A 107,782-nucleotide genomic window follows, 5' to 3' on the forward strand; every position below is an offset into this window, starting at 1 on the left:
AAGAAAGAAGTGAGAAAGTGATGAAAGAGAAAAAAAATAGAGAATAAAGAGAGATTTGATAAGTTTGATAAAATATAAGAGTTGTATTATTTTAATAATAAAATTAAGAACTTTATGGTACAAAGACCAAATAACCACAATTTTAATGTGGTGGCAAAAAATCGAATAAGGGTATTTTAGACTTTTCCACAACCATTAATTTTCTTATATTATAGATGATAGATGATAGTATTTTTTTGGAAGAAAAAAGTGAGAAAGTGATGAAAGAGAAAAAAAATAGAGAATAGAGAGAGATTTGATAAGTTTGATAAAATATAAGAGTTGTATTATTTTAATAATAAAATTAAGAACTTTATGGTACAAAGATCAAAAAACCACAATTTTAATGTGGTGGCAAAAAATCAAATAAGGGTATTTTGGACTTTTCCACAACCATTAATTTTCTTATATTATAGATTAATAGATTTTTTTTGGAAGAAAGAAGTGAGAAAGTGATGAAAGAGAAAAAAATAGAGAATAGAGAGAGATTTGATAAGTTTGATCGAGTATAAGAGTTTTATTATTTTAATAATAAAATTAATAACTTTATGGTACAAAGACAAAAAATCACAATTTTAATGTGGTGGAAAAAAATCAAATAAGGATATTTTAGACTTTTCCACAACCATTAATTTTCTTATATTATAGATTAGAGATTGATAGTTTTTTTTTGGAAGAAAGAAGTGAGAAATTGATGAAAGAGAAAAAAATAGAGAATAGAGAGAGATTTGATAAGTTTGATAAAATATAAGAGTTGTATTATTTTAATAATTAAATTAAGAACTTTATGGTACAAAGACCAAAAAACCACAATTTTAATGTGGTGGCAAAAAATCAAATAAGGGTATTTTAGACTTTTCCACAACCATTAATTTTCTTATATTATAGATTAAGAACTTTATGGTACAAAGACCAAAAAACCACAATTTTAATGGGGTGGCGAAAAATCAAATAAGGGTATTTTGGACTTTTCCACAACTATTAATTTTCTTATATTATAAATTGATAGATTTTTTTTGGAAGAAAGAAGTGAGAAAGTGATGAAAGAGAAAAAAAATAGAGAATAAAGAGAGATTTGATAAGTTTGATAAAATATAAGAGTTGTATTATTTTAATAATAAAATTAAGAACTTTATGGTACAAAGACCAAATAACCACAATTTTAATGTGGTGGCAAAGAATCGAATAAGGGTATTTTAGACTTTTCCACAACCATTAATTTTCTTATATTATAGATGATAGATGATAGTATTTTTTTGGAAGAAAAAAGTGAGAAAGTGATGAAAGAGAAAAAAAATAGAGAATAGAGAGAGATTTGATAAGTTTGATAAAATATAAGAGTTGCATTATTTTAATAATAAAATTAAGAACTTTATGGTACAAAGACCAAAAAACCACAATTTTAATGTGGTGGCAAAAAATCAAATAAGGGTATTTTGGACTTTTCCACAACCATTAATTTTCTTATATTATAGATTAATAGATTTTTTTTGGAAGAAAGAAGTGAGAAAGTGATGAAAGAGAAAAAAATAGAGAATAGAGAGAGATTTGATAAGTTTGATCGAGTATAAGAGTTTTATTATTTTAATAATAAAATTAATAACTTTATGGTACAAAGACAAAAAATCACAATTTTAATGTGGTGGAAAAAAATCAAATAAGGATATTTTAGACTTTTCCACAACCATTAATTTTCTTATATTATAGATTAGAGATTGATAGTTTTTTTTCGGAAGAAAGAAGTGAGAAATTGATGAAAGAGAAAAAAATAGAGAATAGAGAGAGATTTGATAAGTTTGATAAAATATAAGAGTTGTATTATTTTAATAATTAAATTAAGAACTTTATGGTACAAAGACCAAAAAACCACAATTTTAATGTGGTGGCAAAAAATTAAATAAGGGTATTTTAGACTTTTCCACAACCATTAATTTTCTTATATTATAGATTGATAGATTTTTTTTGGAAAAAAGAAGTGAGAAAGTGATGAAAGAGAAAAAAATAGAGAATAGAGAGAGATTTGATAAGTTTGATAAAATATAAGAGTTGTATTATTTTAATAATAAAATTAAGAACTTTATGGTACAAAGACCAAAAAACCACAATTTTAATGTGGTGGCAAAAAATCAAATAAGGGTATTTTAGACTTTTCCACAACCATTAATTTTCTTAAATTATAGATTAGAGATTGATAGTTTTTTTTTTTTTTTGGAAGAAAGAAACGAGAAATTGATGAAAGAGAAAAAAATAGAGAATAGAGAGAGATTTGATAAGTTTTATAAAATATAAGAGTTGTATTATTTTAATAATAAAATTAAAAACTTTATGGTACAAAAACCAAAAAACCACAATTTTAATGTGGTGGCAAAAAATCAAATAAGGGTATTTTAGACTTTTTCACAACCATTAATTTTCTTATATTATAGATTAAGAACTTTATAGTACAAAGACCAAAAAACCACAATTTTAATGTGGTGGCAAAAAATCAAATAAGGGTATTTTGGACTTTTCCACAACCATTAATTTTCTTATATTATAAATTGATAGATTTTTTTTGAAAGAAAGAAGTGAGAAAGTGATGAAAGAGAAAAAAAATAGAGAATAGAGAGAGATTTGATAAGTTTGATAAAATATAAGAGTTGTATTATTTTAATAATAAAATTAAGAACTTTATGGTACAAAGACCAAAAAACCACAATTTTAATGTGGTGGCAAATAATCGAATAAGGGTATTTTGGACTTTTCCACAACCATTAATTTTCTTATATCATAGATTGATAGATTTTTTTTGGAAGAAAGAAGTGAGAAAGTGATGAAAGAGAAAAAAAATAGAGAATAGAGAGAGATTTGATAAGTTTGATAAAATATAAGAGTTATATTATTTTAATAATAAAATTAAGAACTTTATGGTACAAAGACCAAAAAACCACAATTTTAATGTGGTGGCAAAAAATCAAATAAGGGTATTTTGGATTTTTCCACAACCATTAATTTTCTTATATTATAGATTGATAGATTGATAGATTTTTTTTGGAAGAAAGAAGTGAGAAAGTGATGAAAGAGAAAAAAATAGAGAATAGAGAGAGATTTGATAAGTTTGATCGAATATAAGAGTTTTATTATTTTAATAATAAAATTAATAACTTTATGGTACAAAGACAAAAAACCACAATTTTAATGTGGTGGCAAAAAATCAAATAAGGATATTTTAGACTTTTCCACAACCATTAATTTTCTTATACTATAGAAAGATAGAATTTTTTTGGAATAAAAAAGTGAGAAAGTGATGAAAGAGAAAAAAAATAGAGAATAGAGAGATATTTGATAAGTTTGATAATATATAAGAGTTGTATTATTTTAATAATAAAATTAAGAACTTTATGTTACAAAAACCAAAAAACCACAATTTTAATATGGTGGCAAATAATCAAATAAGGGTATTTTGGACTTTTCCACAACCATTAATTTTCTTATATTATAGATTGATAGATTTTTTTTGGAAAAAATAAGTGAGAAAGTGATGAAAGCGAAAAAAAATAGAGAATAGAGAGAGATTTGATAAGTTTGATAAAATATAAGAGTTGTATTATTTTAATAATAAAATTAAGAACTTTATGGTACAAAGACGAAAAAACAACAATTTTAATGTGGTGGCAAAAAAATCGAATAAGGGTATTTTAGACTTTTCCACAACCATTAATTTTCTTATATTATAGATGATAGAATTTTTTTGGAAGAAAAAAGTGAGAAAGTGATGAAAGAGAAAAAAAATAGAGAATAGAGAGAGATTTGATAAGTTTGATAAAATATAAGAGTTGTATTATTTTAATAATTAAATTAAGAACTTTATGGTACAAAGACCAAAAAACCACAATTTTAATGTGGTGGCAAAAAATCAAATAAGGGTATTTTAAACTTTTCCACAACCATTAATTTTCTTAAATTATAGATTAGAGATTGATATTTTTTTTTTTTGCAAGAAAGAAGTGAGAAATTGATGAAAGAGAAAAAAATAGAGAATAGAGAGAGATTTGATAAATTTGATAAAATATAAGAGTTGTATTATTTTAATAATAAAATTAAGAACTTTATGGTACAAAGACCAAAAAACCACAATTTTAATGTGGTGGCAAAAAATCAAATAAGGGTATTTTAGACTTTTTCACAACCATTAATTTTCTTATATTATAGATTAAGAACTTTATGGTACAAAGACAAAAAAACCACAATTTTAATGGGGTGGCAAAAAATCAAATAAGGGTATTTTGGACTTTTCCACAACCATTAATTTTCTTATATTATAAATTGATAGATTTTTTTTGGAAGAAAGAAGTGAGAAAGTGATGAAAGAGAAAAAAAATAGAGAATAGAGAGAGATTTGATAAGTTTGATAAAATATAAGAGTTGTATTATTTTAATAATAAAATTAAGAAATTTATGGTACAAAGACCAAATAACCACAATTTTAATGTGGTGGCAAAAAATCGAATAAGGGTATTTTAGACTTATCCACAACCATTAATTTTCTTATATTATAGATGATAGTATTTTTTTGGAAGAAAAAAGTGAGAAAGTGATGAAAGAGAAAAAAATAGAGAATGGAGAGAGATTTGATAAGTTTGATAAAATATAAGAGTTGTATTATTTTAATAATAAAATTAAAAACTTTATGGTACAAAGACCAAAAAACCACAATTTTAATGTGGTGGCAAAAAATCAAATAAGGGTATTTTAGACTTTTTCACAACCATTAATTTTCTTATATTATAGATTAAGAACTTTATGGTACAAAGACCAAAAAACCACAATTTTAATGTGGTGGCAAAAAATCAAATAAGGGTATTTTGGACTTTTCCACAACCATTAATTTTCTTATATTATAAATTGTAGATTTTTTTTGGAAGAAAGAAGTGAGAAAGTGATGAAAGAGAAAAAAAATAGAGAATAGAGAGAGATTTGATAAGTTTGATAAAATATAAGAGTTGTATTATTTTAATAATAAAATTAAGAACTTTATGGTACAAAGACCAAATAACCACAATTTTAATGTGGTGGCAAAAAATCGAATAAGGGTATTTTAGACTTTTCCACAACCATTAATTTTCTTATATTATAGATGATAGAATTTTTTGGTAGAAAAAAGTGAGAAAGTGATGAAAGAGAAAAAAAATAGAGAATAGAGAGAGATTTGATAAGTTTGATAAAATATAGGAGTTGTATTATTTTAATAATAAAATTAAGAACTTTATGGTACAAAGACCAAAAAACCACAATTTTAATGTGGTGCCAAAAAATCAAATAAGGGTATTTTAGACTTTTCCACAACCATTAATTTTCTTATATTATAGATTGATAGATTGATAGATTTTTTTTGGAAGAAAGAAGTGAGAAAGTGATGAAAGAGAAAAAAATAGAGAATAGAGAGAGATTTGATAAGTTTGATCGAATATAAGAGTTTTATTATTTTAATAATAAAATTAATAACTTTATGGTACAAAGACAAAAAACCACAATTTTAATGTGGTGGCAAAAAATCAAATAAGGATATTTTAGACTTTTCCACAACCATTAATTTTCTTATACTATAGAAAGATAGAATTTTTTTGGAATAAAAAAGTGAGAAAGTGATGAAAGAGAAAAAAAATAGAGAATAGAGAGATATTTGATAAGTTTGATAATATATAAGAGTTGTATTATTTTAATAATAAAATTAAGAACTTTATGGTACAAAAACCAAAAAACCACAATTTTAATATGGTGGCAAATAATCAAATAAGGGTATTTTGGACTTTTCCACAACCATTAATTTTCTTATATTATAGATTGATAGATTTTTTTTGGAAAAAATAAGTGAGAAAGTGATGAAAGCGAAAAAAAATAGAGAATAGAGAGAGATTTGATAAGTTTGATAAAATATAAGAGTTGTATTATTTTAATAATAAAATTAAGAACTTTATGGTACAAAGACGAAAAAACAACAATTTTAATGTGGTGGCAAAAAATCGAATAAGGGTATTTTAGACTTTTCCACAACCATTAATTTTCTTATATTATAGATGATAGAATTTTTTTGGAAGAAAAAAGTGAGAAAGTGATGAAAGAGAAAAAAAATAGAGAATAGAGAGAGATTTGATAAGTTTGATAAAATATAAGAGTTGTATTATTTTAATAATTAAATTAAGAACTTTATGGTACAAAGACCAAAAAACCACAATTTTAATGTGGTGGCAAAAAATCAAATAAGGGTATTTTAAACTTTTCCACAACCATTAATTTTCTTAAATTATAGATTAGAGATTGATATTTTTTTTTTTGCAAGAAAGAAGTGAGAAATTGATGAAAGAGAAAAAAAATAGAGAATAGAGAGAGATTTGATAAGTTTGATAAAATATAAGAGTTGTATTATTTTAATAATAAAATTAAGAACTTTATGCTACAAAGACCAAAAAACCACAATTTTAATGTGGTGGCAAAAAATCAAATAAGGGTATTTTAGACTTTTCCACAACCATTAATTTTCTTATATTATAGATTAGAGATTGATATTTTTTTTTTTGCAAGAAAGAAGTGAGAAATTGATGAAAGAGAAAAAAATAGAGAATAGAGAGAGATTTGATAAGTTTGATAAAATATAAGAGTTGTATTATTTTAATAATAAAATTAAGAACTTTATGCTACAAAGACCAAAAAACCACAATTTTAATGTGGTGGCAAAAAATCAAATAAGGGTATTTTAGACTTTTTCACAACCATTAATTTTCTTATATTATAGATTAAGAACTTTATGGTACAAAGACCAAAAAACCACAATTTTAATGGGGTGGCAAAAAATCAAATAAGGGTATTTTGGACTTTTCCACAACCATTAATTTTCTTATATTATAAATTGATAGATTTTTTTTGGAAGAAAGAAGTGAGAAAGTGATGAAAGAGAAAAAAAATAGAGAATAGAGAGAGATTTGATAAGTTTGATAAAATATAAGAGTTGTATTATTTTAATAATAAAATTAAGAAATTTATGGTACAAAGACCAAATAACCACAATTTTAATGTGGTGGCAAAAAATCGAATAAGGGTATTTTAGACTTATCCACAACCATTAATTTTCTTATATTATAGATGATAGTATTTTTTTGGAAGAAAAAAGTGAGAAAGTGATGAAAGAGAAAAAAATAGAGAATAGAGAGAGATTTGATAAGTTTGATAAAATATAAGAGTTGTATTATTTTAATAATAAAATTAAGAACTTTATGGTACAAAGACCAAAAAACCACAATTTTAATGTGGTGGCAAAAAATCAAATAAGGGTATTTTGGACTTTTCCACAACCATTAATTTTCTTATATTATAGATTAATAGATTTTTTTGGAAAAAAGAAGTGAGAAAGTGATGAAAGAGAAAAAAATAGAGAATAGAGAGAGATTTGATAAGTTTGATCGAGTATAAGAGTTTTATTATTTTAATAATAAAATTAATAACTTTATGGTACAAAGACAAAAAATCACAATTTTAATGTGGTGGAAAAAAATAAATAAGGATATTTTAGACTTTTCCACAACCATTAATTTTCTTATATTATAGATTAGAGATTGATAGTTTTTTTTTGGAAGAAAGAAGTGAGAAATTGATGAAAGAGAAAAAAATAGAGAATAGAGAGAGATTTGATAAATTTGATAAAATATAAGAGTTGTATTATTTTAATAATTAAATTAAGAACTTTATGGTAGACCAAAAAACCACAATTTTAATGTGGTGGCAAAAAATCAAATAAGGGTATTTTAGACTTTTCCACAACCATTAATTTTCTTATATTATAGATTGATAGATTTTTTTTGGAAAAAAGAAGTGAGAAAGTGATGAAAGAGAAAAAAATAGAGAATAGAGAGAGATTTGATAAGTTTGATAAAATATAAGAGTTGTATTATTTTAATAATAAAATTAAGAACTTTATGGTACAAAGACCAAAAAACCACAATTTTAATGTGGTGGCAAAAAATCAAATAAGGGTATTTTAGACTTTTCCACAACCATTAATTTTCTTAAATTATAGATTAGAGATTGATAGTTTTTTTTTTTGGAAGAAAGAAGTGAGAAATTGATGAAAGAGAAAAAAATAGAGAATAGAGAGAGATTTGATAAGTTTGATAAAATATAAGAGTTGTATTATTTTAATAATAAAATTAAAAACTTTATGGTACAAAGACCAAAAAACCACAATTTTAATGTGGTGGCAAAAAATCAAATAAGGGTATTTTAGACTTTTTCACAACCATTAATTTTCTTATATTATAGATTAAGAACTTTATGGTACAAAGACCAAAAAACCACAATTTTAATGTGGTGGCAAAAAATCAAATAAGGGTATTTTGGACTTTTCCACAACCATTAATTTTCTTATATTATAAATTGATAGATTTTTTTTGGAAGAAAGAAGTGAGTAAGTGATGAAAGAGAAAAAAAATAGAGAATAGAGAGAGATTTGATAAGTTTGATAAAATATAAGAGTTGTATTATTTTAATAATAAAATTAAGAACTTTATGGTACAAAGACCAAATAACCACAATTTTAATGTGGTGGCAAAAAATCGAATAAGGGTATTTTAGACTTTTCCACAACCATTAATTTTCTTATATTATAGATGATAGAATTTTTTGGAAGAAAAAAGTGAGAAAGTGATGAAAGAGAAAAAAAATAGAGAATAGAGAGAGATTTGATAAGTTTGATAAAATATAGGAGTTGTATTATTTTAATAATAAAATTAAGAACTTTATGGTACAAAGACCAAAAAACCACAATTTTAATGTGGTGCCAAAAAATCAAATAAGGGTATTTTAGACTTTTCCACAACCATTAATTTTCTTATATTATAGATTGATAGATTTTTTTTTTTGAAAAAAGAAGTGAGAAAGTGATGAAAGAGAAAAAAAATAGAGAATAGAGAGAGATTTGATAAGTTTGATAAAATATAAGAGTTGTATTATTTTAATATTAAAATTAAGAACTTTATGGTACAAGGACCAAAAAACCACAATTTTAATATGGTGGCAAAAAATCAAATAAGGGTATTTTAGACTTTTCCACAACCATTAATTTTCTTATATTATAGATTAGAGATTGATAGTTTTTTTTTTTTTTTGGAAGAAAGAAGTGAGAAATTGATGAGAGAGAAAAAAAAATAGAGAATAGAGAGAGATTTGATAAGTTTGATAAAATATAAGAGTTGTATTATTTTAATAATAAAATTAAGAACTTTATGGTACAAAGACCAAAAAACCACAATTTTAATGTGGTGGCAAAAAATCAAATAAGGGTATTTTAGACTTTTCCACAACCATTAATTTTCTTAAATTATAGGTTAGAGATTGATAGTTTTTTTTTTTTGGAAGAAAGAAGTGAGAAATTGATGAAAGAGAAAAAAATAGAGAATAGAGAAAGATTTGATAAGTTTGATAAAATATAAGAGTTGTACTATTTTAATAATAAAATTAAGAACTTTATGGTACAAAGACCAAAAAACCACAATTTTAATGTGGTGGCAAATAATCGAATAAGGGTATTTTGGACTTTTCCACAACCATTAATTTTCTTATATTATAGATATCATTCAACGACATCACGCTAGTAGTAAGGTCTTCTTTCACTTTATGTTGCCAAAGGTTTTTAAAGATTCAAATTCGTAAATATTTTTCCTTTTGTTTACTCACAGATGCTTATTATCCCTTAAATACATTTCACTACCTTAATGGGTTTTCTATTTTTCGTTTTATTTTCAACTACAAAACAATTACTGCACCACTATTCTAATGTCTTGAATTTGATTATTTAAAAATAGAAAAAAGGGCGAAGTCCTAAAATGCAAAGCAAAGCAGAGAATAAGTCATGGTTAATATAACAATATCCACTCTTATATAAATCTTATAACCCATATAACTGCATAACATCCTGAAACCAAGGCTCATCAGGTTGTGTCTTATTTGCAACCTTCCTAGCACAACTGATACATTTTAACGTATCACAGTACTGAAAAAAATAAATACATCGTCAGATAATTCAAATATGATAACACATGTGTTTATAAGAGTAATTAAAAGCTTTATGTTATTTCTCATTCTCACACATACCTAACAACATGGTATAGATACAGTGGAAGCAATGAAAGGTTCGAGGAGTCTCTTAGAAAATCCTTTGGGAGGCATTTGGGGAAGGAGGGCTTGAAAATGATGTGATAAGCTCTGTAAACGCAAATGAGGACCTAGTTTTTTGTTTAACTATTTTTTGTCTTTTTGGCTTTAAATTGTGTGATCCTAAGGCAGACCATGAGAGTGATATGTAAGGTGCATCTGAAATTTATTCTATGTATGTTACTATACAGATTCCAAAGTCCAGAGTTTTTAAAAAAAATATAGCTTTGACGTGTTCTAGAGAGGTAGCATAATTGTAAAAGTAGTACAACAGGAAACAACTGTCTATTTACAGTGATTTTTTTTTGCACTTTTACTAATAATAATTTTGTACTACTTTTGCAATATTGTTACTAATATTCCAATTGAACCATATACATGCATGGATCCATAAATATTTTCCATGTCTCGCTAGATATGCATATGTGGAAAACTACTCCGAGACTTTGCCATGTGTGTGCTCGATCATCCCCCTCATAGGGAATCAAGATACTCATTCGTTCAGAGTTGCTCTTTGTCGTACAGTGGGCACCGTGAGACACAAACCTTGGAGGTGTCAGCCTTGTACTTTGGATTGCTACCACGTGGGTGTCGACTTATGTATCCTCATTTACCTAAGAGAGTTCTGTAGAAGTTTGGATATATCCAATATATACCCACAGATCCCACTGTTGTTGCTCCTGCCACTGTCCTCCACGGGAATGTTGATGAAACTTTTGCAGCGTACTTTGATCATCTGATCCTAGAAGATGTACATCGTGTGTGAGCTCCTTGTCCATGGAGTACAATATACAACTACATCCAACAATTTTATAAAGTGACACATCCAGACGTGACACCAGATGCAGAGAGAAATCTTTTAAGGCCAACTCATCAAAAGATCTTAGAGGAATAACACACAAGGGTAGACTAAGTTGTTGATGTGTTACCTTTGTGTCAATCTACTGTGGCTTTTGGAAGATAGGTCATAATAGTTAGGGACAAATTTGAGGAAAGCACACCTCATATGGCCATTTTATAAATCATCTTAGCATAGGTACGACATGTGTTGCAGTACTGGAGAGAGATAGTGGTGGATTTAAGTGGAGTGGAGGGGGAAGAGAGCTATGGCACCCCTTAACTTCATGTGGCCAAGTGGTAAAATTAATATTATTTTGGTATAAGGTCATGTGTTCGACTCTTGATTCCACTAATTTTGTATTTATTTTTTTAAAAAAATGGTGTCCCTAACCGCAACATCATTTAACAATACATGTGAATTTTTTTAAACAATTCTCTTAATATATAATTTATTTTTTGACACCCCTCAAAATTTTCTTCAAGATCCGCCCCTCAAAATTTTCTTCAAGATCCGCCACTAGAGATAGAGAATGAACAGGGGCGTCAGATATACACAATAGTGAAATTTTATTTTGTATATATTGACATTTTTGTATTATGGTATATACTGGAGTTGATTATGATATTTTGACATTCATATGTATGTAGTAGTTCTTCTATTTTGATCTTATTATTGAATGACAAATGTGAATTGTTCATTTGAGACTGATCTATAAAAGACATATAGTGTAATAACTTATAATGTAAATTTATTTTAAAAATCTCAAATTTATTTTAACTTATTGTCAAAAGGTGTCAAATATTGTTATGGAGTTAATTCGAAAATTGAAATCCAAATATTGGAATCTGGATCAATTTTTTTACAAAAGTGGAATGCCTTAATTTTGAAATGATTTTGTTGTAGAATGGACGTGTCCGAATTTTGAAATTCGAAGTATAGGTTTCCGAAGAGTGTATAATCACTCCATGGAGTATAGATAACAACACTCATTATTTATTAGCTCTTGACCATAAGGTTGCATTTTGGGTGTCACGCAACTAGACCGATACATGATGATTATAAATGTTACTCCCTCCGTCACAAAATAAATGTCAAAGTTGATGATTCTATACAGATTAAAAAAATATAATAAATGAAAGAGAATGGTATTATTACCAAACTATCATTGTTTATTATTGGTTTATTTGAATTAGCATAAATGCAAAGAGGGTGAATAATAAATTGAGAGTGTTAATCAGATAATACAATTTGAAGATAAAAATTAGAATTGCATTGAAAGTTAAAAACACTTATTTTGAATCAAATAATTTTATCATATATGACACTTATTTTAGGCCAAGAGGAGTAGTAAAATAAAATCAATAAATTCTTCTAAATTCTAATCTCTTCAACATTTGAAATGTGAAATTCTAGAGTCTTGACTTAGGACCCTTTCTTCTAGGAATATCTAATGCATCATAATGACCAAACCCATGGTAGAGAACTCTAATTGGATTTTCCTTGCCATATTCTTGGCCATACTCAGCTATTGATATCAACCCACCAGCATCCTTATCATACATATATACAGTGATTGGCATCCTGCATAATAGCCCTCCTCATATCAAAATCCAAATGTCTACATAATAACTAGTACTCTTCATGGTTCAGTTTCAAAAGAAAAACCTAACTGTTGAAAATGAGTGAGTATATATAGTGCAGTTTTGGTTCAATATGATTATGTGGTTCATTTCAGTGCGGTTTGGTTTAGTTTTGTGGTTTGGTTTGGATTCTCAATTTTTTTTTTGTCAAATACATAACAGCATAAAGCAAGGTAAATAAATCTACTTGCCCGAGAGGAAGAGAAGTACTTACTGCAAAACATGTGAAGCAATGAACAATTCAGGTTCACCTCCCCACACATGAGGCTTCCTTATTTGTGAAATATATGAATCAAAATCACCTTCAATAAACCTGAAGATATCATGAAAAAACCATGGTCATTATCAAACAATGTTTCACCTATTATTATGTGTTATGACTTATGAATGGGGAAACTCACCATTCTGTTTCTGCCTTTCTTTTAATAAACTCATCAGCAACCTGACAAAAAGTACATAGAAAAATCAATAACATGGACCTAGGCAGAAAACGACTACAAATAGTTTGATTTATAAGTTTTATTGAAAGAATAATAAGCAATGGGTAAGAAAGCAATCAACAGTGAATATAAACATCGAATTGTAGATAATATTGTGCCTTCAATTCTTCTGCATTGAGCTTTTTTATTTAGTTTTGTTCATGTCTACTCCGGAAGGGGGTTTCTACACTTGAACGAGTGATATAAAAAGATGTTTAAAACATACCTTGGCCCGTAAATCATCGGCTAGCTCTTTCTGAAGGCTTTCATTAGGTGGGGGTTTTCCTGATCTCAAACAAGCCCCGTGAGCAACTGACCGAAACATGCATCTTCCATCTCCAGGTATTCCTGCTCAGTACGGTAAATTTTAAAAACAATGCAAGCAGAAAATACATATAAATGCCTAGGTTCTTTTTTACGTCAATTTCTAAACGTTAATGCATAAGTAAACATGTACATAGACTATAAATGCAGAGCGTGTTTGTTCTTGTGGTGTTATGAACATAGCCGTGTGGTGAGTCTGAAGCTTGAATTTCTAGTTTCGTAAAATCGCAGTATAAACAACTGTTGGACGCGATATTTACAAACTGGACGTAGAATCAAAACAGTGTATATGTATCAAAAGACTATTAGCAGAATATGTAGCTCACCAATTACAGAATAGTCGGTGTGAACTTTCTTCCCGTGTGCTAGTTTAACATTTGACTCGTCGCAGTCATCGCTCCTATTGTCACTTCCATGATCTGTCTCAGCATGTGCAGGCTCAGAACTTAAATTACAAACAAACAATCCGAAAATAAAGCCAACTGATGCACAACCACGTGGCCAAGTTATCCGTCCAACGTTGCACTTAAGTTTGGAAAGCATTTTTTGCTTAGGAACCGACAGCCTCATACTCAAACTTTGACACGACAATGAAATATCGCTATGTCTCTTACCAGATACTACAGAGCTAAAGACTTGAGTATTCCCCCTTGGCTTGGAGCAGCATGATCCAAGGTAACCTCCTTTGATAGTTTGGCCCATAATCATTGAACAAGACGGTTTTCTGCAAATAGAAAGAGCAACATAATTTGTCTCTGACTTCCCGGGGTAAAAACTGGAAGAAAATGAACAGGAAGTTCCTCTGGTCTGAAGACTGCAGATGTTACTGCTCATCAGCAGCCTAGTACGACCTTTCACGATAACGGCATTTATGGAAGATTGACTAACAGGAAAGCAGACACTCATGTTTACATCACCTGAATCAAATCCAAAGTATAATTGTTAGAAAAATGTCCCAATAACATTCCTAAAATATACATGATGATATTAATCTTCCGACATTCAACTATCACATACTGGTGTATCACTAAATTGTTTAGAGAACCAATTCAATGGAAATGTAAATCCTTAATCCCTTGATGTTGATGATGGGAATAAAATTCAAATCATTTGGATCTGAACTACATAAATATTATTTGAAGCTAGTGCACAACGTCGTTCTAAAAAAACAAAAAAAAATGTAACATTGTAGTAAGTAACCAATTCATCAAAGCTGAGAATACCAGATCAAAACAACAGATGCTATAATCCGAATAACGACCAAACTGACATCTAGAAGGCTTAAACTCGAAAAGTTCAAAATTTAAGAATTTTCGGACACAGTGAATGGATAGTGTTATGGGCCGGCCGGCCACAGTCCTAATACGAAATAGACTCAATTACCATCCATCATATATATAAGTTACCACGTGTGCAGTCTAAGGTACAATTCTGATTATAATTCACTCTATCCCTTTTATTACCTTACTTACTTGGCCGTTGGAATGCTAATCTTACAAGTCCACCACACGGAACCGCACCATAGATCTGCATAACCATACCAAGAATCTACATCATCAATTCACCAACAATTCTGGTTCCCGCACGTAACAGTGACGCTATGTGGGAACTCGAAGTTCGCACCTTACCCCAAAGCCTCGACTGGGGGCAACTGTTCCGGTCTGACCAAAATACTCTCAGATTGCTTGAGAATCGAGGTTAAGAGTAGTTTATATACCACACTCATTAATCTCAACACAACGAGAGACAAAATTGCGAGAGTTCTCACATCCAAAGCGGTAAATACCTTATAGCCGCATTGGCGCGGACTTGAGTTCGACCTGGAAGAGATAGGAAACACCTTCCTAATCCTAACTCCCTTTACATTTACCCAATCCATATCTTCCCTTCATCAATTTTACTCCCACTATTAACTCTCAAACCTTAATTAACATATATCAAATGAAAAACAAGACTGAATAGATGAACTAAAACCAACCCACATAAACTAGCATCATCAACAACAAAACAAAAAAGGACATTTCGGAGATTACAACGTTGTATAATTGTAAAGATTAATTAACACATCAAAAATGTAGCATGTTTCTTTCATGAATTAAATAATTAAAATTTGAATAAAAAATAATAATTGAAATTGTGAGTGATTCATCTAGCTGTAATAATTTAGTTATATAATAGAAAAAAATAATAAAAAAAATGAGGGAGAGGAACCAAACCTGTGGAATCGAGTGAAGGGGGAAGGGTAGAGGGAATTGAAGACGGGGAGCAGAGTTGTAGGGAAAAGCAGTATTGTGGGGTCGAAGAAAAGAATAGTTTATTGCTTGGAAATGGAAGAAGATTAATAAGTTGAGCAGGAAAGTTATGGGCGTGAACGAATTTTTCAAATAAATGTTTCAGAGAAGCTTCTACACCCCTCCTGCATCTTCAATTCCTATGAAATTTCTACCTACTTGGATTGGGTATGGGCCTACTCCATGGGCCCATATTCAACGAATAAAGAGATGCAATTTTTGATCGCACCCTTGCTATTTCTCTAAGATCCAGTGTGAAATTTTTAAAATGTCACCTATTTTTTAAAATTAGTTTTTGGACACATCAAATCTCCATTTTAACTATAGGTTAATTCGGAGATGTATATTTGAAGTAAGGGTGTTTGCGGTGCGATTTGGGCGGTTTTGACGAAAAAATCATCCGAACCGCAAGAGAAAAAATTGTGCGGTTTGGTTTGGTTTGGTTGGCTTTTAAAAAAAATCTGAACCAAACCAAACCAAATTAATGCGATTTGGTTCGGTTCGGTTGGTTCGGTTTTTTACAAATATTTTATTGAACCATACATATACATATAGATGACAACATAACTTTGTATTTAGACATTCATACACTATCAGATAACAAAAAAACTCGTCATATTTTGACAATAACTTTCTATTTAATATGTAAAAATTAAATTACTCAAAAGTGAAATAATAAACATAAAATAATAGTATTAAACAATATAAAAATTATTAGAATGAAACAAAAAAAGTAGAAGAGACGAGAGATTAGTGAAGGTGAAAAAGAAAAAAACAAAAGAGTTGAGAGATTAGAGAAGAAGATGTGCGATAAAAATGAAATTGAAATAGGGAACATTTGCATAAAAATGAGAAGGTGAAAAAGAAAGAATATAAGAGAGTAGAGATTATAGAAAAAGAAGAAAGATGTATGTGGCAAAGAAGGCGTGATAATGCTATTAGAGGTTTGAGAAGATCGGCACTAAAATCATATGTGTAAGGATGAGAAAATTATTCGTAATCATAAGGTTAAGGTGTAATAGATTTAAGTTTGGGTTGGATGTGAGTTAAGTAAAAGTTAGGTTATAACATAATGCGGTTTGATTCGGTTTGGTTCGGTTTACAAAATACAAACCGAACCGTGCGGTTTTGTTAAAAGATGACCCAAACTAATCCGAACCAAATGCGGTTTTTTGCGGTTTCGGTTTGGTTTGCGGTTTTTTATTGGGTTGGTTTGGTTTTGATCACCCCTAATTCGAAGGGCTTTGTAGGGTGTATTCGAAGATGCATCTCCGAATATATCTTTTTTAAAATTCAAAAATATATTTCGGAGATGCATCTTCAAACTATGTGAGCATATCTAAAGCTCGCGTCAAACCCGTCTCTCTTTTCCTTCTTCATTTTTCAGAAAAAAAACTTTCTCTCTACCCATTTTCAGTTCCCACTCAAGATCAAGATTTGAAGCAACATTTACTTGTAACTACCCATTCTCAACTCCCTCTAACTAGTGCATTCAACATTAGAGCACTTTACACCTTCATCAACACATTTTTGAGTAAGTTTCTAATGTAGCTTATTCTGATTTTTAACTATTATATTAGCTCAAATAAGTTAGTTTTAATGCATTAGATGGCATTAGCATTTCAAATAGTTTATGTATAGACTGTGTTTATATGATTTGGATGAGTTTGGATGGCTAGGGAAATGCAGAAGCACTTTTTCCATTGAAGCTGGACACACCTTTCTTTCGGAGATGCATCTCTGAAGTGTTCTACTTCAGGTTTTCGGAGATGTGTCGCCGAACTCTTTCCTTCCTCATACTAATCTCATTTGTTATTTTTTTTCTAGGGCTATGGCAAACAACAACAAAAAAAGGTTGAGACTCCGGCGACCCACCCTTACCGCATATACTCGTCTCAAGAGGGTAAGTCAGCAAGAACAGGCTAGAGCCATCCCCGTCAGCCTCACGATACAGAGGCGTCGGCCTCTAGGAGTCAACTATCAGGAGGGTCGGGATCCTAGAGTCGAGTGCACCATGATGAGGATGTTCCAATTGCAACTCAGGTCCCAGTTGCTGAGCTTGCCCCACTTGTAAATCCTTTCCCAAGAGTGTCCATTGACACTTCTTTACTGATATACTTTAAAGAGCATGTGGCTTCGTATGTATGGGACAGAGACGTATATTTTTGAACGATGATATTTTTTATTTTGTAATCAAATTCAACTCGTCTGAGACTGTTATATTTTATTTTAATAGGAACGTGAATGTCTGAAGTCGGTGAACCATGTAAGAAAGATTCACCATCTTTATCATCCTGAGGATGAGTAGTTCAAAAATACACTCCATAACTCGGGCTTGTAGGTTTTTGTGCTTTCGGGTACACCACCATCAGCCATGACATGAAGGGTGAATTTGTTGAGAGATGGCATAGTGAAATGTAATATTTCCACCTGTCCATCGACTAGATGACTATTATATTGGATGATGTAATTTGCCTCTTACACCTTTCCATCAAAGGAAGGTTACTTGATCATTCTAAGATCACTAAGGATGAGGCAGTGGAGATGATGGTGATTTATTTGGGAGCTGACCCTGAGGCACCCATGAGGTAGTGTAGTAGCACCAGGGGTGCAAATGCCAAGTTCTCTTGGTAGGCTGAGTTGTATCACAACAACTTGAAGTTAGTTGGAAACTCGGACGCTGATGTTTTTTGAGTTACCTACCAAGAGGAGTGTGCCCTGAGGTGCTACTTCATGTTCTTGGTTGGAACGTTCATGTTTGTGGACAAAAATACAACCTACGTGGATGTGACTTACCTCAAATATTTCATCGACTTAAAGTTTATTTTAGTGTGAAATTGGGGTGTCACATGCTTGGTTTATCTATACTCTAACTTGAGCGATGGTTCTAAATGGACAACAAAGAAAATAACATGCTCGTCTACCCTATTTACGGTAATTTCCAAATCCCGCTATTAAGTTACAAATAACTTTATTTTCACACTCGTTACTATTTTTTTTTCTTTTTTGTTTTCAGGGGTGGATTCTTGCTCATTATCACCACATTCACAAATTTGGGGTTAACCTATAGTATACCGAGGATTATCCATTTATTTTCTGGTTTATCCATAGCAGGGGGGATAGTGTTATCTTGCTGTTCTGTATGTACATTGACCGAACTCAGCATGATGACGTCGTCTGGATGCCATACAGTTGTCATCGGGATAGAATTTCATTCAAGCATATTTCCTTATATTATGGATGGCTGGTATGTGGGACTAATATCATTTGCAGGTATCTGCCTGAGTGGTGCATGCAGTAGTTTGGGTACGTCCATATCATTTTGAGGCCTCCCTTACAAAATGCTCCTATCACTATTAAGCGCAGAGAGCTGAATGACATTCTGACAGATTTTGAGAGTCTTTTGGTACATGAGGATTACCGGAGTCAAGAAGCCACATCTGAGTGGCATTATGCTGAGGGTTACATGACATGGTATTATTTTGTGTCACACCTATACATGACACCAGACGTTCCTGGATGTCCGTCTCGGCTTGCTCATGGGGAGATTCTGGAGAATGAGCAGGTCATGGATGATCATGTCATTGATATCTTGCCGGTTTGTCAGAATATTAGGCAGATGAAAAAAGAGGGAATCAAGTAAGGGTTGTTTGAAAGAGGTGGAGATGAAGCGGTTGAACTAACACGTTCCATTCTTGTCGTAGTACGAAATGCCTTGACTTACCGTAAGCAGAGTAGGAGTCTGGGTGTTATGATTAGGCATACTCATTAGAGTATGATTTTGATTGTATTTTGTTTATTTTTCAGCAACTTGTAGAACAATTGTTGTATTATTATGATCTTTCTGAAGGATAGAAAAACACTTAGAAAGGGGGGGTTTGAATAAGTGTAGTCTTAAAAACTTGAACGATAAAAATAAATTGCACAGTTATTTTTATCCTGGTTCGTTGTTAACTAAACTACTCCAGTCTACCCCCACGGAGTGATTTACCTCACCTGAGGATTTAATCCATTAATCGCAACAGATTACAATGGTTTTCCACTTAGTCCGCGACTAAGTCTTCTAGAGTATCCTGATCACAACCTGATCACTCCAGGAACAACTGCTTAGACACGGGCTAAGACTTTCTTAGAGTATCCTGACCACCACGTGATCACTCTAATTACAACTGCTTAGACACAAGCTAAGACTTCCTAGAGTATCCTGATCAACACTTGATCACTCTAGTTACTTACAAATTAATGTAATTAATTCTAAGAGTATTACAAATGCTTCTGAAAAGCTATAATCACAACAGTGATATTTCTCTTAACGTTTAAGCTTAATCTCACTAATATATTACAACAGCAATGTAATGAGCTTTGATGAAGATGAAGTTTCTGAGCTTTGAGTTTGAGCAGCGTTTCAGCAAGTTAATATTCACAGAATTTGATTCAGAGTTGTTAACCTTGCTTCTCATCAGAACTTCATACTTATAGGCGTTTGAGAAGATGACCGTTGGGCGCATTTAATGCTTTGCGTGTTCCGTACAGCATTGCATTTAATGTTTCACGCTTTTGTCAACTACCTCGAGCCTTGTTCACGCTGTGTCTACTGACGTTGCTTTTAATAGCTTCCAACGTTCCTTTTGTCAGTCAGCGTAGCCTGCCACCTGTATTGTCTTCTGATCTGATGTTTGAATATAATATTTGAATATCATCAGAGTCAAACAGCTTGTTGCATAGCATCTTCTTGTCTTCTGACCTTGAAGTGCTTCTGAGCGTGATACCATGAGAACTTCAGTGCTTCTGCTTCTGATCTCAAGTTCTTCTGATGCTTCCATAGACCCATGTTCTGATTCTGCCTTGACCATCTTCTGATGTCTTGCCAGACCATGTTCTGATGTTGCATGCTGAACCTTCTGAGACAAAGCTTCTGAGCGCTGATTTGTGCATACTCTTTATATATTTCCTGAAAGGGAAATTGCAATGTATTAGAGTACCACATTATCTCACACAAAATTCATATCCTTGTTATCATCAAAACTAAGAATATTGATCAGAACAAATCTTGTTCTAACACTTTCTGATATTCGGTTTATTAACGCATTATTAAATTCTACAATTTTCATTTTTATTAATTGTTGAAATAAATAACGGCAATGTTAATCGAATTAAAATTAGTTTGGATTGAAAACACCACAATGTTATTAAACTGGTTTTGAAAAAAGACACAAGCAATAATTCAGAGATACATATACGAATTTACTAAACAATAGTTCAAATATACATCTCCAAACTTATTTATTAAGAAATTGGGTGGAAGTTTGGCTTAGTATGGACGAAAAGTGTCTACGGAGATGTATCTCTAAATTTATCCTAGAGGTGTATTCGGAGATGTATCTGCGAATTTATCCTAGATGCTCATGGCAATTTCTCTATTTTCCATTCTATTTTTCAAATTTGTTTGCTAATACATTGTTTTCGTTTCTTTAAATTTGATATGCCTTTTCTTGATTGACTATAGAAAAATTCCTAACGGACAATAGAGAAACAAACATGATCAAGTGACCCAACATGCTTTCGTGCGCGTGGAGGTAGCAAGACTCTTGTGACTTGCAGTTGGATAATCGTCATGTGCTGCAGAAGGATCATTTTCCCTGGGTCATGTATCTTCGGCTCATGGCGAAGAACGTGTTACTCTCGTTCATCTTGATGTGCATGCGCTTGATCCACATCTTACATTTGAACATGATGATGTTGCACCTACTATTTTTCCGAAAGGCCCCGAAGACACTTAACACCTTCCTCTATATACACAATATGATGCAGTTCATGTGTTGGATGGAGAGGTAGCATAAATCTTTAATTATTATTTTAAACATTTGTTTTATAGTAATTGAACTACCTGACATCGATGTATTTATTTTTGCAGTATCGTGACATGTTAAAATGTATAAAGCATGTAGAAAGATATCAAAGACGATGCATCCTAATGGACCATAGTTATAGGAAGTCTTTAATCTATTTGATCTGAAGGACTTCAGTAGGAGTGGATCTGGTTATATTGACCATGGTCTATTATATACATTTGTGGAGAGATAGCATGTAAAGACATCGCCATTTCATGCCTCATACATCTTCCGACTACATTAAGATCACTCTAGAAGTAGTAGACTTTAGGCCCTCAACCCAATGATGACACAATTAATGGTTATTTCGGGTAAGGCCCAAGGGGAGATATAAAACACCGGGGGATGTCATGCTAGATTCTCATTCCTATCGAAAAATTATATTAACCACCTAAATGCGTCTGTTGATATTATGGGTGATATGGCACATGTTGTTTACCATAGAGTATGTGAATTAAGGACATAATTCATGATATTGGTTGGCACGAGCATTTTTGTGAATAAAAGCGTGACACATGTTGATGTTGTCTATATTAAATACTTCATTGACTTTGAGATATTTACGAGTACAATTGGGGGCATCTTGTTTAGTTTACCTAACCGGTGTAGGATTAAAGATCAGGTAAGTTAGTTGAAGGTATTTTATAGAATACAATACATATTAGAGGAAGCATATGTCTGTTTCAGGTAACTTATTTACACCCTTGCGAATATTAATTCAAAATACTTGTGTCACACACTTGCTGATGTGGATTTATGTGCTTGCAGGTACAGTGTATGCAGCATCCAAATATCCATAATGGTTTTGATGATGACAACACTATGATGTGAAGCCTTCATTTGAAGTAAAGATCAATATGTTTTGCTTAAGATGTCAAAATCAATCACTTTAAGGACAACACCAAATGTAAATTAACGTTTGGTATACTACTTGATGATCTCTAGTCAAACAATCTCTAATGATGGTGTCTATTAAGAATTTCTATCAATCCTCGTCATTTAGAAGAATCCAAGTCCCATATGAAATGTTTAATCAATATTGACTCAAGCAAGGGATATTAAAGCTTCAATGATAGTGAAAGAGAGAAAGTGTGAAAGTTCACATGGTTTATGTCTAAGTGATTAGAGTATTGTAAAGATATTTTAGTAATTCTTAAATTACTAAGGTAATACACACATTCACCTAAAAGTGTTTAAGCCTCTATAAAATGTGCTAAAACACCTTAAAGCCTTTAAAAGAACCATCAGTGTGCTTGTGATATTGCTCAAGGGTGTTCCTGTTCATTCAAGAAGCCTCTAAACACTACATAATTGATTAGGGGTCCTTAAACAATCAATTAGAGTAAGGCATAAAGCTTCTTATTTGATTAAAAATACTCATAATCGATTAAGACACTAGCCATTGTAGATTTTCCTTTTGGGGAATTAGGATTGTTGTATTTTGAAGCTCATAATTAATTAACCCTGGCTTTATCGATTATGTCATTTAAAGACCAACAAATCTTTTTTCTTTATGAGCAAAATTTTTCTCCTATAAATAGAGAGATTCTCCTCACTTTCAAAACACACGAAAAGACGCATTTATACATACTTTCTCACTTTATAATCTCTCTGTTTCATTTGTTTTTTTCACTAAGTTACCTTAGTGCTTTGAGAGTGAAACAATCAAGTGAAGTTTTTTATATGTTGGTTTTGGGGTTATTGTTGTAATTTACTAAAGATAACTTTCTCTCTTGGGAGAAGTTGTTGTTTGGTTTGTGAGATAAACCATTAAAGCTCTTGTTGGTTTATGAGATTGTTTGTGAAAATCATTGGTTGGTTCGTGAGCTTAAGTCGGTATAAGAAGTTTTGTTATGTTCGTAAGATTTTTTGGTCAAAATCTCCACTTGGTTCTTGAGCTTAGCTTGGTGTGAAATCTTTGTTTGATTTGGAGGATAGGCAAAGTAAACTAATGTTTGATTGTAAGAAGGTCAATGAACATAACCTGTAAAAAAACTCATATATAGTGGAAACTCTTAAGAAACAATTCTTAGGGAAAGCAATATGGCAACGATTGGTCTGAACCTGTATAAATCCTAGTGCAATTCTCTAAACCCATGTATCTTTTTATTTAGGGTTAAATATATAAAATCCCCTGTAATATAGGCGAAATTTGCTTTCCCCCCCTGTAAATTTTTTTTCAAATACCCCCTTGAAATATAAAAATACTATGTCTTTTGCCCCCTAAGTGTAAAGTTTACCCCCTGTAATATTTTTTTTGTTTGATTTTCCCCCCCCAAATTTGGTGTTTAAATTGAACGCTTAGGGGGGGGTAATTCAAACAAAAAAAATACTACAGGGGGAAACTAAAAAAAATTACGAGGGGGGTAAAGTGAATTTCGCCTATATTACAAGGTGAAAAGTGGTATTAATCATTTTATTTATGTTATTTACTCTTATTTCTGTTTATTTATTTATGTTGCATGTTCTTTATTTGTGTTACAAAGTTGTTTTAAAAATTTTCAATTATCAAATAATTTTTAATTGGACATTTTTTTCAAAACCACATAATTCACGAGCCCCCTCTTGTGTTTAGAGTCATTTGTCCAACAAGTGAAATCAGAGTCTTACTCCTGTTATAAAACTAATTGTCTCAGAAGGTATAATAATGATTACAAACACTTTTCTTTTTGACAAAGGTCGTTTTGTGAATACACCTCCATGTTGAATGCAGTATAGGGCAAGCAACAAACAAGATTTGGAAATATTGATCCAGGAATTATCGTCCACAGAGATGGAGAGATGCCATTCAACAGTTTCTACGGTTTCGAGCTTGGGTTTGAATGAGCAAAAAGTAAACAAAGATATAGACAGGAAAGAATAACAAACACATTCTTAGAAGAGAAAGAACTTATCAGGAATGTAAATATATTCACTCTTCACAAACATACACTTACCAACCCATTATATTCAACCTACGATACTCGTCTATGTCATCACGTATCTCTCACATAAGCGTCCATCTATGGAGCACAAACGAGATCATCTCACAACTAAGGTTATCTCTAACGCGAAGTCGCGAGAACATCCGTATTCTCGCGTCGGCGATCTCTCGCGCGCCGCTCAAACACGAAAGCATTACGTACAGATACAAACGGTGAATGCTAGCTCTAAATCTATCTCTAGAGTTCAGAACCAACAGATTATCATCCTAGATAAGGATTCAAGAAGTTTATCTCTAAAGCAACCCAAATCCCCAACATAGAGCAAAAATCCAGAACAACATCAACACAGATTTGTAAAGCAAGTTAAACATAACATTATAATCGGTAAATATACATAAGATTCAAGTAAATATACAAACAAAACCCAACCAAAGAGAAATACACAAAGAAGAAGAGAAATGAACCGAAAAATCTCCCGGTTTGTCAGCTCCGTTCGATGCTCAATCCACCCCCGATCATCCGTATGCAACCTCCGAAGTTGTTTTCTAAGCTAATCTACCCTAAGAATGAAGGTTTGATGATTTGGGAACAATTACCCCAAAACATAACCTAAAAATTGTGTTTTTGACCCCTTTTAACGAGCTGAAGTTCTGCTATTTCCGCTTAGCGGCCAATTTCCGCTTAGCGGCTGACAGAAAAAATGAAATCTTGTTTTCGCCATAACTTGAGAACCGTAACTCCGAATTGCGCCCGGTTCGAAGCATTGGAAAGCTTATTCAATGCTCTATCTAATAATGAATGAATGAAAACCAAAATGATGATTTTGTTCATCCTCATTTTGAGCCTTATTCTTTGATGAATTGGTAGAATTTGCATTCTTGAAGCTTAGCCTTTGGTCTTTATTACTCAACGCTCCAAAGATGCATGAATACCTATAAAATGAATGGAAAACTATTAATTGGTATAAAAATGAATCAAAAACACAAGTATGCACATATTTACACAAAAGTTAGGATTTTATTACAAAAATCATAAGAATAGAATCGATAAGTGCCACAAATATATACTCAAAATATCGATATTTTGGCACTTATCAAACTCTCCCCAACTTGAAACTTTGTTTGTCCTCAAACAATGTCAAATAAATCAAAGAATCAAAAGCAATAAACCAAAGAATTGTGAATAAACAAGTTTTGAAAACCAAAAACAAATGTATGGCTCAATACAAAAACGTATAAACAAAGTAAATACTTACCACTATACTACAACGACAACATGTAAATGAAACGAATCCTAAGCACAAAAAGCATACAAAATATTCTAACACAATACATGCTCACATCATGAATCACACCTAGCAAAAAGTCATCAATAGATGAAGAACACACAAAGGTGAAGGACTTTTAACACTCATCCAACAATCTTGCAAACAAAAGATTAAATTATGCATTCATCCAAAAATCACATTGAAGATATAAAAGCAAGAATCACAAGGACTTTTAAAGGTTGTAATGTGGCTTGGTTAACAAACAAGGGATATGTCCTAAGGCTAATCGAAACAAAAACTTGCCTAAACCTAAGGGAGTGATCAATCCACCAAAGATTCAAACAACAAAACCTCGATCAAACTTCTTCCTTAACCACAAGTTTCTCAAGCCAATCACAATACTTATTAGCACAATTATTCACTTATCTTTTCTTTTTCTTTTTCAAAACTTTTTCATTTTTTTTCTTTCTTTTTCTTTTCTTTCTTTTTCACATTTTTTTTTCTTTTTTCTTTCTTTTCAACCTCATAGCAACAACTAAATAAGTAGCAACCATTTCTCTCCCCAACTTGAATTCAACCACATCACCATGTGAATACTCCTTACTTTCTAAGGCAAGGTAAAAATTCATAACAAAAATCATGGTTGAGGGTTCAAGAAAATAAAGAATCAATCATCCATGCAAAAATGAGAACTAAACACTCAAAGATAAGCATTTAGCAAAAACAACATGGACATTGACAAAAAGGCTCAAAAGGGTTAACAAATGATCACACACTCACAAGGTGAATTGACTATTTGGTTATGGTGGTTGTGCTCAAAATGAAACAAAATGCCTTGATCCTTTTCATGCTTTTATAAAATCAACATAAACAAAAGATTAAGCATAATAAAATCCAGTTAAAACAAAGATTGTGGCCTCCAGCATATGTGAATAATGGAAAGCTTCCTCACATTTATGGTTTGGGAACTAAAGTGATTCAATCAACAAGCAAGTAATGCAAAAGAATGAATGGTATGGTAATTGTACAAATGAAAAGTTTCCTAAACATGTTAAGTTATAGAAAGCGATAAATGAGTACCTTGAATGATACGACTTCAAAAAACAATATCCTACCATACATCCGCAGGTTGAAACACTCAAGCTTTGGAAAATCACCTTAAAAATCTTCGAATTCCCGACAAAATTCGAGTACAAACAACCAATACAAGAATTAGAAAAATAAAACTAGTATCTATTATTAAATAGCCTTGGTGAAAGTGGGAAAAATGAGTGAACCAAGTGGAATGAGAACCCCACTGATACAGAGCAGGAAAACAAAATTTTACTGTCATCGCTTAGCGGAGCTAGGCTCGCTTAGCGGATGACAGAAAAACCAGAAAAATCAGAACTGCACCAGCTGTTCTAATCACTCACCACTTCACCTAAATACCTCATTAACAAAAATATAAACAACATTTACAACCGTTGGGGTGCCTCCCAACAAGCGCTTGTTTTACGTCGTTAGCTCGACGCCTTTATTGTTTCGGTGTTTGGAAAGTAGCTTCCTCTCGTCATGCCATGGTGACGTCTTACCGCACAAGCCTAAAGAAAGTGTCCTAACCAAAGCACTCAACAAACATTACGAGTACAAATATATACAACAATTATACGAACATGAAAACGAAAGTATACAACTATATACACAAACAAACACATATGTACAAGTTTGGAACAAATACAATTATTATCATACAAAAAGAGAAAATTGGTGAATGTTGAATTCACAAGTTGAAAAGTGAAGATTTTGAATAACGAACTGGTCCGATCTCAACATGTTTCACCAACATTCACCAACAAAGTATACTTGTATGCAAACATATACAAGTAACTATATGGTAAACATAAACAAGTAAACATGTACAAGTAAGTATATATACAAGTGAAACTATACAATATATACGATATATACAAAGCTCAAAACCACGAAAACTATTGCGATGCAATTCACAACCATCCCCGGCAACGGCGCCATTTTGTTGAATGCAGTATAGGGCAAGCAACAAACAAGATTTGGAAATATTGATCCAGGAATTATCGTCCACAGAGATGGAGAGATGCCATTCAACAGTTTCTACGGTTTCGAGCTTGGGTTTGAATGAGCAAAAAGTAAACAAAGATATAGACAGGAAAGAATAACAAACACATTCTTAGAAGAGAAAGAACTTATCAGGAATGTAAATATATTCACTCTTCACAAACATACACTTACCAACCCATTATATTCAACCTACGATACTCGTCTATGTCATCACGTATCTCTCACATAAGCGTCCATCTATGGAGCACAAACGAGATCATCTCACAACTAAGGTTATCTCTAACGCGAAGTCGCGAGAACATCCGTATTCTCGCGTCGGCGATCTCTCGCGCGCCGCTCAAACACGAAAGCATTACGTACAGATACAAACGGTGAATGCTAGCTCTAAATCTATCTCTAGAGTTCAGAACCAACAGATTATCATCCTAGATAAGGATTCAAGAAGTTTATCTCTAAAGCAACCCAAATCCCCAGCATAGAGCAAAAATCCAGAACAACATCAACACAGATTTGTAAAGCAAGTTAAACATAACATTATAATCGGTAAATATACATAAGATTCAAGTAAATATACAAACAAAACCCAACCAAAGAGAAATACACAAAGAAGAAGAGAAATGAACCGAAAATCTCCCGGTTTGTCAGCTCCGTTCGACACTCAATCCACCCCCGATCATCCGTATGCAACCTCCGAAGTTGTTTTCTAAGCTAATCTACCCTAAGAATGAAGGTTTGATGATTTGGGAACAATTACCCCAAAACATAACCTAAAAATTGTGTTTTTGACCCCTTTTAACGAGCTGAAGTTCTGCTATTTCCGCTTAGCGGCCAATTTCCGCTTAGCGGCTGACAGAAAAAATGAAATCTTGTTTCCATATCTTCAACTATTGGGACATCCTAGAGAGACTTAGCCTTGGCAACTTTGGCCACAACTTAGGCCTGATATTTCTTGTAGGCTTTGAGCTTCTCATTAAGGATCATGTTATTTGCAAGAAGAAAGACAAAAGATTAATAATATACTAAGGAAGTTAAAACATAAAGGGAAAGAAGAAAAATGTTGTCATACACTCCGATCAAATCCTTGACGTTATCTCAATTAGCAACTAAATCCAATTTAAAGAATTAACTTGTATGTTCCATTCTAAGGTCTTGTACTGATTTTCAATAATGTAAAGTTATTTATATTAAAATAAATGAAGAAATATATGTTTATTATATGTTTATAAATGTGATTGTTAGAATTATAGTGCCAAATTTGAATTAGGGATTTTATCATATGGCTTGAACCATTATGAATTTACCCATTGATCCCGTTACCATATTTTTCGTTAGGGTGCCGATGTAGAATAATAGATTTATGTGTCCCACTAACGAATTATTGTGGCAATGTAAGACATCATGCTTGTGTGTTCCACTGGTGGAGTATCGTTCGAGTGTTAATGTTAGACATCACATATACTTGTGCATCCCAGTAACATATTGTGGTCTAGGTACTGATGTTAGACATGAATCTTATGTATCCTATTGATGGGCTATCATGCCAGGATGCCGATTTAAGACACCATGCTTATCATGTTAGGGTGCATATATAAGACATCAGACTTATGCGTTCTCATCATGGATTGTCATATCAAGGTGTGGACGTAAGATGTTGAGCTAATGTACCTAACTTTAAATTAAAATATATTGTATATTTGATAAAGATTTTATTATTAAAAGAAAAATATTTATACCTCATTAAAGTCTTTAACAACCAAAAAATTATTTTGGAGAAAAAAATTGAGTAGGAAAAAGAATACACTATTGTTACATGATTTTAGTTGAAGTAAAATTTGAAATGTTGGACATTCCATCTCCTTACCTGACCAAGATTCAGCTATATCTGCTAGCCTATATTCTTTTACCAAATATGAAGTTGATTCAATATGATCCCTCAAAACTATGACAGTTCTCCATGTGATCTTTCCTTCCTTACCTCGCCAAGATTTTACAAGAATAAATCTTCTTCACAAGAATAAGAATTTTTCATTGAAGTTTTTAGTATGAAACACCTATAATACTTTAGGATATGTTTGGATTGAAGAAATAGGATGGAATGAAACAGAATGGAATGGAATAAGTTTATGTTCCATCGTTTGGATTGATTAAAAACGGATGGAATGGAGTGGTATCAGATGGAAAGCATTCAATCCCATTCCATCACTTTCCACCATTTTTTGTACCCTTTGATTTGGGCGGAATAAAAAAATTACTCTATTCCATCGTGAAGTTCCCAGACAATGGAAAGACGCATTTATTCCATTCCGCTCCGTTCCGCTCCATTCTATCCCGCTCCGTTCCATTTCGTTCCATTTTTTTTTTAATTATATCCAAACATAGCCTAGTGTACTACTCTGTCCATTATTCATTATCCTATAGCTCAATCCAACTTCTTCTTTTTTTTCACTTTATTAAGGATGATTTCATGGATGATTCAACTTATTAATTTGTTTGTGGATGTTCCACTTTGGCAAATTTCAACTTGATTTCGAGATCGTTGCAGAAATCCTAAAACCTTTGACTTGTGAATTGAGTTTAGTTGTTTGTGATAATCGAAAACGGGTCACCATTCCCACAAAGGTTTTCTCAAACGATTTTTTTTGTATTTTTCCGCAATGACGGTGAAAAAGAGTTAACTCTCTAAACAGTACAAAAAAAATAATCAATCGTTATAATTATAAATTTCAACTAACTTGATGTGAGTGAGAAAAAACCAAGTATGTCTAATGTGATTGGACGATAAAACTCATACATTTGTCACATGATTTCCTTGCAATATATTGTAGTTTTTTTATTTATAATTGATTTTTAATCTTGAACTTATTGTTTTACTTAGTTCATACAAATGTTCATTTAGTTTAAAATAAATTTTACATGATAAATTTGCTTAAAATTTATTGTTATCATTGCATAATGAAAATCACACATTAACTTCTACAAATTACACAACATCACTATCCTTTTGAAAATTAAGAAAAGAATATTTCTTCACCCACCTCCTAACCTTCTTGCCCACCCCTGGTGAATTTACCACAATACTCCTTGTTTCGGAAGTTCATTTCCGAAACTGTATTTTTTTTCTTAAAAAAGGTGTTTTCGGAAATGTATCTTCGAAAACGTGTTTTTTTTAATATAAAATATTGATTTCGGATATGCATCTCCGAAATAAAGTTACTTTTTAGAAAATGTGGTGTTTCGGAAGTTCATCTCCGAACGCACCCCCCTTGGAGAATTCGGAAATGAACCTCCGAAATATGTCTGGACAGAATAAAATGAAAAACAACAACAATTTGCTTTATTTAATCGGGTGAAGATTACAACGATAATATTACATAAAATTAAAGTTACATATTGTTGAACACGGGTAGGTGGGGATGAGAGAGTGGTGGGGAGAAAAAAAGGCTTCCAAATTTCAAAAGGTTTTTTTTATTCTTTTAATAAAAATACGTACTACTGTAAGTAACAAATGACGGAGGAGGTGTAACCGGGGCCGGAACATATGACAGAGGAGGTGGATGTCCGGAGGAAGAAGAACCGGAGGTACGTCACCGCGAGACAAAGGAGCCAATCAATGTAAGCTATAGTTTATCATTATCATCAGGGGACGTCATTACAAAAAAATTGGGAAAAAAAATCTTATTATTTTTAATCTTGATTTTTTAGAAATGACGTCCCCAGATGATAATGATAAACTATAGCTTACATTGATTGACTCCTTTGTCTCGCGGTGGACGTACCTCCGGTTCTTCTTCCTCCGAACATCCACCTCCTCCGTCATATGTTCCGACCCCGGTTACCACTTCCAAAAACTAACATGATAAATCCAATACAAAAACACTGTGCGATACAATCCGAAATCAGAACAAAACAAAACAAAACACGTCAAACAAAACAAAAACATGTTATTCTGCCCGACGAGCGTTACAAAATACACATCAAACAAAATAAAAACACGTTATTCTTCCCGACGAGCGAACTCCTCCGAATGAAGATAATTATACCAATCCTCATCCCACTCAGTATCAGAACCATCAGCGTTGATCACGCCTGAAGGCTGAGCCTGCACGTCCGAGCCATGGACCCCCAGGGGACGAGAAGCAGAACCAGTCAAAAGCTTCTTCTTCTCCTTCACCTCCTTCACCTCTTTCACTTCCTTCTTTGAAGAACTCTTTCTTCCCTTAGCGCCCTCTTTAGAAGACGCAGTCCTGCGTGCTGGTTGGTTGCCTGACATGTTCCTGTAAACAATTGAAAACAATTAATATGCATAGACAAAATAAAAAACAAAAAAATTTGAACTTCTGATATATTTCGGAAGTTCATTTCCGAAAACTAGGATGGAGGTGTTTTCGGAAATGAACTTCCGAAACACCCCTGCGATGGAGTTTTCTGCAACTTCCATGACAGACCCCTAAACCAAACTTCAAACCAAATCAAAATGCTTCTAAACAACCTAAATACTACTAACAACATAACCATATATCATTTATGCAATTAAAACCCTAAATAACATGCATTTCAATAATAGATCTAAAAATTTCAAAACTTACAAAGTGTTAGGATTGAGGGCTTTTGAATGTTGTTTAGCAGTGTGATTGGAGCCTTGATGCAGCTTTGGAATTCTGTTTGCACAAATTTTCGCCTTTGCCACTTTTTGTTTTGATTTAGGGTAAATGATTGGGGGAGGGAGAGTGTTTTGATAAATCTGCAGAAATCGCAGTACTTCGGAAGTGCACTTCCGAAGTATGTAAATTTTTTCAAAAAAAGACGCTTTCGGAAATGAACTTACGAAGCAGGGGTATTTTAGAATTTTCGCTGGGGGTGACCCCATAGGGAGATGGCCAAAGAAATTTTCTTAAGAAAAAGTCTTTCCACACTCTCCTAGATAATCTTTCCACCCAAATCTTTTTTCTTTCCACACTCTCCTAGATAATCTTTCCACCCAAATCTCAAATCTCAAATTTCAAATTTCTCATCGACATACGGTAAAACAAGATGATTCATGCAGATATAGTCATGACTGGAAACTAAACTGAACTCGCCTTTATTACTCTGCATCATCACTATTCATCCTTCTCCAATCGAATCTTCATAAACCCTACTTTACTCTATAAATGGGTTGGAACCTCTTCTTCTGGCTTGTGATTTGTTTCCCCACAAATATTGCTCTTCTCGCTTCAAATTTCTACCAGGTTCACTTTCTGCTTTCCAATTTTCATGTCATAGAAAAAGAAGATTCAACTTCTTACTTTCATTATGTTTATTTTTGGTACTTTTTATGGGGTTTTAGGTTTTGATTTTATCTGACTTGGAAGCTGATTATATCAACCCATTTGATGCTTCATCTCGGATTAACTACTTCATTCTTCCTGAGTTTATTGGACAAGGAGTTTTGTGTGCACTCTGTCTCTTCACTGGTCACTGGCTCATGTTTTTGCTCAATCTTCCTCTTACTTGCTACCATGCCATGCTGTAAGTGAAATGCTGTAACTACTACATAAACACTTCCATGATAAGCCCTTAATTTCATGAAATATTATGTTTTAGACTTACTGTTTCAAATAAGTCAGTTCTGGTTCTGCCAAATCGGTATAAGTCTCATGTTATACCATCTCTACAAAATACAGCTTTCGTTGTGTTTACTAGAGTGCAGATCAATGCTAGTCATTTTACCATTGCTAAGCCGTGTATAAGTCATTCAAGACATGCAATGTATGTTTTGTGACGGAATATCGCTGGACTCGTTTCTCCCATGAATCAGTTTCCTGAGGTATATTAGATTGAAGGTCAGTTTTAGGTTAGGGGATGGAGGAAAAACATAAATTTATACATTTTAGACTGTTGAAGTTAATGTGTTGTCGATAGCATAATATATCACCACTATAGTGGAATAGCATAGCAGTTGTAAGGTTCGGCGCCATGCTATCCGAGATTAACAAAGCCATGAGTTTTAGGTAACAGGAGAAGGATTTTGAATAAGAATTGAAGCTTTACACTCGGTAACTTCTGGAATTCAGAATCCAAAGGGTAGGATAATATGAGTATACACTTCAATTGGGGGGTTAAGTTTGGTGAACATTCCCTAGGGATGCGAGTTATTGTTAAAGGATGTAATATGTTCAAAATCCTTCAAAGTCAAAACTCACCCGTGGCCTCCCAGTTGTATTTGTAGGGATACTCTCTTTCCTACCCAACAAGAAAACAGATTTATTCACCCCTTGTTCGCAGAGCTTTTGACAATGCTGATGTGCAATTTTCAGAGCATCTTGTTTTGACCATATATATCTTTTGGAGGAGATGAATATGAGGAAAAAAAGGTCTTGTAATTGGGATCCCTACTGCATCATTACCATCTAAATTCCAAACAGAAATGTAGATCACATGGGCACAAAATGTTGGGTGGTTAAGAATCGACACGGGAATAAAGTAAGTTTAGCTGAGATGAGGATGTTGCGCTAGATGTGTGGTAAGACTAGACAAAATAAGATTAGAAATGACAATATTAGAGATAGTATTGAAGTAACACCTATAGTAGAAAAGATGGTGAAAAATAGGCTTAGGTGGTTTGGGCATGTAGAGAAGACATGTAGCTTCTGTTGCAAAGAGAGTAGATTAGATGGAGAGGAGTTAAACAACTAGAGGTAGAGGAAGACTTAGAAAAACTATAAGAGAAGCTATTAAGAAAGATGAATTGGATAGAACATTATAGCAAAATTTGATCCATGTAGTTGACTCCACATAGTAGGAAAGGCTTGATTGTTGTTGTTGTCTGTCCTGAATCCAAGTTGTAGTTTGGTTTGGAAGGCATTAAACAAAAATATAGATGGAAATTTTGGAAAACTGATCATTCATTAAGTTGCTTATGATTTAATTTGGTGAGATGAAATTAGAAAGAAAACTACAATAATGAAAATTTGAGTTACTTAATCATTTCATATTATTTTGTACTTCCATATAGGATTTATCTTTTGAACTTGTTGTTCTTTGTCATGAATGATCTCATTTCAATGGTTCAGGTATGTGAAAAGAGAGCATCTTATTGATGTTACTGAAGTGTTTAGAGTACTCAATGCCGAGAAGAAATTACGGATAGCAAAGCTTGCTTTGTACTTAATAGTCCTCATTCTCACCATCTTCAGGTTTGTTACCCTTCAAAATGGCTCAACACTGTATCCATTTTGTTTTCTTACTGATGCCTCCTATTAGGATTCTTTACACCCCTGTCAATTGTCATGTCTTGAACTCTTGAACTCTGGACCTCCAACTCCTTTAAGGAAGCTAATGCTATGACTGACAAATTGAACATCTAGGATTCTAGGGACTAAAATGTTATGAAAACAAAGAAGACAGAAAAAAACTTTAAAAAAAATGATTTTCTTCACTCACTGGTTCCTTTCCCAAATGATAGAATAGTACAATACACTGAATAAACTATTCTATATGAATGATAGGCATCAATGTGTCACCATCTGAGGAAAGCATAATCAAATTCAAACCATAAAGAAATTACAATTAAAGTAACAAGGATTTTCTACTGGATTTCTAAATCTAATTAACTGGCTGGGCCAACATAAGCCTTTGGTTTCACTTATTTGAGCTTATCTATTGGCCGAAACACTTGTGAGATTGTTTAGAAGTATTTAAGGAAACAACTTATAATTTATATAAAAACATATAGATTTTTATATTATCTTTCGTTGTAGAAATAACTTATGCATAAACACATATATGATAAGTGCTTATGCTATTAGCACTTGATAATTAAACTGTTTACCCGAGCAGGAGGAACCTAAAGATAATTTTTTCTACCATCTTCAATTTTGCAGGCTTACATTGATTGGTGTCTCCTATTTAGGCCTCGAACACGATGATGACTTGGCATATCTTTGGTAAATTGTGATTTGATCTGTACCATTATTAGGTTTAGAACTTAGAATTCAGCTGCTCTCAGAAAATAGAAATTCTTAGGCACTCATTTGAATGAGGTTGATTACCCACGTGTTAAGGGTATGTTTGTTGTTAAAATGTATTATGAAATATTGATGTTAAAAGTTGATTTTGTATTGTGTTAATGATGATACTTTATAAGTATGCGTGTATTCTAGAGTTGCCTTTTTAAAGACTAAATATTTGATGTTTGCATATCATATACCTTTTAAGGCGGGAAACATGGTAGCATACTTGCAGATTGGTTGGCTAGATATGCTCATTCTTTTGGTTTTAGGATTTCTTATATTTTAACTTAGAATGTTTGGATGAGATAATTAGGGTTGTTCATGGTATGATTTAATGAGAAAATCGGACCGAACTAAATCAAACCAAACCACAGGAAAAATTTACTTGAACGGAACGTGTTTGCGGGCCGGTTTGATTCGGTTTTAAGAGAATTCGATACCCAAACCGATTAAAATTAAATAATTTAGTTCGGATTAGATTTGTAAATTTTTGTGATAAAGTCCAAACTGAACCGAGAAACAACGGGTTGGTTATTTGAAAAAAATAACTTATTTGCAAAATTTAATTTTTTATAATAATATAAAAAATATAGTATTAATAGTGTTGAATTGTAAATATTACACTAGCAATTTTCTCCTAATAGATTCAAAAATATCTAACATAAAAGTTATTGAATCTATGATTAGTCATTTGAGTTACTATGATAGTAAATGTGTTTCATAGTTTATGTTCAGTTACCACATTACACTTAACAAATTTCTAATAACAAATTAAAATAGCATCATTTTTTCACATATGACATTTCACTTTTTTCTTGAAGTTGAATGTGAAGGTTTAGAAAACACTTAGAAGGAGGGAGTTTAATAAGTTTTTCCTTTCTCGTTTGCAACAACAATAGACAAAACATAGTTATTTTTATCCTGATTTGTTTGAAACTCAAACTACATCTAGTCCACCCGCCAAGGTCATTTGTCTCTCTCAACGAGGACTTAATCCACTATAACCAAAACTAATTATAACTGCACAACCAACTGGTGGGACTAACAATACTATGCACGAGCCAACTGCTGGTGACTAACAACCTTGCACAAGCCAACTACTTGTTACTAACAACCTCTAAGACTAAACTAGTCATAACCCTCTCGAGAATTCTGACCCAACTGATCTCTCAAGGAACAGTTACAAAGTAACTTCTAACAATAGTGTATTACATGCTTCTTAATAAGCTTTATCACAACTGTGATATTTCACTAAGGTTTAAGCGCTACATTATTCCAGCCCCAGCCCCCTTTCTATGAAGAAATGATCTTCTATTTATAGTACTTGGAAATTGTTATCCGTTGTAATCTCGTTAATTGTTTTGCAATAACTGTTGCGTGTCGTGTTGGTTAATCTTAGCTTTCCACGCTTCTTAAAACTTGTTACGAAATTTGCTTTTAGCCGTTAATAATCATTATATCTCTAACGGTAATATTTCTTTTTTCAGAGTATTTTATCTTGCTTTTCTTCAACTTCTGTCTTGACTTGTGAAGACATCTTCTATCAGAATATTTCTACAGCGGTTGGTGCATACAGAAGTTACTTTATGTAGTAGAACTTCAGCTTGCTTTATTTCTTCTTATCAGAGTTTGCTTCAGCATGCGCATTCAGAAGTTTCCTTAACTCTAGAACTTCTTATACTTCATCTGCTCAACATAAGTTAATATTTCACGTTCTATCAAGCATGAGTCAGAAAATCATCTGAAATATAAGCATACACATCAAAATATCAGATTAACTTATACAAAATTTATTTCCTTGTTATCATCAAAACCAAATTATGTTCTAACATAATGTTTGGTAGTAATATTCATGATAATTAATTATGGTTGGTTTAAGTTGGGTTTGCGAGTAGAAAATTGAGAATTCAATGTCCGAACCAATTGTCATTGGATTTCAATGGCTTGGTCTGGTTCTTGCCATAACTGAAAAAATGTCAAACCCAAATACTATGGTTTGGTTCGGATTTTAGTTTGGTTCAGATTTACCCGAACCGTTTCAATTTATTCCGAACTGTTTCAATTTACTTTGAACCAAACCATAATCATTGGTTTCGTATACAATTTCGAAATTCTAAACCGTACGAAATAATTAGAAATTAATTTTTTTCAAATTGAATAATTTATTAAAGAACCGAACCGTTAAACTTTTTTAATTAATATTTTTAATTAAACTTGTTTTTAGTACTTTTTATTTTCAGTTTTGGTTCAGTTGCAATTTTTATTTGGTTCAGTTTTAGTTTCAATTCGATTTTAGAATTGTTTGTACAACATGGTTTGGTTTACTAACTAAACATATTGGTTCACTAACTAAACATAACGGTTCAGTTATTTTAATTTCAGTTCGGATCGGTTCATAGTTGTTTTAACAACCTTAGAGATGATAGAGATATTTTTCGGTTTAATCTAAAGTTTTTTTGGTTTGAATTCGACTTGTTAAATTTTTTTAAAAAACAGTTATTCATGGTAGTCCTCTCGTGGAATAATTCACGACCTATAACTTGGCTTATTACAGAGATTATAATTTAATTTATTTAAGTTTGGTCTGACCTATTTAATAAAAAGACTAAATTTAAATTTATTTCAAAATTCTACTTAATTAATTAGGGTAAACTTAGACTAGTAAAAAAGCTATGGAGTTTTATAGACTAGTCTATCTATATATACATATCTATTATAAAATATGCTAAATATTATATAAAAAGTCTTGTTATCTATGAAAAAAATAGATAAAATAAATTATTTAAAATTTTAATGTTAAAAATACTTTTAAATAAGTTTTTAGGCCTCTTTCAAAAAATAGTTTTCAAGTCAAATTAAATTTTTAAGAAATCAATATAGAAAGAAAAAAAACTACAATAGGTTATAGATAAGACAAAGGTCTTAAAAATATATAGTAGGTTTCAATTTAAAAAAGAATTATTAAAATTATAATAGATTATGGATCGATCTATAGTCTTAAAAAAATATATAATAGATCTTAATTTAGACAAAAAAAAACTATTATTATAGGTTAGACTAAAGTCCTAAAACTATATACTCCCTCCCTCCGTCCCAAATTATATGTCGCAATGGCCCACTTCACACAGATTAAGAAACAGTAATAAATGAAAGAGAGAATAGTGATTTTACCAAATTATCCTGATTAACTATTGGTGTATTTGAAATAATATTAATAATTAGTAGAAAACAATAAATTAAGATTATTTATTAGAGAGTACAATTGAAAAATTAAATATAAAATTGCATTGGTAATGTAAAGCGACAAGTATTTTGGGACAAATTTTTTTTCCAAATATGATATTTATTTTGGGACATAGGAGTAGTTCAGTAGAATAAAGGTTTGGGTCTGGCCTATTCCACCACTAGTTGAAGGGATTAAACTTCACAATTGCAATTGCATGTAAACAATACATCATTCAGATTTAAAAAGGTAAATAAATATAAAAGTGAATTATCTAAAAGCTATGTTTAGATTAATGAAATATAATGGAGTATAGAGAAATGAAACACATAAAACATGACAAATATTATAAGTATAAATGTGAAGAATCTAAGGCTATCTTTAAATTGATGAAATATAATAAAGAGGAGTGAAATGAAATATAATAAAATAGAGCGGAATATAATATAATATAGATCTCACTTATTTTACTATTTTATTAAAAATATTTCATTGAATTGCATACATCCTACTTGAAAAAAAAAATGGAAGATTGGATAGTATGAGAATTGATTTTATCATTTTTCTTTCTATTTCATTTATTATTTACAAATTTAAACAATAGAATTTCATTTTTCACCATTTCGTTCCGTTCCGTCACATTCCATTAATTTAAAAGTTGGAAAAAAAATCTTTCAAAATGGCCAATGTTTAAAGTTAGGATCAATATTAAAATACTTTAGTTCGTACTAGAGTTTTATATATATATATATTTTTTTAAAAATAATGGGTGTAAATTTAATAAAAAACGGGTATAAATTAACATTTTTGTACTAGTGATGCCACTAAGAAATAGATTTGATGTAGTAAAAAAAGAAACATACTTTTGGTCTCAACTATTGAAGATGCAATGCAATAGTCACAAAAAAAACCTGTGTAACTGTGTTATTATTTTATTGCAATAGATTCATCATGTCAATGACACCAAATTTTTCCTCGGAGATTTTTTTTTTGGGCATTTGAGCATTAGGCTGGTACTAAAAAGTTAGAATCCACCTTATTCCTTATATTAAGTTGGCTGATAGATAGTTTGCAAGATAACGTTATATAAACTTGTCCGATTTATGCTTCCATTACAATTTCATTGGTTATCATGGGTGTTTGCAAGAGAATCACTCCTACCTAGGATGAGAATGAAGCATCCAAATTAAAGATATATATTAGGGAAAATTCTTAATCCATCTCCTATTTTTTTGAGATTTCAAATTGTCAATTGTTTTTTATTAAAAGGATTCACTTGGATACATTTTTTTTAGAAAGATCCTTTCAAATGGTTCTTGATGATGATATTTGGACAAAAAAGAAATATAACCAAAGTCTCATCAAATTAAAGAAGCAAGCATAAGTTCAAATATTAAAGTTTTACATGAAAGAGTGAGTCAAAGTTTGAATGAGTGCTAAGACAAAGATTAAATAAAGTGTTAAGACAAATCTTAATCAAGTAAAGAGAATGAGTGCTAAGACAAAGATTAAATAAAGTGTTAGACAAATCTTAATCAAGTAAAGAGACTTTGAAGATATGAAGTTAAGATTTTGAAGGTGTGAATTTGAAAATGTGAAAGTTCGTATGGTCTTGCACTTACTATTATATCTAGTTTTGATTACTGTATTGTAAAAGAAATAAATAAGAGTAAGTTTTGATGTATTAAGACAATGCACATACGCACGCGCGCACACATATACAAAAAAATAATTTCAAACCTGACATTTTTTTATAAAACTTTTCAAAACTAATTCTGACAATGGCTTAAATGATTAGATAGCTTGCTTGATCAATTAGAAAAGTTAAGCACACTGGTTAATTGATTAAGAGTAACTTCTATTCAATTAAATCAACATGTAACACCTCCAAGTCGATTAAGGATATTAATAATTGACTAAGTATGGTTTATGAAGAAAAACATTTGAATAGAGAGCAACTTGTACAGACTTGGGACAGGTTTCCCTAAGTTTCTTCAAATTCTTTGAGAGATTTGTGGAATCTCAACGTAACTGCCCCAGATCAACTAAACATGGCATATTCTTTGTTCCACATAGTCTTCGAGGAAAGATGCCCCTTGCTGATACTCAAGTGTAAACTTCCTTGATGTCAAGCGATTATGCTACAAGTAGAAAATGTTTATTCTAAGAATGAAAATTCTAATGCAATAGTGATGTAAGTCTTGAAGATTTTATTTAAAAGGTGTCGCAAAACTTTGTGAACGAATCACTAGTTTGGGTGCAACATTGATTGATTTTTTGTATAAAATATAACAAAAGCATATGATACCAACACAAAAATTAAGCAAAACTCATGGGAGTCAGGAACGTTAATTTGTCGAAGTATGCTTTCGAAATATACCCCACTTCAATTAGTATTTTAAGGCTCAAAGTTTATATGTGTCCACCCATTATTCATGATGTTCTCTAGTCCTATGTTTAGTTAATTCAACATGCGTGTTTGTAACAACAATGAATATATCTATCAAACAGATGTGAAATCCGCATATTTGAACAGCCCGCTTGAAGAAGACGTGTATGTAGAAGAACCCCCTGGTTTTGTGGTGAAAAACCAAGAGGGAAGATTCTACAAGTTGAGAAAGTGCTATATGATTTGAAGTAAGCTCCCAGAGCTTGGAACAAAAGGATAGATGGTTTCCTATTTGAGGCCAACTTTAAGAAATGTGTGTCTGAACATGATGTTTATATGAAGACAGATACAAGTATAGGGGTGATTATTCTTTGTTTATACGTAGACGATTTGTTGATCACGGGTAGCAACGAGAAAAGTATTTCTAAGTTCAAAAGTGAGCTTATGAAAGAATTTGAGATGGGTGACCTTGCTATCATGACATACTTCCTTAGTATAGAGTTCCACAAGTCAAAAAGGGGACTGTTTATACACCAAATGAGATATGCTCTTGAGACATTAAAGAAGTGTGATATAGAGCAGTGTAATGCACACCAGCTGAACCAAGGTTGTAGATGTCAAAGAATAAAGAGGAGCAAAACGTAGATCCAACCCAATATAAAAGGTTGATTGAATCATTACGTTACTTATGCAATACACGACCAGATTTGACATTTAGTGTCAATATTGCGAGTTGATTCATGGAGAGAACGAATGTGTCTCACTTGGAAGCACTAAAAAGAATCCTAAGACACGTCAAAGGGTCCATTGCTTGTAGATACAAGAAGAAAATATATTTTTCTTGATTTTACTAATTACAATTGGTGTAGAGATAAAGATGATTAAAGTCTACAGTTGGATACATCTTTATGTTCGGTAGAACACCTATCTCATGGTGTTCAAAGAAGGAAACAGTAGATGCACTCTCGTCTTATGAGGCCGAGTATATTACTGCTTCTTTATGTGCGTGCCAAGTCATGTGGCTAATGAATCTATTGAAGGAGTTGGGCAATAGTGAGGGTGAGGTTGTTACACTCTTGGTTGACAACTTTTTCGTTATTAATCTTGCTAAGAACCCAATTTCATGGGAGGAGCAAGCAAATTGAGATGAGGTTTCACTACTTGATGAAACTTGTTAGTGAAGACAAGTTAAGATTGAGATATTATAGAAGTGAAGACTAAGTTGTTGATTTGTTAACTAAGAAAGTCACAAATGATGTATTCAAAAGGTTGAAAATGAGCATGAACATGGACGACTTGGAGCACTTGAATTAAGGTGATGTATTGAGTGAAAACATGGTAATTCAAGTGTCGCAACTGGTTAACACGAGGGTGTAACCGATTACAGCTTGGAGAAAAGTACTTTTGGAAGGAGAAAAAAGAAGCTTTGAGTTGGCGTTAACCGGTTACACTAGATTATTATTTTTGAGTTTGTATCAACTGTAACCGGTTAACAATTTATGTTAAGTGGTTACAACCCCGAGTTTTTGTTTTTTCTGGTTTTTCAGTTATGTATTTTAGGTCCTAATTATTTTATAACACTTGTATAAATGTCTTGAAGACATACTCATCAAATAATAATGAAAGTTATTATTTTCACCCTAAATTATCTCTTTTTAATTCTCTTCTCTCTCACTATCTCTTTCTCCATATATTTCATATGTACTCATTGTAGAAATCAAATAAAAATTTGATACTAGTATAAATGTCTTGAAGAAATACTCATCAATAACAATGAAAGTTATTGTTTTCACCCTAAATTATCTCCCTCTAATCCTCTTCTCTCTCACTATCTCTTTCTCCACATATTTCATATGTACTCATCGTAGAAATCAAATAAAAATTGTTCGGGTTTGGAGATTACTCTCGTGAAGGCGTTGACACGTTTTTGGAAGACTAAGGTTCCAAGCAAGGTTTTGATTTTTGGATGGAGGCTTTTGTTGAAGAGAATTCCTACCAAGATGGCTTTGTCGAAGCAAAATATTTTGTCGGGTCCGCTAAATTTAGTTTGTCCGTTATGCGGGTTGGATGAGGAAGATTAAGATCATCTTTTTGCTTTTTGCCCGGTTTCTTTGATTTGGTGGACAAAATTTTGTGATTGGCTTTGCATTGATATCTCTTCCGTTACGGGTAATATTTTTAATCGCCTTTTAATTTTTTATTCGGTTTGTAAGTCCATGTTTACGGTGAACACTAGGTGGCTTTTTGGGATGACTTGTTGTTGGAGTATTTGGAATTGTAGAAATGAGGTTCTCTTAAACAGAGAGGCATCTTGAGTAATTTTAATATGGTTGAGATGATTAAATTTGTTGTTTGGGAATGATTTCTCTCATTTTATAATGTGCAGAATTATATTCTTTAAATGGATTGACGTGTTAATCCGGCCATTTGTATGGAAAATTAGTGTTGAATTCTTTGTTGGTTGTGAGTTTTTTTTAATCGTGGGTTAGCACCCGCTTATGCTTCTTTAATATATCTGTTTCGCTTAAAAAAAATTTTTTTTCCAGGTTTACTCAATCGATCCCTTGTAGCATTTTATTTTTTTCTTTTCGATAAACTAGAGACGTTGATGCCTGAACCGCATCAAACCATAAGATCCTTTTACTACAAACATCATATTCAACACTTTCCGTTACAACAGTACGGAAATTCCCGTTTATTTGCAATACCCAAACGAAACAAACCCGTAGCGTAACAACGTTGCTTTCTTGCTACTTGAAATGGCAGAAAAGTAGCAACCTTCTCATAAACAATATCAGAAACACATATAAATCACTCACTACACTACTCTTTACTTTCTCCCCATTTTCCATTCTCTTTCTTTCTCTCTTTTTTCCCTCCATCACTTCCTCCCAAACCATTTCCCTCCCGGTCCATCATTCCCAAACCCGGTTCAGTTTGGTTCAATTGCATCATGGAGCAAACCACGTTCGAATCCATTCAATTCAACGAAGAAATTCAGGGAATCATGGCGCCGGCGTCGGAAACCGCCAGCTCCTTCACCGCACTTCTCGAACTTCCACCGACGCAGGTCGTCGAGCTTCTCCATTCTCCGGAACTCACCGGAAAACCACCTCGCCACGTCATTAGCCCGAAACCCTATCCCCTAACTTGTAACACGGATGATTTGATTTTCCCTTCCAACACCGCGTTGGTCGAACGCGCCGCGAGATTCTCCGTGTTCGCCGGTGAGAATTTAGCAAACTCGCCTTTGCCGGAAGTGAAAAACGAGCTACCGGAAATCGAGGAAGGTCGATGTATCTCCGATCGCACAGTTGAGAACAAGAATTCCAAACACGCTAAGAGGAAGGAGCGAGAGAAGAAGGTTCATCATCATCATTATCATCATCTTTGAACTCAATTGCGAACATTCTCGAGAATAATTAGGGTTTTCTACTTTTCAGTAATTTTTCAGTAATTTGTGCGAATTATCTTGTTCTGTGAAACGCAGGTGAAAGTATCTTCCAAGAAAAGCAAAACCGTCGCCGCCGACGAGAATTCCGGCAACGGCGAGGAACTTCCGTATGTGCACGTCCGAGTTCGTCGAGGTCAAGCCACTGATAGCCATAGTTTAGCAGAAAGGGTAAAAACTATTAATCCTTAATTAACTTCTAATTCACTTCTTTAATTACATTTATTTATTAGTAATTTATTATCATAAAGTTTGGTAATTTTTAATATTAATTTGATTATTTTGTAGGCTAGGAGAGAGAAGATAAATGCTCGAATGAAACTGTTACAGGAACTGGTCCCTGGTTGCAACAAGGTTGGTCCCTTTTCTTTCTTTTAAGATGTTAATAATACTCATTTACTATAACTAATCATTTGTACTTTATTTAATCATCATGATTATGCCATAATTCCATCTAAATTGTCTCCCAAAAGTTCTTTTGTGTCTCTAGATTATGGGCTATTTTAGTGATCATGCCATGTCATTATCACCTTTTCACCAAAATTAAAAGGGCATGCTTTTCCACGCAGAAAAGTGCTCTATAGCATATAGTGTCAACATGGCATTTCTTGTAGTTTTATCTCTCACATTACAACACCTCTTTTGGAATTGTGTGCTTTACTAAAATATTACCCTACTTTAGGAAAATATTACCCTACATGTGCCCTTAAACCTTTCTTAAGGAATAAAAAAAATAATGAAGTGGTGTTAAAATAATAGTTTTTTAACCTTTAAAGAATTGAATACAGAACTTCTAATGCAATATTTGGTTTTCTAACCGAGTATAGTGTCAGAGTCGTCTCAAGTTTTTAGAGGTTCTGGGCAGATTAGTCGCGGTTTAACCATGACAAAATAAATAGAGGCTCTATTTAACCACAGTTTAATCGCGAAACAATTTATGAGACCCTATTTAACCAAGGTTTACTCATGATAAATTGTGATTCCACTGCGGTAGTTTGTCTTGCACGCTCTTAAAGACGGTGACACAGTGATGTTAATGTATAGTGTAATAGTAATCCTATGCTCCTCCTAAATAGATTAGGTTCCAGTAACATTTGTATCTAACTGTGAAAAATGCTCAAAACCTGTACAAAAGTTTTATATGAAGAATAGGATGTTACATAAAAGTAATGTATCGATTCTTTTTTACTATGGCAATGAATTAATCCTTTGTTTTTTGAAAAGGACCAACATACATATACGTCATGGTTTGTACAGGACAATTAAGGTAATCACCCTATGTTCTTTTCTTTAACTTTCTAACTTATTGGAGAGACAGAGAGGTGGGTATGGGCGTGTGGGGTGTGAAAGGGAGTTACTCTAGCTGGACTCTGGCTTTTAACACTTGGAACTTTGGAAGTGTGTTGAAACTTGTATTCATGGGCCCCCTAAACAATTGAAATACTAATCCATCTTTGGGAATGTGATGGTTACCATCAACACTTAGTTTGGTATCTATCAATCATATATGGGATAAGGAAAATAAGGTGGGAAAATAAAGATTACTTTTTGGAGGGCAATATCTGCCAAACAGAAAACCTAACTGGCTTTGAAGATTTTACATAATTCAATTGATTTCACCTAAATTTTAGTTAAATACACACCTCAAGATTTATTTCCTAAATTAAAAGTTTATGCTACATTGTTTTTTTCTTCTTTGGTGGTCTCAAGGTTATTACAATAATGGTATTTTCAAGTAAACCTTGGAGCCTTTGGATTGTAAACGTGATTTTTACACTGCAATTTACTGTTCAAGTGTTCAACTCACTTTACCTTCAACTCACTTGTAATTAGAATCAGTTTTACAGAATCAATTCACTCAAACTCAATTTTTTTCACCGCCAAACCAAACACATGCATAAAGAAGGTCAAACTCTTACCACTAAGCTAACACAATATAGACCGTGTAAAATAATCTTGAGGCTGTATCCAAAAATGAATTCTCTCTTTGATACTTAACTAATATTATTATGTTCAATCACATTTTATTCATAGCTATTTGAAGCTTTTTCTATTCTTAATTTCAAAGCCTCTGTACCCAGACAGACTCTCTTTGATTTTTGAGTGTATGCATGTTGATTTTATTCAAAACAGCTAATCTAGTAAGTCAAAGATAGCTGACACGACAAAGTTTGCTTTACAGATATCAGGAACGGCATTGGTTTTGGATAAAATCATCAACCATGTGCAATCTCTGCAGCATGAAGTAGAGGTCAGATTTTATATGAATGACATTCTAGGCAATTGTTTAGACAAATGAAGATTAGGATAAAGTTGTTAGCAGCAATCTGCTTTCATGCTTATATCATCAACCTGTGGATAGTGCTTAAAAACTTTGAACATTAGTGGCTCTGTTCCTTTCTTCCACGTGTTTATCTGATTCTTCAAAAATGATAGTAGTCCTGTAAACTGTAATATTCAGGAACATTTTTACACTCATGGGAGCACTTAAAGCATTGCTTACTTATTTTGTACTATATGACATTACAAACTGCATACTTTTCTTCAAAAAGTAAGTCTGCTTCAATCCTCGCATGCCTGATTGTGATTGGGACTTGAGGCCTGAAATTGCATGCTCCTGGACTTCTGCATTTTTTGGTTGTTTATATCCTTGAAAGTTATTAAATGATATAAATGATATTTTCATTGTGAAGATATCAAATGAAGATTGAGAATTGTTTCATAGGATCTTTCTATTAGAACACAATGCAGGAACATTTGAGTTACTTCATAAATGTGATATTGTTCATTGATTTCTCTGGTTTCAGATTTTATCGATGAAACTTGCAGCAGTTAATCCAATAATTGATTTCAACCTTGACAGCATATTGGCCACTGAAGTAAGTATTCTCTTTTATCATAAAAAAATGGAATTTATTAATTTCTTTGGCTTGGGGAGTAATCTGAACTCCAGTAACTTGTCTGGATTGAAGAATAACATGTCATCACTTTCTGAAACATTTTAGTTAATTTATTGGAGCATATCTACGCTTGTGCAATATTAATCAGTCTTGATTTAGTTTTTTATACTACTTTCTGAAATTCTTCTAAGTTTCCACATTGATTAAAGAGTTATTCATCAAGTTTGTTTTTCCTTCTGCTAACAAAACTTCCTTTTGGCTTGTAGGGAGTGTCTCTCATGGACAGTAACTTCCCTACCGCAGTTGCACCCGTCGTGTGGCCAGAAATCCCACATAATGGAAACAGACAGCAATTTCAGCAACCATGGCAATCTGAAGCATTCCACCAACCACTTTGGGGGAGAGAAGAAAACACCCCTAATTTCATGACCCCAGAAAACTCACTATTGAGTTATGACTCATCGGCAAATTCAGGTATATAATAGTTATTCTTCTATTACTAGTCTCCACTCTCCTCCATAAACGTTCCGCTTCTTCCACTGCCATTCGGCTTCATAAGACTAAGATTGGAGCTAACCTGTAACCTGTTAATATGCCCTTAAATTTGTAAGGAGCTGATGAATTTGAATTTAACAACTTCAATAATTTGCATACAGTATCTCTGCACTCAAATCAGATGAAGATGGAGCTATGAAGAGGTACAGAAGCAGCGGTACTAGTAGCAATTAGACTAGTAGTGTATATAACAAATATAGTTTTAGAAATTAGCCTTGATTTGAGCAGGCCCAACATTCAGCAGGATTTCATATTGTCCTCTGTTTGTCAAAGTCGGTTGGAAAACCTGGATTTTATTCAGCCAGCAGGCTAGCAAGGAAGAAGAATTCTAATGCTATTATCATATTATATATTAATTAATATCAGTGTGTATACTAACTATAGTTGTCATTCAATCTTAGGTGAGTGATTGGTTCAGATTGTATAATCATTGAACAGACTGTTAATTACTGAACTGTATTTGAAGTTTGTTGCTTTGTTCGCTGAATGCTAGTACTCCTGAAGATTTCTAGTCAACATTTCTTAATTTATTTTGCATTATAGCATTCTCCATTTTATTACTTTTAATTAACGCTCTCTATTCATAAATATGTATTTTTTTTCCTTTCCTACCTTTTGTTTTTTTTAAAACTCGGTATCAGGCCTTAAAACTAATATGATAAGGTCAATCTTACCATCTATATCAGGCCTTAAAACCGGCTAATCTGAGAAGGTCAACCTTACCGCATGTTTGCGGGAGTCTTATTTAAAATCAAAGCAAAGTTTTATTGGATTGATCAAAGAAATGGTAGAATTTGGTGGAATTCAAATTTATTTAGTGTCTAAATATCTAAATAATGTTTCAAATTTCAATACAAAACTTGCTCATATGTGGTGCATGATTGAATCTTCCAATGACAAAACTACTAAATTAGTCTAGGTTAATAAAATTATTGCCCAGTTTATTTTAATTTAATTTTTTTAAATTCTAAAAATAATTTTTTTAAAATATATAAAAAAATTCACTATTTATAAATTAAAAGACTAATTTTGACATCGAATAGCATAAATATATATTATTGAAGTCTAAAATATAATCAAAATAACATAATAATTTTAAAAAACAAATTTAAATAAATAGTTTTCAAAATTTTGATATTAAAAAAATAAATTTTAAGAAAAACTATTAAAAAAAATCAAAATTTTATTTAAATTTTTATTTTTAAAAACTTAAATAAAATTATATATATATATATATATATATATATATATATATATATATATATATATATATATATATATATATATATATATATATATATATATATATATATATATATATACTTAAAAAAATACATAATTCTACTAATATATCATGTTGATCCTTATATTTTAACTAATTATTAATTTTCGTTTTTAGTCTCAAAATATTTTCTTTAAAAAATGGTCCTTCTAAATTTTTCCTTCCACACTTTTGGTCTCTCCTGCCAACGTGTGTAACAGAAGCTGATGTAGCACGACACATGGCGGTGCCAGCTGTTAAAGATACTAACGTGGCATACCACGTGGCTAAGGTCAAGAACATACTTGAGCTCATAAATAATCGTAGCTAATCTGTAGCTAATTTGTAGCAAATTCAAGAACAAGAAAATTTATCATATTATTTAGGGTTAAATAAGTTTTTGGTCCCTATAAAATTACCAAATTTCGTTTTAAGTCCCTCTAAAATTTTCCTTCAAATTTCAGTCCCTACAAAATATTCCGTCTAAAGAAATGGTCCCTGACGTTAAAAGCCACTAACGGCTGCTGATGTGTCAAGACAGGTGGAATTTTTTTAAACCATTTTTTAATTGTTTTAATCCAGCCTTATCTTTAAGATGATCTTCTTCTTCTGGTCCCTCCTCTTTCTCTAATCTTCATCGTGGTCCCTCTTCTCTCATCCATTCTTGTCCCTTTCACTCAAGTGGTCCCAACAACGACAACTCCTGCTCCTGCTCCGGTCCCAAAAAACGACAAGGTAAGTCCCACTTTCTGATTCTATTGTTTAATAATTGCGACATTTCTGTCTTGAAACTTGTTTAGGGTTGTGCGTTCCTTGCATGCAGTATTTAGGGTTCTATTTTTGTCTGATATACCATTGAAATGTGTAGGGAATGGGGTTATTTAAGGTTGTCTTTTTTACCAATGGCAAATTTGTAAGAGATGAAGGGGTATCATATGAAGGGGGCGATGTTTTTGCTATAGCTGGTCAGGACCCAGATTTCTGGTCATATTTTGAAGCATGTGATTTACTTAAGTCTTTGGATGCTTCATTTATAAAGGAAGATGTGAAAATGTGGTGGAAGTCCGAACATGGCTCACTTGAAAATGATCTAAAACCACTTGTTAATGATGAGGATGCAACATTGTTAGCTATGTGTGCTGAGGAAACAAAGTCTGATATTGAGATATATACTGAGCCAAAAGACAATGTTAATTCAGAAGATAGTGAAGATAGTGAATCAAGTGAAGACTCTTTGGATGGCATACATTTTGAAGATAGTGAAGAGGAGAGGATGAATGATAATGATGAAGATGTAGGTGAAGAGATCAACAATTCTGGTGCAGGTGGAGTGGAAGATGGTGCAGGTGGAGTAGAAGATGGTGCAGGTGGAATAGAAAATGGTGCAGGTGGAACAGAAAGTGGTGCAGGTGGTATACATACAGGAATGATGACAGCAGAGATGGAAAGGGAACACATAATTGATGATGACTACTTAACAGATGAGCTTGATAGTGGGGCAGATGATGATAGTGATGGTGGTAGGCCTTCAATGGTAAAGTTTAGGGATGATGAAAAACTTAGAAAGGAATTTAAGTTCAAGGTTGGAATGGAATTTTCATCTCTGAAGCAATTTAAAAAGGCTGTACTGGAACACAATGTGTTGAATGGGAGGGAAGTTAAGTTTGCCAAGAATGATGGGGAAAGGTGCAGGGTTATTTGTAAGGATAAACAACAATGTGGTTACACTGTTTTATGCAGTAGAGTGTTGAGAACTGAATCATTCAGGATTAAGACTTTAATTCAGAAGCACAAATGTGGAAGGAAGTTCTTCAACAAGAATGCTAATGCTGATTGGGTGTCTAGAATAATTGTGGACAAGTTGAAGAACAATTCAGGTATGAAATTGAATGAGATTGTTTCTGATGTTAGATTGAGGTTTGCCACAGAAATTACTGGATGTAGGGCTTTCAAAGCAAGGCAAATAGCTAGAAGGGTTGTTGAAGGTGACTCAGCCAAGCAGTACACTATGTTATGGTCATATGGAGCTGAATTGAGAAGGGCATGTATAGGTAATACATTTAAGTTGAACATTTCTGGTTTGCCACCTAAGTTTGAAAGGTGCTACATGTGCTTTGATGGTACAAAGAGAGCATTCAAGAATGGTTGTAGACCTTTCATAGGATTGGATGGTTGTCACTTAAAGAACAAATATGGTGGAATATTGTTGATAGCTGTCAGTAGGGATGCTAATGATCAGTATCTTCCACTTGCCTTTGGTGTTGTGGAGACTGAGTGTAGAGACTCTTGGAGCTGGTTTATGAGGTTGCTTCTTGAAGACATAGGTTCTGATAATAGGTGTTGCTTCATTTCTGATCAGCAAAAGGTGTTATTTGTTAATCTTTATTTCCTTATATGTGATTATATGTGATTTTAAGTATTAACTTAGGTCTTTATATGCAGGGATTGGTGAATGTATTTGAGGAAGACTATCCTGAATTTGAGCACAGGTTTTGCTTAAGACATTTGTATGCTAACTTCAAGAAGAAGTTTGGGGGTGGTACACTCTATAGAGATCTAATAATGGCTGCAGCAAAGGCAACCTATTTTGAAGACCATGAGGCTAAGATGAATCAAATTAAAGAGGCAAATCCAGATGCCTATGAATGGATGAATGCTATTCCCAAGAATAAGTGGTGTAAGCATGCCTTTCCCTTCTACTCTAAGTGTGATGTTCTTATGAACAACCTAAGTGAATCTTTTAATGCTACTATTTTGATGCAAAGGGATAAACCTATACTAACCATGTTTGAATGGATTAGGAACTATCTAATGGGTAGGTTTGCCACTCTTAGGGAGAAGGTAGAGAATTACAAAGGAGTGATTATGTCTAAGCCACTTAGAAGGTTAGATAGGGAGATAGAAAAAAGTGCTAGTTGGCTGCCCACTTATGCAGGTAGATTAACATTTCAGGTTACTCATGTAATGTTCACAGATAGTTTTGTTGTGGACTTGGCAAAACATACATGTTCTTGTAATTTTTGGGACTTGGTAGGGATCCCATGTAGACATGCTGTTGCAGCCATTCATAGGAAGGTAGATAACCCCATTAACTATGTACACAAGTGTTATCATAAGTCTACCTATGTAACATGTTACAATGAAGTTATCAGTCCTATTAATGGCCAAAACAAATGGCCAAAGACCACTGACCCTGAAATCTTGCCACCTAGTTATAAGAGAGGCCCTGGCAGACCAAAGAAATTGAGAAGAAGAGAGGCTGATGAAGAAAGTCAAACAAGGTGGCAAAGGACTAACACAAGTCATAGGTGCAAGATTTGCTTTGAATATGGACATAACAAAAGGACTTGTAAGAAAAACAAACAGCTAGCAGTTATTGTTGGTGAAGTACCAAGAGATGTACCAAGAGATGTATCAAGAGATGTACCAACAGATGTACCAACAGGTGTTGCACCCACCCAAGGAAGCCAAACACCTAATGTGGGAACTTCTGGAGTCAAAAAAAGGGTAAGTAATTGAACTAAATTGGTTACAGTTATTTTGGTTGATTTTCTTACAATTACATTGGTTGCAGGCTTCTGTGCAAATAGGAGGGAAATCAAAGAAGTCAAAGTCTACTGCAAATGTAGGAGGGAAATCAAAGAAGTCAAAGTCTACTGCAAATGTAGGAGGGAAATCAAAGAAGTCAAAGGCTTCTGTGCAAACTAATGATGTGCCACAACATGAAGCTGTAAGTGAGAATCAGGCTGAAGATGTGCAAGCTGGAGATGTGCCTCATAGCAATGAGAATCAAGCTGAAGATGTGCCTCATAGCAATGAGAATCAAGCTGAAGGTGTGCAAATTAATGATGTGCAATCTAATGATGTGCCTGCTAATGATGTGCCTGCTAATGATGTGCCTCATACCAATGAAGCTGTAAGTGAGAATCAAGCTAATGGTGTGCCTCATACCAATGAAGATGTGCCTGCTAATGATGTGCCTCATACCAATGAAGATGTGCCTCATTCACAAAACACTGTCAGTTCAGCTGAGGCAATGAAAAGGTATTGTGGAATTGATCCTGATGAATTGGAGGCCTTGTTAGATGATGAGGAAATACTTGACATTGCACCATTGAGAATTGATACTAGTCCTGTCAAGAGTAAAAGACCTGGTCCCAAGACCTTTATTGGGAAATGCCCCAAGGTTCCAAAAACTGTCAAACCATCCATTGCTCCAAAGGTGTCCAAAGCTGCCAACAAGCCAACTATGTCAACTATGAGTGACCCTGTAAGTTTGTAACAAACATTGATGTACCTTGGCATGCTGTGTTTATAAACCATTGTTAACTGTTTTTTGTCTTAACAGGTAAAGGTAATGATATCACCAAGGAAAAAGTCCAATCTTGCTGCATCTCCAATTAGAAAGAGTGATAGGCTAAGGACTTTGAAGGCAAAAAATATACCGGGGCCTGGAAGGGATCAAAATGATCCACTTGAAATTCCTGATGAAGACACTACTGTGAGCAGTGCTAGTGGGAGCAAGCCATGGGCTGACATCCAAAAGAGCATGACTCAGTGATCCATAATTGTCCTATTGTTTTGTTATTTACTTTGAAACATTTGTGTGATGTATGATGAACCACTTTTGGAAGTATCTCTTTTGTGTTGAACTGAATCTAAGCTGTATTATGAAGATGTATTATGAACCACTTTTGGATGTATCTCTTTTGTTTTGTACTGAATCTAAGAGCTTTGGTTTTATCAGTTGCTTTGGTTTTTATCAGTTGCTTTGGTTTTTATCAGTTGCTTTGGTTTTGTATCAGTTGCTTTGGTATTATGAACCATTTTATCAGTTGCTTTGGTTTTTCATTTATGTGTATCATAACAAACAAAATTGAAACAAGAACTACATTGTATTTCATTAAACCAGAACATCAAACAAGAACATCAAACAAATACATCAAACAATGAACATAACCAAACTACAATATTTTTCCAAACATAAAATCCAAACATAACCAAACATAACCAGACTACATTATTTCACAAGCCTAAACAACTCAGTAATTACACTTGAACACAAAATACAAATTAATCATACAGGACACAACAAGAACCAACATCTTTATTTTTCCATGATATTCCAATATTTTCAACTTGGCCTTTAAGTTCTTGTTCTTCTTCCTTGCATCCTCATACAATGACTTCATATATCCCACAGATTCCATGACATCAAACTCTGAATTCCTAATGGTAAGATCTTCATTTCCAGATTTTTCACCAACATCTTCAGCCCATATGAATAGATTACAAGTATCAGCATTCTTCCAGTAAGGACATCTCCAAAACAACCTCCCCTTATTTGCTCCATTGTTACATTGATACATCACCATCCGAGCTTGACACCCACAAAACCTACCACCAAATCGCGATTTCACTGAAACAGACGACATAGGTCACGATGGACGAAGAATAACTTGAAGGAATGAACGAAGAAGAAGCACAAAGTGACACTGATATAGGAAGTAGGGCAAAAGAAGAAGAGGAACAATGGAGGCAGAAGATGAAGAAGAGGAATTAGGGCAAAGGATTTGCAAAGGAATGACACTGTGTTGTCCCTTTAATAACACGCTGGATTAAAACAATTAAAAAATGGTTTAAAAAAATTCCACCTGTCTTGACACATCAGCAGCCGTTAGTGGCTTTTAACGTCAGGGACCATTTCTTTAGACGGAATATTTTGTAGGGACTGAAATTTGAAGGAAAATTTTAGAGGGACTTAAAACGAAATTTGGTAATTTTATAGGGACCAAAAACTTATTTAACCCTATTATTTATGACTCATGATTCTTTTTCGTAACTAAGATCAGATTTTATATCATACATGCATGCATGGTTAGAATGAGAAAGTCTTTAGTTTTTGACAGTTGGTGTAAGGATTTACATGAAGTATGTATCTGATACTGAATATTTCTGGTAGTGAGGGAAATTCAAGGATTTGATTCTTGTTATGAGAACAAGTTAGACGAAAGGGGCATCCATTCCAATGAAAGAGTTATTGTTATTCAAACCATTTCCAAAATTTTATTAGCTGCAGTAGCCATGTAAATATTGTTTCCAGTAACATGTTGAAGCTAATCACTTTTCAAACTTGTATAATTTCTTAGATAGCATAGCAAGTCCTTTCCGAGGAAAAGTTTGCATTATTGATTCAAATAAATGGAAAAGTATAGAAAATTTCTTTGCCAACCTCCCTACCTTCTAGTCCACCTCTGGTGAAAACCCCATACTACCCCTGACTTCGGAAATTCATTTTCGAAAATGCAAGAAAAAGGTGTTTTCGGAGATGCATCTCCGAAAACGCCTTTTTTCTTGAAAAAATTGTCTTATTTCGGAAGTTCATTTCCGAAAACAGTATTTCGGAAGTTCATTTCCGAAATGCTGCGCGTTATGCAGATTTATCAAAACACTCCCCCTCCCCCATTCATTTACCCTAACTCAAATCAAAAACAAGCAAAGGCGAAAATTTGTGCAAACACACTTCCAAGGCTGCATCAAGGCTCCAATCACATTGCTATACAACATTCAAAAGCCCACAAATCACTCAATTTGTAAGTTTTAAATTTGTTAGATTCATTATTCAAATGCATGTTATTTAGGGTTTCAATTGCATAAATGATATATGGACTGGTTGTTAGTAGTATTTAGGTTGTTTAGAAGCTTTTTGAATTGGTTTTATGTTTGATTTTGGGGTCTGCCATGGAAGTTGCAGAAAACTCCATCGCAGGGATGTTTCGGAAGTTCATTTCCGAAAACACCTCCATCCCAGTTTTCGGAAATGAACTTCTGAATTGTATCAGAAGTTCAAATTTTTTAGTTTTTTATTTTGTCTCGCATATTAATCGATTTCAATTGTTTACAGGAACATGTCAGACAACCAACCAGCACGCATCAGACAGGGTAGGGAGACCCAGACTGCGTCGGCTAGAGAGGGTAGGGAGTGTCCGTTTTAATTTGCAAGTACTTTATTTTTAACGCCTTTGTTTATTGTGCCTGTTTCTTTGAAGTTTGTGTGCATGCGTTCTGACTTCTTTGACGGCGTGTCGCTGGTTTCCAACGTCTTTGTTCTTTAATGACTTGTCTGTTTCCCAAGCGTTTTTGTCCCCTTTCTTCTTTTATAAAAGGAGGTCTCATGGACCTTTCTTTCTTCATTTTTACGCAGGAATGAGTGGCGCTAAGGGAAGAAAGGGTTCTTCAACCTCGTGCTCTCGCGGAGTGAAGGAGGTGAAGGAGAAGAAGAAGGTTTTGACTGGTTCTGCTTCTCGTCCCCTGGGGGTCCATGGCTCGGACGTGCAGGCTCAGTCTTCAGGCGTGAGAGTCATGATCAACGCTGATGGTTCTGAGACTGAGTGGGATGAGGATTGGTATAATTATCTTCATTCGGAGGAGTTCGCTCGTCGGGCAGAATAACGTGTTTTTGTTTTGTTTGATGTGTATTTTGTAACGCTCGTCGGTCAGAATAACGTGTTTTTGTTTTGTTTGACGTGTTTTGTTTTGTTTTGTTTTGATTTCGGATTGTATCTTTCACACAGTGTTTTTGGATTGGATTTATCATCTTAGTATTTTCAGTTTATCTGTTGCTTATTTTTATTTGGCGTTTGCGTTTAATTAAAATGCGAGACAGTTTAAGAAAAAACATAAAAAAAAACACAGTTTCTGCATAATTCGGAAGTTCATTTCCGAATTCACCCCCATGAGGTGTTTTCGGAAGTTCATCTCCGAAGACACCCCCCATGAGGTGTTTTCGGAGATGCACTTCCGAATTATGGAAATTTTTTTAAAAAAAAAGCGCTTCGGAAGTTCATTTCCGAAGCAGGGGTATTTTGGGATTTTCGCTGGGGGTGACCGCCATAGGGAGGTGGCTAAAGAAATTTTCAAAGTATATGCTGCAAGAAAATATAGATAGATTAAGAAACATTCAAAGTCCAATACTATTGTATGGGATCTAACTATTTCCACATGACCGACATACATTTGACAAAATAGAAGGTTGCATGTGATGGCAAGTAGAAAGGTATATGGTGTACACATGTTATGGTGCATGCTTTGCAAAGAACACTTGGTGCTTCGCATGGAAGGCAAAAGACAAGTGTCTTAATGAATGTAAGGTACTTTTGGCTTGCTTCTCCTATAAATAAGACCATAAGCAAATCATTCAAATCACAACACACAAGAGAAAAGCAACAAGAAGCAAGAGAGAAACAGAGCCTTGCTAAAGAGAGAAAAGTGATCCTCATAGAGAGTTTCTTTGTGAGAGAAAAAGTGAGTCAATTTGTGAGAGTGTTTCTTGTAAATTGAGAAATACATTGTAGTGAGTTCCACCTAAGGGTGAAGTTATTGTATTTTCATTTTCATTATAGTGGAAGTTTAAGAGGCTTAAGGATCACGTGGTTTTCTCCTCTCATATAGGGAATGTTTTCCACACGAAAATTTCCTTGTGTCTTTAAATTTATATTTCATGTTTTCGCTAGTGCCTATTTTTGAGTTCACGGAAAGGGAAATTATGGAGGTTATTTCCCAACAGTGGTATAAGAGCACTGTGTGAGCTCTGGGATACTACGATGTTGTACTTATAATAAAGTTCTTAGTATGTTCTGTGGTTGCAACATTGCTTGATCTTCCACATCAATAAAAGAACTATTATTGTTGGAATTAAATCGTAGTATTGCGAAAGTGTGTCTAAGTAAGTTCTGGCTAAGGAAAAACTTGGTATTTAAGCGTGTCAATATTGACCCACCTCTTTTTCCTGGGAATTTCCTAGTTGCATTATTCACAAACTACATTGACTTTTCCAGTGTATGACACTATTTACAAAACTCCTAGTTGAAGGAATTATTTTTCTGTGTTCTCAAGATGGAGGGTTCTATCAGTCATGATGGAGATATGTTCAAGCTAACTCCTGATAATTATACTTATTGGAAGCCGATGATGGAAGACCACTTATATTACAAAGATCTGCATGAGCCAATTTCCGAAAAGGATAAGCCAACGGAGAAGAAAGAAAATGAATGGGAGCTCCAAAATCATAAGGTAATTGCCATGATTAGAAAATACATAGATAAAAGTCTATTCGAGCATGTATCAACTTATACCAACGTGTATGAGTTATGGACCAAACTTGAATCCTTGATTCAAAAGAGGACGCCAAGAAACAAATATCACCTTGTCAGACGACTGTTGAAATTGGATTACTCAGATGGCCAAAATATGATCGAGCATTTGAATACCTTCAAAGGTATTGTGAATCAACTGACGAAAGCTGACATGAAGATAGATGATGAGTTACAAACTCTTCTACTCCTAAGTTCTCTACCTAGGAGTTTGGACAGTACTCTAGTTGTCACTCCTAGTAACTTTGCTCCAGATGGAAAACTTGCCATGTATTCTGTTACAGATTCCTTGCTAAATAAAGAGTCAAGACAAAGGGAAAGAGGCTTCAACAACCAGTTCGAAGCTAATGTTGTTGATAACAGAGGAAGGAGTAAGAATCGTGAAAGAGGAGGTCGTGGGAGATCACAAGCTAGATCCAAGACTCGCACAAGACTAAGTTGTTATTATAGTGGAAAACTTGGCCATAGAAGACCTGAGTGCAGATTCTTGAAGAGAGATCAACAGACTGGAACAATCATCCCGATTTGATAAACCCAAAGAAGAACAAGGAAGATGGAACCACAACTGCAGTATACTTGAATGACGAGAATCTTTTCCTTATTGGAGATGACAATTATCTAAATGTTGCATTCGATGATTGCACTTGGATAATTGACACAAGAGCATCTTTCCACGTTACACCTCATGAAGAATTATTCTCATCATACCAAAGAGGAGATTTTGGTATGGTGAAGATGGGAAACCATGTCACAAGCAAGATTGTTGGTATTGGTGATGTGACTATGATCACAGAGAATGGCAATAAGCTCGTGTTGAAGGAAGTAAGACATGTACCATAAATGCGTCTAAATCTTATCTCAGTAGGAAAGTTGGATGATAAACCACTTCGATGGTGGTAGGTGAAAACTTAGCAAAGGGAGCATGACAGTTGCTCGCGACAAAAAGGAAGGCTCCCTGTACATCATTCAGGGAAAGATAAACAAGGGAGAGACTAATGTTTCTCAAGACGCATCCAAAGAATTGTGGCACAAACAATTTGGCCACATGAGCGAGAAAGGTTTAGAGATTCTTGCTAAAGATCACCTTTCAAATATCAAGGGACAACCACTTGAATCCTGTGAAGACTGTCTAGTAGGCAAACGACATAGAGTGTCTCTTTAAAGATCTGATGATGCAAGAAGACGAAAAAAATCCTAGATCTTGTTTACTCAGATGTTTGCTCCACATCTAAAAGGTCTCTTGGTGGCGCACAATACTTTATTACCTTCATTGACGATCACTCTAGAAAGGTGTGGGTATATCCATTGAAGAAGAAATATCAAATTCTACAAGCTTTTAAGAAATTTCACACTTCTCTAAAACGAACATGTAAAAAAAGTTAAAATGTACGAGACTTATTTTCTAGAAGTTTTTAGGGATGAATTAAGATATTCTCAAATTATAAAGCACATGCCATGTAGAAAAAAAAATCCTTTTAAATACGGGGTCATCTAAAGAACTTTTCCTTTCATCCTTGTCTCTATGGTAAAAGATCCTAGAGCCCGACGAGAATCCTTGTTAACAAGTACAAATAGACGTCCACACCTAGAAGCTAGATAAGTAGCAACAACAAAAGATTCCGTGAAGCTGTGAGTGTGACACTTTCAACCCAAAGAACTACCGTCATTGGCATTCCATTATAGTCAAGTAAATCATTCAAAATTCCCTTCTTTTCTCATCATCACCATGTCCTCAAACCCCTTCACCTTCTTTCCCCACTTCGTCTTCTTCACACCCATCACTTAAAACCTCTATCTCCCAATATCCATGCATTGAAGGATAATAACGAACATAATAACAATACAATGATGTGGAATTTGATCATAAAGTCCCATGTTGATATGGGACTATTTCATTCAGCTTTCTCATTCTACAAACAAATGAGACTAATGGGTGTTCCACATGATACTTTTACTTTTCCAATTATTAACCGGGCTTTATCGTCTTTAAAGACTGATTCTTTGTGTGGAAAGATGATCCATTGTGTGGCAATTCAAATGGGTTTGGATTTGGATTTGTATTTTTGCAATACCATGATTGATGTTTATGTCAAATGTGGCTGCTTTGATTATGGGCGCCACTTGTTTGATTTAATGTCTCACAGAGATGTGGTTTCGTGGACTTTGATGATTGATGGGTATGTTTCTGTGAGACGTGTTAGTGTTGCGTTTGATTTGTTCAATAGGATGAAAATGGAGATCGAACCAAATTCAGTTACTCTTATTGTAATGTTGCAGGCGTGTTGTGCGTCTGTGACATTGAATGAGGGAACTCAAATTCATGGGCATGTAGTGAAAAGTGGGTTACTGATGGACTGGTCTTTGAAAAATTCAGTTTTGAAAATGTATTCTTGTAAAGGAAGTGCTGAAGAAGTGGAACTTTTGTTTAGTGAGATAAACCGAAGGGATGTGGCTTCCTGGAATATTTTGATTTCGTTTTATTCGTCAAAAGGGGACATGATGAGAATTGGTTGTTTGTTCAACGAAATGCGGAGGCTAGAACTGTGCTTGTGGAACATTGAGACTTTGACGTTAGTTGTATCGGCATTTGCAAAGTCTGGTAGTCTCTTTGAGGGTGAAGGTATGCATTGCTTAGTGATAAAAACAGGTTTTCTCGACGATGTTTTGCTGACTTCTCTGCTTGATTTCTATTCTAAGTGTGGGAAATTGGAAATATCAGTTCAACTGTTTAAGGAAATTCGTTTTAAAAGTAACATCACTTGGGGTGCTATGATGTCAGGTTTCATTCAAAATGGTTATTTTATAGATGCCATTTTTCTATTCCAACAAATGCAGACTGATGATCTTGTTATTATTGCTCCTGAAATTTGGAGAAATCTACTTGATGCATATGCAAACCTAGGAGCTTTGAAATTGGGAAAAGTGGTCCATGGTTACCTTATAAAACAATATTTTGATGAATCTTTTCAGAGTAATACACACTTGGATACCTCTATCTTAAACTTGTACTTACGAGGCGGTAGCATCTCTTTAGCTAGAGTAGTTTTTGATAGGATTCTTGTCAAAGATGTTGTAGCATGGACAACAATGATTGAGGGACTTGGTTCTCACGGTTTCGGTTATGAAGCCGTGAATTATTTTAATTTAATGATTCAACAAAGAGTTCAGCCGAATTCCATCACCTTCTTGAGCTTACTGTCTGCTTGCAGTCACTCTGGCCTTGTTAGTGAAGGCTGCAAAATTTATCGTACTATGAAATGGGGTTATGGTATTGAACCGGGTTTGGATCACCATACATGTATCGTTGATCTTTTTGGTCGTTGCGGGATGCTTAAAGAGGCGTTAGTCGTAATATTGAAAATGAAAATTCTACCTGATAGTAGGATTTGGGGTGCTCTTTTAGCAGCTTCTAGAGTTTATGGAAATAAAATGATTGGTGAATATGCAGCGCAAAGAGTTTTGGAGTTAGAATCTGATAATGCTGGATATTATACTCTACTGAGTAATGTTAAAGCAAGTGTTGGAAGATGGAATGAAGTTGAAGAATTGAGGAGAGTTATGAGTGAAAAGAAACTTAAGAAGAAACCGGCATGGAGTTGTATTGAAGTAAAAGGGGTTATTCAAGGATTTGTATCTGGAGATATTTCACACTCTGAAGCAGATGAAATTTGTAAGATGTTGTGTAGATTGAGTAGAGCAACATAGTTTTTCAGGGGAAAATTTTACTCGTTTGAGATTGTTCATTTGGTTTATTTGATGTGTAGTTTTGTATACTTGGTTGTCTTGTTCTAAACAAATTTGTCATTCATTGTTGCAATAGATTGGAAAGGATTAATTTTACAGTATATAATGAATAATTAATTACTAGAATATAAAAATTGGTGATAGATTTCAATAGTAGTTTTCGCTAGTCACCTGTTTTTATTACTTTTATCCATCTTTTCTGAGTTTAGGATTAACAATTTTGCTGAAGGATATAACCAAGCAATTGAGTTTGAGTGGTAAACGAGCTCTTACTAAGGATGAAGTTCGTCGAATACCGATTACGATTCTTAAGTAAAATACTTTTACACTGTCATTTAATAGAAAACCACAAATCTGCCATGTCATTAAAAGTTTTTTAAAATAAAAGAATAATTTAATTAGATACATGGTTGTAATTGATTAACAGTGTAAAACTATTTTCTCAAAAACAAATAACATTTATATTAAAATGTATAGAAGTTTAATGTATCCGCGCCTATATCATTTTGCCGGTTTGTCATCCTTTGAGAAGCTAAAACAAACACCCCATACTCATTTTGAGAAATTATTCTCTGGCAAATGATTTTGCTGTTGTTGCCTCTTCTTCCCTTAAACATAATTAACTCATTCATTATCATATACCAGTGTTTCCATTGCAAATATCATGCGTCTCCCAAGACATGTCTTACCTTCAAACTCACGCACTCTTACCACTCACACCACTCACATTCACCTCCAACAACCACTTCTACAAATGGCCCTTTCCGCCTTTGACACCAACTTCCAAACCTACAATGCAATCTTGAACGAATGCGTGAACAAAAGGGCATTCAGAGAAGGACAGAGAGTCCATGCCCACATGATCAAAACCCGCTATCTTCCTTCTGTGTTTCTCAGGACAAGGTTGATTGTGTTGTACACCAAGTGTGACTCTCTGGGAGATGCTCGCCACGTGTTTGATGAAATGCCTGAACGGAATGTTGTGTCGTGGACTGCTATGATTTCGGCTTATTCTCAAAGAGGGTATGCCTCTCAAGCTTTAAATCTTTTTCTGCAGATGTTAAGATCAGGTATATAATACACATTTGGGTCCTGTTTGCATAAACAACATAATTATAAAAATGTTGTAATGTTTGTTTCCTTTTTTCAAAGATTTGTTTGCAAAACAAAAGCCGTTCTTCAAATTTCGTATACAAATATTGGAAAACTTAAAATAAAGTGAAAATGAAATTGTTAAGTAGCACTGCTGTAATTCTTAGTAAAATGAAAACTGGAAATAAAAACTAAAATGGTTTTTCAAACCAAACAAGCCTCGTCAATGAGGTGATTGCGGGACTGATCTAGATTGGGTGATTGATTTTACTTTATCAAGTATTGCTTTGTATGTTAGAGTAGATGTTTTTGTTACCTGTTACACCGAAATTGATTATATGGAATCCTATGTCAATGGTCTTTTCCAAAAAGGAGTTAATCACCAATTCTTGTGTTGACTTGCATTGCACCTAGATTGAATACAAAAGACATATTGATCTTGTCATACTGATAAGCATGTTGAATTTGAATTTTCTTCTGTGAGTTTGGTCTTATATTTTGGGTCATTGTTTTCTGAGTGGTTTCAGGTGCTGACATGACTGTGCCTTTTCACAGGAACAAAACCTAATGAGTTCACTTTTGCTACAGTGTTTACTTCATGTACAAGTTCTACAGGTTTCAGTTTAGGGAGGCAAATCCACTCTCTTATCATAAAATCTAATTATGAAGATCATGTTTTTGTTGGCAGCTCACTCCTTGACATGTATGCCAAAGATGGTAAAATTCATGAAGCTCGAACAGTGTTTGAATGCTTGCCAGAAAGAGACGTAGTTTCTTGTACTGCTATAATCTCTGGATATGCACAGCTTGGTTTGGATGAAGAGGCGTTGGAGCTATTTCGCCGTTTGCAAGGGGAAGGAATGCAATCAAATTATGTTACTTATACTGGTGTTATAACTGCACTTTCTGGGCTTGCTGCTCTAGATCTCGGCAAGCAAGTCCACAACCATGTTCTTCGCTCTGAAATTCCCTCATTCGTGGTTCTCCAAAACTCATTGATAGACATGTACTCAAAATGTGGAAACCTCACTTACTCAAGAAGGATATTTGATACCATGTTTGAGAGAACTGTTATCTCTTGGAATGCAATGCTTGTTGGGTATAGCAAACACGGAGAGGGAAGAGAAGTGCTTAAGCTTTTTACTTTAATGGGAGAAGAAAAAGAAGTCAAACCTGACAGTGTCACAATGTTAGCCGTTTTATCTGGCTGCAGTCATGGAGGACTAGAAGATACAGGGCTTAATATTTTTCATGATATGACCAGTGGAAAAATTGGATTTGAGCCAAAAATGGAGCACTACGGGTGCGTTGTTGATTTGCTTGGACGTTCTGGTCGACTAGAAGAAGCTTTTGAGTTCATTAAAAGTATGCCTTTTGAACCAACAGCTGCTATATGGGGTTCCCTTTTAGGTGCTAGCAGAGTTCATTCAAATGTGGACATTGGTGAACTTGTGGGTCATCGACTTCTAGAAATTGAGCCCGGAAATGCTGGAAATTATGTTATTCTGTCTAATTTATATGCTTCGGCTGGAAGATGGGAAGATGTAAGATCATTAAGGGACCTCATGTTGAAGAAGACAGTAGTGAAAGAGCCTGGAAGAAGCTGGATTGAGCTTGATCAAGTACTTCATACTTTCCATGCTAGTGATCACTCCCATCCAAGAAGAGAAGAGATATGTGTAAAAGTGAAGGAATTATCAGTTAGTTTTAAAGAGGTTGGCTATGTTCCTGATTTAAGCTGTGCTTTACATGATGTGGATGAGGAGCAGAAGGAGAAGATACTTCTAGGCCACAGTGAAAAGTTGGCCTTGTCTTTTGGTCTAATTGCTACTGCTGAAAATGTTCCAATACGTGTCATAAAAAATCTGCGTATTTGTGTTGATTGTCATAATTTTGCTAAATACATCTCAAAAGTTTATGGCAGAGAAGTGTCTTTGCGGGACAAAAATCGGTTTCATCGAATTGTGGGAGGAAAATGTTCGTGTGGAGATTACTGGTGAGAAGACCGTGATAGAGAGCACTCGATGACTAGATTCTTGATGTTGTGCAATTTTTGAGGGGGAAGTAGAGGAAGATAGATGAGAAAGGAAACATCGACCTGCCAAAAGTGGGATGTAACTTATGAGAAGATTCAAAATGGTATGGGTCATAAAGGATCAAAATGCTGCATTTTTATTGGTTCTTTATTTACCCAAAACCAAGGAATTGAAAAATTACATCTACAGGGAAGGAATTTTCAGGATTCCTTGCACTTCTCTCCCCTTCTATTTCTCCATCACTTTGTATTGCAAAACCAAGATATTCAAACCACGTGACTTGATGAATGATATGGTCTCAAAGTTTCACCTCTAGGTTAGAAACGCTTCTTCTTTTATCGAACTTACATTCCATATATTCCGTCTTACTTCTTAGGCGAAAACTATGTTTTTCTAAAGCTCGTCTCCAAGTCTCCAACTTCTCATTTAAATCCTCCTTTGACTCTCCAAGTAGGACTACATCATCTACAAAAAGTATGCATCTCGGTGCTAGCTCTTAGATGTGTTCCGTGAGGTAGTTTACACATAATGTTCCAAGTAAACTATAATCTTTTGAGCTTGTCTTAGTCTCTAGCAAACAATGTGTTGTAGATAGGTCTTATAGAAGTTGCCATTAAGATTAGTCATCTCCTTATTTGTTTTCCTGGTTCTAGCATTGAACTCTTCATATTAGTTATCTCCATATCCTCCAGCATTGAATTCTTCAGATTAGCTATCTCCATATCCTCTTTTTTTTCCCTTTGTTCCATTTTTATGATTCTTCATTTCAAATTTGATAAGTGCTTCACTTGTGTCACGATGAGATGTCTGATCTGTTTTTTCGGCTGAAATTTGATGCATTACACTTATAGAGGCTACATTTATGCTGTAAATGGATTCAATGATAATGGGTCATCACTGAACATTCTCTGACAGCGTTAAATTTGCACCAATTGCAGTAGTTACATCAAGAATTTGAGTGGAATTTCTTATCCAACAAGTTCTTTACTTTCCTTGAAGGCCTTCTCTGTGCAAAAAGCTTATATACTTCTCCGAGTGAGCCTGAGAAGCCAACAGCATGATATTTTGATAGTGATGTTTTTGACATGCTAAATTTTGATAAATTGAAAGATGAAGACATCTTATGCAGAATACCGTCGCAGTTGCTGCTTTTCCGTTTAACTTGCATGTACCTGAATCACATGGCATCTTTTAACAAGTAGAACCCGCTCTTTATAGCTTTGATCTCCAAAAATGTTATTGAGCAAAAAGATTTCTTCATCATTCATCAGTTTCGAATTTTATTTAAGACAAGAAATGGGTGATCCCTCAAGGTTTATCCCTGAAGGTTGCTTTCCGTCATGAAGATATCATGCAGTTGAATCCCTTTGTTTCAGGATGATAATCAATTAGTTTTGGATCCTTCTAATTCAAGCACCTTGTCCTTTAAATAAGCTTTTCACTTCTTGCATCCTTTGCAGACCCCTGTATCTTGGTATAAGTTAATGTGGTCTCATATCATTCGTCCAACAAGCTCGTTCTTAGACCGGAGGGCCCTTTCGCTCAAGCAGTTTGCAATTGACTGAGCTTTTCTGTTAATTATTAACATTGATTTATCTGATTTTGCACCTATATTCTCTATTTGTAACAGGACTTGGAGCTCTGGCTGCAATCATTGTCACCTTTTGGTTTGTTTGGTATTGTTGCAGTAAGAGCAAATTTGGAAGTCAGCCATTAACATGACTGTGGCATCTACTTCTATTGTTGGGAAGTGCTCCAAGGGTCATATGTCCTCCTATGTCTAATATTTATTCATTTTAAAGCTCTTCGTGTACCGGGACATATTAGCAAAGCTCCTTATATAATTCAAGTTGACCTGATCCCTCCTCTCTGTAGTCGGATAAAATGTAATATAGATAGAGTTGCTAGTTGCTCTCCTTGTCATGCAGGAGGAGGTAACATTTTCAGGTTTAAAAGTGAATCAAGTCTTGGCTGTTTTGCCTGTTATTACACATCTCAAGTTCTTACGAGGACATGAAGAGGCATAACAAAGAAAGGCAGTATAAAAGACTTGAAGGGCTTAGAACTCCAATGACAAGGGCAAGATTTTAGAAGGCTAAAGAGGCTCTGATTAATTTTGTAAACACTATTTGAAGTAAGTCCTAGTCTTGAAGAAATATAGTAAATTGTTTAATCTAAATAGAAGAAGTAAAGGCATGAAGGTTGCTTTGCTTCTAAGTATAATTCAAAAATTATTATTAGTTTTACTAAGTATCATGAAAAATTAGTTTTATTGAGTTATCATTTTTCTTGAATCTTTTTTCCATTACTACCTCTCAAAATGTATGCTTGTATACTAGCATGAAAACCATAACAAAAAATTTAGAAGAAATACTCTAAATATTGATATGTTTCTTAATTTTATTAACTTGGTATCTGATATTGTCTTATTTTTAATTTAAACTTTTAAAAATGAAATATGTTGAGTTAGAGTGTGATTTATAAAATAACATTTTTTGGAATCATTTTTTTTAAATATTATTATTAAGAATAATATTACTCTCTATTTGTTTGGCCAAAAATTAAAATTTTTAAAAATATCTACAAAATTTTGTTTAATTTAGAAACAATAAAAAAATAAATGTGAATAGTAGAAAAATTATAATTAATTGATTTTAATTTCTATGAAAATGTTGAATTCCTACCTTTTAAACATGAAAATAACCATGAAATAAATAATATGTAAACAATCAGAAAATAAAAAATATTTAAAAGTAACTTTTAAAAATTTGAAATAAGCGTACAATTGTTTTATGTCCCACATTTTCAAAAATTGTAATTTCAGTTCTTAAAATAAAAAATATTATAATTAAGATAATTTTCCGTCAAAAGTATTAGGTCGATATCTATGTGTCAATTTATCATTTTTACAAAAAAAGATACCTTTTATTTTTCTAAGGAGAAAAGAAAAAAATTACAAAAATAAAAATTAAAAAATTATATACTTTTAGATAATAAATATATTTAAACCATATTATTTCATTTTAGAAAAATTTATTATTTTCTTATCAATCTTTTGATTCATTAATGTAAATAAAACAATGATTTCGTAAATCCACTCACTTGTTATTATATAAATTTTTTTTTAATAATTTGAAAATGGAATAAAATGAAAGTAAAAATTAAGAGAATTGTTGAATACATCACATGAGTTACTCACACATTCATATGAAATTTTAAAAATAATATTCAAATTCAAACACATTTAATAGACAATAAGCCCTTTCTATAACATGTCAAAGTTAAAGTTAAAAGAAATCTAGACTTTGAAATTAGTATTATTAAGTTAGAGAGATTGAACTTCGAATGCGTCTAACATATTATATCTATGCTCAATCTCAAAATCACACAATTTCAAAATACTCCAAATACCAATGTTTTTTTCTTCATATAGAGATTAGACTACAAACACTTTTGTTTAAGTATTCACGCATTTTTCCCTTCATTCCCATTTTCATTTATGTAAACATAGCAAAACTAGAGTCTTTTCTCATTTGCCTTTTTGGAGCTTGTTCCATCATTCTCATGCATTCTCATAACTTTTACTCCATTGCATTTAAGCTTAACATGTCTCTACTCCATTGCATTGGTAAGTTACTTACTCCCTTTTCTTTTCTTTGTAGACTTCACATGCATATGTTACCTAAAAGGTTTATAGACATTAGGCTTAAATATAATAAATATGTCATTTTTGTTTGTCTTGAACTGTCTTGTCTTGAAATTTTGAACATTAGATCTTAAGGTCCGTGCATGTTTCTGCTTCGTGTCTTCTGGTTCAGTGCACTGCGGATTTTTAAATTTGAATCCTTAGTCCGAAAAAATATCTAGAGTTATCTCTTATTTGTTTTTTTGATGGGTTTGTTTCTATGTTGGTTTTGCTTCGTTATCTTTTATTGTTGTACTATGTTATGACATGATTTTTTTTATTGTAGGAAAAATATCTGACAACGAAGAAAGACTGAGACATGGTACAGTGACCCAACATGCTTCCGTTCACAAGGAAAAAGCTAGACGCTCACGACCTCTGGTTGGAGATACTTTGTTTTTTGGGGAGATATCATCTTCTTGGGTTTATGTGTCTCCGACTCCACCTTTCTGGATTCTTGTGTCCCCTGTTGCCCTAGATGCTGTTGTACCTGATGGTTTTCTGGGAGGCCTTTCAAACATAACAATACTTCCTATGTATCTAGACTATGCTTCTAGACACATGTGGGAGGGATAGGTAGCATGAACCTTTAATTACTCTTTTAAACATTTATGTTATAATATTTGAAATGTTTGAACATTGATTTATTTATTTTTTGCAGTATCGTAATTTGCAGGGCTGGCCCAATGAATTTGGAGGCCCTGTTCGAATTTAAAAAGGAAAATGCTTAATGACACGAATTTTTTTCACGATAAATACACGAATGTGGCTATAACTGAAAATATTAGATTCACTACATCATTTTACTTCCTTTTTATTGACTTTTCTCAAACATGAAAAAAAAACTGAAATTCTACATGGAAAAGAAAATCATAGCCTTGGAAGATCAATTATTTACTATGCTCTTTTTGTTCATGTGAGTGACTTCATATTTCTGTCCGATAATTTCTTGACTTTGTGGGAACAGACGAACAGTGCATGAAGACAAGCCTCCTGGAGTGGACATGTGTTAGGTTTAGTGGACAAGACAAGCGGTTGTAGAAGAAGTTCATAGTCATCTAATTTTTATTTTATTTTATTTCATATATAATATAATCTAATATATTCTATAGACATTAATTATGACAAAACATTGCATTCGTGATGAATTCGTGAGATTTTGTTTCGTGATATATAGCATCGCTGATTTAAAAAATAGGCGATTTAATTTGGTTTGGTTTTTAATAATTAGTTAAAAATCAAGTCCTATCAAATTTATATAATTTTTCAACTGGAATTAATTTTTGACTTTTATTTGAATTGATTTAGATTTAAACACATTTAATTGTACTCTATATTACACATAATATTATATAACATAACAGTTAATTTGTTTTGGATTTGATTTTTTTTTTTGCCTACAAAGTTACTTTTTAAATTATATATATTTATCTAGTTTATTTATAAATATTAGTTTTAACATTAATATTTTTGCAATTAAAAAAAACATGTACAATTAATATAAGAAGTTTTTTTAAGTATTAAAATTATTAACTTGGTGCTTTATCAGGACTACTAGTATCCTAACTGCATTTACTAATTTATAGCCTACGTTTTCTTGTTGCAAGAGATTGAGGGGCCTGTTCCATTACTCCACGTTAAAACATAATAAGCTTTCATAATCATTTAATTTAATTAATTGAATGCATTAATTGATTTTAGAGGCCCTTCAAATAATGAGGCCCTGTGCGGTAGCACTGTTTGCACCTGCACAGGGCCGGCACTGGTAATTTGTTAAAATGTATCAGCCATAATAAGAAAGTTGAAAGAATGACGCATCTTGATGAAACATGGTTTCATGATGTTTTGTAGCTATTTGGGCTGCAAGATTTATGCAAGACTATAAATGGTTATATTAACCATGAGTTATTGTGTACTTTTGTAGAGAGATGGCACGCAGATACATCATCATTTCATCTTCCAATTGATGAGTTTTCCATCACACTTGATGATGTATCATGACTTCTATATTTTTCTATCACACAAAATTATTAAACTACAACATAACCAGTATAGCTAAGGCATTGGACATGGCAATGACTTATTTGGGAGCTGACCCGAGAAAAGCTCAATAGGAGATAAAGAACATTAGAGGATGTTATGCTAGGTTTTCATTCCTGGTGGATCTGTATGAACACCGCCTAACTTCCGTTGTGGATGGTGATGATGCATGGGTTGCATACCATATAACTTGTGTATTGAGGTCATACCTCTTGGCTTTGGTCGACACATCCATATTTATAAACAAAAGTGCGACCTATGTCGATGTTATCTATCTTAGATTTTTCATTGACTCAGAGAGGATTATGAGTACAATATGAGGGTTTCTTGTTTGGTGTACCTTTATTCCGTGTTACGGTAATTTTTTTCACCCTTACTCGATATTAATTCATAATACTTGTACCACACTATTACTAATATTTCGTCTGAACCATTTTTCAGGCATGGATACACTAGCATGTTCAACGACTTGTTGGCTGGGCATATGTGGAAGACTCCTTTAATGCTTTGCCACGTGCATGCTCGATCATCCCATTTAAAGGAAATCAGGCGACCGAGTCATTTCAAGTTTCTGTTGACCACATCACACTAGATAATATTTGCTTTATGTGGTATGCTGATCACTGTGAGACATGACCCTTGGAGGTGATGCCCTTGTATAATGGATGTCTAACATGTGGTTCTCGACTCATGTATCCACATTTACCTGACTGAGTCATGTGACTGTTCATGTATATACATGGTATATCCATAGATCCCACTGTTGCTACTTGTGCCACTACCCTCCTCCAGGATGTTGATGAGAGTTTTGTAAATTACTACAATCATTTTGTCCTAGAGGATATGTGTCGTGTGTCATCTCCTCCTCCTTGGAGTATGATATACAAATACATTTGATAGTTTTATAAAGTGTCACATTTGAACATGACACCAGATGCAGAAGGAATTCTTTCGAGGCTTACTCATTAGGAGATCTTAGAAGAAAAGCATGTCAGGGTAGACCACCGTCGTTGATGTATTACCGATAATTCACTGTATTGTGGCTATGAGAGATAGGGCATATGTAATGGTAAGTTTCAAGAAGACACTCATCATATAGTCACTCTACAAACCATCTTAGTAGAAGCACGATGTATGTTGTAGTACAGGAGACAAAGGAGGAACAGATGCGTCAAATATACACAATAGTTGTCTTTTGCTTGGTATATTTTGACATTTTATATTATGACTTGCTGTGGGATTGATTATGAAGTTTTGTATTTGACATTTTGGAGTTCAGATATGCACAATAGTTCTTCTATGTTGATCTTACTATACAATAAGAAATGTGTATAGTTTATTGTGGGATTGATTTATAAATGATTTATAATATAAGATTTATTAAAAAAAGGTCAAAGTTCTTCTAACTTACTGTTTAAGGGTGTAAAATATTTTCATGGAGTTAATCGGAAGATTGGAATATATAATTGGTATTTTTCCTATTGTATAATTGGTTTTTTTAATCCAAAAATTGGAATCCGAACCTTTTTTTTGGGCAAAAATGGGGTGCCAATCTGATAAAGTCAATTGGTGTATAAAAGACACGTTCGAATTTCAAAGTTTGGATGATATGTATCGTATTTTGGGATTTCCATATATTTTGGGATTTCCATAAAATGTGCGATCACTACATAGAGTGTAGTGAACAACACCACAAATTGAGGGAATTTCTTAATGCACCCTAAGCATTATTGACACACCATGTGAAAATTCAAAAATACCCCTATATTTTGGAGTTGCATCTCTGGACGCACCTAAAAACATACAACCAAAGCTGATTTTGAAACACGCCCCTTGTTTGTGTTTATTTTGCATTCAGAAATGCATTTCCGTAAATTATACAGAGTTGCATTTTCGTATTATACTGAAGCAGAAAAGCAGAAAAACCAGAAATGTGTAAGTTGAAAAAAATAAAAATACCATAGATAGCATAAAATAATCATTACATATGTGATGTTAGCATAAATCAAACATTATATTTAAATATCTAGTTAGGCATTGCAACATCTTCATAATATCTTCGACCAACCTCGAAATTGTCACATCCACCTCGATCAGAAATTTTGTTTCTAAACGGAAAAAGTATTTCACAAAGCCCTTAAATTTGCTCATGTCTTCAGCTCAAAGTTGCTGAACTCAATCTTCCCTTCGTTGTTAATGAACGATGAATGATACTCGATCTTCACAATTTTTCGATTAACGACGTATGGTAGGAGATTCTACTATATGTATTTCATATTTTCAATAAGGATGTACTCATTGATAAATTCAATTGAGAGTTTCACACCATTAAACTAGAAATTTGTGACATGCCAAATGATGTTCATTCTGGTGTAATGTGTTTTGGTATGAAAAATGAGACAAGTTCCCCATATTTAAAGTAGTTATAGACAACTATAGACCTCAAAAATTCTATCTTGTACCAGGGGATGTTTCGGAAATGCATCTCTGGTACCACCTTGTTATCTTTATTCTGAAATGTATTTCTGAAATCTCTCTTAACAGAATGAACTTATGTTCAAGAAAGAAACATAACATGAAACAAATGCATACTTTTTTTGCAAACTTCAAAGTGTATATACTAGACATCATTAACATTCATACAAGATTATATACAATAAATTGATAAAGAAAAACTAAAATGAACCAAAAGATTTGTTTCCAGCTAAATCTATAACTATGGGTGGTATCCCTTTTGACTTTTATTTATTTGATTCTCTTTCAACCTCGCTCAATTTGGTGAACTCTTGCATCCTTTCAACAAAATGATCCGATTAAGTCTCGACTTTAGTTGTTGAATGAGTTTTCCAATCTAGTGATTTAAGTGGTATAGAGCATTTGGATTTTAAATAAACTTGAACAAAATGCGGCAGATTTAAAATTCACCATACACATATAATACAATCATTTGGATTTTAAGGTGGGGCAGTGCACAATGGAAAAAGGTTTATGAGAAACTGTATATTGTAAGACCAATACACAATATATCATACGCACTTTCTATAAGATGTCCCGGTAACAATTACTTTCAACATGTCTTCTTGGTATTTTAGCATTGCCCGATACACCTCTAAAGTCCAAGTAACATTCTCCTATTTTTCGCTCTCTAGAAATGCAAACCCGACAAAATAAGTCTTCTTAGAAGAGGTAATACCAACAATTTCCTATAATGGAAGCTTGTACTTATTGGTGTTATACATTGAATCAATAATGAGCACAATAGAAAACATGTTGAACAACTTTATGGAATCAGGACGAGTCCAAAATATATCTTTAACAGTTACTCCATCTTTGCACGTTCGGTACCTAGATACATAACTGTTATCTTCTAAAAGTTTCAAGAGGTGTTGCATTTTAGTTATATCCCCCCTTAGCGTCTTTTTAGTTTGGTACCAAATATTGTACACTTGCCTGATATTTGCTATATTTCCAGGTCTTTTATGTTTCAAAGTTGCAAGTATGTTTTTCGGTTGCACCAAATTCAACGTCATGTATGAAATGCATTCCTTTTCTTTCGGCATGAGACGACATGCAAATGGATGATCGACTAACTTTTCTCACAAATTATGGTTTATGTAAACCACATATCACATTAAATCTCTATTTTTTATTTCTTTACAGATAACCACGTAACTTAAAGGAACACTCACATTTTCGTGAACCAATGTCATCTTGTTTGAAACTTCGGAGAGGAGATCTATATTTCCCACTTATTTTACATGTCAATGTCACAAATGCACCTCGTCTATCTAAACCATTATCGGACCTTCCGATTACAACACCAAACCCCAATTTTGATGCCTCCGTACGAATCCATTGAAGCATGTGATCACGGAATTCAAACTCTTGTTCATTTTTAAATTAATTGCCAACATATACCTCCTTTAGAGCAACACATTTGGCATCCAAATAGACAATAGGTTTTTGAAAAACATCGGGGTACACCATATCTAATGAAAACAATAACATATAATACTAAAAAACAACTAATATTGAAAACAAACTGCTAAAAAATGAAGACTTACAAGACCTGGAAAATGTATTTCTGAAGACATTCATATTGAATCTGAATAAGTATTTCCGTATTAAACGTTAGTTTTTCAGCTTCAAAACAAGATTAACGTGGACAATGATGCTCAAAATAAATGAAGTTTACTTTGAATTATAGTTTATTATGCTCCTTTTGATGTGACGAAACACAAGAATGAAGTTTTGGAGTGAAAATCTTGATTGAAAATGGAAGGATTTTCGGAAAGAGTTTTTAGAAACAAATGGATATGAGGTTTAATCATGCCGAGGACATTTTTTAGCAAATTCATGTTTGATATTTCCGAGGATGCATCTCCGAAAAAACCTAACATGCAAAGGTGACAAATTTTTAAATTTCCACTTAAAAACTTCGAAAATACATTTTCGAAATCTCCACTGAAATGCTCAACCAATAATATATTAAATTAATTGGCCTGAAGATAAATCTCTATAACTAATTTTTGTTTTACAATGCGGTGACACTGAATTTTTGCATTATTGAATTATGCAAAGAATACGTCCAAAAATACATCTCCAGAAATTAAAAGACATTTTAAAATTTCTATAGCTTTCTTTTCCACCTCATGGGTGGAATAAGAAATTCCTTAAATTAAAAGACAATTTCTTTGTACATCTCATGGGGTGAAAACTCCTGCTGTAAACCCCAAAATACTCCTAAATTTCGGAGATGCATCTCCGAAGACTCCAATTTCCACATTTTCAATAATTTTGGAGATGCATCTCCGAAATCACCATTTTTTTGGGTGTTTTCGAATATGCATTTTTGAAATCACCTATGGACCAGTTTCGGAGATGCATCTCCGAAATATGCTCTAATTTTTTCCGTTTCTCTTCAAAACAATGATTAATCCCATATTTTACATTAATCGACAAAATATAACACGTAAATTAGAATAAAATACCAATATTATAAATACGAAAATAGTTGTACGGGTAAGTGCTCAGTGTCAAAATATTACAACACGAATACAAAAAAGTCGTGAATAAAACATAAATAGGCAACTGCTACTGAGTATGCCTAACGCGAACACCCTGCAACCTCATCTGCCTACTATACGTCGCCGCACCAGCTGCCTCTCTAACAACCCTCTCCATGACTAAATTCGGAAGTGCATTTCCAAAACTGGTTAGAGGTGATTTCAGAAATGCACTTCCGAAAACGCTTGCGATTCTCCATTTTTGTAGTCCCCATAAAACCATTAAAAATCCAATTTTTACCAACCAAACACTACTACACGTTGCTAATAACTTCAACTAACTACATTTTGTTAATTTCTAACAGCCCTAACAAGATTATCAATGATAGAGTTTAAAGTTTAGAAACTTACGATTTGTTTGAAGCTTTTAGTGTGCCTTTGAGTGAGCCTTTGAGTCCTTTGATGTTGTAGAGCAACTTTAGATTATGTAGAAAGTTTGGAGAAATGGGTGTGGAGGTGAAATTTTGATGTTTTAGGTAGAATAAAATGAGGGGGTGACTGTTTTGAAATAACAAAAAAACGCAGTATATTTCGGAGATGCTTCTCTGAAGACGTAAAAAAAAGTTATTTCAAAGATGCATCTCCGAAAATACATTTTTTTTTTAAAAAAAATTAATTTCGTAAATGCATGTCCGAAATAATCTTTTTTTACGTCTTCGGAGATGCATCTCCGAATTATAAGGTCATTTATGGAATTTCGCTAGGGGTTGACAAGAAGGCATGGAGTCTATAAAGAAATTGTCAAATTAAAATGGCATATTTTTGAGTTATGCAGGGGTCCATATATCGGTAGCATACAAAGGCCCATAAGCCCAAACACTCTCATTCATCCAATTCTATTGTTTCTGTTTAGCCAGGTCTCACTTTCTCTTTCTCACTCCCTTCCCCTAACACAAAGAGGGATCCAACAAACACCACAATCGCCTCCACCATGCTCCGTCAGCGTATCATCTCCTCTCTCCGTCTCCGCGGCGGCTCCGGCACCGGTGCAAGCCGCTGGACAAGCCCCGGCCACGAAGAAAGACCCAAGGGCTACCTCTTCAACCGAACACCTCTTGCTCCAGGTGAGTCTCGCAAATGGGAAGATTGGGAACTTCCTTGCTACATCACCAGCTTCCTCACCATCGTGATCCTTGGTGTTGGCCTTAACGCTAAGCCTGATTTGACCATTGAAACGTGGGCCCATGAAAAAGCCCTAGAACGTCTCAAGATCGAAGATGCCCTAGCTGAGAACGAATCGTCTGAATAGAGATGGATTCGGATCGGAAGTGGTTAGGTTAAAGACGAAAAATTGAGGTTTGGTGTTATAATAAGGGTATAACTGGAAAATTTGAATTCTTTTTTATGCTTGTTAATTACTGTTTAGTTTTTATCTAATTTCTGCACATCACATGCTTGTTAAAAAGTGACTGTTGACTCGCTTGTTATTATTATTTTGTTGATGATCTTTTTTGTTTGAATGTTAATAAGGCATTTCCAGTGTTAATTTCTGGATTCAGTTTATTGTTTTTATTCTGTCACTTTTGTTCTTAAATGTGTGAGATGTTGTAAAAATAGTCTCGGTACGGGTCGAAAATTATGCAGTTATACATAAATGTGTTTTTCCTTTGTTGGTTTTGTTGTAGAATGTCCTTTGTAAGCTTATTTGATCCTTAAAATTACTTTAAAAAGACACACTTAAAGATGATTTTGTAATTTCAAAACATATTAGAGCTATGGTGTCTTTTGTCCGTATGTATGGTACTCGAATATATCTTTCCATAGTTAGTTTGATTCTGAAATGTGTTGGTATAAAAAGCATATTAGAAGATGGTTTGATAATTACGGAACATTTTACAACTATAGTCGCTGATAGTGCCTCACATATTTAGCAACCAAAATAACCGTTTATTCTTTATATTGCTTTAGATGAGTTATGCGTGATTGGAGGAATACTTGAAACTAATAGAGCTCGAATTTATTGCAGTGTTTTTAATGTGGATTTTTAAGATATTTAGATTTTTTTTTTTGTGGATTTAGAGTGGTTCGTGGTGTTAAAGTTAATCTAGGGTTGGACAGTTTTCGACATTCTAATCTTTAGGAGCTTGTGTGAACCAAAATCTGCTGATTGTGCTGTGTTTTTTTCTCTCTTTGATTATGGACTATGGAGCATGGAAAGGATTTTGATGACTTTCATCTTTAGGTTGAGAGATGAAATTCATGATAGGGGTTTCATACTGAGAGAACCTTCAACCTATGTTATCTTGTTTCATTTACAATCATATTGTTGAAATTATGCTAGCATCTTTAGGTTGAGAGTTCAAGATCATTGTAGGGCTTCGTACTGAGAGAACCTTCAACCTACATTATCCTGTTACATTTACAAATCATATTGTTGAAATTTTGCAAGCTGCTAATCATTCATATGGAATATGGGTTGATCTATCTGAGTTAATTCAATACACACTTTTAAGGTTGGCCCATGTTAAACGTTAATGTCAGTAGTAGTTGTATATGTTAATGGAGTACAAGTCTTGCATTCCTCTTTATTTGGTTTCTGACCTGTAGTTTTTGCTCTACTACTTTGCTGTGTTTTATAGTAGATTCAAAATTCTGGTGCTGGATTTTCTGTTAGGATCAAATTGAATTCAGTACCAGAGTAATTTGTAGATGGCATGAGAAGTGCTTATGTGTGAGGGTAGTATTGAAATTCGTTCAGATGGCAACCATGGTCCTTTGAGTATTTATGTTGTTGTTCTTCAGAACACCGAGTCATTGAGATATACAATAGTTAGAGTGATGTGTGCTTTACATGTGAGGGTAGTATTGAAACTCATTCAGATGGCAATCATGGTCTTCAGGGTATTTATATTGTTGCACTCTGTTATCAAACATCTGCAATTGCAGTGCTATGGCGGATATACATGGTGGCTTTTGGACTCGCTGCAATGGTAAATATTGGCTGATATTGCAGGTTTTTCCGCCATAGTCCGTTATAACGGCCCCACAAAGTGTTTGGTATGGCGGGTTTTTTGCTCTCCGCCATGGACAACACTGGTTGTACTTCAAAACACCGACTCACTGAGAGCTCAATAGTTAGAATGTTGTGTGCTTTGCTTCACATTATTTTAGGATGATTAATTGGGGAGACTAGAGAGTAGAATAATCCATAAAGCCTTTATAGTAATATATGAATTGCGAAGTGAACAAACAAGTCCAGTTAATCTATATTTAAATTTTCAAATATAAGGTAAGTTTGGTACTGGTAATTTGACATTGAATTTGAACCTATTCAACAAGTAGGGCATTGGGAATAGTGTTGTGTTTCAATATGTTTTTGTTGCATTTTAAAGCACTCCCCTTTGGAACTGCTTCTAAATTGCTGTGAAAATAGTTAATCTGGGAAGTATGAGTCCAGCTTTCGTCTGAATATATCATGTTATTTTACTTGTTCAACTTGTCTGATTTGAGCTGGGTCCAGCTTTTTACCATGTTGCTGTATAAGTTTGGTTTGATTTGAACACTTAAGTGTAAAAGAGAGGATATTGTCAAGTAGAGAACCCCTCGAGTTTAGTCTGAGATAGTTTTGTCAAGTAGAGAACTCCATTCCACGGGGATATATTTTCAATCTTCTGGATCTTTTGATAAGATGTGTTTCATTTAGAATGCATTGAGCAATTGTTAATCTTAGCTTTCTTGAGTTTTGTTGGGGCTGGTTTTCATTAAGGTTAGTTTATGTTCCTATAAAGGTGGAGCAACAATGTTAGATATTAATAGAAGTTCACACATAGTATTTTAGCTATTATGATAAACTGTGTTATTGGTTACCTTGTGAGTATACAAGGAGATTTATTCATCTGTAGGTTTTCACTTCTTTGCTGATATTACATGTGTTCCTTATTGGCTTAATGTTAAATATGTCTGGTTTAGTATTCTAGAATTGCTGTAGAAAATAAAATATTGGTCCTTAGTTCAGTTTCTTTGACCGTTTTATCATGTCTTGTCTAGAGGCGTTCGAATTCAAACTGATCTAATTAAAACTGGAAACCTATTCAAAAAAATTGAAAACGCCACAAAATTGAATGTTATCGGGTACGTTGTCTGTTTGTGAAAATAAAAATCTACTCCTTTAGAACCTGCTTTTTAAATTTACATATAACTTTCTTGTTTTATATGCAAAACCCTGAAGTGAATGCAAAACCCCGAAGATGTTACCAAAATACACGAAAATATATTTACCAAAACGTTATTTTAAAATACAGTTCGTCGTTAATATCATGAAAGCATTTGGTGCATTTCATTAATATTACGAAAGTATATGGTGCATTAGCTGGTACAAAAGACATAACCAACCAGTCGAATATATCATAATTTTTAAAATGCAGTTTTCCATTCACCCTCCTCCCGTATCTTAGTTCGATAATAGCTACCTTGCAAATCAGTTTTAGAAAATAAACATGCACCAAAGAGTTTGTTAAGAAAATCATCTAGCATAAAAATGATAGGCTTATATTTGATGGTAATTTGTTAATAACCATACAATCAATGCACATTATTCAACTACTATCTTTTTATGTCTCGATTTCTTATCAAAATTTTAAGGCATTCCTAACAATACATGACTAGCCTCTGTCAGAACCACATCAAAAACCATTACATCCTCATATCTATTAGATATAAAACACACTTCTTGTTCATTCACAAAACTCTTAATACTACATTACTCAATTGAAGTTTGTTCATTCACAAAACTCTCAATACTACATTACTCCATTGAAGTTTGTAAGGTTTAGGACGGAGTTTAGTTTCCAATTGAAGTTTAAAAACTAAATATATATGCTAGCCATTAATACAACTTCCTCTGTCGTTAATTAGAGAACATATATTTCGTTGTACTAAATATTTTGTATGAAAGATATTCTCTCCTTGAGTTTTATCCACTTCAGTTTTCCAACAGCTTCCTCATAATGACTAGTTCACTACTAAACATTTATTCTTAATACTCTTCATACCCTCTTCATTATCTCCATATAAAAGAATAGTTCTCTCTGCTGAATATTGAGGAGCAATATGTCCTTTGACTTGGCACTTAAAACATTTAACTACCGAGTTATTTGAAACAACTTGAGAAGGTTTAGTTGAAGCAATGTTAACTTTGTTTCAACCATGTCTTCTTTAGCTAATGATGAAACACCCTCCTTTTTAGCAACATCCTTAAACTTTGAGAGTTGAAAATAGAAGTGTATTTTCTTAGTTGACCCTTCTTTTAAGTTGTTGGTCTACCTTGATAGGAAGGTGTATCAAATCCTCGAACTCCACATTGTGATACAATTTGGCTGTCACTTATGTCACAATTTAAACCATTAACTATCCATGATTGTTTCATTATCTTCCTTAAAGTATTCATTGACACTCTTGATTCCTTGATTGAGACTTTGGAATTTCTTGTCATGGTAACATGATTAGATAAACCTTGTTTTCACGAGTCTATTCATCTCTTTTCAAATTTTAATGAATGGTTAATTGTTGAACGAATGATCTTGAACCGGCTGTGTTGATCTCCGTTACGACTGCGTGAGGTGGACCAGCATGGTTAACACTCCAACATCCAAGTCAGTTTAAGATTCAAGACGAGTGTAGTAAAAACTGGAGATCAGAGAGTGTACATTGCTTTCAGCGTGAACTAACCCATATACCTTGGGTCAGGTGGAATGAATTTGAAATGAATTGGACCTTAGTCATTTGGTCCTTTGGTCGTCCCATAACAGTTGCCTCCATGGCTTTGTCAAGCACTGATAGAGCTGAGGAAGTCTTAAGTGATGTTGGCCTACCTCCAAGACGTTGTAAGATGGGAGCTGGAATTGAAATATTTGGAATCAGTTGAGAAATGAGTGGAGAACAAACACATTAAATTCACTTCCATCATTGAAATGTTTCATCATCTTTTTCTAACACGTGTACTGATGCGGAAATTTAAGGCATGATGTGGCTTATAGTGCACTCGAGTGTACTTGAGTTTGCATGTATTTTCAAAGAGAAATCCAACAGTTGATCTCGTAACTCTTCTTCTTTACTGATCTGCGTAGTCCACCTGTCTTTGCATATAAATGGGAAGAGTTGATAATTTTGGAAAACTTTTTCGTAATCATTGGCATTCAAGTTCGTTCGTGTTCACTTTATTAGCAACACCTCTGTCTTCTTCATTTTGGAATGCATTTACCAGAGAACTATTTTTCCTTGATCAGAGTTTCTGCATTCATAATTTGCTCTTGCTTTATCAACTTCGTACCTGAGTACTCTCCTCAACTCAAACTTTTCTTTCATTATTTTTTATTTTTGAGTCAAGATAAGTGATAATATTGTTAATTTAGTAAGCGATTTAGAGAGCGAAACTTCTTCTATTGCAAAAATGGGGGTATCCCCGATTCTCATATCCCTCATCTTTCTTATGATCGCATTGACCCATTAGTGATATCTTTATCTCATGACTCTGCTTCAAAAATGGCATGTGAGACCCCCTTCGATGAAAGTGCTTCTTCATTTGACTCCTTTTGAATTCCTTTTATCGAATGAAGGTGAAAGGGAGTATCCTATCGAGGTCCCCATGTCCCCCTCCTACTTTGAGTGAGGAGGAAATACAAAATATTCAGCGGATGAGAGAATACGTTATCAATTTTGTTCAACTTTTTGTAAGGACCAATAATCGTGAACCTAGCGATGCGAAGATGAAGGCCTACTAGGATCTTTGGGGTAGGTCAGATGTTGTGCCTAGAGTCACACCAGACGACCATTCTAAGGCTCATCGCCTGACCTAGCGAGGCATGATGCTAGTGCAGTCGAATGATGCGATTAAGTATGGTTGGGTGGATGTCGGGGTGGTGGGCACTCTGTCCATTTTGAGCAATGAGGTGGCAATAGAGGTTGCTAGCATTGTGGTTTGCGACCCTCTAGATTGATTGTTTCTTCCAGTGGGGCCAGAGAAGAGGATATGCAGTTTCTTTGACGTCTGAGCCTATGGTCCTCACTGCAATTACAAAAAACGTTGAAATATGAATTACCAGATTTTTTTAAAATTCGGAAAACATCACGGTTTTCCCATATTTTTGAAATATCCGATTAAACTAAGAAAGATTTTCCACTATCAGTTTTTTCAAAATAATCGGTATAACTGCATGCATTTTTATTAGTTTTTTCAAAATATACAGTGGAATATATGCATTCTTTTCCTGTTTTTTTCTAAATATCTAGTAGAAAATAGGCATTTTTACCGAGAATTTGAAAATATCCAGTAAAAAAGCATGAGAAAGTTGAGTTTTTATCAGACATTTCTAAAAAACCAGTAAAATGCATGTTTGTTTTCTAAAAAAAACAGTATAAACCTAACAAATATGGTAAAATTGTATACTCACTTGTCATAAATTTGGTTCTTGGGTAAAAAATTCGGTATGATTGAGAGCTTTTCAAAAAATCCAAAATGTGACAAATAAATAGTGAATTAGTATTTGGGAGAGGGGTGTCAGGTTTAATTTGGTAAAATATGGGAAAATCATAATATTTTGGAGAAGGGTGTCAGGTTTAATTTGGAGGGTGGCAGAAATAATTCTCCTAAATCTCGTTAGAACTGAAATTATTTTATTATGTGGACTTATGAAGTCATCCTCAGTGACACGTTTAATGAAATTTCTACCCAAGAAAAAGTCAAACTTCCATACTCTCTCTCTCTCTCTATACAAACCTGAATTTTCAAATTCAAAATTCACGTTTCTCTCTAGCTTGATCTTCCTTTTTAGGGGTGGACAACCGGTCGGATTCAGTTCGAAAAATGAGATCCAACAAAAACCACAGTTGATATATGATCATACATTTCCGATCATTAAGATAAGTGGACTAGTCGGATGACGGGTTGAATGGGTTACAGGTTAGATGGGTGGGTATGTTTGATTGAAGCTGACAAGCGGTGGAAGTTTTTTGTCTTTGGCGTTTCACCCTATAAAAGAAACTATTTATAATAAACACACTCATCAGTGAAAAGTCCACAACAACCAACCCATTGTACCATCAAAGAACATCACACAACGATGTCCATCTTGCATTAAAAAAAGGAGATCATTGAAGGGAAATATAACAGTATCAAAGAGTCCCAATGTGTGAAAAATTTGAATAAAAATGGTTAGTATAATGGTTTGGTAACAAAGGTGCATGAAAGAATTTATTTTCTAAAAAAATAACAAAGGTTCTTTGGTAACAAGGTGAACAGAATTAAAATATTAAAGATTAATATAAAAAATAGAGGTACTTTGTTGATGTGTTATTAAGTGATAGTTTCAAAATTCCATATCATTAATCTTTGTTATACTAGTTTTAAAGGCAAAGTGATGACAGTGACTTAGCAAGTGCATAAAGTTGACTAATATAATATAGTTTATCATTACCTATTTAGATCTATAGTCTAGTTACTAATAGATATCACTGATTTAAATTTTTCCAACCGAGCCTGATTTATTATATCCACTTGAAACAAATATTTTAACTTTGCTTAACCGTTCACCAGAATAAACCGACCTGTTTTACTAAAACAGCATTCGGTTAAGACGGATTTGGACGGGTCTCGAATTTTTGTCCACCCCTATTCCTTTTCCAATCCTGCCACTAGTTGTGTACCAGGTTGTATATATGTAGAGACACATTTGTCTAGATGATGTTGATAGATCCCAACATCCAATAGAATGTTAGAGGGTTTTTGACCTTTCTCTTGGATAGAAAGCATAACAGAAATTCTTTTTATCGGATGACTCACATCATTCTCATTTTGTGAAACCTCCTAGGACCATCCTACAACAAATAGGAAAGTTCCACATATGAAGAGATCATCTCCCTTCTCATCATTCATGCCATCATCATCTTCAACTTCTAAATGTTAAGTTTTTTCATCGTGAAAACTCAATTCCGAGTCCGATGCATAAGTTTTTTCCTTGGTCATTGCTCCTCTCGCCGAACTACTACCACCATAACTAAATATGGATTTAGAATTAGAATATGAATCAAGATACGTTTCCCCAACTAAACTTCACAGAGCTGGTTGTTGATAAAACAAAAAACTCCATAAAATCCATAGTAACTTTAGTGACTTGTGCAACAAGTAATGTCATAAACCTCATTTATTTCATGTGTAATGCATATGCTTGGCTTTAGAAGAATTTGACCACTTATAATTTTTTATTTAACAACCTTCCACAATCCTGACAATGATAAATGTCTATTATTCCAAACTTGGATACAAATGTTTTGAAATTTGGTGGAGCTAAGGCTTTGGACAAAAAATTAGCAAGTTCTTCTTATGTAGATATTGGTATCACTTTAAGAATATTCCTTTTGACCTTTTCTGTCACAAAATGTCAATATATCTCAAAGTGTTTTTTCCTTTCATGGAAAACCGGATTTGATGAGTTATGGATTGCACTTTGTGAATCATAATACAAGACAAGTTTTTTACTACATGTGGCAATTAAATCTTTCAAAAGATACTAAAACCATTGCAACTCATATGTTGCAGTTAACAAAGCTTGATACTCTACCTGTGTGGATGACCTTGAGATGATTTATTGTTTCTTTGCTCTCTATGATACAAGTCAATTGCCTAAGAAGAAGAGAAAGTCTGTGGTTGATCTTATTAAATCAGATCATCCACATAGCATAGAATTTGTGTCTCAGATCTTCTAGGAAACATAAGGCCTTTACCAAGTTTTGTTTTAGATATCGGCTTACTCTACAAGAAACCTTGGAATGAGTGATGGTTGGTGAATTTAGGATCTAACTCAATTGTTATATGGCTAGGGTAATATTAGGTCTAGTGGTGTTAAGGTATAACAACTTTGTGACGAACATTCTATATGCTGAAACATCTTTAAATGGATGGCTACTATCTTAATGAAGTTTTGTGTAAGGATCAAAGGGAGTGCTAGTTGGTTTTAATCCAAGAAGCCCAAATGATTCAAGAAGATCCAAGCAGTATTTCCTTTGAAAAATACATATGCCTTCTTGAGAGTGTGTTACTTCTAAGCCTAGAAAGTACTCGGGGGTGCCAAGGTCCTTGATCTTGAAATTGTTGTCTAGGATTGTCTAGAAAATATATAAAAAATGTTAACAAGTAGTAGTTAATTGTGGATTGACGATATCCTTCTTGGATCAAAAGTTGAGTCACTCTTTCATACCATTTCCTGCTTACTTAATTTAAACCATACAAGCTCTTTTGCAACTTACAAACATGGTTGGGTTTGGATGAGACTCCATAAATTATGGACATGTACATAACTTGTTATAGATCTCCATGTAAAAAGGCATTATTGACATTCATTTGATGGATGCCCCAATTCTTCATAAATGCAAGAGCAGTGAGAATTTCAACTCCAGACAATTTTTCCACAGGTGAGAAAATATATAAAAAAATCTAGACCTTCTATTTGGTTGTAACCCTTGACCACAAATCTAGAATTGTGTATCTCAATTGAATCATCAGCTCTATGTTTCACCTTATACAACCATTTTCTATCAATAGGTTTCACATCTGATGGTTTATCAACCAACTACTAAGTATTATTTGCAGCTAATGCGTCTAACTCAATTTTTATTGCCTTCAACCAATAATCACGTAGACATGCTTCCTTATAGGTCACAGGCTCAATAAAATTAGTGACAAGCATGGAAAAAGCCTTTTGAGAAAGAGACAAATGATCAAAAGTGAAAAAATGCAATAGGATAAACGTAACATGAAGTTGATGATTCTTTGTGACTTGAAGAAGAATTTCATGCTTAGTCATTCTACTAGGATGAAGCATGTATTTTATTAACAAGTTTGAGGTGTGTCTCTTGTGTATTGTCAAAGGCATTTGAAATTTCAGCAAGTGAGATATCCTCTTGCGTGTTATCATAATTGTTTGAAATTTCAACAAGTGAGACATCATGTTTAGTATTTTGGGATTGGCCTGGGCTTAAATTTTGGTCTGCGCAGTTATTTGTGGTTAGTTGGTCAATGTTAGGTGAGTGGTTATTTGTGGTTAACTAGTCAATGTTAGGTGAGGCATCATTTTAAAATATTTTGAGGTTGATTATGAATTTGAATTTGTTCTGTGAAGTCAAGGTTGGTATGATAAGTCCAGGTTGAAGGTGAGAATGAATATTGGTAAGGTAGTATATGTTCATGATGTATTAGATTTATTGAAACAAATATTTCTTTATTATTGATGTCTAAGAGGATTGTACCTTTCATACCAGTTTTGTAACCAAATAATATGCACTTTCTTAATATATGGGCAAGCTTGGTTCTATGTGCTTGTAAGATGGATGCAAAGGCTAAAGAAACAATGACCTTGAGATCATTAACGTTAGGATCTTTTTGGTACATAATGAAATATGGTGATTTTTTGTTAAGGATAAGGCTAGGTATTTTGTTCATTATAAATGAAGCATGTAGGACAACATACCACCAATAGGATTTTTGTAAGTTTGATTGGAAAATGAAAGCTCTGGAAATTTTTAGAATTTATTGATGTTTCCCCTCAACATGCCCATTTTTTTAGGGGATTCTACATAATTGGTTTGATTTACAATGCCTTATGAGGCATGCATAAAAAGAAGGGATTTTGAACTCTGCTTCATTATCAGTTCTGATAGTCTTGATTTTGTGACTGTGTTGGGTTAAGACAAGGTTTATGAAATTTATGACATGTTGCCTGGCCTCACTTTTATGCTTCATAAGAGTCAACCAAGTAAATCTATTGTAGTCGTCTATGAAAGTTAGAAAATATGCATGACCATGTATATATGGGACATCAATTGGCCCCCAAATATTAAAGTACATAAGATTAAAATAATGTATACCTTTATTTGAACCACTGAAAAAATGTATTTTTCTTTGTTTTGCAAAATGACAAACATCACAAACAACTTTATTATCAACATTGATGAAAGGAAATTGGGAATGTAAAGTGTTCATTCTATTTACAGATATGTATGTGACCTAATCTAAAATGCCAACTGGCATTGTCAAATAAAGTGAAAAATTAAAAACAAATGTGAAACCAAGTGTTTGGCAAAACTTTGACATATCTATTAAATTCAAAGAAAAGGAAAGTACATAAATCACATTGGTCAGAATAAAATCAGAAGAGAATTTAATGGTTCTAGCATGTCTAGCTATTGAATATTGGCCAATAAGCATCTTAACATGAATATGAGTGATTTTATTGTATGAATTAGACCACTGAATCTATCCACACATGTGATCACTTGCTCCCAAATAGATAATATAAGAGCCTATAAAAAGTTTTGATAGGAAATTGAATGAGAGAAACTTGTACCTTGCTTACCATTTGATGAATGACCAACAACCGTAAGAGTGGGCCTGACATGGAAAAAGTAAATGGAAGTTGGGTGATAGTATACTGCTGAAGTAGATGCGTGAGTTTATAATATTGCTCATGAGCGATTGAGGGTGAATTTGGCTTCAAATCATTAACTTGTGGAAGTATGATTAGCAAATTTCTTCTACATATGAGGGGGAAATCCATGTTTGTTATAACAATTGTCAACTGTGTGATTGGTCTTGCCACAATGAGTACACACACGATTACCACCTTTGCTAAAAGAACTAGATCTATAGGGTTTGCCTTTAAATCTTTGTGATTCAGTTTCATTAACAAGAACTTTAAAGTCTTCAAAAGTGGCAAAATTATCTTGTCAATCATGTTGTAACACCATAGAAAAGATTTTGTTTATAGGAAGAAGAAGATCCATGTGCAAAATTTGAGATTTCACAACAGGAAATTTTTTATTCAAGCCATCCGAAAATCAAATTGTATACAAGATAATGTGATGCTCTCTAAAATTACTCATAGCTTCACATGCACACTTGATTCGACAAATACATGTAGGAGTTGGACTTTATATCTCAAGTTCTTCCCATAAAATCTTTAAATCCATATAAGATCCAGTCATTAACCTAGAATCTTGTTGCATTCCATCGATTTCTTGCATTAATTCAGAATCTTGAGAGAAGTGCTACTTGAGATCGGTCCAAACATCAACTGCATTTTCCAAGAACATGATGAATTGACTGATCGATTCAAATACATAGTTGAGAGTCCATGAATGCACAAGCATATTGCAACAGTTCCATGCACAATATAGAGGATCAAAAATATCAATGACTGAAGCAATGTTCCATTGAAAAATTCAAGTTTCAGGTTACCTCCATGTGCTTGACGTAATGAAGGATCCCGAGAGTGATAATTCAAGCCAATAGGCGTAACAGAAACACTAACTAAGGATGGTCCATAACTTGGATGAACAAAAAATGAGCTCAGTTGATCCAACTGATAATTTTTAGTTTCAGAAGAACCAGCAATGGTTAGATTACACGAAGCCATGAAATGTTGAAACAAAGCACTCTCAGATCTAAAGAATCATGATACCTTGTTGATAAAACAAAAACTCCATGAAATGAGCTCGAAACTTGGAGAAGGAAAAGAGAAGCAATGTATTATTTGTGCAACTCAATCATTGCAATCTGATTACAGGTATATATATATATATATATATATATATATATATATATATATATATATATATATATATATATATATATGTATATATATCTTTATCATGATGCTATACTATATCTAACATACACATGCATATAGAGGATTAATCATAACAAAATTTTAAAATTCAATGACTTATGCAGCAAGTAATGTCATGAACCTGAGCTATTTCATGTGCAATGCATAAGCTTAGCTTTATAAAAATTCAACGACTTATTATATGTCATTTAACAGTGATTTTGGAGTTTCTTAATATTTCTCACTTCATAAAACTTTACAATCCCGAATCTTCACCCAAGCTTATTCCTTTTTATAGAAATGAACACGTCATGCACGAATCCAAGCTTAGCAAAATGGAAGCGAAGCATGGAAAGAAAAATGTGACAGGGAATATTGGTAAATTAAAAAAGAGACCAACTCTCTATCCAAAGCCACGGAAACAAAACCATATCAGACAAATCAGAAAATTAAGAAGAAACATATGCGGTGATGTCAGAATACTAAAGAAAACAATGGTTTATGATTCAAGTTAATACTCTCGAATAAAAAAGAAAGCAGAGATGATGGTGGCAGAATATGTTAATACACTCAATATACCACCTAAGGCAAACAACTTGGTAAACCAACCTATTTAACAATTATTTATATCAATATAAAAAACATGAGTATGGTAGTAGAATATGCTATAATGTAGTTATTTTTAACTATTTCAGATATTAAAAACAGTTCTCCAAATAAAACAAGGGATGCATGTTGGTGTTTAAATGATATGATGACTGATTTTTATATGCATGTTTTTGAACATGAGTGATGGATGTCACTGTGAAAAATTAATGGTATGCATGTGAAATGAAATGCATTTCTTTTAGAGAGAAGTTATAATAAATGTTCAAATTCAAATAATAAAAAATAAATAGACACCACACACCATATGAAAATAAATCTACAAATACACGAACATTTAATGATTCATATCAAATTAAAAATAAATAGAACTATAGCTATAAATACTCTTCCTATATCAGAAGAACAACCTTTATTGTTTTGGTCCATTATCATCATTTTCTTGAAAACCATGCATGCCGGTAGAAAATAAAATATCATCCTCATGTCAAAATAATCGCTTATGTCAAAATCACTTATTTGAATTCCAGCTATATCACAGGCATTGTAATATTTTGGATCTTCAAAGTATCTATTCATCATCACTCGCATCTTGGAGTGAATTAACATTACCTTTATCTTCTGCTCCTTGGTTTGAAGAGTCTCCGGAATTGATTATTCCGTCTTTTCCAACTACATAAAACGAATTATAAATGAAATTATATAGCACAATCGGAGATGATGGGTCGATGTCATCATGTTGATGCAGCAGTGCTTTATGATATTGGTATTCCTCATTGTGTTGATAAGCATCATTATCATCCATAACTATGGCTTGTTCCTTCGATATTGAAGAACTTGAAACAAAAGCTTGTTGATTTAAAACTGTATTTTTACTTTCCTTGTTTTCTAAATTATCTTCATTACCATTATCATGACAAAAATTAGTATATGCATCATCTTCAATCAATCTTTTTGCTGCTGCATCATATGCTCTAGCAGCTTTTTCCTCAGTGTCTGATTGATTAATAATATGTTATAATAGACAAATAAAATATAAACCATATGCAAACAAAAAAACATGGTAAACGTTACATCTTGATGTAAGATAGAACTTCACCTAAATTTAGGTTTAAACACAAATATTAAATCATTAAGTATATGAATCATCTCATATGTTGCTTAACATTCAATTTTTTTATCCAATGTTAAAAATCTACTCATACTTAACACACCAACAATAAACACATTCAAGAGAGATAAAAGAGATCAATAAAATGATCTTTGAAGTAGGATGAGTTAACTTACCAAATATTCCCAAATAATGGCTTGGCCTCCCATTTCCCATTTCCAGTCTTGCTTCCCATTTATCATCATTGACTCTATTTTAAATAATAATAATAATGATAATGCATTACAATAGCAAAAGCAAAATATTTAGAGGATCTAAAGAGCATAAATAACATTAATTAACATTAGTTATATCCACATATTAAATGAACTAAGTAGCGCCTCAAAGAAAGCTAATACAAGATCTTCTTATATTGATTGAATTATTTCATTACTAAGTATGAGGAAGATTAAAGTCTATATATGCAAACCATATGGTTAGTTACTCTACCTAACTTTCCAAAAATAGTATAGTTATACTACTTTTGGTTATCTCTAATATTTCTCCATAAATTCATGGTTGATGAAGTGAAACAACTTTTAGTTTCGTCATAAACTATTGGAATAGGCTAATTGGCAAGGGCTTTGTGAGAGCATATTCTATTTGTGTTGGTCTATGAACATGTTAAATTTGGACTTTGGTTTTTATAAGAGACTCAAGCCGTAATAATTTAGAGGTTGTATGAGTCAAAATTATATACTCTACTTCAGTGTTCGATCGTGTCATAAGAGTTTGCTTCTTTGAGCTTCAACAAACCAAGTTGGGACCAAAGTAAAAATAAGAACCTGATTATGATCTTGTATCATTAAGATCATTGGTCCAATATGGATCAATTTAGGCCCTTAAGGATATTTTTTGAAAAGGATTAGCTGGTGAGAGCATTAAGCCATGGGTGGATTGATAATGCACATCAATTCCAAGAAAATATTTTGGTATGCCGAGCTTTTTCATTGCAAACTTATCTTAGAGTCTGGTGATTAGACCAGTACTTAGTTTAGAGGATTTTCTAGTGAGCAGCATGGGATCAACATAAACTAATGCAGACAATGTTATGTCTTGATACTTATAAACTAAAAGTGAATGATCACATTTGTTGGAGGAGAAGCCAACATGAAGTAAGTCTTTATGAAGATTTTCATATCACGCCCTTATAGCATGCTTTGAACCATGGATTTCTTTTTCCAACTAGCACACAAGAGTTGAGTTAGTGTTGATAAATCTAGGTGGCAGCTGTATATAGACCTCTTTTTGGAGTTCTCCATTGAGAAATACATTGTTGATAATGATTTGTTAAACACACGTCTAATATATATATATATATATATATATATATATATATATATATATATATATATATATATATATATATATATATATATATATATATATATATATATATAGGGGACGACTCAAGTGAGAACACTTGGTTATTATGAGAAATGAGAACAATGAATCACGACCATTAAATTTGATTTTAATGGACTGGATTGATTTCTCTTTCTATGTTAATTTAAAATAAATATTAAGGATCATAGAAAGAGAAACCAATCCAGTCCATTAAAATCAAATTTAATGGTCGTGATTCATTGTTCTCATTTCTCATAATAACCAAGTGTTCTCACTTGAGTCGTCCCCTATATATATATATATATATATATATATATATATATATATATATATATATATATAATATAATATATATTTTTATATTGAAATGTATTCATTTTCCATCAAATTTATGTGAAACGTATAATTATAGTGGATTTCATTGAAATTTGTGATAATTAAAGAGAAGATGGTGGAAAAAGACATCAACCAACCTAGAGACACCCATGTAAGACATGACCTTCTTTGAGGTGCTGAAATAAATAAAAAAAATTAATGCAGTCATCAAATGTCCAATTTTTAAAATAACTTTTAATAACAAAAAATTATGAAGATATTTTAACTATTATTTGATTCATCCTTTTCATGTCATTTTTTATTAAAATAAAATTATATTAATGAGAGAGAAAAATTAAGAATTCATTGTATTTTACAATGATAGATACTATGAAACAAGTAAATATTGAACTAAAAATATATAATATATATAATATGAGAAAAAGAGAATAATTGATATCAACCTTATCATTTTCTTGCTTTTCATTTCTGAAATTTGTTTTGAATAACCACTCACCTACAATTATTAAATAGTATATATAATTATGACATTTAATTCTTTTAATGACAAAATAATATATTTAAAAAATGGAATGACCACCAAAGTACAAATATAAGGTGTCACATAGCATAAAGAAGTTTCAACTGAACCACAAATGATATACATAAAAATACACACAAAAAGTCAACAATCAACAAAACAACAGAGCATGCTAGAGGAACCTACAAATAAAAGTCCAAACAACTAAAACCTCAACCTCAAAGGATTCAGGTTAGAGCTCAAACCATCAGAACCACCAACAGCAAATTAAAATCCATAAGAGAGCAATAAAACCTCAGACCAACGCCTACCTAAGAATCAAGGCAAACACTCGATTTACTATTGATTTAGAAAATGTTAGGATTCTGAAAGAAGTGACAGAAAGTACATGAGTTCACCTCTAACTTACATAAAAACCATTTATAGGCCAAAAAATATACTTTTCTCCCTCCACCTCTTTCACAATTTTCGAAACACTGTTAAAGATGACATCATTATGGGTTCTCCTAATAAACCAACCTACAATATTCTAGATCATAAGAAAAGCATCCTAGACTTAGCCCTACCATTTAAAGGGAGATTTTTTTTAAAAAATAAGCATATATGATCACTAGGAAGAGCCACATGTCAACTCAACCATTAGAAGACCATATACCACACAATAGAGCTAACTCACAAGTGACAAAAAGATCGGAGACCGACTCAACTGAATTCCCACATAAGTGACAAGAAATCACTAATATCCCAAAATAATCAACAATCACCCCTCCCCTTGTTTAGAGACTCTCTCAAAAATTGAGTCTATCTTGCAAAAATTGTCAAGAGAAAACAATCACCTTATGAGGAGCCCAGTTAACCTTGATAATCCGAAGGGGCGAATTCTCAGTCGTAAGAGACAACAAATAAGAGATGGAGATATCCAGCTGGACATGATAAGTAGAGAACACAAAGAAAATAACCCTCTTTTGAATGAATCCAATTTCACTTATCTCTATCATGAGAAAGAGTAACACCTTGGAGTAGAGAGAGAATATTATCAAACACATGTTACTCGTAAAGAAATAAGGGTCTCCTCCATCCTGAGATCCCAAACCAGATCCCCTTTTTCCACCTGACTAATCTCTCTCACAAATTCATTTGATTGAATAAAATTAGAAAACAGACCATGGAACTTATTCTTTAAGAAAATGGATTGTAACCAAGGATTCTTCCAAAATGAAATTTAGAGGTTCGACCCAACTTTCTGAAGGATAACATCAACATACCAATTAGAGGTTCATCCATTTTGAACTCAAGAATGGACACACATTTACACCAAGTAGAATTAGATTGGAAACCTGATGTCCTCCCCCGAACAGAAGAAACAACTAAAGCACGATACTTACCTACAAGAATATCAATCTAAAGACCTGACGCACATGTAATCAACATTCATTTCATTTTATCCAAAAGGACTAGATTAACCAATCAGAGATCCCTAACTCTTAATTAACTCCCCCCCCCCCTTTTACTCTTAAGATTACAAACAATATCCCACTTAATTTAGGAAATCTTAGATTCTCCTTTCACCCCCTCCCCATAGAAATCTTCTTTATAACCTAACAATTTTTTTTTTGAATCTTTACAAGAATCTTCAAAATAGAAAAGAAGAAGATAAAAATAACATGAATAATTGAGTTAAGAAGAACTACTTATCACTCAAACTAACATATTTGTGCTTTTAAGAATGGAGCCTCCTGGTCAACAAATTGACTAACGGATCTCAAATAATTTCAAACCTAGGATTTGTCCCCATCAGCAAAACAAAGTACTTAAAAGAGAAAGTTTAAATCTCACAATTAAAAATTATCACTTCCAAAGGTCATAAAGATAACTCTTATAAAACCGCTCTATAATAAAATATTCTATCTAAAATACTTTGCATCATTATCATAAAAAAGGTGTTCATTGCATATTGATAAATAAATTAAATCATGAAAATTTAAATACATACTGGAAAATTTGTAATAGTAGATTCTCCCCATTTCTCAATAGCAAATAAATCATGAGCTTTGGCAGCTTCAATTTCAGTTTCAAATTCTCCTATCATGGAACATTCCCATAAATTCTCAAACAATCCATAAAAGATTATATTAGAGATAGTTAATTAACATTAATATTTAAAACTAAATAATGTATACAAGTAGAAAATGTCAAAATCATATGTACTTACCAATATAAACTAAGATAGTTGAAAATATTCAAATGAAAAAGAGAAGACAAAACAATTAGTATAAAATGTTAAAGAAAATCAAACAAATAGGAATTAATAATAAATAATAAAAAAATTTAAACCTGTCTTTCCCCACCCTCCTTTTCTCGTGTTATGTTCCCAAACAAATGCTTCATACCGATTATTATTGGATCTGTATGTCAAAATAAATCATACAATATAAGAAAATTTTAAATTAATTATATATTAACAAAATTTAAATATTGATATCAATAAAATCATAGAATTTTACTTGATAACACCCCTATATTTTGAGCTCTTTAGATCAATATCATTCTTATGGATCTTATCAACGCTTTTTGCTTTTTTTACTTCATTTCCTTCATTCTCCTTTCTTACTGAACCATTATTCCTGTGATGATAGAATAAAATAAATTAAAGATTTTAATATATAATGAACAAAATTAGATAAATTTAATTAGATAAGTAGCTAAGACATGACAAACCTTGGCTCATTGGAATCAGTTTCATTCCCAAAACTTTCAATAGGACTCTCAAGTAAATGATCCATTTTTCTAAGTAAATATAACTCTGCAAAAAAATCAACTTTTTATATGAATTTGTTAAGAAACGAAATTGCCTAAAAGAAAAATATTGATCTAACAATTACAAACCTGTATATGAACTATAGAAAATGTTAATCACAAGATGATATTAGTACACCATCCACCCCAGCTCCACACCAAAAGAAAAACACATTCAAAAATACTACTTTTTTTTTTCTTCTCCTTTGTCCTTTATATATATATATATATATATATATATATATATATATATATATATATATATATATATATATATATATATATATATATATATATATATATATATATATATATATATATATATATATATATATATATATATATATCTTTTAAATATATTTTTTATTACTTTTAGATTTCAAATTCCATAGGCCCTTACAATATTTTTGACTAATATACATAATATAATTAATAAATATACAATTTTGACTAATATTTTTTAAATATAGAATTTTATTAAATGTTATCTATATCTCTTATAAACAGTTACTTAATTCCTTTTATATTGACTAGAATTTTTTTATTAATAATAAATTATATTAATAATAACTTTTTATAGAGATTAATTGGTATGCATGTTTTTACACATGCATCTAATAAAATTACATCATAGTGCTACTCTTATAGGTTTGTTTCTAAAATATAGCCTCAAAAGTTTATATATCATTATTATTATATATTATTATTTGATTGGATGTATGTTTAAAATAATTTTATATTGTTGATGCATGAATATTATTATTTTTATATTGAATAACTTAGTGAATAAGTTACAAAATTATTTAAAATAATCATCTAAACTTGAATTGATAAAAATTGTTGAAAATGTATATAAAAATATAATGACAAATAAAAATATTATTTAGTTGAGAAAGAATTGCAGAGAAAAGTATTATTGTATTGAAAAGATAAAATAGCATTTAGAAACATTTATTGGTTTGAACAAATTTATTAACTTTTTAAAAGGATAAAGTACTTGTTTGTAAGAAATGTCCTCAATTGTCCGTCTATTCCTCAACAAAGATTAATTTTTTTTTTAAACTGAAAAAAGGAATATCATTAAACAAAAAGAAGGAAAAACAAGTTACACAAGGGGGGACTAGACCAAAACCCCTTAATGATAGAGCCTGAGCCTGGGAGTACCAGCCTTGTCTAACAAGAAATCCCTATTGATATCCTTAATAACATAATTAAACCATTGCGTATCTTTACAAGTAAGACCGAAATTCGCCAAGGAATCCGCACAAAAATTGGCTTCTCTTAAAATGTGAGTGCAAAGAAAATCAATCTTCAAGGTGTAATCCAAACACTTAAGCCAGCGAGAGCGAATTTTCCAAGGGACTAAAAGATGGTCCTTAAAAGCATTAACAACTATAATGCAGTCAGATTCAACCCAGAGTTTCCTAAAGTTGTTCTTTTCAGCAGCTTCTATACACAAAATAGCTGCCATGAACTCAGCAATAATAGCCGACTCAGGGCCAAGGAAAACAGAAAAACTCAATATATGGTTAGCATTATGATCCCTGAAAATACCTCCACAAGCTGCCATTCTAGCATTTCCAGTGGAAACTCCATCAACATTACACTTAAACCAGTCATACAGAGGGGGAGACCACACAATAGGCTTAGTGATAAGAGGCTTACTAGGATGTATTTGTATGTTGAATTTCTTAAGAAGACAGAAACTCAGCATGCTGTCATTGGAACACCTGGAGGTACAGCATCCCACCAAACTAGCATGAGCAGCAATCAAAGAGGTACACGACTTCCAGTGAGTGTGTTTGTCCTCAAACCTAGCCCTGTTTCTAGCAGTCCAAACAAAGTAGAAGAAACTGACTAAAGAAGCATGAATCACAGCTGCAGCTTGCTTAGACCAGCTTAGAGACAAGAAAATCCTGCAATCCTCTAAGCAATTGATGCCATGCTGAAACTGCGTATTATCACAGAACCAAGACCAAATATTTTTGGCAAAACTGCATTCAAAGAATAGATGAAGAGCATTATCCTGAGCAGAGAAGCACAAGTTGCAGACTGAAGGATAATGGAATCCTCGTTTGGCTAGATTATCATCGGTTGGCAACTTGTTGTGCATATATCTCCAAACTATCATGGAGTGTGAAGGGGAAGTATCTTTATCCCAAGGAAAGGAGGACCAAGCTGACTGAGGGCTAGGCTTAAGGAAAAAATTGTAGGCCTCCTTAAGAGAAAGAGCCCCATTGACAGAGTTTTTCCAGGCAAGGAGATCGGGAGACAAGTCACTTATGGAGAATTTAGATATAGTGCTCAAAAGATCAGGGATAGCAGTTTGAATGTTAGAATTTATCGACCAGGCCTCAGAGTTCCACCAATCTCTAACCTTAGAGACAAGGGAATTGTGAAACTGACCTGGGACCTTAAACTTATTAGCTAGGGTTTCTCCCACCCAGTTGTCAAGCCAGAAGTTCACAGTGTTGCCATTGCCTACACTCCAAATACAATTCTCCATAACAGCTGCATAATAGACTTTTATCCCAGTCCATATGGATGACTTTATAGAGTACTTGATGAGCCTACTATTCTTCCTCACGCGGGCATTTAGAAGTTGAGACCAAGCTTGATTACTATTGGCAAATTTCCAGCAAAGTTGAAGGTTTGTGGCAGAATTGAAAGCACTAATTGAAATAATTCCCAATCCACCTTCATTGATTTTTTTGCAACATGACTTCCAAGCAACGGTAACAATCTTCTTTTGGTCAGTGTTCCCACTCCATATGAAGTTTCTGATCCATCTTTCAAGCTTTTTGATGAGACTGCCAGGCCAATTGTAAATAGACATACAATGCACCAACATGCTATGGATGACAGATTTGACAAGTTGGACCCTGCCAGCCATAGTGAGGGATCTAGCCTTCCAAGCAGCAAGTTTCAGTCTGATATTATCTGCAATAGGATTAAAATAAGAAACTTTAGGCCTGCCAACAAAGATTGGGACACCAAGGTATATAAAAGGAGGGACAGCAATTGTGAAACCAATAATATCAGCCAAGTAACTATGTCTAGAATGAGTCATGCCACCAGCATAAATAAGGGATTTAGAGTTGTTACAAAACTGCCCTGAGTAGTTGCCATAGCAAAGCAAAAGATCAGAGATAGCCTTGAGGGATTTAGTGTCACCCCTGCAGAAAATCATGATGTCATCAGCAAAAAGAGTGTGAGAAGGAACAAGATGAGATCTGTTAGCTTTTATAAGGTTTATCTTGTCATTAATAACAAGGTTTGTGATTCCTCTGCTCAGCACATCCTCAGCAATGCAAAAGAGAAGAGGAGACAGGGGGTCTCCTTGTCTCAGGCCATTAGAACAATTGAAATAACCAAGTTGACTACCATTAAACCCTATGGACATGGTTGCAGATGTGAGAATAAGATGAATCCACTTACAGAACCTGTCATGAAAACCAAAAGCTTTAAGAGTATGAATAAGAAAAGTCCAATTAAGAGTGTCAAAGGCTTTGGCAATGTCAATTTTAAGGGCAACGTTGCCACTAAAACCCTTGTTATTGAGATTGTTAATAGCTTCAGAGGTAAGGCATATGCCATCCCTTATGTTTCTACCTAGCACAAACCCTTTTTGCTCACTAGAGATTAAATTGGGAAGGATAGAGGAGAGTCTGTCAGCAATAATCTTAGATATGATTTTGAACTTAAAGTTAGCTAGGGCAATAGGTCTAAATTGCCCTATAGTGTTGGCTTCTTTCACCTTTGGGATGAGGACCAAGCTATTAGCATTAAAGTTGGGCAGAATCCAATCCTGAATGAAAAACTGTGTCACAGCATCAATAACATCATTCTTAATGACATTCCAATAGCTATGGTAGAAAGTACCACCAAAGCCATCAGGGCCAGGGGCAGCAGTAGCTTTAAGGTTTAAGACAGCCCTGTGAATCTCCTCAGCATTAGGAATCATAGTCAACATATCATTAGACCTATTATTCACAATGGAAGGAACACAGGAATTAATGAGGTTGTTTTCCTGGTGGACAAAATCAGTATTATAAAGGTTTTTGAAATGGCTAACAATGTGATCCTCCAAAATATTTTGATCAGAAACCACCTGGTTGTTAATAAGCAGAGAATTAATGAGACTAGTTCTCCTTCTAATTTTAGCATATGTGTGGAAGAACCTAGTGTTTCTATCTCCATGAACCTGCCAATTGACTCTAGACTTCTCTCTCCAAAAATCTTCTTCAATGTTAAGAGCTTGCTCAAGCTCATGCTGAGCCATAATCTCATCATCCTGTAAGGAGTCAGAGTAGCCATGTTTACTAATGTCATCTTGAATGTTCATGAGTTTAACCTCAGCATTTTTAACTTTAACAGTGACATCACCAAAAGAGTTCTTATTCCATTCCTTAAGTTTTGCCTTGAGAAGCTTAAGTTTCCTGTCTAAGACATACATAGGGCAGCCCCAAAATTTGGTTTTCCAAACCTCTTCAATGATTTTAAGACACTCCTCATTTTTAGACCAAATACTAAGGAATCTAAATTGGGATTTAAAACTGACCTTACCCAGATTTATGGTAAAGAGGAGAGGATAGTGATCGGATTTCACTTTAGGGAGAGTATTGCAATTAACAGAATTACACACATCTATGAGATCCAGATTGCAAATGACTCTATCAAGCCTCTTTTCAGTTCTAAGTCTGCCCTTCCTACCATTACACCAAGTGAAAGGATTACCTAGGGTAGGGAGATGAATCAAGTTGTTACTATCAGTCCAGTTAAAGAAATCCTTGATAGGAGCTTTAGAAGGAGTGGAGTGACCTTTGTACTCATCACTGCTCACAATAGAGTTAAAATCTCCTATAAAAGACCAGGGGGTATTAGGCATGATGTTGCCTAGGGAGGCCCAGAGATGCCTTCTAGAGATGTAATTAGTGGCAGCATAAACAACAGAAAAACCTAGCAAAGTATCATTGTGATTAATAGTAAAAGACACATATTGATCCTTAGAATCAATAATAACAGGATTAAGGTGAGACTTACAGAGACACCAAATGTTAGGAAGAAGATTATCTCTACTATTAGTAGCAAATAATTTAAGATCAAACCTGTTTAACCAAGCTTTAGGAAAGTTATCAAAATTCATCCAGGGCTCAGCAATAAATACAAAGTCTGGAGAGTTCTTAAGAATGAGATTCTTTAGGGCAGCTCGAGAAGAGTTGTTTGCAATTCCTCTTATGTTCCAATAGATACAAATCATTGCAATCTATTAGGTTGACTAGACACTAGTCTAGTATTTCCAAGAGTCAGACTTTTCTTGCCTTTTCTTCTTTTTGAAGTAACCAGCTTAAAGTCTTTTTCAATAAAGAGATCCACTCCTTGGTCATCATCTTTATCCGCCTCTTCCATGTTATCCCAAGAATTCTGAAGAAAATCTGTGACTTGCCTCTTATGGACCTCATCAATCTGTGTTTCAGGCACTTCCTCTACCATGGCAGTAGCATCGATATATTCACTTTCAGAACTGCCTTCTTCATTAGAGGAAGGTTTTGTGACAAAATTCACAACAGCATTGTTAGGATTGTTAGGGATAGTGACATTTTGAAGAGGAGTATTGGAGGTCTCCCCTGCAACAATAACAACTTCCTCAATAACAGTTTTGTTAGCATTTCTTTCTATGTTTGCTTCAGCAACAACTTCTGTGTTTGTTTCTACATCAATCACATCAACAACTTTCTTGCCCTTGGCTTGAGAATCTGTTTTGTTTAGCTTTGTTCCTCCTCCATTATCCTTGTTGGAATCCTTCTTTTTGCAAGCTCCATAAGAATGACCAATGCAAGAGCAATAAGTGCAGAAATCAGGAACTTTCTCGTATTCTATATCTACAAAGAAGGCAAATCCCACCCTTTCAACCAAAATTTTATCAACAAACTCCTTAGAAAGATCCAGATCAACCAAAACCCTAACAAAGTGTCCAAAAGGCCTCTCAAAGGATGACATATTAGAGGCGGAATCTATACAAATAGGTGTACCAATACTGCTTGCAATGGCAAACAGAATTTTTGGTCTCCAATACTCCTGCGAAAGCCCATGAATCCTGATCCAAACCTGAGCAGAAGTTTGCTTAAGAGTAGCAGGCACGAAGTCTTTTGTCCAAGGGAACAGCTTAAGAACACCTTGAGTGATTGACCAAGCACTAACTGATCTCACCCGTTGGACATCTTCTAGAGAAGAGAAAGCAAATTCAAAGAAACCTTTTCCCAAAGAGGTAACTCCCCATTTTCCTATGGCCGGCCAGATTTCCATCAGCTTTTTCTTCAGGTTTAGAACAGTTAGAGGCGTAGCACCTTTTGACCAAATAACTCTGCCATGAAGGTGATGTTTACAAGCCTCAACTCCTAGCTTATATTCTTCTTCAGGTATAGTTATGGCTAGTCTATCCCCTTTAAGGCATGGTATAGGGAACTGACTTTGTGGGATATCACAAACACTGTTTGATACTGCTGCAGCGAAGGATTTGTTGAGTATTCCGTCATTCACCTTTTTTCCATTAACTGGCAAAGAGGAAGCATTTCCTATTTTTCCATGAGTTGCAGCAATTGAAGGGTGACAAGTTTCAGGGAACAAAGCAGAGAAATCCATAGAAGAAGAAGAAGGAACGGGGAAGAGAGATTGGCCTCCGGAAAGAAACTAGCCGTTATCGGTAAAAACTAGCCGTTAACGAAGGAGAGGGACATTTTTCTTCAAATCGTGACTATGTTCCTCAACAAAGATTATCTTTTTAGTAAAATCAAATTATAAAAATAAATAAATTTATATATTAAATGATAATATAAATTCATATTTATAATTTTACTTATATATTAAAGAAAAATTATTGAATAAAAATAAAAAAGAAAAGATGGAAACATGAAACCCAACTCATTAAAGAGATAGCAAAATGATAGTTTAATTTGTCCAATTTATCTCTTAAAAAACTTTCAAAAACATAAATAATAACTAAATCACATCACAGTCATAATTGATAAAATTTTAAATATTGAGTAATCTATCTCCACATACATTTCACTTTTACGTAAAATATTTGTGGTAATGTTTTCATGGGGGCGACAAGGATTCTTGCATGAGAATTCAGAATTGTGTGATCGTCTTGAGTGGCGGCAAAGATTCCTTCGTGAGGATCCAATATGTGTAATTGCCTCGAAAGGGAAAAAAGAATTCCTTCACGATGATCTAGCACATACAGTTTTCTTATATGGAAGTTTTGATAAGATATCTTTCATGTTACAATTTCCTACAAATAAAGTAACAATGTTCCCAAATCATGTAATAACATGAGGGTCCTCATTGAAAAACCCTTCGCCTTACTAGCAACACAAGGGAAAAGAGTGTTCCCCATAAAATAATGGATGTGACAAATTGAACTTTACAAGTGGCAGAGGTTATAACTCGCCTAAATAAACCCAAATAGTAAATAAAACTAAGTCAAACATGATTGGATGCATAAACAATTAATAGATTTTAAGAAATATCTTCTCATACCACCTTTCTGATTTTCTAGAATTGAGTTGTGAGGTCTTTATTCTTGGGTGTTCCCTCTCGTGGCTTGGCCCTTAATTTTACACCTATAAAACTCACATCAACGGTCCTAGTCTTCCTCGGCTTCAGGCTCTCTCCATAGCACTTCCTGGAGAGCTTTATATCTCCCTGGATAAACCCAACGCGCCCATCTAGGAGTAGGTACTATAATGTAGAGATAGGATGGCTCCCAACTGGTTGAGAGTGTATTACCCTATAATCATGTTATACGAGGAAGGTGCACCTATAACAAGGTACCTTACCTTAATCTGCTTGGCATTTTCCTCTGATCCAAATGTGGTCTTTAGTGATATATAAGCCTTCACTTGCACTTGTTCGTCTGAAAATTTCACCAATGGTCCTTGAAAAGCTTTGAGGTCATTCAAGTATAGGCAAAGCCTCTCAAAATCATCTCAATAGAGGATGTCTACAAAGCTTACCATCTTAACCTCCGAATTGTCACACCTTATGGTTATGACCATGGGATTATCTTTATGTGAGTGAATGCTGGTAGTGTCCTTCTCGAAAAAGGATATATCATATTCTAAGGGCTTTCCGCTCGCCCAAATCATAGTTTGTGGACGAGCCTTCGATGGTTAAGATTTGGCGAGTGTATCTTCTGCGGACATAACTGGTATCTCCACCCCCGATGAATCTACCTACGATGGTATTAAGGGTGTGACGTATGGCGCTGTTGTCGCCCTTCTCATTGACTCTTATCCCTTTTTGGATCCAAGGCTCCCATAAGCATCTCGCCCTTGAGAGTTAGATTCGTCTGGCCTTTGCGTGGAGTCTCCCTTAACATATTTCTTCATGTGACCTTCTTGGAACAGTCGCTCTCTCCTTCTAGAATTAATAGCATTATTATGTATGGTACCTCTTGACTTTATCAAACTTTTCCCATCTGCTAGGCTTAGGGCCCATGACATCTGACTTAGGAGCTAGCAGTTGTGAATTTTTTTTCATGTAAAGGACCTCTCGCCATATTTGCTCACGAAGAGTGTTCAGGGGCGTGAAGCTCTCTACGTGTTTCTGCTTCGCTTGAACGTCGTATTATCTCTAATGGGCGAGATGTAGTGTGTAATACGGTGAACTGACTTTTTATCGATCGAAATGTCGCGGTTAAGCATGAGTCGCCACCGACTTTTATTTTATCCAAACAATATTCGGAAAGGCAAAAAGAAACAGAAAAAAACCTTTTAAAGAAAATCTGAGTTCGGGGGGTAATTTATGCAAAGGGAAGGTGTAAGGCACCCTTTGCATCCATGGTTTTCCATGGGCTCTTAATTGCTTTGCTTGCTCGTTTGTTTAGAGAATGTAGATGAAAGAGATAGGGACTTTAGCTTGTGAATAAGCGTTGCCCTTTTGAAAAATTATGAGAAAGAATATAATAAAAGGTTTGAGCATTGCAAGGCAATTAGGGGCAATTACCTTAAACTCAGATGATAGGTCTCTTTGTAGCCTTTCAGAATGAAAGGGTCTATCCTTGCCATAAGAGGGCAGGAAGCCTTTCGTTTGGAGGTTGAAGGGTCGTCGAAGCATCCTTTGCCATAAGACTGTCCCATGCCATAGAAGGGCAGGTAGTCTAAAGCAAGGATCAGAATAAGCCATTTTTCCGTTAGGCAACAAGAAGATACCTCAGCCATTTTCCGTAGGCAACATCCGAGGGTCGAGGTCATAATTGTGTATCGAAGGCAGCATCATTTAGGGTCGTAACCTTTTTATCGAGGCAACATGGCTGAGGTATCCTCGTATTCGAGGGACTTGGCTTATTCTGCAAAAACACAAAGGCAACAGGCAGCAGGCAACAGGCAACAGGCAACAAGGCAACAGAGAGGATTACCCAAAAGCGTGCGTGTGTGCACCAATCACGTGATTATATTCAATTATATTATCTTGTAAATTAATGAGGCTAATTCAATTTAATAGTTGTCACTCCCTATTTTACTAACCACGCAGATAATATAAGGCAAGAAACAGTAATATGGGGGAGGGGACAATGAAACCAGCGGATCCCTTAATAGGGTTTGACATAAGTAATAATTAAACAGAAAGAATAAAAGATTAGAGTTTAGGGATACCAAACTCGTAGCTTTGGCAATCAACGAACCCTGAAAAGGCAAACAAACCAAAAATAGGGTGAGTGTATGGCTAATTCAAAGGCGAACATCTCTAACCCTAAAATAAGAAGGTCGAGACAACAAATTGAAATGAGTAAATAAATGAAAGGTACTTAGCTTTTTGCATTTGATCTGATGTGGTCGACAGTCGGGGGTGCCTTAAGGTTAACCCTGAAAAGAGGCAAGGCAGAGAAAGATGAAGGCGAAACAAACCCTAATTTTAAAAATAAACCAAATAGAATTTAAATTAAATTGAATAGAACACTTAACTTCGTATTTTTTTGGATCAGGCGCGTAGTCGGAAGATATTAGAAAAGTCAACCCTGAAAAAGGCACAGAAAAATAACATTTTTCAGTGTAGGACAGACTCTCGTAAACCCTGATTAGGGCGTAAGTTAGCCATAGTTAATAGAATAAATAAAATTGAATTAATTAATTATTGGTATTCTACCTAATTAATTAAATCGGTGAAAATCAAGTTTCGATTAAATATCTAACCCTGATGTGTTTTGGTTAATTAATAGAAATTGTATAGTTAATTAAAGTGATTAAAACAATTTTAAATTAATCACAAATCAAATAAAATATAAAAAAATAACTAAATAAATGTTATTAAAATAAAATAAACATTTTTATTATGTTTTTTTTAAAAATTAAGAAAAAGAAGTTAAAAGGAAATTGCTAAAAAAGAATTTTAACAAACAAATATAAATTAGTCATGTAATTGAAAATAAAAGAAAATTAAAATTTTCTTAGCTGTGATCTGGTGTGATGATTTCTGGATGGTGTATGGTGGATGAGCGTGTGTAGGACCCTTGGATCAGATTTTCGTAAGCATCCACGGCAGTTAGTTGAAGGCGCATCGTGAGTCCTTCTTGACCGGGAACACCAAATCTATGAAATAGAATTAGCAAATAAATTTGAAAAAATAAAAAAACTGAACTACCCAGGGATCGAACCCAGGGTCATGCCATTACCAGTTCATACATCAGGCCATCTGCGCCATTTGTTTTCTTTGTTAATTAGGATGAGACGGAAGTAATATAAACAAAATTAACATTGTTCAAAAATTAAAAAAAAAAAAAAAAAAAAAAAAAAAAGCGCCTTTACTGTTCATCTTCCTCGTGGAGATCGTGAAGACCACAGACCCCTTTGGCCACGGTTTGGCTATGTTGCTATAACCCTGCAAATT

General features: G+C 33.4%; 8 protein-coding genes across 14 annotated transcripts; 6 read left to right on the top strand and 2 right to left on the bottom strand.

Annotated features, from left to right (window-relative positions):
- Nucleotides 1-12,329: 12,329 nt before the first annotated feature.
- On the bottom strand, nucleotides 12,330-15,931 carry LOC131637105 (OVARIAN TUMOR DOMAIN-containing deubiquitinating enzyme 4-like). 7 transcript variants are annotated; one of them, XM_058907695.1, is made up of 7 exons: nucleotides 15,722-15,931; nucleotides 14,357-14,422; nucleotides 13,832-14,229; nucleotides 13,408-13,529; nucleotides 13,104-13,144; nucleotides 12,917-13,015; nucleotides 12,330-12,643 (listed from the first exon to the last, which is right to left on the bottom strand). In XM_058907695.1, exons 3-7 carry the CDS (start codon nucleotides 14,211-14,213, stop codon nucleotides 12,472-12,474), a joined length of 816 nt encoding a protein of 271 aa, XP_058763678.1. In that variant the 5' UTR covers nucleotides 14,214-14,229; nucleotides 14,357-14,422; nucleotides 15,722-15,931; the 3' UTR covers nucleotides 12,330-12,471. The 7 variants fall into 7 exon arrangements, with proteins under 7 accessions (XP_058763678.1, XP_058763680.1, XP_058763681.1 ...); XM_058907697.1 differs by lacking the exon at nucleotides 14,357-14,422 and adding an exon at nucleotides 14,978-15,032; XM_058907698.1 differs by lacking the exon at nucleotides 14,357-14,422 and adding an exon at nucleotides 14,969-15,032.
- Nucleotides 15,932-32,878: 16,947 nt separating this feature from the next.
- LOC131637102 (protein cornichon homolog 1-like) lies at nucleotides 32,879-36,081 on the top strand. Its single transcript, XM_058907687.1, has 4 exons — nucleotides 32,879-33,185; nucleotides 33,284-33,465; nucleotides 35,010-35,132; nucleotides 35,820-36,081. Exons 1-4 carry the CDS (start codon nucleotides 33,108-33,110, stop codon nucleotides 35,884-35,886), a joined length of 450 nt encoding a protein of 149 aa, XP_058763670.1. The 5' UTR covers nucleotides 32,879-33,107; the 3' UTR covers nucleotides 35,887-36,081.
- Nucleotides 36,082-44,206: 8,125 nt separating this feature from the next.
- On the top strand, nucleotides 44,207-48,982 carry LOC131637109 (transcription factor bHLH48-like). The gene is made up of 7 exons (XM_058907701.1): nucleotides 44,207-44,924; nucleotides 45,051-45,182; nucleotides 45,300-45,365; nucleotides 47,194-47,262; nucleotides 47,819-47,890; nucleotides 48,178-48,385; nucleotides 48,568-48,982. The coding sequence occupies exons 1-7, from the start codon at nucleotides 44,514-44,516 to the stop codon at nucleotides 48,603-48,605; spliced, it is 996 nt and encodes a 331-aa protein (XP_058763684.1). The 5' UTR covers nucleotides 44,207-44,513; the 3' UTR covers nucleotides 48,606-48,982.
- Nucleotides 48,983-50,120: 1,138 nt separating this feature from the next.
- On the top strand, nucleotides 50,121-54,397 carry LOC131637112 (uncharacterized). Its single transcript, XM_058907705.1, has 5 exons — nucleotides 50,121-50,462; nucleotides 50,596-52,092; nucleotides 52,170-53,234; nucleotides 53,302-53,997; nucleotides 54,076-54,397. The coding sequence occupies exons 2-5, from the start codon at nucleotides 50,599-50,601 to the stop codon at nucleotides 54,286-54,288; spliced, it is 3,468 nt and encodes a 1,155-aa protein (XP_058763688.1). The 5' UTR covers nucleotides 50,121-50,462; nucleotides 50,596-50,598; the 3' UTR covers nucleotides 54,289-54,397.
- A 4,225-nt stretch (nucleotides 54,398-58,622) lies between these two features.
- Nucleotides 58,623-62,707, top strand: LOC131637117 (putative pentatricopeptide repeat-containing protein At3g01580). Its single transcript, XM_058907709.1, has 3 exons — nucleotides 58,623-59,228; nucleotides 59,363-59,701; nucleotides 60,563-62,707. The coding sequence occupies exons 1-3, from the start codon at nucleotides 58,623-58,625 to the stop codon at nucleotides 62,582-62,584; spliced, it is 2,967 nt and encodes a 988-aa protein (XP_058763692.1). The 3' UTR covers nucleotides 62,585-62,707.
- A 425-nt stretch (nucleotides 62,708-63,132) lies between these two features.
- Nucleotides 63,133-68,099, top strand: LOC131637113 (putative pentatricopeptide repeat-containing protein At3g13770, mitochondrial). The gene is made up of 2 exons (XM_058907706.1): nucleotides 63,133-63,693; nucleotides 64,271-68,099. Exons 1-2 carry the CDS (start codon nucleotides 63,288-63,290, stop codon nucleotides 65,713-65,715), a joined length of 1,851 nt encoding a protein of 616 aa, XP_058763689.1. The 5' UTR covers nucleotides 63,133-63,287; the 3' UTR covers nucleotides 65,716-68,099.
- A 9,289-nt stretch (nucleotides 68,100-77,388) lies between these two features.
- On the top strand, nucleotides 77,389-78,028 carry LOC131637108 (uncharacterized). The gene has a single exon (XM_058907700.1). It carries the CDS (start codon nucleotides 77,474-77,476, stop codon nucleotides 77,789-77,791), a length of 318 nt encoding a protein of 105 aa, XP_058763683.1. The 5' UTR covers nucleotides 77,389-77,473; the 3' UTR covers nucleotides 77,792-78,028.
- A 13,286-nt stretch (nucleotides 78,029-91,314) lies between these two features.
- Nucleotides 91,315-102,152, bottom strand: LOC131637118 (uncharacterized). Its single transcript, XM_058907710.1, has 8 exons — nucleotides 98,057-102,152; nucleotides 96,815-96,899; nucleotides 96,601-96,720; nucleotides 96,431-96,501; nucleotides 96,309-96,317; nucleotides 96,086-96,178; nucleotides 95,362-95,481; nucleotides 91,315-91,739 (listed from the first exon to the last, which is right to left on the bottom strand). Exons 1-8 carry the CDS (start codon nucleotides 102,150-102,152, stop codon nucleotides 91,315-91,317), a joined length of 5,019 nt encoding a protein of 1,672 aa, XP_058763693.1.
- Nucleotides 102,153-107,782: the final 5,630 nt, after the last annotated feature.

This window comes from Vicia villosa, unplaced genomic scaffold (assembly GCF_029867415.1).
Source record: "Vicia villosa cultivar HV-30 ecotype Madison, WI unplaced genomic scaffold, Vvil1.0 ctg.001916F_1_1, whole genome shotgun sequence".
NCBI lineage: Eukaryota > Viridiplantae > Streptophyta > Magnoliopsida > Fabales > Fabaceae > Vicia > Vicia villosa.

Bases quoted from the DNA above. Each gene is read 5' to 3' on its own strand.
- LOC131637105 (XM_058907693.1), bottom strand. From the start codon at position 14,411: ATGAGTGTCTGCTTTCCTGTTAGTCAATCTTCCATAAATGCCGTTATC. The intron at 13,530-13,831 runs GTGAGCTACATA...CGTACTGAGCAG, and splicing joins CACCGACTATTCTGTAATTG to GAATACCTGGAGATGGAAGA. The intron at 13,145-13,407 runs GTATGTTTTAAA...ACTTTTTGTCAG, and splicing joins CCGATGATTTACGGGCCAAG to GTTGCTGATGAGTTTATTAA.
- LOC131637102 (XM_058907687.1), top strand. From the start codon at position 33,108: ATGGGTTGGAACCTCTTCTTCTGGCTTGTGATTTGTTTCCCCACAAAT. The intron at 33,466-35,009 runs GTAAGTGAAATG...TCAATGGTTCAG, and splicing joins ACTTGCTACCATGCCATGCT to GTATGTGAAAAGAGAGCATC. The intron at 35,133-35,819 runs GTTTGTTACCCT...TCAATTTTGCAG, and splicing joins CTCATTCTCACCATCTTCAG to GCTTACATTGATTGGTGTCT.
- LOC131637108 (XM_058907700.1), top strand. From the start codon at position 77,474: ATGCTCCGTCAGCGTATCATCTCCTCTCTCCGTCTCCGCGGCGGCTCC.
- LOC131637112 (XM_058907705.1), top strand. From the start codon at position 50,599: ATGGGGTTATTTAAGGTTGTCTTTTTTACCAATGGCAAATTTGTAAGA. The intron at 53,235-53,301 runs GTAAGTAATTGA...CATTGGTTGCAG, and splicing joins CTTCTGGAGTCAAAAAAAGG to GCTTCTGTGCAAATAGGAGG. The intron at 53,998-54,075 runs GTAAGTTTGTAA...TTGTCTTAACAG, and splicing joins TGTCAACTATGAGTGACCCT to GTAAAGGTAATGATATCACC.
- LOC131637117 (XM_058907709.1), top strand. From the start codon at position 58,623: ATGGAGGGTTCTATCAGTCATGATGGAGATATGTTCAAGCTAACTCCT. The intron at 59,229-59,362 runs GTTGTTGATAAC...ACCTGAGTGCAG, and splicing joins ACAACCAGTTCGAAGCTAAT to ATTCTTGAAGAGAGATCAAC. The intron at 59,702-60,562 runs GTAAGACATGTA...ATTCCATTATAG, and splicing joins ATAAGCTCGTGTTGAAGGAA to TCAAGTAAATCATTCAAAAT.
- LOC131637113 (XM_058907706.1), top strand. From the start codon at position 63,288: ATGCGTCTCCCAAGACATGTCTTACCTTCAAACTCACGCACTCTTACC. The intron at 63,694-64,270 runs GTATATAATACA...GCCTTTTCACAG, and splicing joins TCTGCAGATGTTAAGATCAG to GAACAAAACCTAATGAGTTC.
- LOC131637118 (XM_058907710.1), bottom strand. From the start codon at position 102,152: ATGATTTGTATCTATTGGAACATAAGAGGAATTGCAAACAACTCTTCT. The intron at 96,900-98,056 runs GTACTCCCAGGC...ATTTTTTTGCAG, and splicing joins TTTCTTGTTAGACAAGGCTG to AGTTATATTTACTTAGAAAA. The intron at 96,721-96,814 runs GTTTGTCATGTC...CTATCATCACAG, and splicing joins ACTGATTCCAATGAGCCAAG to GAATAATGGTTCAGTAAGAA.
- LOC131637109 (XM_058907701.1), top strand. From the start codon at position 44,514: ATGGAGCAAACCACGTTCGAATCCATTCAATTCAACGAAGAAATTCAG. The intron at 47,891-48,177 runs GTAAGTATTCTC...TTTGGCTTGTAG, and splicing joins ACAGCATATTGGCCACTGAA to GGAGTGTCTCTCATGGACAG. The intron at 48,386-48,567 runs GTATATAATAGT...ATTTGCATACAG, and splicing joins TGACTCATCGGCAAATTCAG to TATCTCTGCACTCAAATCAG.